This window comes from Haliotis rufescens, unplaced genomic scaffold (assembly GCF_023055435.1).
Source record: "Haliotis rufescens isolate VD_foot unplaced genomic scaffold, xgHalRufe1.0.p SCAF_8, whole genome shotgun sequence".
NCBI lineage: Eukaryota > Metazoa > Mollusca > Gastropoda > Lepetellida > Haliotidae > Haliotis > Haliotis rufescens.
This window is the reverse complement of record NW_025964372.1, coordinates 6,740,859-6,885,037: the sequence shown is the minus strand read 5'-3', so window position 1 is coordinate 6,885,037 and position 144,179 is coordinate 6,740,859. Positions and strand designations below refer to the sequence as shown.

The following is a 144,179-nucleotide window of genomic DNA, read 5'->3' as shown; positions in this document are numbered from 1 at the left end:
TAGTAACACAACAAACTTTTAGTGCCGTCTTTTGTAATCAATACATATAATATATCAGTTGATAGTAATATAAGCGGTGTAAAGTCATTCTCATTTAAAACGACAATAAAGGCGATTTGAATAGACATCCTTGCCGACCACGCTAAGACAGGAATGCGGAAACGGAAACTGTACACATCCTTGCTGCTCTGTATCGATAACGACGAGCGTGACTGCGAAGCTGAAGTGAACTACATTGTGTGTTAAAGATGGTAGAAGTCACCTCTCACAACTCATAACAGCTGGACACATCCTCACAGGAAAGATTACAAGAACATATATGAGTGAATGGATGTTGTTTAAGGCCGCAGTCAGCAATGTACAATCTGCATCACGGCAGCCTGAAAACAATCGAGGGTAGAAAATGCAAATCCAAGTGTGAACAGCGATCAACCCACTCTTTAAGGTACGACGACACGCAATCCAGCGTGTCACATTTTGACGGACCTGGGACACGTTGGATTGCTGTCATCGTACTGTTCGGCAAAAGAAACTATACACAGTTACTCAAGTTTGGTGGTGGTTAAAAGTGAAACAAGCAAGACATTCGAAGCGAATTCGATGGTGAGGTGAGGTGAAATGGGGTTTAACGTCGCGTTATTGCACTCATATAGCGGCGTGCATGTGAGTGTGTGTGTGTGTGTCTGTGTGTGTGCTCTAAATTTAACTAAGATTTTACACAATTTTACTTCTTGTATTACAGTGAATGAGTAAATTTTCTGTCACCTCAGCAATATTTCTGCCATAGTATGACTTGAAAAAGTTATGCAATACTTAAAACAATTATCTGTTTGTACTAGTCCGGACTAATGTCGATTTCATAGTGCTAGCCCAATGAGATACCATGCCGCTGTTTAACATGAATACCCAACTCAGACACAGTACACTGACTCCGAGCCGAACGTTTTTGGTCCAATCCAATTTTCAAGTGTATACTTTCTTTTGCCTTTCAGTATAGTATAGGTTGCTAGCCCATGTGGAAAGTCTAAGTTGAAATCACCACGTGGTGTATTTAAAGGATGGTTTTTATACCAATTTATTTGTTTTATTTTTTATTTTTATCAATAATTATTTATAAATTGTGTAGCATGGGGCGAAGGAAGGAATGCCATAGGGTGTGTTTGTTCTACTGTGCGAGGCGTTTTTTGCAAACTAGATGTTACATACCCTGGTCGATAATAAGATAAGTTAAAGACGCGTTACTAGTACATAAGACAGATTTCATAAGGGTTTTTCTCCTTAAACGATGCAACTTTTGAATAATTGTTTTTCTGCAATCAATTGCGAGTTGGTCATGTGAAAAGACGAACTGACAAGCCCCAAACACGGACTTGGATCCTATTTATCTGTTTGTGGTTCAACCATTTTGCAGGTTTTCAGGAGCTTGTGCACAATTTCACGCCATTAATCCGGCGTTCAGTTTGATACGTAAAACGTATTACTTCAGTTCGTTGTACAGCCGACAGTCAAACCATTATTACCATCATCATTGTCACAGCAATCAAAATACATCCCCAAAACACAGTTTCAGCTTCATGATAGTTTTTCTTTCTTCTTTTGTTTTAATTTATGCGTCTCAGTGGTAGCAATGTGTGCCTTTAACACATCAGTGTCCTGTGATGCGGGAGTATCTCAGCATGTAACCATAGGGCCCCACATTCAGCAGGCGGGGACACACGATGGCGGAGGGTACGTATGTGTTGATTTCTGTGACGTAGTTTTGTACACTGCTTGTTGATTTCATTGTATACATTGAAGGTGTTGTTTTCTGTGACGTAGCTGTACATTACTTGTTGATTTCATTGTATACATTGAAGGTGTTGTTTCTGTGACGTAGCTGTACATTGCTTGTTGATTTCATTGTATACATTGTAGGTGTTGTTTCTGTGACGTAGTTGTTCATTGCTTGTTGATTTCATTGTATACATTGAAGGTGTTGTTTCTGTGACGTAGTTGTTCATTGCTTGTTGATTTCATTGTATACATTGTAGGTGTTGTTTCTGTGACGTAGTTGTACATTACTTGTTGATTTCATTGCATACATTGTAGGTGTTGTTTCTGTGACGTAGTTGTTCATTGCTTGTTGATTTCATTGTATACATTGTAGGTGTTGTTTCTGTGACGTAGTTGTACATTACTTGTTGATTTCATTGCATACATTGTAGGTGTTGTTTCTGTGACGTAGTTGTTCATTGCTTGTTGATTTCATTGTATACACTGTAGGTGTTGTTTCTGTGACGTAGTTGTACATTACTTGTTGATTTCATTGCATACATTGTAGGTGTTGTTTTCTGTCAATTATATGTACAGAGGTATTTGTAATACAAAATGTACAAAGTCACAAACGGGTTCAATCAAATTCCGAATTTGTGCCTAGTTTCGTAGACATTGCAGAGTTGTTTACTTACCAAAAAGTACAATCAACCGGGAAACCAATCAACAAACGTCTTCTCGGTTAGCCCTCCGGGGAATCGATACTGGAATTGTATTTATCAGTTATAGAAATGCTGCTCGATATGAAATCGTATATCTAATTTCTATAATACTATTACAAAAATGTGTTTCTCAAAATCACGCTTCACGAAGTGTATGGGACGTTATCAATATCATTCTATTGTTTATATGTAGTTAATGGAATAAGAATAATGCCACGATAATATTTTGTTCAAAGAAGCGCACGTATAATTCCCCAATCCTGTCCGTCCGCGTCTTTATGATGTTTGTGAAACGGTGGATTGATGGAATGAAATGAATCAAGTGTGTTTATGTTAACATCGCATTCAGCATTATTCCAGCAATCTCACGGTTGTCTATATCTACTCTCGTCTTGACCAGACAAACTAGGGGTTGAAAGCATGAGCATCGATGACATTCAACAGGACACACATTGTATCTACCCAAGTCGTCATGTGATGCCAGAGATCTATCCTGCCCCGGACTCCCTACGGGGAGATGCATCATATCACCAAGTCATCAAATGGGTCAGTTAGATGCAGGGCCTACATCTGATAAACACAATAATTACGGCATGTCTTGACCCAAGGTGGATGCACAGCATCATCAACAGGGCCGGGCCTCGACAATCGGATTTCCTTTCCGTCGACATCGCCTCTACGGCTTTATTAAATAATAGTGGGTGGTTCCGAGGGTAGGAGTTAGGGGTGTGGGTGGGTGGCTGGAAGGGGGTTGTGTGTGTGTTAAGGGGTGTTATGTTGACCCTCATATGCGAATATTAGTCTGTCTCACAGTCCCTGAACCATATTAGTTCGCTTCCGCTCAGGCCTTACTGCAATGACATATCCCTAAACGAAGCAAGTCTAGATTTTCCACAGGTTCACTGGGGCTCCTTTTCAATTTGAATGTAGTTCTGTGGTTCTATCAAATGTATATATTTTCAGAGACGACGCGTTCGTCTAAGCCATTAATTACGCTAATTGGGAATAAACATCCAAACCCAGGGATTTCAGTACATTTGTCTAATTATTTAAAGCACGGCGAAAAAAGGTGTCTCACATAACAACCGCTTCCGCCTCATATCTCAGTGAGTGAGGCAGTCGGGTTTAACACCGCTTTGAGCAGTATTCCAGCGAGGTGTGGCAACTTGATGTGGGAGGAAAGCCCCAAATGATGCAGGTTTCAGACATTTACCACTTTAGTGAAACCCACGCGCATGGGTATGGTGCTGCCAACTTCATATCTGAACATCAAACAATTAAGTTGTAGTGGGCTTACTTATTGTTTCCTCGGTATTCCATATATTCATGGACAGCTTCAAGCTATGACCTAGTTTTTATAGCTATACAGTGTAACCCTTTCCGGAAACCACAGTTGGTTTCAATATAAGGCCACGATTGTCGTAGCTCACAGAGTTTGACGATCGCTTTGAACTTTTATGCAACTTCTGTGATTGGCGGAAGCTTCAGGAAGGACAGGACATGCTATCCTTTTCGAGAACATCTGGTGATTTTCAGTGATCATTTCATATATTTTATCGCTATTTTGCCTTTTGCGCCCAAGGGAATCTGTTTTGGTGTAAAGTCGAAACTGGTTACCCGGTGACTTTGACTTTAGATATTTATTGTCTTGTGCCGCAATATTTCTGCTCAAACAAGTCTTCAACGAGGCCATGGATGAGACATTCTGACAACTCTTTGACCTGAGGCACATTTGTCTTGAACAACAACCCCGAATTAGCACCGATAACTTTGGACAGAAGTTTTGTCGCGCATAATTCCTAGTATATTAAGCTAGGGGTTTGTAAATCGTGTCATTCGAGTGAGTGAGTATGGTTTTACGCCGCTTTTAGCAATATTCCAGCAATATCACGGCGGAGGACACCAGAAATGGGCTTCACACACTGTACCCATATCGTGAATCGAACCCGGGTCTTCGGCGTGACGAGCGAACGCTTTAACCAATGGGCTACCCGACCGCCCCTCGTGTCATTCGAAGTGAACTGAAAACCATGATAGCAAGTTGACACAATGTATTTATCCTTATAAAGAGATGATAAAAAAATGATAAAAGATTAAATCCCTCGCTATATTCAACAGCAATAACAGCCATTTGAGATCGGACTTATTTTTCATAATCATATTAGTAATTTCCCTTTGCGACATTCAAAGAACACTATAAATACCTCACAAATTCCACTCTACAAAATGACAATTCATTGATGCTTAGAAACACAGGACCCTAAATAGTCCAGGAGCAGGGTCTGGTATCAGGTCGTTTCAGTGGTCAGATAATCGATTCCACCACTTGTATGTTTCCTTGTCATTATCTGTCAATCAATGTCATGAATGGCGTGAAATTGATTCCTCGGTCTGGGACTTCCGCCATCTTGGTAAGTTAAACAGCAGATTTTCGTTCGGCTGAACAAGATGTGAATATGGGTGATACCGCACTATAAACAGTTTTTACATATTTGTGCAAGGCTCTCTACAGCAGTCAAAATATGTATAAGATCGTAAAAATGATCATGCTCATCTTGTCTGAAGAATCTATCTTTGCTTTCGTCAAGAAAGACTTGTATTTAGCGGAATCATTGCGGCGCTATACAAATATTATTAAACGTCAAAACCAGAGAATACCCATCCTCGGTTATCCGCCGAAGCACATTCTATTGGGTGTAAAAGGCAAAATAGCGGATAACATTACATGAATCACTGAAAATCAAGATCGTTTACGACCCGTGAAAATCTGGGTTAGAATAGGTCTTCACCAACCGGTGCTTGCCGTAAGAGGCGATTAACGGGATCGGTTGGTCAGGCTCGCTGACTTGGTTGATGCATGTCATCGCATCAAAATTGAGTGGATCGATGCTCATGATGTCAATCACTGGATTATCTGGTCCAGACTGGATTATTTAAAGACCGCCTTCATGTAGCAGGAATACTGCTGAGTGCGGCGTTAAACAACAAACAATGTAAAATGTTTATATTTAATGTATATTCACATGTGCACATGGAACAAAAAGGTTAAGTATCCCTCTTTCTTTACTTTCTTTCCCAAACTTCTATGTATCTTTTCGAAATACACCGCCGGGCAAAAGAGAGTATACATCTATGTTAAATGGTGGCTAAAACTGAAACAAATGGTAACTCAATGGTGATGTATTTCATACGGGTGTCATTCGTTTGCAGTAGTTTTGACGACTGTTAACGTTTGTCCTTTTTTGTCAAGTCCAATTTTCAAGTGTATACTTACTTTGGACGACAGTTTATCTTATGAAAACGATCTCATTTTGAAACATGTATGATGCGCCATCTGTGCCAGAAAAATGTCTCCAACTGGTCGCCATCACTACGTCATATGAGGATAAGAAACAGAGGAAACACGGAAAGCCTATAAAATCAAATCAATATTCCAAACATGTCATAAAATTATCGATTTAGTTTTGTCTTTTACCACATGAGTATGCCACTTTGTAACAAAATCCGCGAATAGATTAATTACAATGGTTATTTTGTCTTGAAATATATCGCTTTTTCCCGATATATATGTTTCGTCATCCTATTTACATGGAATCAGATGTCCCAAATTCTTGCAAAACCTCGGCGCCAGAGAAACAGATTGCTGAGACAGTGAATGAGTATGATTTTACGCCGCTTTTAGCAATATTCCAGCAACGTCACGACGGGGGACACCAGAAATTGGCTTCACACATTGTACCCATGCCGGGAATCGAACCCGGGTCTTCGGCCTGACGAGCGAACGCTTTAACCACTAGGCTACCCGACCGCCTCGATTGCCTAGACAAATTCCATTAGGCGTAAACAGTGATATACATTACATGAATGGATCGCTGAAAATCAGTGATGACACAAGGTGATCGCTAAAAAGGGTTCGTCTTTGTTTAGAGAAAGTTTTTTTTTAACTGTATTGGGGTTCAAGTCTATAATGCTTTTTAAGATTATGTTAGTTATATATTATTATAAAATTTTCAAATTTATGAGCTACCTTGCAATTTTGGTCTTCTTTAAATGTAAATTAACTGACAATTTGAACACAGATTGAGGACTGTCTAAAACATATCTTAAACGTTATACAGTCAATGTCAATGTCGTTACATCAATCAGGCGTTGATCAATCTGTATGTCAGGATTATTTGTTCCGCGAGTATATATGGCACTATAAAATTGTATCGCCTCATTCTCACATTCAACCGACAATATTACATTTCGCTTTTTGTGCGATATACATTGAATGCATACACGTAAGTTGTGTTTACATGTTTTACATGACTCTACCATTAAACATCAATGTTGCATCTTTGAAGACGAATAATAGAACGAAAGGGAAGGGAAGGGAAAGGAAGGGAAGGGAAGGGAAGGGAAGGGAAGGGAACGGAACGGAACGGAATGGCATGGAACGGAACGGAACGGAACGGAACGGACCAGTGTTCTGCCGATTTGTTATTCTGCTTCAAATCTTATCCAATTTTCGTGACGGAATCTTTAAATATTTGAAAAGACAGAAACAGCGACTGACAGGGAAGTTAAGGCTTGATGATGCCATCTCCCAGCATTATATATGGTGAGGATTAATCCATTAAATCAACACATTAACAAAATGGTACTGTTATCCAACAATATATTGCGTTTTTGATGAATATTCTTGAAGCAAACACCGGAGTCCATTAGATATTATCACACGATCCAGTTCTTTCTAGGTTGCGGTACTAATAAATCAATCGGCAGATTAAATTTCGATCGGAAACACTCGCCGATAATGGTGGAACAATCTCATTTTCAGGAGTCTGGCATCATAAACATTGAACTTATCAAATTCCGTGACTTTTGTGGGAAATATTCTGGTACCCTAACACGACCCCCAAACAACACCAGTAGTTCTGTAGCGATTTGTTCTCGTTTTCACATAGTCATCTTAATTTCATCACTTCGTGCTCAGTGCTCTGCTGTTGAATGGCCTGACGATCTTCATACTAAAAAGAAGCTGTCTCTATTGGCAAATCATTCTCATCCAATTTAGTCATTTAATCATCCACTTGTAATCCCCTCTGGGGACAATAATACAGACTGTTCGGTCGATGTTGGACGATTAATTAGGACGAGTTCATTTATTGAAAGGGTTTGTAGTTTGCCCATTGTCCTACAATAATATGTTTTTTCTAGCATTACTTTCATTTGGGTTTTAACCATCGACTTATTATATATATATTGTCTTTTTACTAAAATTTTGTTTTTATTTTATGCAGTTTCATGTAGTTTTTTTATATTATTATTATTATTATTATTATTATTATTATTATTTATTTTGTATTCATTTATTCTAATAATTGTTGTATGTTCTTTTCTTAATTTAAGTTTGGTTTCTTTGTTGTCTATAAATCATAATCTTATATATTCCTTGTCTATTTCATGCATGATAGCATTTGTATTATTATCGGGGGTGGGGGAGGGGGTGTGTGTCTCCAACTGAAGAACAAAAAACATGAAGCTGCATCAACTGCTTAATTCTAACAATGTCAATTCCATAAGGAACACTGTCCTTGGAAATTATAAAGTAGGGGACATCAACGTGTCTTGATTCGCTGGTACCCTTATGGTAAGAAACGTGAAGAAACATGACGAAACATGAAACGTGAAGAAACATGACGAAACGTGAAGAAACATGAAGAAACATGACGAATCATGAAACGTGAAGAAACGTGAAGAAACATGACGAAACGTGAAGAAACATGACGAAACGTGAAGAAACATGACGAAACATGAAACGTGAAGAAACATGACGAAACATGACTCGTGAAGAAACGTGACGAAACATGAACCGTGAAGAAACATGACGAAACGTGAAGAAACATGACGAAACGTGAAGAAACATGACGAAACATGAAACGTGAAGAAGCATGACGAAACATAAAACGTGAAGAAACAGGACGAAACGTGAAGAAATATGACGAAATATAAAGAAACATGATAAAATCATGTTCACGACGTAAACATGAACAAGCACTGACCGCTGTCGTAAATACCTACCACTTCTTCCCATTTAATGACAATATTTCCCCACCGAAAACCGTATAACACGTTTATTTTGTTTATATTTTAATGTTGTATCGCCATCCCCAATTCCCCACCGACAACTAATGAGTTCGCCCCATGTCTGCGACTTCCACAAAGCGACATGATTCCGCTCGGGGCTTAGTGGCGATCACGTTTCCTTGTACCAGTAAACACGCAGATCGAATGTATACGGCCACGGCTGATCAATGAACTCGTAAATGGATTATGCCTGAGTTCGGCCAGATGGCCGGGTAATTCCTCTATCTTGACCCTTCAGTGGACATTGTAGTGGAGAGCTGGACACACGTCGCCGGTCGCATATTTTTAACATGTTTCTATGTATTGACAATGTTAATATAACGAAGAGCTCTTTCTGTTGTTAAGGGTGTTTGCGTTATTGCCAATGATAAGATCTGCCGTAAAGGACGTAGGTGGGTAGGTTTTGAAATAAAGTTTAGGTTGTCGACGACGACGTCCGTGCTAGTGATGATCTGATAACACGTCTAAAGTTTAAACAATGTTGCTGCTGCTGCTGGTTCTGATCGTTAGGATATTGTTCATGGCCATACTGATGATCATGATACACATGATACTACTATTTCTGTTCCTGCCGATGATACAGGTGATGACGATTATGATTACTGTGATGCTATTAATGATGATTATGATGATGATGATAATAATCATCATCATCATCATCATCATCAAAGTACTACTACTGCTGCTGATGCTGATGCTGATGCTGATGCTGATGCTGATGATGTAATCCTGATCACATAACTTTGATTGCGTCGTGTGATGCTCTTTGAAATCTTCGTAGAAAAAGCATGCTCGATTTTACCTCTAAAGTTGTGAAATGTAGACACCAAAGGCTGAAATCTGATCACTCTGAATCTTTATACATAGATCAAACTATGAAACAGATGAGTCGGTTTCACTGGTCAAGTGGGTAATTCAGTGGAAGGAAAGTGGCTATTTGACCATCATGTAATGATATCAAATAATCCATGTACCTTAACCGTGTTTTGATTTTGCCAGTCCGACTAATATGCATAATGAAACACGGTGTCGTTGTACAAAACAACCTTAGCGCTAAGACTGTCGTAAGTCTATGTTAAGGTATGGGCGTTACCATCACCTTAGCGCTAAGATCGCTTTGTACAACGGCACCCTGATCAGCAATGAGGGGGGCACAATTGGGGATGGGGATGCCTACTGCTTGTCTAACTGTCCTCTCCCCAAATTTCTATACCTATGAAGAAAGACCAGAATTTCATATATTATTTTCTCAGTAAAATTTCAGTTTTGACAAATTGTCCTGAACGTATAAAGACAGAGATATGACTATCTATAGTCATCACGTTTTAGTCAGGTGAAATGGGGTTTAACGTCGCGTCCAAGATTATTGCACTTATATAGCGACGTGCATGCATGCCGATTTATGGTGCTAGGCCACTGAGATACAATGCCGCAGTTTAACATGAATACTCCCCTCAGACACAGTATACTGACTCCGAGACGACCAGTCCTTGATTTAGCCCCCTAATGCCGAGCGCCAGACAGGGTAACAACAAGTACCATCTTTTAACGTCTTTTGGTATGACGCGGTCGGGGATCAAACCCCGGACCTTCCGCTCTCCGGGCGGACGCTCTACCACTAGACCACGGAGGCGGTCTTCACGTTTAGTACCAAATGCCCCATGGATTAAGGAATAAAGTGTCCCTGAAGCATCAATTCTTGTCAAGGAACGTTGGGTTAGCGTTGGCCTGTAGCAACAAATCAGAACGGTGCCGATTTTCGGATTTCTGAAGTTACTAAAATATTTCTTAAAGAACTGCGAAACTCATTCACACGTGCACGTAAGCATATACCTTAAATTACTCAAAAGAAAATAGTTTTCCCAACAACCTAATCCAAAAGCGATTCTGGAAATTGTTTTGTCTCATAATTGTGAAAGAACTCTGGTAAAAGCACGATATAAATAGCGAGTTTTTAAACATTGTTAATCACGATCAATGCAAATCTAAATTTGTAAGGGAAAAAACACTGGCCAAATATAGTTTAGTGAACGCTGATGATCAATCTGTTCACAAAATTATTTGATTTAGATCCAAACAAAAGGATTTATCATTCTGTCAAATATAAAGAATCAATTTCAAACTTCTTGTCGCCATTGCTACGTACAATACAAACTCCTCTGTTGCAATTGCGGTCGTATTCAGCACAGGAGCGGGAGATTTGCCACCCAATCATACATCATTTAACAGCAGCACAGCTTAAAATGGCACAATTTTCGCTTCAGATCTGTCACCCAATGCTTCAGGAGGGCTGAGTGACGTCACAGGATGTGACGGCAGACACACAAATAATAATCACATCTAATAGGACTATGGTGATGATTGTTATTAGATTCGATGATGATTCTTGAAAAAAACAACCTCTATCAGTGTCTTTAACGTGTATTGATGGGACAGAACCTTGATATGTTACATCACTGAGAGACGACGGAGGGACCGGCTATTCGACGCATGGGGCTGGGGGGTGGGGAGTAGAGACTGTGGGCTGGAGCTCTTCTCAGTCACGCCTTAATATATAGAAAATGTAAAACGTGTTTATCCACAGCTAAAAAGCAGGGTGCTGAATTCTCAATCACTCTTGGTTGTTTAACCTGAGGCAAAAATATTATTGTTTTTTGGAGAAAAAAAGATTTAAAAAAAGAAGATCCCAAGCCATCATAATATCAAGTGGTCAGCCTCAAACCAGCCTCCTATCAGCCTCCTACAAGTCCTATAGTGTATGGATCTCTATATTTGTGAAACCGCTTCCTGGTATAAAGTAACCATATATCATTGTCTCTTGGAATGGAATCAGATGCAGGCGTTGCACCTGTCAACGCCCCATCCCTTGATGCAGCGGAGTGTGGGATGAACATTTACATATATAAACAATTAATAACGTGATAAATTAACACACCCAACTGCGGTGATGTATAATTGATTTGGGAAATGGGAATTATTGATGTTGGAAGCCATGATACCGCCGGGTGTAGTTAAACTCAATGGTGCGAAGCAAAACTAATATGAACACTTTAGAATGTATTTGATTAAACGTAAATAAAATCTTTAAAGACGTATCTGTAACCACAACAGCATCTCACAATGGCCTTGTCATGCTTGACAGAGCATAGCTATAGCCCGTCAACGTTAATCCCGACTCACAGGGTTTTGCATTGGGTAAGTGATTATAGCTATTTTACGCCACTTTGAATTGTAAACTGCGGGGTATAAGAAATTCACCATGAAAATACTCGATTCTGATTGGTCAGTCAGCGGTGTCAAATCACAATAAACACCCTCTGATTGAAAGAGCCGATTTGACGGCCGCATCACCGGGGAAGCTAATGTTTTCAGAATTATTATATTATTTCTTTTACAGTCATTGTCGGTAGGCTTATTTGAATAATTATATGTACAATTATAGGCTACTAAATACAACGTAGCTTTTACTACAATATTCAAAGGATGTGTGCCAATACATATTGTGAAGAAAACATGATAGAAATCTACAAAGGGAATGTATTTCAAGTTTTGAAGACAACAGAGAGCAACCTCACGTTCGGCTATTTCCGCCAAGCCCGTGCAATGCCAGCGCCCTCTGTTTTGGCAGACTGAATAGAGAGCTTGCTATTTCGGTGCTTTTTTATATCTGTGTGACGTCATATCTCTTGCGTCACAATGAGCGATATGATGTCATTATAGTGACGCGCGAAGTGGAACGAAACCTTTGCATGGCTTGCTTAGTTTTCTTGACGGGTGCACACCTCATGTTAGCTGACGAAATTGGCGGACCAAGAGGTGCAATATGAAGATATTTAATGTGTTACAGTGTCAGTGACAAATTTCCCGTATTAAAATGATCACAACAAAGACATGCGAACCATTAGTCTGGAAACAAATTCGATTCGGAAAAACGCACTAAGTGCATCAACAAAAGGACTATGGAGCTGCACGCACTGCACGTGCAGCAGTAATATGAACGGTATTAAAGGGGCACGGATCCAAAGCAATTCCCCTAGACTGGTTGTTGCCTTTGTTATTGTTTTTTCCCGTGAGTACCCGGATGATACAGTTGAAATCTAGACTAGTTCGCGACCTGTGCTGCGCAATTCGTAAGCGCATTTGTCACTTTTATTGATAGTATAACGGCGTATGGTCACATTGATCAACAAAATGAAGTACAATTTTGGAAATAATAAGGAAATGTAGGTATCTTTGTGGGTAGCATCGGTAATGGTGACGAAGTTTTGATAAGTCACTTGCTTGGTAATTGTGGGATTTTCGTTTATACTATTTTGACTTGCAACACAAAGTAAATATTTCTCCTGGGTATTGCTTATTTTATCGTGTTTATATTTTAACAGTCAAAATGTGCAAAATTTTCACTTAGGAAATTTATTAAATGCCCAAATATTCAGTTATTTTACAAATTGACTGAAAAATATGTCCATCTGTATTATTATAAAACGAATTCCAAACATTTTTATGTTTAATATCATCAACAAGAGACTGTACATGTTACGATGAAAAGTACATTTCTATATTGTTTGGCTTCTAATCCAACCTACATAATAATCTATTATGATGTTTTAGGACCTTTTGATCGTCTTAATCAATTTTAGTCAATCTGTATAAGAAATGGACAGATTTTTCAGTCAAAATGACTGAAATATTTACACATTTTATAAAATGCCTGAGAGAATCACATTTTACAAATTGACTGTAATATATACACGCTTACAAAGGAAAAGAATTGTGAAAACAACGTCTATCGCGCATCGAAGAATTTCCCAACCAAGACGTAGAGGAACACGAATGAATCTGTTCAATGCTACAGCAAATGAAGGAAAACAAAAGGCAAATATCATAATTATAACCTACCAGATATATGTGTATAATTTTAGGCAGCTTCCTTGTTCGAGGAATGTATCCGTGAATATCCACACAAAGGAACAATATCCCACACGTCTGCAGCTGTACAAAGAAACTTATTCGATGTCACGTGTCTCTGTAACAATCAAATAATTTAAAATATGTATATCGTTTCGGGATATTATAACCCGTGTTCGTTTCTCAACTGATCACTTAGATTGTTTCAGGTGTTTCACATAGGTGTCAAGTCTCAAAGGTCGGCTGAGAAAGCCCGCGTGACAACTATTTTCATAACGTCCACGGTTCCTAAAAAAATCCATTGAGTTAGATAACAATGAGCAATCAATCAACGTATTATCGGTTAACCCTTTGAACAAAGTATGTTATTTTTACATCGGCACTTCACGCCGAGTGTATGCCCTTTGTTTTAGTAAACCTAGACATGTAAACACTCACTTTTGACATATCCACTGTGCAAGATAACAGTGATTAATCAATCAACGTATTTTCTGTTAATCCTTTGATGACAAGGAACGATCCGTTGATTCACAAAAAAGTAAATCAACTGATCATTCATCTCTTGCCGGGCTGCCACGTGCATATTACATAACACACATGTCACCTCACATCAAACCTGTATTGAGATTGAATAATTACCCCAGACATAATAAATGCCAAATGGGAACCTTTGTCAGGTAATCTGAGTGGTGCTACCACTAATTATACCTATAATAAATTCTTTAACTGGGCATCAGAATGTCGACAAATTCACAAGTGTAGGGTTATAATACTGCCTCCAAGTTTATTTGGCTGTCCTTGCAGACGGTAGCCCAGTCTCTTGTCACGCTCAGTTGCGTTGCGTATCATCCGGGTACTCACGGGGAAAAAACAATAACAAAGGCAACAACCACACCGGGGAATTGCTTTAGATCAGTGCCCCTTTAAAGTGCAGGGTTTTTGATTGCCTGGCATCTGCGTCAATCGAACTGTTCAACAACATGCCAAGAGTAACAGAAGTGCAAAGAAACAAAGTCACAGGCCGCTTTCAGGCAGGGGAATCCCGATCAGCTGTAGCCAGGGTTTTCAATGTACCGCCCAGCACCATCACAAGGCTATGGGATCGGTTTCAACAGCATGGGTCAACACGTGATCGGCCAAGGTCGGGACGACCAAGAGTAACCACTCCCGCCCAAGATCGCTACATCCGACTGCGCCACCTACGTGAAAGGACGACCACAGCCACCTCAACCGCATCCAAAATACCCGGACTGTGCAGAATCCCCGACCAGACCGTACGAAACCGCTTAAGAGCAGCAGGGATAGGAGCAAGACGTCCCGTTCGACGCGTCATATGGAATCGACAACATCGTCAACAACGCCTGCATTGGTGGCGTGAACACAGGGTGTGACCCGATGGAGAGATGTCTGGTTCAGCGACGAATCAAGATTTCTCCTCCGTCGAGGGGATGGAAGAGCACGGGTCTACAGACATTGGGGAGAACGTTACGTCGGAAACTGCGTACAGGAAATGGACAGGTTTTGTGGGGGTAGCGTTATGATGTGGGCGGCTATCTCTCATCATGGCAGGACAGATTTGGTCCATATCCAGGGCAATGTCCATGTCTTCCCAATTGCAGCCAACAGCAACGGTGTATTCCAGTAGGACAACACTCGACCGCATACAGCACGGATCACAAGAGACTGTCTACACAACAACAACGTTGATGTTCTCCCCTAGTCCTCCAGATCCCCTGATTTGAACCCGATAAAGCACCTGTGGGATGAATTAGATAGACGCTACGCCGACGTCAACCACAAGCCTAGACATTGCAATAGTTGGCTTTTGAGTTGCAGGCATTCCCCACGATGTGATGCGCATATTCGTCTCTTCTATGGGCAGGAGATGTCAGGCCGCTATCGATTCCAAAGGGGAAATACGCGTTATTGGTGGTAGCTGACCTTCACCTTGGACTTCACCTTATGTACCGATAACTGAGAGGACTACAATCACCAAGTGTTCTCTCCACATTATTTTGGCTCGATACCTTGTACGGTTCCTCGTCTAAATGTATTTTCCTACCTCGCACAAATCTGGCTTTGCGTTTCTTTTTTTGAAGAGTATATACTCAGCTCTCTCATAATTATACAGAAGTTAATGTCTTCTTTCCTTTTTGCGAGTGATTACTTATTGTAAGTTGAGTATGACAGTATTGAACAGTATTACCGTTATTTAGCCGTTAGATAATAAACATAGAAAGTGAGTGAGTGATTATGGGTTTACACCGCGTTTAGCAATATTCCAGCGATATCACAGCTGGGGACACTAGAAATGGGCTTCACATATTGTACCCATGTGAGGAATCGAACCCGGGTCTTTGGCGGGACGAGCGAACGCTTTAACCACTGGGCTACCCCAACGCCCTTAAGTATAGAAAGAATGCGTTTAATAACGTTTCGATATTTGCACGTGTAATTCTTGATGCTGATTGGTCAGTTGGAGCAAATAAGGTCACACTGCTCCAAATCATAATATTTCGTAATAAGAACAATAGGTTAAACAAAGGGAAGATTCTCTGATGAGTTGACATATATTAACACGTTCTTTCGGCAATTTCTGTCTGAAAATGACAACTGGTAAAAACTGAGTTGCCATCTTGAAAATAACAATGATTTTGCAAATTTTGCACATACCATCAGAAAATAATTCATGTTCATACTTCACAGGGTCGGTAGTCTAAAGGGCTCGATCGTCAAATATCCGGGTTTGATTACTCTGTTTGCAGCCGTTTCTCGGTGTCTCCCCGCCTTGGAACAATACACCCATGTGTGTGCGTGCGTGCGTGCGTGCGTGCGTGCGTGTGTGTGTGTGGCTGCTTGTACTGGTCCGACTCTGACACAGTATACCATAATGGTTGTAGGATATGTCCACCGTATCACATTCATGTCAACATCGGAGGCTTGCATCGGTCTCGAATGAACACAATGCAGTGTAGTGATAGCAATTAGGAGCTTCGAAAAGACCTGTGATCTTGTGTTGTATCGAACCCCAGTGGCATGTGCTTGTGCTCACCTATCAACCATTTGTTTGCTCGTCACCCGCCCGTCGATAAACCGTCGACATATATTTGTTGACATTCCAATGCCAGAGAATAACCAGTCTCGATTATCCGCCGAAACAGATTCCGTTGGGTTTAAAAGGCAAAATAGCGGTGCAAAATATATGAATGGATCACTGAAAATCAGTGATGACACCAGGTGTTCGCGAAAATGAGCATGTCCTGCCCTACCGGTAGCACCGTCACTGCAGTCGTCATTACTCGCCAACTATTTCTGACACATTTAAAACTGTTATGATTGATATTATATGTGTACATGTCCGTTTCTATGGTAAACATCAATCGACAATTATTAAACTTTACAGAGCTCCAGATAAATGTTTGAACAATTGAGTTTTTACTCTAGGGTTTCTATTTTAATTGGGTTATTACATATTTCATTGGGTAACCAATATATATTGTTTCACTCATCTATGCATTACTCCAATGGGTTTTTTTCCCAAAATTAGTGAACATTTTTAGATTTTAAAAAAAAATGAAATAATGTTTTAGATGTATATATAACTGTTCTAAATATAAAGTCTTGACTCGGAAAGTAAATTACCTTGTAATTGTGTTTCGGGAATTAGCTCCTTTGTACGCATGCTGAAAAAGCTTCATTGGGTATTTACGCGTGCAGTTTGAGTTTCTCATTTAATGCATGCGTTTCTGTACGCAAGTTGATTGAAAGTAATTGGGTTTTGAATAAATCTATTTATTTATTTTTATTTTATTTTTATTTTTTTATTTTTTTATTTTTTTATATTTTATTATTTTTTTTTATTTTTTTTTATTTTTTTATTTTTTTTTTGGGGGGGGGTATTTTACGCAAATACGCTGCTTATCTGAAGCTAATAATAAATACCATTTTTATGTCCTCTTGTTACCAACATTTCCAAAATGGGAAAATCAACGTCATTTCAACACTAAACATGGAAACAGCTGTGAAAATCTGTTCTATGTCAAATACTCCCACAGACATCCGGGAGCCATGACTAAGCGTTTTCGGTGCTCGTTCCTTTATAAAGAAATACTGACGTCATAACATGCTTAAAAACACAGGCAAACAACACCGTTATTTCTTCTTGCAGAATACCATGACACGACATGGTTTCATTCTCATCCACGACATCGTCAAAACAAACACCAACCGAATGAACATCGGCGCCAATAATACCCAAATAATGTTACATTATGTAGCGTAAATGATATCATTCTTCTGAAATCACCAACGTGAACACACCAGACCTCTGCCCGAGAACCTTTTATGAAACATGCAGCGGACAATTCCCATCATTGACCAGTGCTTAATCAAAAGGGAGCGTCGACGTCATTGACGCCTTTCAACGTATCCCTTGCAACGATACGAGCATTCAGACGAGGCACTGAGGCCAAGATTGCCTCGTTAATTGGTCCCAAGAGGGACATAAAAGACTGGTATCCAATTCGGTCGGATGGCGCTGGGGAAACTCTGTTGTTACGTGGTGCCTCGGTGCATGAGTTAGTCTTCGAGCTGATTGCCTTGACGCGTTCACTAGCTGGTTGATTGGAAGAGTTGGTTTTATTTCTTATAAACTTGACCACTAAGGTTAAGGGGGTGGTGGGTAATGTCGTATCTATGGTTCTCTTGTGCTGTCATATGACAGGATCCGATGATGTTCATTCAACGTTGGTGGGACAATGTCTTTAACATATGCTATTGTCATAGAAATTAGATTTGATACTATTAATGTTTCGCCCTTAATGTATAAATTACATTGTGATTGGGTTAGGTGGGGGAAACAATAAAACAACCTGGAGTCTGGTTCCGGAAATAGTAGATCAAAACGTACCTGATTAAAAAAACTCCTCACAAGGCTAATGCGTATTTTCAAGGTTTATCATTATGACGCCATACAGTATACTTATAAATTTATAGGAAATTACTAACAAAAAGTCACCGAGACACCAACCTCATTAGGACAAGGACCTCACCCAGACACATCCTATCTCAGAGTCGTACCTCACTCAGATACGAACCTCACCCATACACATACCTCACCCAGACACCAACCTCACCCATACGCATACCTCACCCAGACACCAACCTCACCCATACACAAACCTCACCTAGACACCAACCTTACTCAGACACAAACCTCACTCAGACACCCTCACTCAGACACCAACCTCACCAGACAACCTTACCAAGACATCAACCTCACCCAGACACCAACCTCACTGAAACACAAAACTCACCCAGACACAAATCTCACTGAAACACCAATCTTACCAAGACATCAACCTCACCCAGACACCAACCTTATCCAGACACCAACCTCACCCAGACACCAACCTCACTGAAACACCAAACTCACCCAGACACAAACCTCACTGAAACACCAATCTTACCCAGACACCAACCTCACCCAGACACCAATTTTACCCAGACACCAACCTCACCCAGACACCAATCTTACCCAGACACCAACCTTATCCAGACACCAACCTCACCCAGACACAAACCTTATCCAGACACCAATCTTATCCAGACACCAACCTTACCCAGACACCAACCTCACTGAAACACCAACCTTACCCAGACACCAACCTCACTGAAACACCAACCTTACCCAGACACCAATCTTACCCAGACACCAACCTCACCCAGACACCAACCTTACCCAGACACCAACCTCACCCAGACACCAATCTCACCCAGACACCAACCTTACCCAGACACCAACCTCACCCAGACACCAACCTTACCCAGACACCAACCTCACCCAGACCCTAACCTTACCCAGTCACCAACCTCACCCAGACACCAACCTTACCCAGACACCAACCTCACCCAGACACCAACCTCACCCAGACACCAACATTACCCAGACACCAACCTCACCCAGACACCAACCTTACCCAGACACCAACCTCACCCAGACCCTAACCTTACCCAGTCACCAACCTCATCCAGACACCAACCTCACCTAGACACCAACCTCATCCAGACACCAACCTCACCCAGGCACCAACCTCACTGAAACACCATCCTTACCCAGACACCAACCTCACTGAAACACCAACCTCATCCAGACACCAATCTTACCCAGACACCAACCTCATCCAGACACCAATCTTACCCAGACACCAACCTCACCCAGACACCAACCTCATCCAGACACCAACCTCATCCAGACACCAACCTCACCCAGACACCAACCTTACCCAGACACCAACCTCATCCAGACACCAATCTTACCCAGACACCAACCTCATCCAGACACCAACCTCACCCAGACACCAACCTCATCCAGACACCAACCTCACCCAGACACCAACCTTACCCAGACACCAACCTCACTGAATCACTAACCTCACCCAGACACCAACCTCACCCAGACGCCAACCTCACCCAGACACCAACCTCACCAGACAACCTCACCCAAACACCAATCTTACCCAGACATCAACCTTACCCAGACACCAACCTCACTGAACCACTAATCTTACCCAGACACCAACCTCACCCAGACACCAATCTTACCCAGACACCAACCTCACCCAGACATATACCTTACCCAGACACCAACCTCACCCAGACACCAATCTCACCCAGACACCAACCTTACCCAGACACCAACCTCACCCAGACACCAACCTTACCCAGACACCAACCTCACCCAGACCCTAACCTTACCCAGTCACCAACCTCACCCAGACACCAACCTTACCCAGACACCAACCTCACCCAGACACCAACCTCACCCAGACACCAACCTTACCCAGACACCAACCTCACCCAGACACCAACCTCACCCAGACACCAACCTCACCCAGACCCTAACCTTACCCAGTCAACAACCTCACCCAGACACCAACCTCACCTAGACACCAACCTCACCCAGACACCAACCTTACCCAGAAACCAACCTCATCCAGACACCAACCTCACCCAGGCACCAACCTCACTGAAACACCATCCTTACCCAGACACCAACCTCACTGAAACACCAACCTTGCCCATACACCAATCTTACCCAGACACCAACCTCATCCAGACACCAATCTTACCCAGACACCAACCTCACCCAGACACCAACCTCATCCAGACACCAACCTCATCCAGACACCAACCTCACCCAGACACCAACCTCATCCAGACACCAATCTTACCCAGACACCAACCTCATCCAGACACCAACCTCATCCAGACACCAACCTCATCCAGACACCAACCCCATCCAGACACCAACCTCACCCAGACACCAACCTTACCCAGACACCAACCTCACTGAATCACTAACCTCACCCAGACACCAACCTCACCCAGACGCCAACCTCACCCAGACACCAACCTCACCAGACAACCTCACCCAAACACCAATCTTACCCAGACATCAACCTTACCCAGTCACCAACCTCACTGAACCACTAATCTTACCCAGACACCAACCTCACCCAGACACCAATCTTTCCCAGACACCAACCTCACCCAGACATTTACCTTGCTTTGTGGAAGAGGGATCTGTACATGAAGAAGATATAGAAGAATTTGAGAGGAAACACCAGAGGTAGCCGATATAGTCATCTACATCCAAGTAGACATGGGAATACCCGGCAGAACCAAGCTTGTGTGTCGCCCCATTGTATAATAAGCAGCATCCAACCATTGGTTCTTTGAGACCATCGCTCCCACTTATACCTTGTTTGTAACATTGCGCTGGAGCTTTAGACAACATTTGTCCGAAGGAGTGTTTGAAACGCGCTTTATCGCGCTATCAAGTTTTAATGTTGAATTGTTGGAGAATTTGTTGTCAATTTGTTGTATTTCTGTGCACGATATTGACATTGGAAACTCTCGTAAGGGACTTAATTGTCCCACGTCACTCTTGTTATGTCGTTAATGTTAGTTCATGCAATGGAGCATTGTGGCACTTTAAATGGGATCTACGGTAACGACGCTGTAACTAATATGCCCTGCCTCAAGCTGAAACAATTTCTTTATGTAAGGGTAGTCGTAGAAAAGGAACACCCCAACAGCTAGGTTACAAGGTGGGGCAGGATACCCCCACCTTCTCGCAAACACCTGGTATCATCACTATTTGATAGTGATTCATAATATGATATAGTCGGACTTGCACAATGGAGTCTGATTTTAGCAGAGATTGTTTATGATTATGGAAAGGACTTTGTCTCATTTAAGACCCGAGTTCGCTTTCCCACATCATTCGTCCGTTTCATCGCTCACCTTCCGCAGCCGTTGCCGCGGCAATTTCCGTGACAATTTAATTCAATTTCTTGTCATTTCCTTGTTTTAGAGTTGTATTAGTAGTGATAAATCTCTTAAATGTCTGGTGGGATCAGTGGACATGCCGATCGGCATTTCTCGTAACTTTTCGTGGAATTCCCACACACCTCGGTGTGTTCCGATTGATATGCAGCTCTTCATTTCCCTAACGTACAGTAATGGCTGCCTGTCGTGACTGCCGGACAAAATACCAGCTTTGACTATTGAAGCCTGCAGTAAGGTCCATATTGGGTGTTGTCTGGCATTGCTAATAACCTATAACACTCTTGCTTTTCTCAGAGGGGAGTAACGTCGGTTGTAAACAAGATATTTAGCCCCATCTGTCGAAAATTAATCTTTCTTCGACTGGAACCCAATCTGCTAGGCGGGTTTCACAAATCTATGGGTCAATGCTGGTATATATTTATGAACATTGTCTATCCTCTAAATCTACTTACCTCACCCAGACCCCTACCTCACCCAAACGCCTTTCTCACTCAGCTACATACCCTGCCCTGACATCTACCTCACCCAACGACCACCCTGACACCTTCCTGGCGCAGACATTTACCTCACGGAGCTACGCACCTTCCTTACCGAGATACTCACCTCGCACAACAAGCCTACTCACTCAGGTACGAACCTATGTCAACCACCTGCCTCACCGGACCCGTGAAGATCCGTGGTAGAATAGGTCTTCAGCAACCCATGCTTGTCGTATGAGGCGACTAACGGGATCAGGTGGTCAGGCTCGCTGACTTGGTTGATGCATGTCATCAATCCCAATTGCGTAGATTGATGCTAATGATAGTAATCACTGGATTGTCTGGTCCAGACTCGATTATTTACAGAAAGCCGTCATAAGGCTGGAATATTGCTGAGAGCGGCGTTAAACAACCAACCAACCAAACAACCAACCAACCTGCCTCCCCGAACTGCAAGCGGATCCACCTTTGTACTCATATCACTAAGCAACCCACCTCACCTTAGGTATTTACCTCACTAAGATACCTGCCTCACCTTAGGTATTTGACTCACTAAGATACCTACCTCACCTTAGGTATTTACCTCACTAAGATACCTACCTCACCTTAGGTATTTACCTCACTAAGATACCTAACTCACCTGCCGTACTCACCTCACTAAGATACCTACCTCACCTCACGTACTCATCACATTAAGATACCTACCTCACCCAACGTACTCACCTCACTAAAATACCTAGCTCACTCTACGTACTCAATTCACTAAGATACCTACCTCACCTTACGTACTTACCTCACTAAGATACTACCTCATCTTACGTACTCACCTCACTAAGATACCTACAACCTACGTACTCACCTCACTACGACACCAACCTCACCTTACGTACTCTCCTTACCAGCATACCTACCTCACCCTACGTCCTCACCTCTCTAAGATACCTACCTCGCCCTACGTACTCACCTCACTAACATACCTACCTCGCCCTACGTACACACCTCACTAAGATACCTACCTCACCTTACGTACTCATCTTACTGAGATACCTACCTCGCCCTACGTACTCATCTCACTGAGGTACCTCCCTCACCCTACGCACTCACCTCACTAACATACCTACCTCACCCTACGTACTCATCTCACTGAGATACCTACCTCACCCTACGTACTCATCTCACTGATATACCGCTCTCACCCTACGTACTCACCTAACTAACATACCTACCTCACCTTACGTACTCAGCTCACTGAGATACCTACCTCGCCCTACGTACTCAGCTCACTGAGATACCTACCTCAACCTACGTACACACCTCACTGAGATACCTATCTCGCCTTACGTACTCACCTCACTAAGATACCTACCTCACCCTACGTACTCATCTCACTGATATACCTACCTCACCCTACGTACTCATCTCACTGATATACCGCTCTCACCCTACGTACTCACCTAACTAACATACCTACCTCACCTTACGTACTCGGCTCACTGAGATACCTACCTCGCCTTACGTACTCAGCTCACTGAGATACCTACCTCAACGTACGTACTCACCTCACTGAGATACCTATCTCGCCTTACGTACTCACCTCACTAAGATACCCACCTCGCCCTACGTACTCACCTAAGACACCTACCTCTCCTCACATAGACATTTACCTCACCTAGCTACGTACCTAGAAAGACACATGGGACTCGAGGTGATTCACCTCACCCAGCGCTGCGTCACCCTATACACCTATTTCACCAAGGCACCAACCTCACTCAGACACCAACCTCGCCCATACACCAACCTCATCCCAGACACCTGCCTTACCCATACACCTGCCTCACCCGAGACAGCAACCTCACCCAACACACCTGCCTCACCCCAGACACCAACCTCACCCAGACACAACCTCACCCCACACACCTGCCTCATCCCAGACACCAACCTCACCCAGACCCCAACCTCACCCAGACACCTTCCTCACCCATACACCTGCCTCACCCCAGACACCTGCCTCGCCCCAGACACCTGCCTCACCCCAGGCACCAACCACACCCCAGACACCTGCCTAACCCCAGACACCAACCTCAACCAGACACCTGCCTAACCCCAGACACCAACCTCAACCAGACACCTGCCTCGCCCCAGACACCTGCCTCACCCCAGGCATCAACCTCAACCAGACACCTGCCTAACCCCAGACACCAACCTCAACCAGACACCTGCCTAACCCCAGACACCAACCTCAACCAGACACCTGCCTAACCCCAGACACCAACCTCAACAAGACGCCTGCCTCACCCAACACACCTGCCTCACCCCAGACACCTGCCTAACCTCAGACACCTGCCTAACCCCAGACACCAACCTCAACCAGACGCCTGCCTCACCCAACACACCTGCCTCACCCCAGACACCAACCTCAACCAGACGCCTGCCTCACCCCACACACCTGCCTCACCCCAGACACCAACCTCACCCAGACCCCAAACTTACCCCCCACACCTGCCTCACCCCAGACACCAACTTCACCCAGACACCTACCTCACCCATACACCTACCTCGCCCCAGTCACCTGCCTCACCCCAGACACCAACCTCACCCAGACACCTACCTCACCCATACACCTACCGCGCCCCAGACACCTGCCTCACCCCAGGCACCAACCACACCCCAGACACCTGCCTCACCCCAGATATCAACCTCAGCCAGACACCTGCCGCACCCCAGACACCAACCTCACCCCAGACACCTGCCTCATCCCATACACCAACCCCATCCAGACACCAATCTCACCCAGACACCTACCTCACCCATACACCTACCTCGCCCCAAACACCTGCCTCACCGCAGGCACCAACCACACCCCAGACACCTGCCTCACCCCAGATATCAACCTCAACCAGACACCTGCCGCATCGCATAGATGAGTCGGGTATATCACTCGGGTACTTGTCTCCCAGTCTGATGCCTTACTCGGGACACACAATATAGCATGGTGATTCCCTCTATAAGTCGGACATCACGCAGCAGATAATAGAATAAAGAAGTATTATTTATTACAACGTGGCTGTGAATTTGCCAGGCTTTCATGAATTCACATTAATATTTTCATTAAATGACAGAACTAATGGTTTATGGATAAAGTTTTGAAAATTAGAAATATCAAAAAGCAGTAGAAACTTGCACCTTTTTTCCAAACTAAGATTGAGCACATATTCGCACAAAAATTCCCCCTACAGTTGTATTTAATTTGACACTCAAGATGAAAACCGTTCCACTGCAGTAATATCAAGCAAATATTGAATAGTACCATACAGTGTAAACGTACAACTGGTATTAATATTAAACTTAGGAAACACATGTGAACATGTATGCAATGTAAGGGATACGCCCTGATCGTGTGTTAAGCGACAGTGGCGTAAAGTACGCGAGCATATGTCGCGTGCGTGGCACCGTCTGTGCTGTTGTCGTTATCTAGAGATGACCTCAACTGTTTACTGTTTTACCAGATAAAACACACAAGGCAGCTGTGACCCCCTCAAACATAATAATTCAGATCATCACGTAATAGATATGATAATTATGATGCTACTTGGACCCCTTGGTCTGGTGTCTGGAGGCCATATCTGATGACATTTAGACAGGTAAGGGATGCCCCCTCTAATTCAGATTATGATGTGAGGAGTTTGGCAGCAGAACTCAATTATTGCGATATAGCCAACCTTGAGCGAGGAACCGCCTGAGTGAGAGCGGCTACAACTACGTGTATCCTACTGCTGCTTGGAAATATCCTCGCGATCGATCCGTCGTTAAACGCTTTGGGACTTTTGCATCCATTTAGTGGAAGCAGACGACAGTGCTGGAAGACGAAAATTTCAGTGGAGAGGTGTCAAAGCTGGGTAACAACGTACAATATCCCGATTTGTCGACGTAACAGACATGGATTAATAATTTGCGGATTACACGAGATGAACACGGGTTGGAATTAGGCTGTACTTGTGTGCTGGAGTTGTCGTCTGCTGAGGGAACTATCGTCTGCCGTGTTTGGTGTTTGGCGGGAGACACATGGCTGAACGAGGTAAGTACAGAGAAAACCCCAGGCATCTGACTGTCGTTTGGATAAGTCCTTACTCCTTACGATATAAGATTTAGTTTTCCACCAACGACCTTGACGTTCCTGGCCGCCATTGCGATATACAGGATGCGAAGGACCGTTATCTCATCGCCATGGCTTGAGTTTTTATTTGTTTACATTGCAACGTTCCTGTTAAAATACATATGGCCATTATTCATCAAACGACCTTGATGTGCCTATCGGTCATTGCACATCTAAACCTACATAGAGCTGGTCGTTATTGCAATAACAGTGTCTTGCCCCTGCTGTGTAACGTATTGTTATATACTGGCGGTACTATCAAACATTATTAAGCCTCGACAACTGTGGTGTTAGTAAACTGTATACTGTCAGTGTACTGCATCAATGTGTACTGTCATGATGTAACTTACAAAGGACGTATCAATATCGGTTACCAATCGGCACACAACTGGCTTATGTATCAATTAAGCGTTCCCTTTCAATTTTAATAAACTCATTTATACTGAATATCTTCTCGCTGTGACTAGTCTCGGGCGACGGTATTAATAAATTTCATGGTAACATACTTAGGAAAGATAATATTCAATTCGGTATTTGAAAAGTCAGATTTAAACTATTGAGGGAAATGGTTTTGGTTACGCCGTCCTTGATACAGCGTTGTAAACGATCAAAGACCAGTTAAAGGGGGAGTGCGCTTGGGAAATAGCCCCAGCAAGTTTTACGCAAGTCAATCTAATCCTACGTTGCGTGACTGTAATTGTGTCTAAACTCAAATCGTATAATGTATACTGAAGAAAATAAGTTAGGGATCATGACTATATTTGGAGATATGTTTTGGTAGTGAAACCATCCACAAAAATAGTTATGACCCCTAACCTTTTTTTGGTTCAGTATATTGCACTCGAGCAGTTCTCCTAGTGATGTCTGGAAATATACTGCCGAGCAGATGAAAGAACACCCCATGTTTGATAGTGGCTAAATCTGAATCAAGGAAGAAACGGTCATTCAATGGGGATGTATTTGATATCATAGTTGTGTTTTGGACCTAACGTTTGCAGTGTTTGAGAGACTGTTTCACCCTAGTAAGGTTTTCATCATCTTCCCGAGGCAGACTTGTCCACCAGCTTATATCAAAGCCTAGTTTCTACCCTTGCCACATCAAGGCTATTTTTCTTGACTCGACCCTGGCGCCACTTCGCGTAATTCACAAGTTGTGTCCCTTGTAATGAAAACACGATATCCAATCTGATCGCTGTTCTTATCTCGTATGGCTTCACAAAGATGGCGACTACCATTTGCGACGACCTTGTCGATCAGATAACGAAAACATTCGCGATTTCATCCCTGACACAAAAAACATATGAACTCCTTGGGGAGTATTAGATGAAAAATTCGTGTCAACAAAGACAGACAGCGGCAAATCACTTTCATGCGAAGGTGTGCCAGTCGTGAAGTTGATGTTGTGAAACGTTCTCTGATTGGACTATCGATATGTGCGATAGTCCAATCATATTTAGCACAGGAAAGTGGGCTTGGTGTGGCAAGGGTGGAAACAAAACTTTGATAAAAAGGCTAGTGGACGCTCTTGCCTCGGGAAGATGCGTTAGGTGAAATTCAATTTTTAAGTGGATACCTTCTTTTGCACAGGCATTTTATACGCTCCAAACTTGGAGTACAGGGATATAAATTCCGGGATATCTGCCCGGTAGTACACGTTGTTTGCCTACTGGTCGCAGGCGTTTGCTGAGCAGAGTTGCGTCCCTTAGCATTGCCAAGATGCACTGGTTACAGGTTCAAATTCCAGAACCTTCCCGTGTATGGTCCTTGGATTGTCAGCCCCATACCCCGTCGGATTCATCAAAATGGTAAACTACTTTCACCCACGTATCTATAGAGTTTCTGTTAACAGTTATGTTCATCCCGAATGTGAGTCCACCAACATGTGAATGTCGAATGTGAGTCCACCAACATGTGAATGTCGAATGTGAGTCAACCAGCATGTGAATGTTGAATGTGAGTCAACATGTGAATATCGAATGTGAGTCAACATGTGAATGTCGAATGCGAGTCAACCAACATGTGAATGTCGAATGTGAGTCCATTAACATGTGAATGTCGAATGTGAGTCAACCAGCATGTGAATGTTGAATGTGAGTCAACATGTGAATATCGAATGTGAGTCAACATGTGAATGTCGAATGCGAGTCAACCAACATGTGAATGTCGAATGTGAGTCCACCAACATGTGAATGTCGAATGTGAGTCAACCAGCATGTGAATGTTGAATGTGAGTCAACATGTGAATATCGAATGTGAGTCAACATGTGAATGTCGAATGCGAGTCAACCAACATGTGAATGTCGAATGTGAGTCAACCAACATGTGAATGTCGAATGTGAGTCCACCAACATGTGAATGTCGAATGTGAGTCAACCAGCATGTGAATGTTGAATGTGAGTCAACATGTGAATATCGAATGTGAGTCAACATGTGAATGTCGAATGCGAGTCAACCAACATGTGAATGTCGAATGTGAGTCAACTAACATGTGAATGTCGAATGTGAGTCATAAACATGTAAATGTCGAATGTGAGTCAACCAAAATGCAAATGTCGAATGTGAGTCAACAAAGTGAGTGGAAATTGTTGATTGCCACAGTCAACAACTTTCCTTCTTGCATTTAATCAGGTACTGCCATTCATACAAATTACGTACATTCGTATAACTGAAACCGATACATTGCTGAACGGTTTATGGTAGCTCGTGGCAAAAGTTATCAGCTGTGAGTGCATCACCGCCAAATGGTATTGCCACCGTCACTGGCTGATGAATCTGAAAAAATAGCTACTCGCTTAAAACAGTTGGTGCAGCGATCTGTCTTGTTCTCATTTGTCATGCGTGAGTAATGATCTCAAAAGGTGTTGTTAAGTGTAGTCCCCGTTAAATACTGCCAGTTAGACATGACTCTTCAGTATTTCACCCTTTTATGGAAAGTAACGTGATTATACACGATGTCAGTTCTTCTCACGCAAAACGGCAAACATGAATGTTCGAGAACACGAGCTCAGTTTCTATCGTAACCCGGTCTCTATTAGGGCGGAGTAAACCTCTCGGTCTCCATTAAGGCGGAGTAAACCTCTCGGTCCCCATTAGGGCGGAGTAAACCTCTCGGTTCCCATTAGGGCGGAGTAACCTCTCGGCCTCCATTAGGGCGGAGTAAACCTCTCGGTCTCCATTAGTGCGGAGTAAACCCCTCGGTCCCCATTAGGGCGGAGTAAACCTCTCGGTCTCCATTAGGGCGGAGTAAACCTCTCGGTCCCCATTAGGGCGGAGTAAACCTCTCGGTCTCCATTAGGGCGGAGTAAACCTGTCGGTCTCTATTAGGGCGGAGTAAACCTGTCGGTCTCCATTAGGGCGGAGTAAACCTGTCGGTCTCCATTAGGGCGGAGTAAACCTGTCGGTCTCTATTAGGGCGGAGTAAACCTGTCGGTCTCTATTAGTGCGGAGTAAACCTGTCGGTCTCTATTAGGGCGGAGTAAACCTCTCGGTCTCTATTAGGGCGGAGTAAACCTCTCGGTCTCCATTAGGGCGGAGTAAACCTCTCGGTCTCCATTAGGGCGGAGTAAACCTCTCGGTCCCCATTAGGGCGGAGTAAACCTCTCGGCCTCCATTAGGGCGGAGTAAACCTGTCGGTCTCCATTAGGGCGGAGTAAACCTCTCGGTCTCCATTAGGGCGGAGTAAACCTCTCGGTCTCTATTAGGGCGGAGTAAACCTCTCGGTCTCCATTAGGGCGGAGTAAACCTCTCGGTCTCCATTAGGGCGGAGTAAACCTCTCGGTCTCTATTAGGGCGGAGTAAACCTGTCGGTCTCTATTAGGGCGGAGTAAACCTCTCGGTCTCCATTAGGGCGGAGTAAACCTGTCGGTCTCTATTAGGGCGGAGTAAACCTGTCGGTCTCTATTAGGGCGGAGTAAACCTCTCGGTCTCCATTAGGGCGGAGTAAACCTGTCGGTCTCCATTAGGGCGGAGTAAACCTCTCGGTCTCCATTAGGGCGGAGTAAACCTCTCGGCCTCCATTAGGGCGGAGTAAACCTCTCGGTCTGCATTAGGGCGGAGTAAACCTCTCGGTCTCCATTAGGGCGGAGTAAACCTCTCGGTCTCCATTAGGGCGGAGTAAACCTGTCGGTCTCAATTAGTGCGGAGTAAACCTCTCGGTCTCCATTAGGGCGGAGTAAACCTCTCGGTCTCCATTAGGGCGGAGTAAACCTCTCGGTCCCCATTAGGGCGGAGTAAACCTCTCGGCCTCCATTAGGGCGGAGTAAACCTGTCGGTCTCCATTAGGGCGGAGTAAACCTCTCGGTCTCCATTAGGGCGGAGTAAACCTCTCGGTCTCCATTAGGGCGGAGTAAACCTCTCGGTCTCCATTAGGGCGGAGTAAACCTCTCGGTCTCCATTAGGGCGGAGTAAACCTGTCGGTCTCCATTAGGGCGGAGTAAACCTCTCGGTCTCCATTAGAGCGGAGTAAACCTCTCGGTCTCCATTAGGGCGGAGTAAACCTCTCGGTCTCCATTAGGGCGGAGTAAACCTCTCGGTCTCCATTAGGGCGGAGTAAACCTCTCGGTCTTCATTAGGGCGGAGTAAACCTCTCGGTCTCCATTAGGGCGGAGTAAACCTCTCGGTCTCCATTAGGGCGGAGTAAACCTCTCGGTCTCCATTAGGGCGGAGTAAACCTCTCGGTCTTCATTAGGGCGGAGTAAACCTCTCGGTCTCTTTTGCGGCGGAGGTTTAGGCTATACTTTTCACGCTCGTTTCATTTATAATCTTCTTTTGTTTGTAAAATGCATCTTAACGGATTTGGGGAACACTTGCGCGTGCTCGCGTATATGTAAGCAAGTTGCCGAAAGCCATTCGTGACCAACTCGTGTTATTCCGGGACAAGCCGAATAGCGACGCGTGCCCCTCTCATGGCCATTTTTGCGACCGGGTTCCGTCTTAGCGCAAACGGGCATATCTAAAACAATTGTCAACACGTTGAATAATGGTTCACTTATATTTCCCCATATATAATATATATTCCAAATGCAATTTAAAGCACATCGGGACATGCGGAATAATACAGTATGATTGAACACATCTCACTATGCCTCGGGTATATTTTTAGATGCAAGACATATGTAAAATCAGAAATTACTTCTGAGGGATTCTTTAACGAAGAATTTGAAATCATACGCGCATTCTGATTGAATGTCGTATTTTCGCACATTACATTCATCGATAGGGGGACGAGTCTTCTTACTGGTTACGGAAAGGGGCGAGTGGTGGCGAATGGCCGAAAGCAGCCACATCCTTACGGAAACAGCCGAAATCGAGGACCTGAAGAACCCGAATACATGAAAATCACATCAGTCTATTTTCCAGGACAACAAGCATGACCATATTTCCAAAATATTAAACCTATGGCAATTTACCTTTTTCCAGGGGGAACGGCTGGCCCAGTCGTCTAAGGAGCCTCAATTCGCTATGCAGAGTTGCTTCCCTTGTACACGTTCGAATTCCGACTTGCCCCGATTATGTTTCTAGGTTTGAAACCCATGCTCATGGGTTTCACCAAAGTGGCAAACGTCTAAGACCTGCATCACTTCCGGCTTTCCTCCCACATTAAGCTGACACTCCGTGATATAACTGGAATACAGTAAACTACGGTTATAACGAACTTAAAGGGACTACTAATTTTAGTTCGTTATAACCGTAGTTCGTTATAAGCATATATACATCATAACTACAGCAAATAGTCGGGACCAAAAAGTAAGTTCGTTATATCCGTCAGTTCGTTATAAGCGTGTTCGTTATAACCGTAGTTCACTGTACTGTTCAAAGCGGGGTTAAAACCAATTCACTCACTCACTCTTTTTTTATCAGAACAAATAATCATTATTAATAAATTCCTAGGCCCTTTAGATGAAGTTCCATATAGGTAGACTATTAATAGTCTAAGCTGTCGGGAAGTGGTCATCGGTCAACGCTTCCGCCAAATTAGCTGCAGAACACGAATTCCACTCGACGCAGTGAGCATTTCATTGGCAATATTGAGCGAGGCAATCTGTGTGGACGACGTTCCTGAAGTCAGGCGTCGAAACTACTGAACTGCATCCTTTAACTTCTTTACTTGATTGCCGCCGCTTTCTGTATGCTGGATAAGGGCTAGTAATTATAATGGTTGTAAAATGCAATGTATAAACACTGTATACCTTCACACTGGATCAGAATCTGCAAAACAGTATTCTTCACTCTTGTGACCAGATTACAGAAATTTTGGGCAAGCTCGATTTGGGCCAGTCATCATGGTTGCTGCGAGAGGAAATGTATAATACTGGTCTTCAAAATGAATTGTGTTGGAAAAATACCCATTAACTAAATATGGAGAAGGAGGGGTGGTGGTGGTGGAGAATGGGGAAGGGGGGGGGGGGGGGGGGGGGGTTCTTTCTTTCTTTCTTTATATATTGTTTGTTTGTTTGTTTGTTTGATCTAAGCAATTGGGATACGATGACATGCATCAACCAAGTCAGCGAGCCTGACCACCAGATCCAGATAATATGATACATGTATCATGTAGTATTTTTATAAATAATTTCTTCGTCCAATGTTAATTCAATTTACATGTAATATATCTTTGTACTCACAAACAATTCAATATCACGCCGCAGCAGCTTTAAACAGATCGCCATTTTGAAAAGGCTTAAAAAGATGGAATGATATTATCAACTACGAATACGGATTAGTTTACAAAAGAAGTCAGCATGTTTTATTCATGTAGACAAAGTATTTCTTGGAATACCACACTGTCAGCTTTGGAGCCAAGATCGACACAACGAGGTTCGGTTTTATTTCTGTTGGGTCAACGTATGGGCTTGAGGAAAGATCGAAGTACGCGATGCATATCCACTCCAGGACGTTCATCACGAGCACGGGTATGATACTGACGGACAAGAACAATGATTACGGAGAATCGGTGATTAAAGCAATACAGCTAATCCTGGTGCGGCAAAGGGAGGTAACTCTGAACATCGAATTGCGGAATTTCTTTACCAACCATACCCCCATGCGGGAATTAAAGGGGAGGGGAATAAAAAATGTAAAAAGAAAGTTGAATTCACATCAATATATATGCCAGAGAGTGATCCCCAGGGAGTTGAGAATGAAAATTAACCCGCGTGTATATGTCGCCAGTGGCAACAACGTCATGATTAGATGAACTGAAGATACTGCGCGAACCCCTCCTGTGTAATATAAATGCGTTATTGGATCAATAATGCATGTGTGTTACTGAATTGATTGTGTTGACTAGTTGAGAGTTATGTCATTGCATGGCCGCGTAGCTTCCAACTGCATATTCCACATGACCGTCATATCGTCGCTGGGGCTCATTGCGTAAGTTATCGCTAAACCCTAAAACGATCGTAGCCCCACACTTATATCGTAGCGCTAATATCGCTTTGTGGAACGGTGCCCTGGGCCAATTTGTACAAAACTATTTTAGGATTAAGGCTAGTTTGGTTAAAGATAGTTGTATATTAAAATTGAAGTGACGGCAGTCTTAGCGCTTACATGTATTTGAGAGTGACGACAGTCTTACCGATATGGTCACTTTGGGAGTGACGACAGTCTTGGCGCTAATGTCTCTTTTTGTAGGTTGCCACTAAGCCCTTATATAAAACGTCATGCCGATTTGCGCCGATCTATATCTGCAACCGAATTGATGCAAACAAAATTGTTCTAAACTTCACTCCAGAGTAAACAACAAAAAGACATTGATGCAGAGTTACGTCCCTTAGTCTTGCCAGAATCCGATGATCATAAAGTTGAATCCAAGATTACCCCTGATTATGCTTGTCGTAAGAGGCGACTAACGGGATCGGGTGGTCAGGCTCGCTGACTTGGTTGATGCATGTCATCGTATCCCAATTGCGTGGATCGATACTCATGATGTCAATGTTCAATGACTATTTACAGACCGCCGACATATAGCTGAAGTATTGCTGCGTGTGGCGTTAAACAACGAACATACAAACAAACAAACATTAAATTGTGTAACGCTGTACTCGGGAACGCTCTCCGGTGTCACGCACGCAAGAAAGGTCACGTGTTATAAGATATATATAGTTTTTACTTTTTTTATTTATTCTAAACAATCCACTGTCATGTAAGAGAATATATCAATGTCTCACAGAATGACAAGCATGAGAGGATGTATGACATGGATTACTGTTAAACTACTAGCATTATATTGAACGTTTTACAGCTTTCCTCCGGTATGACATTTACTGCAATTTGCACATATCTCAAAACAATTTCTTATCAAATTTGACACGTAATCAATAACCTGTCCATGTTATTACCCTCGTCACTTGTCATATTTAGCATACAGCATTAATTCCTTTGAAGACATCACAGTTATTACTAATGGAAGCTGGAAGAACGGTTTGTAGAGGGGTCAAGTTGATTCGATTAGGTCATTTCGGAAACCATGCATGCTTTGCACCGTCTGATATTGTCCAGACAAGCAACGTTTCTCCCCTCTGTCCTTTGTTTAAGGAGTAACAGCGATAAGGTGGACTTCTGCCGGTCTGTTCAGTGATGGGGAAATAAGAAAAGGATTATAGTCTTAAAAGATGTACCATCGGGGATGACCTTTAGGGGGATGGTTAACGCTAACTGGCTATGCAGGCCGGAGGGGAGGGGGAGAGCCAGACGGATAAAAGCTAATTGATGTTTGGTGTGTCTCAAAGGTGTGCTAGGGGGTAAGAGAAATAGCTTTTAGGCTATGTGAGTTTTTTGTTTGTTTATTATTTCCCATAGGTCTCATTGCTGTCCCGCACAAAAATCTTAAAAAAACTTAATACACTCATTCGGCAGCTAGAATGCCGCCCTGGAAAGAAATGAATGAATCCATTGTTTGATCAACATAGTTCCGAGCTGTATGTTGTCCTAAACATGTTTAAAGAAGGAAAGTTTTTGTTCTTATTTAAATTTTGCAATACCAGTACGGTAAACCACAACCATAGTTCTCCGAATATAGCATATGACGATCAATTTTGACATTTGTGATCTATTTTTAATAAAAGACAATTTATCGGTTCTATTCTGAACCAAAGACACATTTCCCCCCATTTTTCACCATTGTCCGACTGACCTCTCTGTCTGCATCACCTGAGTATAGGGATGAGAAACACTAGTATATAGGGCCTTAAAGAAGACATCAGTTATCACCTTGATTAGTATTTAGGTGTGTTGTGAGCTCCAGTGAGGTGTCTAGGATCACTGATCCCAGTTGTATAGGAGTAACATGATGGTGTCGGTGTTATCAGGGACTGCTGTGACAGTGTTACTCTGACATATGGGTCCTCATCATTGTAGGTTATCTTCAAGATCACTATCATGACACATACCCCTATTCGCCTTTGGTGCTGACTGCAGTACCGTGACACAGACCACTATTCGCCTTTGTAGCTGACTGCAGTACCGTGAGGCAGACCACTATTCGCCTTTGTAGCTGACTGCAGTACCGTGAGGCAGACCACTATTCGCCTTTGTAGCTGACTGCAGTACCGTGAGGCAGACCACTATTCGCCTTTGTAGCTGACTGCAGTACCGTGAGGCAGACCACTATTCGCCTTTGTAGCTGACTGCAGTACCGTGACACAGACCACTATTCGCCTTTGTAGCTGACTGCAGTACCGTGAGGCAGACCACTATTCGCCTTTGTAGCTGACTGCAGTACCGTGACACAGACCACTATTCGCCTTTGTAGCCGACTGCAGTACCGTGAGGCAGACCCCTATTCGCGCTTGTAGTGTTTTCAATGTTTCATGTAGTTTACTTTTGGAATTTGCAGTAGGATTCGCAATTGTAATGGTTAGCCATTCTCACAGATGTCCCGATAAGTACTTTCTCTTTGTGGAGTATGAACCATCAAAGAGTGAGGGCCAAGCTGGATGAAGTCGGACGGCTTACGACTACGTTCATACAATGTTTGACCATAATTTCTCATCGAGGCACTCAACGTCAGCCCTGGTTTTCACCAGCACGATTTCCCCGTGAAGATCCGGGTTAGAACTGGTCTTCAGCAACCCATGCTTGGCTAAGAGGCGACTAAGAGGATCGGGTGGTCAGGCTCGCTGACTTGGTTGATGCATGTTATCGTATCCCATTTGCGTAGGTCAATGCTCATGATCTCAATCACTGGATTGTCTGGTCCAGACTCGATAATTTACAGACCGCCGTCATATAGCTGGAATATTGCTGAGTGCGGCGTTAAACAAACACAAAAACGAACAAACACAAGCGCGTTTAGGTGCAACCTAGTTTTGTACCAACTCTTCTTCCAAGTAAAGAGACGAGAACACTGTATATGGTATTTCTTCATAGCGCACTTCCAGGCTCTCCCAGTTCGACCCAACTTCATGTCAGCACACCTATGAATATGCCTTGAGATCTGATGCAAGTCATGTTAAGTGCAACCAGGGCATTCCTTTGTAGCGTGTGCTCTGTACACTGCAGAGACAACATAACGGAAGGCTGGTCTCAGATGAAGACGTCAGTATTGGCGATTCATGTTAAGGGCGTCTATGTAGGTCATGCGAGATACAATGCTGTGGAAACAGAAAAGGAAGCTGTAATATCAGTGGGGACATGATAATACTCTTTAAACAGTTATACACTTACCTCCGGGATTTTGTCAAATGTCAAGGATGAAATGTTCTCGTTGGAGTTGTGAAGGTTTCTTTCTTTCTGAGTTATGAATAGAACAATGTTACATGATGAACATTGATACATAGACAGTGTAACACGATAGATACATAGAACAATGTCTCACAATGGATGCACAGAACAATGTTACAAGGTGGATCCATAGAACATGCATACATGATGATTGTATAGACCATTGTCACATGATAAACAATGATGCATAGAACAATGTTACATGATGGATGCATGGCACGAGGTATGATACACAGAACAACGTTGTTCTACAAGTACAATGTTACATCAATGTACACAGGGAGTGTATACAATAATAATGTGACAAGGAGGGTACATATGATAATGTTACAAGGAGGGTACAAATGATAATGTGACAAGGAGGGTACATATGATAATGTTACAAGGAGGGTATATATGATAATGTTACAAGGAGGGTACATATGATAATGCTACAAGGAGGGTGCATATGATAATGTTACAAGGAGGGTACATATGATAATGTGACAAGGAGGGTACATATGATAATGTTACAAGGAGGGTATATATGATAATTCTACAAGGAGGGTATATATGATAATGTTACAAGGAGGGTATATATGATAATGTTACAAGGAGAGTATATATGATAATGTTACAAGGAGGGTGCATATGATAATGTTACAATGAGGGTACATATGATAATGCTACAAGGAGGGTACATATGGTAATGTTACAAGGAGGGTACATATGATAATGTTACAAGGAGGGTATATATGATAATTCTACAAGGAGGGTATATATGATAATGTTACAAGGAGGGTACATATGATAAATTGACAAGGAGGGTACATATGATAATGTTACAAGGAGGGTACATATGATAATGTTACAAGGAGGGTATATATGATAATTCTACAAGGAGGGTATATATGATAATGTTACAAGGAGGGTATATATGATAATGTTACAAGGAGGGTATATATGATAATGTTACAAGGAGGGTGCATATGATAATGTTACAAGGAGGGTACATATGATAATGCTACAAGGAGGGTACATATGGTAATGTTACAATGAGGGTACATATGATAATGTGACAAGGAGGGTATATATGATAATGTTACAAGGAGGGTGCATATGATAATGTTACAAGGAGGGTACATATGATATTGCTACAAGGAGGGTATATATGATAATGTTACAAGGAGGGTATATATGATAATGTTACAAGGAGGGTATATATGATAATGTTACAAGGAGGGTACATATGGTAATGTTACAAGGAGGGTACATATGATAATGTGACAAGGAGGGTGCATATGATAATGTTACAAGGAGGGTACATATGATATTGCTACAAGGAGGGTATATATGATAATGTTACAAGGAGGGTATATATGATAATGTTACAAGGAGGGTATATATGATAATGTTACAAGGAGGGTGCATATGATAATGTTACAAGGAGGGTACATATGATTATGCTACAAGGAGGGTACATATGGTAATGTTACAAGGAGGGTACATATGATAATGTGACAAGGAGGGTACATATGATAATGTTACAAGGAGGGTGCATATGATAATGTTACAAGGAGGGTACATATGATATTGCTACAAGGAGGGTATATATGATAATGTTACAAGGAGGGTACATATGATAATGTGACAAGGAGGGTACATATGATAATGTTACAAGGAGGGTACACGCTTGCGTTACTGAGTTTTTAAATCACGCTTGTGTAACTGAGTTTTTATATCACGCTTGTGTTACTGAGTTTTTATATCACGCATGTGTTACTAAGTTTTTATATCACGCTTGTGTTACTGGGGTTTTATATCACGCTTGTGTTACAGAATTTTTATTTTACACTTGTGTAGCGGAGTTTTTATATCACACCTGTGTTACTGAGTTTTTATATCACGCGTGTTACTGGGTTTTTATATCACACTTGTGTTACAGAGTTTTTATATCACACTTGTGTTGCGGAGTTTTTATATCACACTTGTGTTACTGAGTTTTTATATCACGCTTGTGTAACTGAGTTTTTATATTACTGAGTTTTTATATTACGCATGTGTTACTGGGTTTTTATATCACACTTGTGTTACTGAGTTTTTATATCACGCTTGTGTTACTGAGTTTTTATATCACGCATGTGTTACTGGGGTTTTATATCACACTTGTGTTGCGGGTTTTTTATATCACACTTGTGTTGCGGGTTTTTTATATCACACTTGTGTTACGTAGTTTTTATATCACACTTGTGTTACTGAGTTTTTATATCACGCATGTGTTACTGAGTTTTTATATCACACTTTTGTTACTGAGTTTTTATATCACGCTTGTGTTACTGAGTTTTTATATCACGCTTGCGTTATTGAGGATTTATATCTCACATGTGTAACGGAGTTTTTATATCACCTTTATGTTATGGCAGTTTTTATGTCAAACATTTGCTGCGCCCTTGATGAAAATATCCACTTTGTCCGGTCATACAAGGTTATAAGCGGGTTACTGGACAAGAAAACACAAATATCTCCTGTATACATATTTGCATCATCGCATATTTGGCGAGAGATAGTCAGATGTGAGGCCGAGATATGTGACAGAAGAAAGACTATGAAAAGATTAATCTGCTCTCCCTGCCTTAATTTATTTTCAACAGTTAATTGTTAACAGTAAAACAGTCTAAGACGAGCAGTGTTAGAAAACGTAAAAGTAATTTAACACGTCCCATTTTAATTCTGGAAACCCAAAAGTCCAGAAACTCTACGCTCTTTGCCCAGTCTCGGTTAAAGGTATTTACAAAATTAAACATGCCGTTTTCATGGGAACATACCAAGGAAGAAAAAATGAAAAAAAAATTGTTTAAAAACTCAATATTTAGACTATGTCGCCCATGGGCCTGCCCATGGGCGAAGTCTGGCCCATGGGTAGGCCCATGGGCGAGAATATGTTCCTTTACTTAAAACTCATGTTTTTGATTCGCAAATACATTTAATGTATTCATTCAAGTATCATGACACAATATTTAACTCATTTTAACTTAATTCAACGATTTTATAGCGATATTGAAATATTTCGCCCATGGGCGAGAAAAAGGTTTGGCCAATGGGCGAGAATATGTTCCTTTACTTAAAACTCATGTTTTTGTTTCGCAAATACATTTAATGTATTCATTTAAGTATCATGACACAAAATTTAACTCATTTTAACTTAATTCAACGATTTATAGCGATATTGAAATATTTCGCCCATGGGCGAGAAAAAGGTTTGGCCCATGGGTAGGCCCATGGGCAGGCCCATGGGCGAGAATATGTTCCTTTACTTAAAACTCATGTTTTTGTTTCGCGAATACATTAAATGTATTTATTTAAGTATCATGACACAAAATTTAACTCATTTTAACTTAATTCAACGATTTTATAGCGATATTGAAATATTACGCCCATGGGCGAGAAAAGGGTTTGGCCCATGGGCGAGAATATTTTCCTTTACTTAAAACTTATGATTTTGTTTCGCAAATACATGCAGGTGTTCTGACTATTTTCATGGCACATAATGTAACACAATTTTACTCAATTCAGCTATTTTACAGATTTATTGAAATATTTCGCCCATGGGCGAGAAAAGGTTTTGCCTTCGAAATCCTTGATTATTATATCATGCCAGAGTTCTGAAATTCAGTGACAATGCTGTTGAACAGTAGAATCTGATTGACGTATTTTGCAGAACCTGTTTGACACTATGGGTTCCAGGACCACTAACACTCTGAGCTGAAAAAGTTTGGTCCTAACCGCACCCAACATCTTTAATGAACCCGGCCTTATCTCTCAAAACGTTTTGGCAGTTTATCATACGAATTCATGTGCGTGTACAACATTAAATTTTAGTTAGTTTCTATTTCATTTCCCATTTTATGACCCGTTGATACATCCCACTGTGCAATTACGTGACAGGTACGCGTGCGCGTATTTTAATGGAAAGAAACTATTCATCCTTTATTGCATAACGTTTGGCTGAATATCTTACATTCTAACGAAATCTCGAAATAATTATTTAATTACAAGCAGTGTCGAACTGACCAGTAGGAATTATGTTTCAATGCGATTGAGGAAAACGTGAGTGAATATTGTGACACTAAAGCAACTTTTAACTGCATTGTCACTTTTGGTATGAAAATGGTAATAGTTAAGAAAAACGTAACGGCCTTCTTATGATAATTCTCATATTCTCATTAGTACGTTGTGTCTAATTACAGTGTCGGCCTTATTTACAGGTGATTCTACAATACTTGTTGTCGGTCAATTACAATCTGCCACACCACGCGTGAATAAACAGTTATGCAGGTGTTGCTGTGGGCAAATACCTAGCCTGTACATGTATATTTTTGTGGATACATGTATTACATATTTTCGTTGATATGTGGATATATTAAGCACCAAGACACAAAATGTTTATGAAAGATGAATTTGTGCCTTGATATATATATATATTCAACGCGAACGAAGCTTGTATTTTCTCCGCGATCCTGATGTGTATCATCGTTTAATTGGTCATTCATTAAAAGTATGTTGTGAGGCGATATCAAAGGAGCCGCTCAATATACACAGTGTCGTCCGTTTCGCGTGAACTACCACCCTACCCTGTAAGTAAGAGTTATGTAATCGGCACACAAATATATTTGGTGCGATGTCAGTGTGGAAGGAGTTTGAATTACGTCCGCCAGTGGCCACAGAAAGTATGGTACCAATCAACAAGGCCAATGCCGTACTAATAACCTAGTGACTCGCGTAACAACGGCTGTCAATATGTCTGCTACATCTACCATACCATCATCCCTGTCACAACTGGCGTATTAACGGCTTATTCAAAATATTAATTGTAGAAATGTCGTTACCAGACTAACGTACGTCGTATTCAGTCCTCAACTGGATGTTACATTCCTCATATCAGTTAACAGCCCTGTTTGTGAAAATATTTACTAGATATAAGATTTAAAGACTAATAAAATCAATTGTAAGACCGCATAGACCATAAAACCGAATAAAATATGTCTTGGTATCATCTCTTGTGTATTAGATGATGGCAATGACCGGAAATGTTATAACGTTAGATTAAGAAGGAGAAACATTAAAGTGTTTTACAATACTTGGAAACATGATGTAGCAACATAAACATGCATGGAATAGGGAAAAAGGATGAAAACAAATTGAAAAGGATTTTAATACAAAATTATCGAACTAAATAACTTGCCTGAACAGAAAGGTACCCAAACTTGTTTGACAGTTATTCGTGTGTTGTAGACTGTCGAATGGGACACATGTGTGTACGTAGGGTACGCATTTCTATTGCAAGTTTTAGTACTCATACACTTTCTCTTTTTGTGTTTTGTTTGTTTGTTAGTTGTATAACGCCACACTTAGCAATATTTCAGCTGTATGACGGCGGTCTGTAAATAATCGAGTCTGGACCAGACAATCCAGTGATTGACATCATGTGCATCGATCCACGCAATTGGGATACGATGACATGCATCAACCAAGTCAGCGAGCCTGACCACCCGATCCCGGTAGTCGCTTCTTACGACAAGCGCTGTCGTCCTTTTACGCCAAGAATGGTTTGTTGAAGATCTTCACGGGTCTATTGAATGCAGGGATTTGTGTAAAGTCATTCAGACAGCATACAATGCCAACTAAAAAATTATACTCAGTGTCTCCGCAAAGTAATATAGTACGGTACTTAGAGTACATGTGAGATTATACTCAGATTAGGGAGATGTTTTATCCATATAACGTGTTATTATTCTACCTAACAATGTATTTAATGAAATGAATGCAAAACAAACTCAGCGGCTAAAAGGTTTCATTGAAAAAACTACCCCTAGTCTTGACTAATAAAACAACTGCAACCCGACACAGATTAAACGCAACTTACAAACACAATCATAATCTGGTTAGTCTGTACCACTCAACGAGGCCGCTTACTTTGCCCACAGTATGAAAGTATTGGGCAGTTCAGTAATTAGGAGCCAAAACCAGGCAGGTACGCTGGTCACACTTGACTGGTCTGACTGATGATTAGGTCGTCTGACAATTGTGAGTGAACCATAGCAAGAAGTATCTGCGAAACTATTTGCTCCTTTTATGGGACCGATTAGTTTTATGACCATGGGCCTCGGCACAAGCGTGGTGTTGGAAGACAAGTTATACATGTACATCCGATATGGTGACTGTTTTTCGCTATTCATATTCTAAATACACTCATAATACCACAACATTTTAGTACTCCTTGAAACTTTACAATCACTTCAATATGTACAATAGATTGAACGAGAACACTTGATATATTGCAGATTATTAAATCATTGTCTCTATTATCAGCCGCTACGTTTGTATCGTTTGCATTGTACAAAGAAATATTTTATCTGTCCTTTTGCAGATTTAGCCTCAGAATGTGCTCATTCGAATTAGGAACGAAAATAATTGCTTATCATAAGTCTATATGATACAGTTAAAAGTTACTTGTACACTGTAGACGTATTCACTTTAAGTCGCATACGACCTTCGCGAGCGAGTTGAATGATCCAGGATAATTGGAACGAAGTCTAGAGAGGGTTATACAGTTTTGTATTTGGTAATGTGTAGGTTTGTTAAATATAATTTTTTAAATTCCTTTTATTTCAATATGTAAAAACATAACTATGCGCTTAAAAACAGAGCTGACTTGATGGGAGATAGCCACCTCAGATTGTCTGTTGGACACGGTTTAACCTTACTGTGTCCTCACCCTGGTTGTTGTTACCGTTGTTATAAGGGATTAAGAGCTACGGCTCATTGCATTTTTGGTTACAGTCTGTATCACTAAAGTGGACATGTGCAGGTGAACTCTGTTCAATTAGTATATGAAATGCCCCAAAATGTGAACTCCAGACAATAATAACCTGAGGGTAAATCCACGTGCGTCTGCCTTTCCCCTCGTTCACCTTCGAAATCCTTGATTATTATATCATGCCAGAGTTCTGAAATTCAGTGACAATGTTGCTGAACAGTAGAATCTGATGGACGTTTTGTGCAGAACCTGTTTGACACTATGGGTTCCAGGACCACTAACACTCTGAGCTGAAAAAGTTTGGTCCTAACCGCACCCAACATCTACAAGTTTGTAAGCTTGTAGACATCATTAAGAAGTAATTAACAGTCCCATGCTGAGACCTTTCTCAAACTTCAGACCGGTGGCAGGCAGCCAACAAAGAGAAGAAAATATCGCAACCCCGACACGAGTGTGCTCAGTCAAACAATGAACTTTCGACCGGCAGAAAACAACTCCAGTTGAGTATGCCGATTCTGTATCTCAGCCGTGTTGGCCTGAAAATTTAAACATGCTAATTAAATCCAAAATCGTATAATTATTTTTAATAGAAACCGTATCTTAATTTGTTCTTGCACTGCATCATATCGTGTGTTTCATCTGTATATGTGTAATGTGTATATGTATCAATGACTACACTTATACCGCATATTCTGCAACAGACTATAATTAATCACCTTATTATTGTCTCTCCATTTACCATGGCTGACTGCACTAATACCCTTTTAACAGTGGACACCGATATCAGTATACATGTAGGCTTTTTGTTCAAAAAGGAATATGCAGGAAATTATATGTAACAATTAACTGTGTACTAATTACATGTTTGAATGTTATCAGTTTTACGTTCTGAGATACAGTGATGTAAGCATCTTCTAAAATCTTCTAAAAATATAATAAAATACAAAACTCTCTGCCGTAATGTTTTGTGGAAATCATTCGATCAAGTAAAAAATGACTGCGTGACAAGACGAATCAACCATTTATACCCGATAAAAGAAACTGCCGTATTTTAGGAACAGTGCTATAACAAGACATTTGAAATTTCTAACAAGCAGATACATTAAATACAGTGACTAGACTACAGGTACGTAATCCGTATCAATCAAAGGTGTAAAAAAAACTGAAAATCATATCTGTCGGAGACCTACCAAATTACCAAGTTTTATCATTACTATATTTATTATAATGCAAATACTTTAGTGATACATTTTTTAGAGGAGAGGGCATACACACAAGTATATTGCTTCCGTGTGTGAATGCAGGTTGTACTTGGTATCTCAGTTCTCAGTTTCATACCGGTTGTATAACTGAATTTGTATATGGAACCATGCGTACAGCATGACAATTACTTGCTATTCGTCAGTTTACAACATACATCACACGGCACCGCTTTTGCGAGTTATGTAGTACAGTAATGTTTTATTAAAATCTATTTCAATTTGTTTTCACCATTTTCCCTATTGACAGTCGTTGTTACGTGCGTCACTAGGTAATTAGTACGGATTGACCTTGTTTATTGTTTCTATACTTTGAGGATTTCTGTGACAACTGGCGGACGTAATTCAAACTCCTTCCGCACTGACACCGCATCAAATATATTTGTGTACCGATTACATAACTCTAATGGACAGGGTGGGGTGGTAGTTCACCGGACGACACTGTGTATATTGAGCGGCTCCTTTGATATCTCCTCCAAACATACGTTTATTGAATGACCCAATTAAACGATGATACACATCTCGATGAATATATCAAGGCACTAATTCATCTTTCATAAACATTTTTTTGTCTTTGTGCTTAATATATCCACATATCAACGAACATTTGTAAAACATGTATCCTAAAAAAAATAAACATTTTCAGGCTAGGTATTTGCCCACAGCAACACCTGCATAACTGTTTATTCACGCGTGGTGTGGTAGATCGTAATTGACCGAGAGCAGGTATTGTAGAATCACCTGTAAATAAGGCCGACACTGTAATTAGATACCACGTACTAATGAGAATTATCATAAGAAGGCTGTTGTTTTTTTCTGAACTGTTACCATTTTCATACCAAAAGTGACAATGCAGTTAAAAGTTCCTTTAGTGTCACAATATTCACTCACGTTTTCCTCAATCGCATTGAAACATAATTCCCACTGGTCAGTTCGAAACCGCATGTTATTAAATAATTATTTCGAGATTTCGTTAGAATGTAAGATATTCAGCCAAACGTTATGCAATAAAAGACGAATAGTTTTTTTCATGAAAATACGCGCACGCGTACCTGTATATTGCATACCTGGTGTCACGTAATTGCCCAGTGTGATGTATCAACGGGACATTAAATGGGAAATGAAATAGAAACTAACTAAAATTTAATGTTGTGGAAAATAACTCCAATGAATTGGAGTACACGCACATGAATTCGTATGATAAACTGTCAAAACGTTTTGAGAGGTAAGGCCGGGTTCATTAAAGATCGCTACAATGTGTAAAACAGGTGAAATTTGTAGAACTAAAGGAAACATCCAACCAAATGCCCTTTTTAAATAGTAATGTAATGATATAATATAAAGTATATTTCACATGATACAATATACTTTGCAAACAGTTAGTTGATGCTTGAAAGGGACTGACGTAAACATGGGCGAAATATTTTAATAACGCCGTAAAATAGTTGAATTAAGTAAAAATTAGTTAAATTTTGTGTCATGATACTTGAATGACTACATTAAATGTATTTGCGAAACAAAAACATGAGTTTTAAGTAAAGGAACATATTCTCGCCCATGGGCCTGCCCATGGGCCTACCCATGGGCCAAACCTTTTTCTCGCCCATGGGCGAAATATTTCAATATCGTTATAAAATCGTTGAATTAAGTTAAAATGAGTTTAATTTTGTGTCATGATACTTCAATGAATACATTTAATGTATTTGCGAAACAAAATCATGAGTTTTAAGTAAAGGAACATATACTCGCCCATGGGCCAAACCTTTTTCTCGCCCATGGGCGAAATATTTCAATATCGCTATAAAATCGTTGAATTAAGTTAAAATGAGTTAAATATTGTGTCATGATACTTGAATGAATACATTAAATGTATTTGCGAAACAAAAACATGAGTTTTAAGTAAAGGAACATATTCTCGCCCATGGGCCTGCCCATGGGCCTACCCATGGGCGAAATATTTCAATATCGCTATAAAATAGTTGAAATAAGTTAAAATGAGGTAAATTTTGTGTCATGATACTTCAATAAATACATTTAATGTATTTGCGAAACAAAATCATGAGTTTTAAGTAAAGGAACATATTCTCGCCCATTGGCCAAACCTTTTTCTCGCCCATGGGCGAAATATTTCAATATCGTTATAAAATCTTTGAATTAAGTTAAAATGAATTAAATTTTGTGTCATGATACTTGAATGAATACATTAAATGTATTTGCGAAACAAAAACATGAGTTTTAAGTAAAGGAACATATTCTCGCCCATGGGCCTGCCCATGGGCCTACCCATGGGCCAGACTTCGCCCATGGGCAGGCCCATGGGCCACACTTCGCCCATGGGCAGGCCCATGGGCGACATAGTCTAAATATTGAGTTTTTAAACAATTCTTTTTTCATTTTTTCTTCCTTGGTATGTTCCCATGAAAACGGCATGTTTAATTTTGTAAATACCTTTAACCGAGACTGGGCAAAGAGCGTAGAGTTTCTGGACTTTTGGGTTTCCAGAATTAAAATGGGACGTGTTAATTATTATATTAGAAAACATTGATTTAACAATTATTAAAATGGTTCTTTATGAAATTCTTCTATTTGAGAATTCCTACATTATAGGGATGTTGTCTGTTCGTGATGATATCAACTTCATTTTCTGAAACAAATTATCGAAAATAACCCAAATTGTAGTTTTTCTTACACCAGTATGATTACACTGTGCCTGACAAATATAAATTTGCAGTTAAACATTCTGAGAATACACTGAATCATTTCTTTCGGGTATTTCGAAAAGTGGTCCAAAAATCGATAGTAGTTTTTTCCTGTTGGCCTATCGCTCAGCTACCATACATACAAATCTCCTTTTGGAAACTGTCTGCGATCATAAATTTGACATATTCCGCGAATACTTGACAGATTTGTCCTCTATTGGGATTTTAAGGGGTTTAATGCAATATACACGCCTCTTAACTTTTCTTCCAAGGCTGGTTAAAACACATTTTATCACTCCGTGCAACATTAGAACAATAAAAACACAGCAGCTGATGAATTAGATTACGTTATTGAATTTCTCTCTCAAACCCCATTCTTAGTGCGTTAATTCTCCCTTACAACGTGGCGCATTGGTCCAGTCTGATTCTAGCATCAGACTGGTTCTAGCTTGAACAGTGCTCGATAAACAGGCTAAATAAGAACTGAGTACTGCTGTATGTTTTGAACTGTTTGTGGTTGCATACTGGACTCCGGGTTCGACCCTGGACCCCAACATCCTGTTTGTCGTAAGAGGTGACCTAATGGCCTCAGTAAAGCTTCCAAAAAGCTTTATGGTAGACATAGACATGTGGAGGACATTTCAACATTTGACGCATCAGTGACAAGAATGATGTCCGATGCAACTCCGAATTTTGACTTGCACCGAATGTTCCACATCTTCCTGAGGCAAGGGAGTTAACTGACTATAAAAGTCCAGTCTCCACCCTTGCTGAACTAGGCTGGAATTATGGAATAATATTTTGGCTGGACTAACGAGTCTATGCATAGTCCAATCAAAATCGCGTTACTATTAATCGTGCATATCTCGGTCGATTGCAAGATTTGCAAAGCACGTGTACCGCCAAATCGACGTCAACAGATATCTTCCAAATCGTGTCATGTTTTTAATCAAGGTGCTCGCATGATTTTCTTAAACATCGATTAGATCGTCTTGCCTGGGTGCCGCCATTTTGTTTGAAGCAATTACAATTGATATGAGAGGTGGAATCTGATTGGTCAATAGGAGGGCCACCGAAGGGACACCACTCGTAATAGCCACTGGTTGCGCTTCGATCGAGTCCAGAAATTCTATCCTAGTCAGAAAGGGAGGAAACTGGACCACTTACAGTCAGAAAATCCAGCGCTCACTGATCCATTGTCCGGGGTAATTAATAATAGTGTAGCGCTCCGAACATGCCTTTGTGTCGTGTGGAACGTAATACCACAGTACTACATAAATGGCTTTTTATTATTATTATCTGACAGGATCCGCTGACCGTCCGCTGGAACCCCAAATTACGATTATGACAATCGTTGATTGTCAGCGCACTAGCATTGAGCTTGGGTTTAACCAAAGTGGTAAAGGCATGTGACAGAAATACTGTTAAATGCTACATTAAACCCACCGCTCAAACACACATTATCTTGTATACCAATAACAGGGGGTATCCGAATTTCCTCCATTCGGGAGCTGAGAAAGAAAATCGAGTGCACACTGATTCGTTGACCGGAGTAATAATGGTGTAGCGCTGTGAGCATCCATTTGGTCAGTGGAATTTGGAGTATTATTAATGCACTTCTTCCTCTTCATACTTATTAGGCCTCCGTTCTGTACTTTTATTCTCAAATCACCACCGACGGTAGCATGATCACTATGGCGCTTATGTTTTACATCATAAGCTGTAGCAGGATCACTCAGGGTACATGAGTTAGGTTTTATTCCACAGAAAAAACAACCTAGGCGTTAGGTTTTTTTTCCGAGAGCCGGAAGCGAGTGGTATAAAATCTAACAACCCCATGTACTCTGCTACAACGAATTTATCTTACCGACATTTTTTAATATGACATTGTTGAAGCATTAAAACAAATTCAAAATTGATAGAAAACAGCTGTTCGGTTGAGCTGAAGTTAACTTGTGCTATGTCACGTGACTTTCATTGAATTGGAAAAGGCCGAGTGTAAGGTTGTTTTTCTGCCTCTAAGAAATCTACGTGCAGCCTGAGTTGCTCGTGGCGGGATATAAGGGGTTTATTCTCCCACTGAGAAATTTATTTTCCTCCAAAGCCTGATACACAGTATTTTTTTATGATCGCGTGGACCAATCAGATCTCATCATTCTGACATGGAGGTATCATAACTAGTTCCAAAAGTACGGTGTACAAATGCAATACATTGAAACAGGGTGGGGTTTTTTTTATCAAGGAAACATTTCTAATGCACAAGAGATGCTCGTATTTAAACAGGTCGGGCCATTCTAAATAACTAGATTTAATATATATAAATCTAGAGTTTACAAAGGGCGTTACATTTAAATAGATTGTGGAATTCGTCGTCAATAGCTTCTTTCTTATAAGCAATAACTTCAGCCCCACCCCACCCACCCCCTACTCACACACACAAGCACGCACGCACATACACAACAAATACGCACGCACACACACACCACACACGCGCACAACACAAACACGCACGCACGCACGCACGCGCGCACACACAACATACACCAGACACACACGCACGCACGCACGCACGCACACACGCACGCACGCACGCACACAACACAACACAACACAACACAACACACACACACACACACAGAGGATTATACGAGTCTTCTCATCCGGAATTCTCATAGTTTCCAGAAGAACTCGACTTGGTGATATATGACTGTACCTCTCCTTTCCAACAGCTTCATCTCCGCGTCTGTATAACCTGGGATGATGAAAGCTATCTTTGATCTTAGATGATATGAATTATGTATGCTTTTGTCACAGCCACCTTCGTGATGGAGACCATCCAGCATATCCTAGTTGCCACGGGCTGTCATTGTGAACCTTTGCATGAGACACGCGGGCGTTGGACTGGTCCAGCTGGTATCCCATGACCAAAGTGTGTTGATGTTATTGTCACACTGAATATTATGTGTTTCCGATAGTCGTATGAATTTACCAACAGGATATTAGAGGGATATTTGGCTGCATAATTGACTATAGTGAGATTAACACTGCCGTGAACCTTGTTTCATTGTATACTACTCACAAAAGTTAATCTGTCATTTCAGAATTAACTCTTTTTAGTAGCATATATCCTATCAATGCGTAAACCAACTACAACAACTTACAGCTGATTAACCAATCGTCATCATCAAAATGAATACATTATTCGAACGGACAGTAGATCCTGAAAAGCAAAGAGACGCAACTCTGCACTGCGAGTAATGGCATCGCTAGTCACTTTGTCCTTCGCTGTTGTACCGGGGATATTGTTGAAATCGGCATATAACGATACAATAATCACTAACCAGAGTCAACTCGGTAGATTATTGTGAAAGGGCACAGCACAGATATAGAACTCACTGACTTGACTACTTGACCAACTGTACTCCTTACCTCTATAGAACGTGTTTGAACGATGAAGCCGGACAGAAAACGATTGGAACATAAGGCGAATAAGGCGCTGAAATTCGGTGTGCAGAGTTGCACCCCTTAGTCGTTCCAGGAACCTGTGAATCGATTCCCTTTTCGCCCAGATTGTTTCTATGTTTGCCAGCACAATGCTCGAAGACTTCACCACAGTGGTAAGTCTCTCAGACATGCATCACGTCAGCCTTACTCCACTTGAAGCGGACACGACATGTTATGACTGACGTACTGTTAAAAGCGCCGCTAAACCAAAGGCACTCGCCTACAGCCAATGTCACATACTAGCATTTCACGAAATGCACGCGCAGCACACACTCTGTGCTATATTAACGAGGACTTCGCATTGGTCAAGAGTCTTAGATTTCTTTAAACGTGTAAACGATTGTTCTCCCGATATGGAAGATGCTTTACCTAAGTCATAGAAGCTTTCATATCAAATGTGAGAAAACTGTAATAATTCATTTCCGTTACACCCTAACACTCTATCTCAACTAGTTTGCCAGTTCATTGTTTAACAAATTTGGTTATTCACGTTCGTACATTCATTTGTTTTCAGTTTAAAAGATAATATTTATAACTTGCATCTCCTCCTTTTTCATAAAAATCAACTGAAAAACGAGAAATGTTTTTAGACACCACTTTAATACTAACTCGTCCAAAGTATTCAAATTATATCGTCACTTAACCCGCCCTGGCTCCTGTCAAAACAGTATCTCGCCTAAAGTAATTTTCCTTTTGGAATCGAGTATTTATGCCCATCGATCACATGGGAAATGTTACATCAATGGAGAACTTTTTTAGAAAGGGATTATCTGTTTGAGTAAACATTTATATATATAACACTTGACAGATTCCGAGAAATGCTCACGACGCATGAATCAAGTGTTTTAGGAATGCATCAAGAGCTAAGTCGCCGGAAGGCTTTGTTCAGTAATGTCGGACAGATATATCTGACTGCCTATCTCCCGAGAGCCTGCAGTCCATGTTTGTATCGCATGTACCTTTCGACACAATAGGATGAATTATTCAAACATGTCTGAGACTGTTTAACGCAAGTTCAAAGCGTCCGTTCGTAATGGGCCTTCAAACTACAATGAAATGAGATAACTGGCTTTTAGTATCGTTTATCTTGCCTGGCACGCACGTTCGCTTGATTTCCTAACGTGCACATTTTTTAGAAGTTTATTTGATTATCTAAATCATTTGACAGACTTAAAACAGATCTAAGGTTGAGTAATGAGTTGTTGTGTTTGCGTCTTGAATTTATCTATTTAGCAACACAATAATGCGATTGTAATTATTCCAGATATTTTTATTTCTGTTGGAAAGTTAGTGATTTTTTTCTATTCCTCTGTGAGCAGCATTTCGGTTACATCAAGGGGGTCTGCTTTATGTGGGAGGAATCCCCGAAGTGACGCGGGTCTTAAAAGTTTACAACTTTTGTGAAATCCACGAGCACGGGCATGGTGTTGACAAACCTAGAAACATAATCAAGGAGAAACTGGGATTTGAACCCACAATCATAGGATTCTGGCACGTCGAAGGGACGCAACTCTGCACAGTGAATTGCACGTGTTTGACGCCTTGATCACACGCACCCCATCGGATCTTTATGTTTTATTTACATGTCAGAACATTATTAATTTTATTAAATATATGCATTCAGTTTAGGCGCTGGTGAATGCATTGAATCAATGGCGAAACAGCAGAAAGAGAGAATGTTTGAACGCAATACGATGTTCGATGGTCCCGATCTTTTATTTGAGGTATCCAGAAAATATTATGAGCCAATCTGTTTATATATTCTTACAGTCAAAGAATGTGTCACGTGACTGTAATTCTTCTCGAGGCAAGGGAGTTCACGAACTATAAAAGTCCAGTTTCCATCCTTGCCGAAAAGGCTGAAATTTCCGGACTCGATTGTAGCGCCACTAATAGCTATACGAGTTATGTCCCTTCTATGTCCCGCCTATTGACCAATCAGATTCCACCTCTCATATCCCTTGCTTCAAACAAAATGGCGGCGCCCAGTCAAACGATCTGATCGATAATCAAGATCTATATTGTGATAAAACGGGTCTTACCTCATGGGGGTTGATTATTTTGGAAGAGTATAGCTTAATATTTTCAAGCCGAGTGGCCAAATTAGAACGATAAACTACCAATGCAAGTAAACTGTTTCGACAATTGTATTACTTTTAGCCTTGGTACAGTTTGTGTGTTGTTTAACGCCGCACTCAGCAATATTCCCGCTCTATGATGGCGGTCTGTAAATTTTCGAGTCTTGACCAGACAATCAAGTGATTGACATCATGAGCATCGATCCACGCAATTGCGATACAATGACATGCATCATCCAAGTCAGCGAGTCTGACCACCCGATCCCTTTAGTCGCATCTAACGACAAGCATAGTCGCCTTTTACGGCAAGCATGGGTTGCTGAAGACCTACCCCGGATCTTCACGTGTCGCGTTATGTATTATCTTTGATTTTGAAATATTATGTTTTAATTTATTTCTTGTTATATAACACCATTATGGTAAAACAGGATGGGTCACCAAGTCAACATCCACATCACAATGTTACTACAATACACCAACGAGGGTTTGCTGAGAATGTAGGCTTTCAAGGGTTTTTTCATCATAAAACAGTGACTCTTTTGCTACATTGATAACCACTGATTTTTTTTTAATCTGTTATTTTGTAGTTATGGCAACGAACTCGATCAATTAAAACACAAACAAAAAGTATGTGAAATTCCAGTTTTCAAAAGGTTGTTCAATCTACAAAGAATAATCTTCGTTGTTCAGAAAGAGAATGCTCCGTCAAGTTCTCTTCAACAACAATAACGGCGACTGTGACACTCATGCATTATAAATGCTCAGTCAATATCTGTACACAGATGCAAGTAAGTCAATATAAATAGTCTTATTATGCCCGTTCGGGGCAGGCCGACATATGAATACGATACCGACTGAGCAGCAAGAATGGCGCCCAATGGGGCCTCGTACTGTTAATAACTGTTTTAAAACCTTGGTTGTTTGGCTTACTTCAACCATTTATGAATTTGTGTCTTGAACTTTGTGATTTGTTTTCCTATACGGCATCATGTCCCCGAGGCAAGGGAGTTAACTGACTGTGAAAGTCCAGTTTCCACCCTTGCCTTACTAGGATGGAATTTCTAGACTCGATCGTAGTGCCACCAGTGGCTATTACGAGTTATGCCCCTTGTATGTCCCTTCTTTTGACCAATCAGATTCCATATATCACTTTATTTGTTTCAAACAAAATGGCGGCGCCAAGAGAAGACGATCTGATAAAAAAATCAACATCTTTATTGCAATAAAACGGGTCTTACTTCGCGAAGAGCATCAAATCCTGCAAATGACCGAAATCTGCACGACAGTTTACGAACCGGATGCCGATTTCGTTACGCGATTTGATTGGACTGTGTGTGCTCGTTTGTCCAGCAAAAATATAACTCCATAATTCCAGCCTAGTTCGACAAGGGTGAAAACTGGACTTTTGAAGTCAGTTAACTCCCTTGCCTCGGGAAGATGGGAAGAAACTCTGGTAATAGAATTATTTCTGTAGATTCGTGACGTAGTGGACATGCATCATCGGTGATTGTGGTGGTGTCGGTTACTTACGGTGCAGATAGATCTTGGCCCGGTGTCCCAAGGTCGGTTTACCGTTACGAACGTACGTAGCTTCCCTCCCCGCCAGCGAATGAGTTTAGTGTTATGCACCTTTCAGCAAAATTCCCGCAACATCACGGCTTGAGATACCAAGAAATAGCTACACACTTACTGAGCGGGACAGCTTTGTTTTCATTTTAATGAAGATGGCGCACTTGGTTTCACGTTTTACTGAAGATGACGGCCTTTGTTTCACGTTTTACTGAAGATGACGGCCCTTGTTTCACGTTTTACTGAAGATGACGGCCTTTGCTTCACGTTTTACTGAAGATGGCGACCTTTATTTCACGTTTTACTGATGATGGCGGCCTTGGTTTCACATTTTACTGAAGATGGCGGCCTTTGTTTCACGTTTTAGTGAAGGTGACAGTTTAGTTTCACATTTTACTGAAGATAACAGTTTAGTTTCACATTTTACTGAATGCTTGAAAATGTCGAAATGATGTTCATATCAGAAATCGCGAAAAAATATGCCTAGAGATAACTCACATGACATGAAAGAACTGACTGAATGAAGAATGAGTCTGTGCCACCTAGCCGTGATTGTTTATAGGATTGCGTGAGTAGACGCCGCCATTGGCTTGATTCAGCATTGTGCCAGGAAGTCGACATATTGATGTAGACATCTGATTCATTACGTTGACCCGAATACACGAATATCGCCGCCGAGCACCTGATTAATGTCTCACCGTGCCTGGGTAGTCTTGTCCACAGGCAAACAACGAGCACTAAGTAACTAACAGTAATTATATTAGGTACCAAGTTAATGATATTACCGAATGCAGATCAACACGTACTGATAAAAATGACCAATTCAGATCTAATTATGGAGAACCCTGACATATGATTCCTACATATCTGACTCAAGGTGACGCGAATTGACTCTTAAATTAAACTCTCTGCGTCATGTCTGATAGAACTAGACACATGTCTATGGTTCGTAGCAAAGTTAAATTATTTTTTTTACATTTAATGGTTGGTGTAGCAAATGGTCCCATGAATAGGCATTCTCTGTGCATAGATGCAACCCTTACCCGTGCCAGGATCTGCTGATCGTGGATTCGAACATCGGATGATTTTTGGTCTGTAAGCGCCATATTTATAAACGTCTACGACCTGCTACACTTCAAAGTGTTGACTTTCCTCCCATACTTGGCTAGTGAGTGACCATGGGTTTACGCCGCTTTTAGCAATATTCCAGCAATATCACAGTGGGGGACACCACAAATGGGCTTCACACATTGACCCATGTCGGGAATCGAACCCGGGTCTTCGGCGTGACGAGCGAACGCTTTAACCGCTAGGCTATCTATCCCACCGCCCATATTTGGCTGGCATTGTATGGAGGAAATATATGGAGCCATATTTAAAACCCTGTTTACTCACCCACTCACCGTGTGTGTTCAAGTTTCCGTTTTTAACGTAATACGCTATGTCTTTTTGATTAATTCGACCCTAAACACTTCACGGTAAAACAGACTTGCTTCGTTAATTGCATTAATTGCCAAAACTTTTCATTAAAACGCGTTGTTACATATATTAAATCTATATTAACGCTATTATTCCGATTATATATCGATTTGTTTTTCACTAAGTTGTGCTATGTCAATGAGCCAGGTAATCGATGTTCTGTCACGCTTCACTGACCACGTGGCAATGCACACGTGGGACATTAACCCTTTCTAAACTACATAATTAATATCAGAATATCAATGAAATAACTACATATGGCGCATACTGTTACACTGCGTTGGAGGAACTTGCCGCTTCACTCGCCTTCCGCTAAAAAGAAAGTTGCTGTGACAAATTGCGATTGCAGTCAACATAATTGATCTTTCATTTAGAGACAGCTGTTACAGTTGCTGTGGTTAACATACGGGTCGTTGAGTAAAAGACAGACATGTCATGATTCTGGAATTTCCTTGACAAAAGAGGATGGTCGATGGAAGAGAGTGTAACGAATTGATAGCATGCTGGGGCTCCAATACGTGGTAATCTATTCTGACCACAATTACGTACCGTAGATACAAACAATATCAAACAGATATTGCTCACAGAGGATTTATATCAAGGTGAAATTATGAACATCGTCAGCAGTATTTGGAGTTATATCCCGGGAGTCGCGTGGATGGGTGGGCGTGGCCGAAATGATAAAGGTGAGATGTTTATTGCAGTTGTTGAAATGTACACGGGTGAAGTGAGCTGGATTTCATCATCGTGAAACACGTGGCATTTATCGATTTGTTGCCGAGACAGTTACAGATTTGTTTACAGAGCAGCACGATTTTGGTGTCCCGTGAATGGTATGCTGTTACAATTTGAAAACAACGCCATACATGGCCTGCTTAAATTTGACACGGCTCGGATTGACGAGAGATCATGCACTGTGTCTCAGCTTATTGATGATGTTAAACGCTATATGTGTATAAATGTATTTATTCCAATGTTAACGGTGAGTGATGGGGTGATGGGGTGTGGGGTGCAGGGGGTGCGGTCTGTGCATGTGTGTGGATTGGGGAGTGTGTGTGTGTGTGTGTGTGGGGGGGGGGGGGGGGGGGGGGGGGGGGGTAGCCTATTGCTTTGAGCGTTAGCTCGGCACGCCGGAGACCCGGATTCGATATTTCTGTGATCGCCGTGATACTGCTAGAATATTACAAAAAGCGGCGTAAATTCATACTCACTCACGTGAGTTTGAGTCCCTCCTCCACCGTCAGCTGTTGTTTGTGCCATGGTTATATGATTATATCATTGATTGATCGACCGCGTGTGACAGCGAGGACAGCACAGAAACATGCCATGATGCCATGCATGGATTTCTTCATTTCGACTATGAAAAGTGTTCATCCTGTTATGACAGCCTCCGTGGACTAGTAGATAGCGCGTGAGCCAAGAGAGCGGATGGTTGGTAGTTCGATCTCCGGTCGCCTCGTACCAAAAGACGTTTACCACTTTGGTGAAACCCACGAGGACGGGTATGGTGCTGACAAACCTAGAAACATAATCGTGGCGAACCGGGATTCGAACCCACAATCATAGGTTTCTGGCGTGCCCAAGGGACGCAACTCTGCACAGCGAATCGCGGCGCCTCAGACGACTGGGTAATCTTAAAGGCAACGTCAATCCCCATTTCACCTCACCTCACGTTTTCCTGATATAAAAATTACTCATGATGCATGCACTCTTATAAACACCAGGGTTTTGACAGAGTTTTAAGGCACCGCAACTTGTCGAAAGCCCTGTAATTTCATGAGTTCGAATCCCAGCTTCCCATCGATTGTAATCCATTGCTTGTACAACGCTCGACTTTTCACCAAACCGGTACACGTCCACCATCCACACACAACCAGATGTTTTCCCATAGGCTTCTATAGTAACGTTATTTATTTTAAAATAATGGTCAGTTTGAAAAATTGGATGCACCAATCTCATTAAAATCAGATCTTAGTTCTCGCTACCGCTAAAGAAAGATCTGAGGGCATCCCAATGCGGGTCATGTCAGAACGACACCAGAAATGGGCTTCACACATTGTACCCATGTGGGGAATCGAACCCTGATCTTCGGCGTGACGAGCGAACACTTTAACCACTAAGCTACCCCACCGCCCCGTTGCGATAAGAAGGATTTTTGTAAAAAGCGGCGTTTAACCAAATCATTCACCCCCAGTCCAGTCAGATAACAGCAAAGAATCAAATTTAGGTAGGTGTCATGGATATATCGATTGTGTACCTTTGGTGAGAACTTGGGTTCCATCAGACATCACCATCTTCAGAAAACGGTAGAATTGATGGTTTTAGTTCAACTATATATCATCCTATCTCATTATTTTCAAATGTCTGGTGACAGGTTTGTGTTCAAAAAGTAATTAATCTAGTGTTCATCAGGAAAACACTTACATGAGTACATAATCAATATGTTTTATCAAATTTACGCAAAGGTTTCGCACCGATCCGAGCGTGAGACGAGGTATCACTCAGTCCGTCCGCTGTGTAACACAACGCCTTTCTGTTTCTACAGTGATATATAGGAAACACGCAGTTTTCCCTGTTGCCGTTATCTAATATCAATAATCGTTTAGCTTTGTTGAAAAGTTATTTCGTTGCCATGGTGCTGAGAAAAGGGCTGGCGAGACATTCATTTATCCATTTACAACTTTTTATATTTATATAACTTAATGGAGTTGGGTTATTGACACTAACAGTAGGCCGTTAAAAGCAGTTCGTGGAGTAAATGTTAGCGGTCCGCAAAGAGATATCACCAAGTCGTTACTGTTCTCAGTTTCTACAAACACGTTTTGAAAATAATTATTCAACAGGTTTTGTGATAGTTGTACGATTCATGTATGTTACCGTCTTTTGAAAAATGATATGAGGTATTCCCAAATTGCAAAATCACATACGGCATTGCGAGTTGTCAGAGAATTTGCAAGCTGGGATATATTTGGATATTGCTGCGGCTGCATCGGAAAAATACAAATCATGTGTTGTGTGCATAAGCCTAACAGAACAATTTGTCAGGCATGCGTGTCTCATACGCACATCTTGCACGTGCAAATCGTGCTTTGTGTACGTTGACCTCATTGGACAAATTGTCAATCTATCCGTGTCTACTACGCATATATTGCATGTGCAAATCGTGCGTTCTGTGCATAAGCCTAACAGAACAATTTGTCAGGCATGAGTGTCTCATACGCATATATTGCACGTGCAAATCGTGCTTTGTGTGCGTTGACCTCATTGGACAAATTGCCATGGCATTCGTGTCTTATACGCATATATTGCATGTGCAAATCGTGCGTTCTGTGCATAAGCCTAACAGATCAAGTTGTCAGGCATGCGTGTCACATACGCACATCTTGCACGTGCAAATCGTTGTAACTATAATTCATTTTGCATGTCTTTTCCTGGCACACACTATTAAATTAAATGTTCTTTTCAAAGCGCCCAATGACTTCTTCAAGCTAACATAATATCACAATGTATTTTGTTCAATATATAAATCACGTTGAAAGTCATTCAAAGTAAACTGTTGCCCATAAAATCGAAAGATTTAATTGTCCTTGTTGTGCAGTCAAACAGACCCAACATTACCAATTATGTTCGATTATTCTGATGTCTATATTTGTTGTTAATGCCTCTCTCAGTAATATTCCAGCTATATGATGGCGGTCTGTAAATAATCGAGTCTTCACCAGACAATCCAGTGATTAATATCATGTAAATGCATCATCAAGTCACCAAACCTGACCACACGATATCATTAGTCGCCACTTACGACAAGCAAAATCGCCTTTTGCGGCAAGCATGGGTTGCTGAAAAACCTGTACTAACCCGGATCTTCACGAGTTGCATAATTATGCATAAATATGGTTTACATTATCTTTAATGCACTCAATTCTCTTTTAGTGAACGAATTCACAAAACTTAACAATAAATCTTCTAATAAAATTTATTTAGTCTCTTTTGTACATTTTAGGAATTAAAAGCTCTAAACATTGTCTTAAAATTTCAAAATATTTGTTTTTTCATTCCAAAATAAGATTAATATTGAGTCTTAAATCATTCCTTTTCCAACTCTTCAGATGCTGAATCCGAACAGCTTTCCATATTGATTTTAAAACAGTTAAGGTTTAGATTCAGGGCACTTGATGCTATTAGATCATGAGTGGTCATTAACCAGGCACGCAAATCACAATCAAACTGTCTTGCTTCATCTGAAATACACGAAAAGATGCTTTAAGTTTTGCATTTTTCGCCAGACCTTTGAAGATCCGGGTTAGAAATGGTCTTCAGTAACCCATGCTTGTTTATGTTTGTTTGTTTATTTGTTGTTTAACGCCGCACTCAGAAACATTCCAACTCTATGACGGCGGACTGTGAATAATCGACTCTGGACCAGACATTCCAGTGATTGACATCACGAGCATCGATCTACATAATTGGGATCGATGACAATCATGCTTGTGATAAGAGCCAGGCTGGCTGACTGGGTTGATGCATGTCATCCATCCCAACTGCATGGATCGATGTTCATGATGTCAATCACTGGATTGTCTGGTCCAGATTCAATTATTTACAGATTGTCGTCATATAGCTGGAATATTGCCGAGTGCGACGTTAAACAACAAACAAACGTTTCACATCAAAGCGTCATCACACCAATCCTTATACAAATCATTGTATAGTTTATATATTCTATATTCACACAGTGGGAAAAGCAATGGACACAATATTACAATTTGGTTTTCAATCGAGCCATAATGCAATTGTAGAAATTTACAGATCGATATTTAAGTAAAACGAACTTGTCTTCCAGCACAATATTGATGTTTTCGGGAGGAAATTGCTTTGACTGAGAGCAGACGCCACTAGATTTGGCTAAGGTCCCTTCAAATTTAATTTCAATTCAAATCCAACTCAAAGTTAAACTCCACGTCGAGTCGTGGCCTTGAAGCACGGTGCAAAATGGAGGCTTAGCACCGAGAGTGGTGTTCGGAAAAATAGAATGAGAAATTGTATTTAGTGTAATGAAGGTTATTTGGTTTAAAAGACTTGCTTACCGAGAGACCCAAAATAACGAACCTTATATCCGGTGTAATTAAGTTAAATATTTTTTTAAATATTTATTTGTGTCAAGTTCGAAGAAAAATGGGATAAAAGGGTGGGTTGACTAGTATATACCAGTCTATTGACCTACCCCTACCCATACACCTACCCCTACCCATACACCTACCCCCACCCCCACCCCCAACCTCACCCCCATCCCGAACCTCATCCCCACCCCATCCACATTTTAAAAAACATATATGGACCCAATAATATGAATTAGAATATATAATTATCATAAATAAATGTTTAAAGCCTTTGCTCGTCTCGACGAAGACCCTGTTTCGAATCCTCATATGGGTACAACTCGTGAAGCTCATTTCCCCCGTGATATTACTGGAATACTGCTAAAAGCGCTTAAAAGCATACTCACATTATTTTTTTACGCAGCCCAAGAAATCCATCTAACTCTCTTGGTAATGTTAACATTCGACAGGGAGATCCTACCCCTCGTCTGACGTTTGAACACTGCACAAACACCGATGTGTCGAACTTTGATGTGTCGAACTAATGGTTATCTCGAAGTAAAAGCTTAGATTCTGAGTATTCTTTATTCATTTAACATTTTCGATTGTGGCGAACCTCGGATAACTCGAAGCATTTGTGAAGGTCCCTTCAACTTCGACACAACGGTGTTTGAGTGTATTTAAATTAAATACAGCTTGTTGTCTTTTAATTGTGACTACTGAAACAGAATTAAACGGGACCAGTCTCTGTCCAATAGTAACCGACGGAATCACGAACTTAGAGTATCCACAGCTGTAGGAACGTGAGCTATTTCTGTGAACGTGTTATTACAGCGGTTTTTGTCCCTACGGTCTAACGTTTGTCTAGACTGTCTATCATTAAATCCCGCTTGAAAATATCTTTGGAGTAAATGTATCCAGTTCTGTCTATTTGTAGGGGGCACGGGTGGCCCAGTCGTCTGAGGTGCTGCGCTTCGCTGTGCAGAGTTGCGTCCCTTCCCTTTGGGCACGCCCGAAACCTATGATTGTGGGTTCGAATTCCGGTTAGCCCTGATTATGTTTCTAGGTTTGTCAGCACCATACCCGTGCTCGTGGGTTTCACCGAAGTGGTAAATGTCTGAGACCTGCATCACTTCGGGCTTTCCTCCCACATTAAGCTGACACGCCGCGATATAACCCACGAACAGGAGTATTGTGGTAACAAACTTATAAACGTCATCAGGGCGAATCTGGGATTGAGACCGACGTTCTTACGTGTAGATTCCTGACACCTTAAAAGGACGCAACTCTTCACAGCGAATTGCGGCGTACTAGACGACAGGGTCACCTTTGTTATCAGGTTGATAGATGCGGGTTAGACTAACGCTTAAAAAAATATAATTTTGATAGAAACAAAAAAAACCATTAAAATTGAAAAGGAGCCCCAGTGAGGTGGGAGATACAGAACCTGAATCTGAGGAAAATGTAGACTTGCTTCATTAAGGGCATTACAGAAAGGGCAGGTCAGGGGATTTAATCTGGCCCAGGGACTGTGAGACAGACTAGATGTGGGCATTTAATTTCTTTATACTTTTGGCACGCCCTCTCTTGAAGGCTTTTGACATAATTATGTAAGCAAGTTGTCCTTGTGTACTTACAAAATATTCTCAGCCAACAACAATCACACTGCTCAGTGATCGGAAAAAACACCTTAAAGCTTAGAGCCTATTCATACTCAGTTCCTGTAAGCTCGAGTTCAGTGTCAACACTTCAGTATGGAAACGATTTTACATATATTCAACCTCAGTCCCTTGAGGAACCTTGTTCTGAATGGATCGCCGCTCGCGGCATTTCGTCTTTGAGTGCGTTTTACTGCTAGTTATCGTAAACATTTTCAACAAAAATCAAATTCTCATAAATTGCCACTCGTTCTTCTTTGATAAGACAGCCCCGTGCGTTATTGGACGCCGACTATTTGCTTTTATACGACCGCGTATCGATTCGATTCAATACGGCATTTGTACATCCCGGGCTGGGTCAGAGTGACCCAGATCGCGTTGACCGTGCACGCTGGGGTGATCTCCGTCCATTGATGCAATAAGCCAGATTCGTCTACAAGTCAGAGTGAGGATTTTATTTTCGATGAAGATTTAGAGTCAAAGGTTTATTGTTAGGCTATGTGGATATGTGTGGATATAGCGCTGTCTATATAGGACTGTGCTTTATTTCCTTCGACACCGGCGTCTGTCTTAGATATTGTCAATGTCACCATCACTACCATTACCATCATTAGCAGCGTCATTATCAGAATCATCACGGCGCTCAGATGTTGTCAATGACACCACTATTAACACCATCAGCATCAGTACAGCGACTCAGATGTTCCGTGGGCGGCCTGATTACTACCATCATCATCATCATCATCATCATCATCATCACAATCATCATCATCGTCGTCGTCGTCGTCGTCATCATCATCGTCGTCGTCGTCATCATCATCGTCGTCGTCGTCGTCGTCGTCATCATCATCATCATCATCATCGTGTCGACGGCTACAACCCTGTATACAGCGACATCTGTAGATGAGATTGTGTTTATTCGCGCACGATGATGCTACGTCTGTGATGTTTGTAATGAAGCAGGGTGGTCCATCAGTCGAGGTGTACAATATGGAGATCCCACCTGTGCATGTATCTGAACTGCACACCATTGTTTACGACTGAATGTAAAATGTTTGCATATTTTAAACCTGTCGCATATCTCTTACGTACATATGAAATAGACAACAGCCTGTGCATGTATATTGCACATACGCCTCTGCCGCACCGTATCACCTTCTCAAAGACGACAGCAATAATAATAATAATAATAATAATAGAGTGTATTTGTACCGCGCTATACTCCATGTACGAACAAGATGCTGCAATTAGAGATAGTATTGTAGCTGTAGTATTTTCTTAACATAAATGTCTTTATCTGACTCTTGAAAGAGTCCAGGGATCTAGTGATTCTCGGGTTGACTGACAAATTGTTCCAAGGAAGTTGAGTTGAGAAGTGGGTTGAGATTAACTCATCTTCCCGAGGCAAGGGAGTTAACTGACTATTAAAGTCGACGATCTGATCGATAATACAAAATTATGTTGTGATAAAACGTGTCTTACTCAGGTGAGCACCTTGAGATTGAAAACATGAAAAGATTTGGAAAATATCTGTTGACGCCGATTTGGCGGTACACATGCCTTGCAAATCCTGTGACCAACCGAAATCTGCACGGCAGTTTACTAACCGGTTGTCGAGTGGACTGTAAGTCCAGCAAAAAGGTAACTCCATAATTCCAGCCTAGTTCCGCAAGGGTGGACACTGGACTTTTATAGTTAGTTAACTCCCTTGCCTCGGGAATATGAGTTTTACTCAATGTATTAACAATATTCCAGCATAGGTGAATGGGCTTGACAAATTGTAAAACCACCATTACAACCCTGCCACCCCGCCACACACCTATGGAATCCTGTAAGGGACATTCTCGCGATCTCGCATTCTCGACCTTTGGAAACGACCTAAATATGCCCAAAACACGAGAATGCGAGATCGCGAGAATATCCCTTACATGATTCCATACACACCCGTTCCTCCTCGAGGAAAACCAACTTGGGTGTTCGATGTGACACGACGTGTTATGGTTTGTTTGTGGAGTTGGATACAGAACGCCTATTATTATATATTGTCCGTCCTACTGACTGTTATGATATTGTGATATTAATGTATGTTTCATTGGTGTTCCTAACAACAAACATTCAATTGTCAATGGAGCAATAGACATCGTATACACTCGCCATGTCGCTGCGTCATAAACACCTGTTACACAGCACCGGGACTACGTTGCGGTCGATGTTACTAATAGAGATACGTACTTTGTTAGATTAAAATTTCACTGTCGACTTTGAGTGTTTTGGCAGTGTGGTAATCAATTTATGAATGAAGTTAGATGATATAAAGTAATTACACATGCACTAGACACGCAACTAGGCTGGAATTACTGGGCTCGATCGTAGCGCCACCAGTGGCTATTACCAATTGTGTCCCTTCTAAGCCTCTCCTATGGACCAATCAGATTCCACCTCTCGTAGCACTTGCGTTTGCTTCACACAAAATGGTTGCGCCCGGTCAGGACGATCTGATCGATAATCAATATCTATATTGTGATAAAACGGGTCTTGTATCGCGAAATGCATCAAATCACGTGAGCACCTTGATTACAAACATGAGAAGGTTTGGAAAATATCTGCTGACAACGAGTTGGTGGTGCACATGCTTTGCAAATCCTGCAATCAACCGAAATCTGCACGACAGTTTACGAACCGGATTTCAATTTCGGTGCGCGATTTTGATTGGACTATGCATAGACTCGTTAGTCCAGCCAAAGTGTAACTACATAATGCCAGCCTAGTTCGGCAAGGGTGGAAACTGGACTTTTATAGTCAGTTAACTCTCTTGCCTCGGGAAGATGATACAATGAAAGAAGTCAATGTTTGTTTGTTTGTCGTTTAACGTCGCACTCAGCAATATTCCAGTTGTATGACGGGGTCTGTAAATAATCGAGTCTGGACCAGACAATCCAGTGATTGACATCATGAGCATTGACCTACGTAATTGGGATATGATGACATGCATCAACCAAGTCAGCCAGCCGGGCTCTTACCACAAGCATGATTGTCATCGATCCCAATTGTGTAGACCGATGCTCCTGACGTCCTGACCACTAGATCCCGTTAGTCGCCTCTTACTGAAAGCCTGGGTTGCTGAAGACCAATTCTAACCCGGATCTTCACGGGTGAAGTTGTCAATGGAATCAACGTAGACATAATCTGTATGGAATCGAAACTTAGGTCGGTTTAGACAGGGGTACAGTGCAGTGGGAGACGATTTTAATCTAAAGTTGATATATTGTGTAGTTATATTTGAATTATAGGGCACGGTTGGTCCAGTGGTATACAGTGCTGGTGTTAAGTCCCTTAGTTGCGCCAGGATCCGCTAAGCATGGGTTCGAATCCCAGATTCGTTAACTGAATACTCGTTTTCGTGGGACACAGTGGGTGGTCATACCACAAGTTGACTCTGCGACTGTTCAAAGCGACATCAACCCCAACTCACCCCCACTCACTCATGTTTGGGGGCGGTTGGGTAGCCTAGTGGTAAGAGCGTTCGATCGTCACGCCGAAGACCCGGGTTCGATTCCCGACATGGGTACAATGTGTGAAGCCCATTTCTGGTGTCCCCCGCCGTGATATTGCTGGAATATTGCTAAAAGCGGCGTAAAACCATACTCACTCACTTACTCACTCACTCATGTTTGAACTGGATTGATAGGCAAGAAAGCGTATGGGTGGGCATCATCTGAATAAAATATGGTTGGTGTTTTTCAAGACGTAAAACTGATTCATTTTTGCCCGCCGCGACAGCCACATTGAAAAGCCATTTATTTAAGAAATAAACGAAGAGCGGAGGTTGTTTATCGTACAATAAAACACGACAGGGAGAATAAACCATGAGGGACGCAGCCTCAAGTGGTTTATTCTCCCTTCCGTGTTTTATTGTACGATAAACAACGACCAGGACTAGTTTATTTCTTATACAATATTTTGTACAGCCTCTTTAAGGATGTTAATAAAATGGACAAGCTTTAAAAATATTTACCAGTATTTAGATAATGATGACTACCTGAATAGAATCCGACCACGGCAATGTCGGACAAGTCCATTTTATGATAAGGGCGGTTAAATTTAGGCTTTCCCGCATATTCTCACAACTTTTACGTGGATTATCTACACCTTTTCTCTCAATACCGGTTGTTCTATCTCTCCCACTTTTGTATGCGATCTTTCGGCTTTTGCGTTTATCTACGTTGCCCAGCAACATCTATGGGGAACAACTCACTTGACACACCCCTCTTAAAAATAATGTCCAATTTACGACGTTATCAAGTTGCGAACGCATGTTTGAATCTCCAGAAATGACGTCATGATAGAACAATGTTTTATCGTTGAAAGAACCAGGCTTCGTTCTTCATTGTTCTGTGTGAATTATGGCGTAGCTATCTTATAGGGACACACTCAGCTCAGCGATTTGTGTTTAAAATGTAATGACATTTGGTTTATTTCTTAATCATAGTTTGTTAAAAAAAAAAGATATTTGTCTCTGTCTGTATTTATGCAGAAAATATGTGAATATCAATTCTGACAGCGATTTTGTTAAGCGGCTTTCTTTGATGCAATGTGTGCGTGAACGTGGACATCTGGACAAGAGCGATTAGTGTTCCAATAGATCTGTGTGCACAGCTGACCAAACTCACACCCAAGGCTTGTAACGGTAACAGCCTTACCGTTCGACACAATATCCTGTATTATTAGGATTAACTGAAGAGAAAGCGGATCTGGTTACCACGAACTGAGGTTGATAGCGTGAACACATACAGTTCGGGTCTGGTTACCACAAACTGGGGGCTGATAGCGTGAACACATGCTTATACAGTTCGGGTCTGGTTACCACAAACTGGGGGTTGATAGCGTGAACACATGCTTATACAGTTCGGGTCTGGTTACCACAAACTGGGGGTTGATAGCGCGAACACATACCCACACAGTTCGGGTCTGGTTACCACAAACTGGGGGTTGATAGCAAGAAAACATACCCACACAATTCGGGTCTGGTTGCCACAAACTGGGGATTGATAGCAAGAACATGTACTCCCGCCATCTGAGACTAGTTAACAGAAACTGGTGGTTGGCAAGCACACGTACCAACACGCTCAATCAATTGGTGACGGATAAGAGCAGAGCTTTCAAGTGTTCACGGACAAATATAGAATGGTCAACTCGGATTCGTGAAGACCATCGAAAACAACCGGAATATCGATATTTGACCATAGTTCTGATACCATTAAGCTTCATCGTCATTAACAATAACTGGAGGATCTCCCCTGAGTGTCTTTTGATAGCAAATATATTGTCTCGAGTCAATATAACGTCATAAAAGTAAGAGGCTTTTCAAGAACATTTATAACTTTTATCGAGTGATTATATATCTCATATCAAAAGATACGAGGGTGAGATCCTATTTATTATCTAACATTTAAACCAAGTTTTTGTTTATGAGAAATAAACGGTTTAGGACATTACGTCTGCGAAGTAATACATCATGGAAGCAAATGAGTTAAACATTGACATAAAGTCTAATGCGCACACTAAATAGTTCTGAAAGAATATTACAACAGTTGATGTATTTTAAGGTCAAATTGAACAGCAATAGTTCAGTGAAATTTCAAAAACTGTAAACTGCAAACGAATCATAACGTTAATGCGATTAAAACTAGCCCCCAGTAGGTAACCATATGTTTGTTCAGCAACCAATCACAAGCAAAGAGCAAAGCAGCCAATCAAAACTTAGTATAAATATATCTTTGAGATGCAGGAATATTTTACTTAACGTTTCACTGAATCATGTATGCTCTGCAACGAACTACGAACCTTAGGACCCATCATCTTTAAAACGAATGCGTTACGTACATCATACGAAACAGATTGTTTGGATATAAAAGTCTGTCTTTAAACAAAACTTTTTTTAACTTGACAAGATATGTAAACATGTTATTGTATTTTATCATTGACTTAAAGGAGTTGCTTGTTACTCAAGAGTTGTGCCGTCTAATCGAAGACAACTGATGAGTCCACTTGCTACAAATTTAAGAATGATAAAATACAATCTGTCTGTTCGACGTATAAAAATTTATTTCGTTCAAATTTAAGTGAATTTTACCTATTTAGGAGCTAGTGTTACACATTTATCAAGTTTATATTCGTTTTTAACCCCAAATATCATAAAAAATGTTCGCATCTTGCATCTTCGCCTGGTTGCACTGGGGTAGCACCTTAGTAACGGTGTACTTTTGATGACTCTAGCATTCACTCACTTTCTGGGCGCACTGGTGGCCCTGTCATCGAAGGGCACGATGTGCAGAGTTTCGTCCCTTGGCGACACCAGAAACTCATGATTGTGTTTTCGACTCCCGGTTCGCCCCGATTTTGTTTCTAGGTTTGTCAGCACCTATGCGCGTGGATTTCACCAATCCGTCAGAACGTCTGAGGCCTGCATCTTCGGGCTTTCCTCCTACGTCAAGCTGACACGCCGCGATATAACTGGAATACTGTTAAAAGCGGCGTTAAACCTGACTCACTCACTCACTTTGTGACAGTTGTGTAAATACGAATTGTCTTATATCTGCTTATTTATTTGATATCAATTTCGAGGCATCCATTTTCGTTTTATTCATGACATTTAAGAAATAGTTAGCCAGGTGACTCTCTCGCTTTGCAGAGTTACTTCCCTTAGTCGTAGCAGAATCCTATGATCGTTGGTTAGAATCACACATTCGCCTTGATTCCGTTTCTGTGTTTGTCAACACCATATACCCGTTCTCGTGGGTTTTTCCAAGAAGGTAAACATGACTTGCTGACGCGTTGTTATATGACTGAAGTACTGTACAAGGCATCGTTAAACCCATCTCACTCACTCACTCACTCTGTAACTCACTCCTACCAGTTCCTAAGCCCCTAGAACTGATCACTTGTCCAGATTAGCGCGAGTAGTCAAGCGGCTAAATGCTTCCTCTCGATCAATAGAACCATTGTTGCTCAATCACACAAGTCTGATCTCGTTACGGATATCAACAATAAATTCCTTATAAGGTACTCGATACATTCAGCGGAACTCACAGTTGTATTAACGCCAGTAAATATTAAATACATGGCGGGACAAGAGACCACATGTCAACGGCGTGTTATTTACTGTGGGGAAATGCTAATTTTACGCTGCTGTTGACTTGCGAAATCTGATATCGACATGAAATGTAGGGTGTCATTGACTTTGTTGACATGGCTTCTGCAATCATAACACCTGAATGTCTTCTGTCGTGGGTGTATTTACTGGTCACGTCTTACGCTTGTTATTAATGATTGTACTTTTGTTCAGGCCACACAATAATATGTTCTTGTTTATCATCACCGAGCAACTCTGATTTTTTTAAAAAGATTTCACGAAAAGAAATTCTGTCCTGGTTGCATTTTGCAATGTAACCGGTTCTTACTTCCAGCAAATGTGTTTATGGGTGGTAATTTTGCAAATCATGAAAGGCTTCGGTGTTTTAAAGGAATGGGTTTTTTTAATTTTTGATACAATTGTGATTTCTTGTTTGTTTGTTTGTTGTTTAATGCCGCACTCAGCAATATTTCAGCTATATGACGGTGACAAAGTAGACACAATTTATGGATAACAACTTCATTAAAAACTGTGAAGGCGCCATTTCGGTATAGATCCTTATACCGTTGTCAAGCATGACTGTCCTAGCTTTGTCATCCGTCAACTTCTAAGTAATGCCTATCAAACAAGTTGTATGACGGCGGTCTGTAAATAATCGAGACTGGACCAGACAATCCAGTGACTGACATCATGAGCATCGATCCACGCAATTGGGATCGATGATATGTGTCAACCAAGTCAGCGAGCCTGACCACCCGATCCCGTTAGTCGCTTCTTACGACGAGCATAGTCGCCTTATTCGGCAAGCATGGGTTGCTGAAGACCTATTCTACCCCGGATCATCACTGGTAAATTGGGAATTTACGTTGAAAATCAAAATATGAAATACAATGAAATTTCGACTTGCATGTACCATGGAGGATAAGTTGAAAATGAGACTGTCAACCTTCTAGCGCCTTACAAGGCAGTTTAGGTTGTATACTCCCTAGGGAGTTGAGAATGAAAATCGAGTGCACTACGAGCCATTGACCGGGGTTATAACGTTAGCGCTTTAAGTATGCACTGAGTGCATAGAGCTCAGCGCAATATAAGCATAAACATTATTATTTGTCATTATGTGCCTACACAGTTTTTAAAGTGATTATAAACAAGTTTTAAACGTGTGGACTGTCGATGTAGGATCTGTGTACATTACAAGTGTTGATTTAGCTGAATTTGACCGCTCGTCATGTTGTCGACATAATTATAATAATAATAATGATGATCTTCATGATCATGAGGTTGATGATGATGAACACCATCAGTGCTTGCATCAGCAGCAAGGACCCCAGCGACCGTGTTTCTGCGCATGGGCAATCTATATCATTAGCCCAATCCCGCGGGGAAAAGTTTTATTTTCAATATTTTAATCCCTCCCAAAAGGGATTCCGTTTTGAAATAAACAATTAATCCTAGGGTAAACATAATTTTGACAATTTGAAAACGGAAGCCGAGACGTCTTTGCGTCTTACTTTCCATTCTTGATTGTCCATGTTATTGATTTCGCCAGAATATGGGCTACTGCGAGAACAACTGCCAAGTCAAATCAAACGAATGAGAAATGTCAAGCTTTTTTCAGTTTAAGAAATAAAAACTTATTTCGTTTTGTTTTGGGAATATCTTGGTGTTCTGAGAATAGACACGTGGTTGCCATTAAAGCGCAGTTATAGCGGTAAACAAGTTCTTAATGATTTAAGTTTGTAATCCAAGGACGCGTTAATCTCAATAAATGACCCAAAATATTAACATCATCCCCACTGCTTCGTGTCATGGCAATACACATCTGTAATTATTCATGCGTGATATCCAAAAACTACATATACCAAAGTGAATCTATCTCTCGTCACGAGCCTCATTCGTAACCATTCTCGTCATTCCGGGACAAACCGAAAGGCGATTCGTGCCCCTCCGTCGCCATGTTATTAACTTGGTTCCGTCTACGCTAAAAAGGGCGAAGCGAAAGAGACAGCTAACTTGCAGCCTGGTTCCCTGGGTATGCTGCGCTGGCGCTACACTGAACGCCAGCGCAGGATACACACGGAATCAGGCTGGCCAACTTGGTGTACGACATCTGTCTTTGCTTTGTAAGTTTACATTGACAGTTTTGTTATATTAACACGGTTTATTAAAATCGTTATTTTTCAGATAAAATCTATACCTTATAAGTTAAAACAAAACATTGTGAGGGATTCTTTGACAAAAGTACATTCTGACCTGTTAGTTCGTGTCTTCTCACATCACATTGGTCGATAGGGGGACGGAAAGGGGCGAATGGCGACCCCTATATCCATTCGTGACCAACTCGTGTTATTCCGGGACAAGCCGAATAGCGACTCGTGCCCCATTCGTCACCACTCGCCCCTTTCCGTAACCTCGCTATTCGGCTTGTCCCGGAATAACACGAGTTGGTCACGAATGCTCGTGCCCCTCTCGTGGCAATTTTTGCGACCGGGTTCCGTCTTAGCGCAAACGGGCATACCTAAAACAATTGTCAACTCGTTGCGCAATGGTTCACACATTTCCCCAATATATTATATATATTTCAGATGCAATTTAAAGCACATCGGCACTCAGTTTGAGTGAACACATTTAACTGTGTCTTTGGTATATTTTTAGATGCAAGACATATGTAAAATAAAAATTATTTCTGAGGGATTCTTTGACGAAGAACTTGAAATCATACGCGCACTCTGATTGGTTTGTCTATATACGTCTTTGGTTTGTCCATGGACCTATATATATACAAGTCCGTGGTTTGTCGTATTTTCGCAAATAACATTCATCGATAGGGGGACGAGTCTTCTTGCAGGTTACAGAAAGTGGCGAGTGGTGATGAATGCCCTATATCCACTGAATCAAACAATCCAGAAAAGTAGTAACCAAAAGGTTCATGGTAACAAACATGTTCCTGGAGTAATGAGTGTCGTGTAAAAACGATCATTCTGCTAGTGATTGTAATGAAGGTGACAAATATATGTATGCTGTAATATTGCCCATTCAAACCTTAAATGATCTTAAACTTAAAGTGTGCAGTTTTCAGGCAAATCAGCAAATGGACTAAAAGCCCATTTCTGGAGATACCCGCCATACAATCAGATCGGACAAGCAGGCAATTTTGGCAAAATTGTATCTCAGGGTATTATAAAAAAAAACAGCAATGGTCGAAAAGAATTGATTTCAGCCAAACCCATGTTTACCTCGTCGACGAAGCTTGACAATTTAATTTTGTATAATAATCTAAAAAATTATCCCTGAGCGACGGGCAATTTCATAATGAATGTGTGTATGATTGGAAACTTTAAGGCGCGCGTGTCTTCATGGAGGAAAGACGCGCATGTCAGTGTTTCGGTGTGCGGGACTTAACATAGCAGAACCTGCCGGGTCGAGGGTTGGGTCTTGAAGTCCTGTGTAGAATAGTGAAGTCCCAGAATCACCAATGGCAATAAAATAAGGCTTGCTTCGAAAGGAATTGAATTTATAGCCTTAGGTCATAATTAATTTGTGCCCCTTCATTTGTACAATCCAATTGAGAAGTATGACAACTTTCCATTTTCAATAGAGTGGAATCTCACAGTTTGAAGATTTTTATTCTGCGGTTTTTCAGTTGGAAGATTTCAGTCGTGTGGTTCCTCTGCATGTATGTTTCAGTGGTGTACGTGTGATTTTAAATTGTAAACTTCCATAGTGCAGTTTCTCAACTAGAAGATCGCATGGTTTCGAAATTGTAGTTTACAGGGTTGGATTTTAATTTGTCATTTCACAGTTTGTTTACCTGATTAGTGCGGTGTCTCGGTCGAGTAAGGGTTGACGTCACTAGTATGTTGCCACCGATGATGGTTGGAGGCGGTGAGGTGGTTCGGCGGTGGCGGAGCATGCTGGTTACAGCTCATCGCGCTGAAGACCCGAGTTCGATTCCCGCAAGGGTACAATGTGTGAATCTGGAATATTGCCAAACGAGGCGTCAAATCAAACTCACTCACTCACCTATTCACCAATATATCTGTAGTGAATATAATCCTTTGATCAGAGTTAGCTTGGGCATTAAACACGAACTGATACAAACGTATCGACCCCCATCCTCGATTCAGAACAGAATTATATCTCCTTTTTATTATGATCAATACAGTTGATCCCGCCTCTACCATAGCCTCGTTTTGGGGGTGATTCGAATGAGACGGTGATAAAAATAGCGCCCAATCAAATTACACTGAGGCGTGAGATGATTTGGTTTGTTGTTTAACGCCGCACTCAGCAATATTCCAGCTATATGACGGCGGTTTGTACATAATCGAGTCTGGACCAGACAATCCAGTGATAAATATCATGAGCATCGATCCACGCAATTGGGATCGATGACATGCATCAACCAAGTCAGCGAGCCTGACCACCCGGTCCCGTTAGTCGCTTCATACGACAAGCATAGTCGCCTTTTACGGCAAGCATTGGTTGCTGAAGACCCATTCTACCCCGGATATTCACGGGTCGCGTGAGATGAGCTCTAATTGTAATGTAATTGGTGAAAAAGAAAGACAGGGCAAGGTCACATCCAAAACAAACGTACGACAACGAGTCCATGGTGTTTTATCATAATAAAATGGACATATAGTACGCTGCCTCACCAAGAGATGGCAAGCAATCAAGCCGTTTTCTAACAAAACATAAAATATTGTTTCTCCTCACTTAAAATATAATGGGAAGGTCAATTTTTAGTTATTTTTTTGCCGTTTCTATTTCCCTCCAACCTAAATTCACAGTTGCACAAGAAGGTCCCTCCTCTGCAAAACATTGCAAAGTCACGAAAGGTATTTTTGGTCATCACAGCGGGTTACATCAAAAAGTGCAACTTCGGAAAAATAAATAAAACGAAAAAATGCTGACAACGGATCCGAATCTAGCATGCTAACATCTGAATAGAAATCCGATTATTTTGATCGCTAGACGATGAAACAAGAAAACAACATGTGGCCTAACTATCAGGAAGTGTAGCTCTTTGACTGAGATCATAAATATGATGATTGGTCAGCTGAAGAAATAGACAAACACGACAACGGCCATAAAGAGATCATTTCTGTGACGTGTGCTAAGAGCTGCTGCCGATGCCTTTTGGGTGGAGGGGGACGACAAATCTATAATAATAATAATGATAATGATGATGATGATGATGATGATTGATGTTATAACGTTGCTGTTGTTATACTACCCAATTATAAGACATGATAAAGGTACAGATCATGTTCCCACGGCAAGCGTGTCCACCAGCCTATATCTAGCCTAGCTTACACCTTTGCCTTTCCAGCCCTTCCTTTTTGTGCTAAAACAAGAGTGGACTATCGCACACATCGACAGTCCATCTTCAGAGAACGTTTTACAAAATAAACCTTTTGTGTTCCGAACATGTCACTCTGTCGATTTGCGGTGAAATTATTCCAACAATTAAGCAATTAAGACAAATATTTTTGAAGTGGTTCAAAGTTTTCAATGAACTCTCTCGAGTACTTTCATATATTTAAGTGCAAAATCATTGGGGGGTTTTACCCAAAGGACTGAACGCTTGTCGCAGTGACAGTCAGCGTTTGTCTCACTTTGTTTGTTAAAACGCCGCACACAGCAATATTCCAGCTACATGACGGCGGTCTGTAAATAAACGGCTCTGGACCAGACAATCCAGTCATTGATAAGATAAACATCGATCCTCGCAGTTGGGAGGTGATGACATGCATCAACCAAGTCAGCGAACCTGACCACCCGATCCCTTTATTCGCCTCTTACGACAAGCACAGTTGCCTCTTACGACAAGCACGGGTTGCTGAAGACCTATTCTACCCCGGATCTTCGCGGGTTGTGTAATCGCTCTAATCTGTATGCCTATGTTCTTGTGAGGGCGTAATGCGGCAGTAATAAGTATCTTTACTGTGGTAATCTGTCATTCTGTTTGTCTGTCAGCGATGAAATGTCAAAACCTTTCGTTATCTGATTGACCAGGTCGTGTGCTATGGTGGTCGCCTTTATGAAGTCATTTGAAATAAGAACAGCGATCTGATTGGATATCGCGTTTTCATCACAAGGGACACAACTCGTCTTCTACATGCGATGGCCGACGGCCGAGGTAAGGAAAGTTGGCATGAAATGGCAAGGATGCAGACTTTGATAGGCTAGTGGACACCTTGCCACGGGAAGATGAGTACAGGTTGGCACGTAATGTAGATGCAAAAAGAAGATGGGCACCACCTACAGCGACAATTCTCCCCACACATTGTGTTTTGATGACCTGATGTACTGTTAAGAATGTCGTTAATCACCTTATGCCGAGAGAAAGAGTGATATCGAAAGTTGGTAGGTAAATCAATCGTTAGTGAAACATATGGACATTTTCATTTAAACCGCTCAATACAAATAATGAAAAATCAATCGCGCTAGAAGTCGTTAGAGCGGATCCGTTAAACACAAAAAACATATATTGCAATAAACATTGAATAGCTCTAAAAGTATTTGTGAAATAACTCTTCACTGACTTGCAACCTCTTGTGTGCCCCTAAAATTTAAAGTCGAAAGAAAGTCCTATGTTATACAAAAACACCATCTTTTACAGCAAATGCTTATTTTCAAAAACCACATAACTCCCAGAAGCATGGCTTCCGGTTCAAACAAAACGTCCGCCTATCGTCATTGAAAGTCCGAAATTAGAATTTTCTTCTTGGCTCGAAGGAATTTATACGTCAGCGTGACTTCGTCACAAAGACTATTTGATGCTAGTATCGATTTTCTCTTTTGAAGTAGAACAACTGTTTAGAATTCCAAATCGAATTATTTCTACTCTGAGGGCATGTGCCTCGTTTGAGGACGAGTATAGGCGACATGGAGCGTCCCAATTTAAACGCATGTAAGTAGAGCACTGGCAGTCTCCCTAACTTACTTAGAATTGTCTTTTTTTATCTGAAGAAAATGTCTTAGTTGAGATCTGGTGGGTAAGTCGTATAACAGGTTTTATTGACGGATTGTCAGATGGGTTAAGGGTTTCATCTGTCAATGCATCGGCTGCATAATCAAATAGGAGAAATTCTAATCGAATCAAGGCGTTTTTAAATTGTTTCAAACTCAGTTCCCTCGCTCGAATACACGAGATAGGCCATAGCTGTCTCGATATGTGATCTCGTTATCTCAGCATTATTGGTTTGTTCGATGTGTTGGATTTAAACGTAGTCCGCGTTTTGTTCATGACATAATTACTGTGTCCTTTTGGGGAATCGAACACGGCCTGTACGATCAGTCAATAAGATTACCACTGGGCCAATGCATATGTGGAAGCTTCAGTTCTGTGATTACCGTTTGCATGACGTTATATTCGAGCTAAACGGTACATTCGAGATTGCAGATGTTTAATGGGCACCGTTGAGAAATTCACACTCTATTCATTAATATGTTATATATTAAATTGTAAATATTCCCCTTCAATACGCTTTATTCAGCTTTATTCAGTTTCTCGACTATCAAAGATGTATATTATTTTTTCTCATTTGAATCTCATAAATATATTATATATTAAATTGTAAATATTCCCCTACAATACACTTTATTCAACTTCTCGACTATTAAAGATATATCATTTTTTCTCCTTCAAATCTACAAATTAAAAACATTTTATATGCGTGTTTTTTAAACAAACCTTCGCAATAATGCCTGATGAGTTTATAATGACATATTTATCAATATAATAACTTCATAAATAAATTCTTTTTAGATTATTAGGGAATAAGATGAATATCAATCATTCATGAAATTCCACGAACGAATATCCGCGCGTGATTATGATACTAATGTAGCATTATCTTATTTTGGACACGTAGTGGATATGACCTAGTTATTTGACGTCTGGAGGTGCGGTAACATGAATATGGGTGTGTATGCATTATTGAACGAGCCTTGCGTTGATCCGAGGTCGCCCCTTGCGCGTGACAGATGTTGACGCATCAATACTCCATGATGACGATGTACTGGCATAGGTTGGTCGACGGTCAATACAGGAATATTGCTGTACGTGCTGGCTAGATATCACCAGCCTAGATATTGACGTAATTATTATTCGTGTTATCTGTGCAACTGTTACATTGTATCTTTGTTGCCTGTAACTAAATTGACATACATCCTAAAACATCCGGTAGAATTCGGGTTAGAATAGGTCTTAAGCATCCCATGCTTGTAAGAGGCGACTAACGGGATCGGGTGATCAGGCCCGCTGACTTGTTTTCGTATCCAAATTGCGTGGATCGATGTTCATGATTTCAATCACTTGATTGTCTGGTCCAGACTCGATAATTTACAGACCGCCGTCATATAGCTGGAATATTGCTGTGTGCGGCGTTAAACAACAAACCCGTGCTTGTTGTTTCGCCAAAGTCGTTTAAGTCTACGGCCTGCATCACTTCGGGCTTTTTTAAGGTGACACGCCGTGATACAACTGAAATATTTTTCAAAATGGCGTTCAACCAAACTAACTCACACAACTTAACACGATACCGCCAACAATAATTACATATCCGCATCTATCACGATTCCTCTTTTAGACAAATCGTGACAGCTATCTACCACGTTGGAGGCGAGTATATTTCATCACAGTCACGCCTAGAGCAGCATGAAGCCGCCTGACTAGTCTTGTCCATTTCAGTGAAATCTACATACACATGTGTCGGACATCGATTATCAATAGTGTTGTTTATTGCATCTATTATTGATACAGACATCACAGACATACTTCAATCTCGGCCCAGCGATGACATTAGCTTGATTGGGTCACAAAATCTATTTTCACAGTAACGGGAAAACGTACTCATTTGCTGAAAGTGATGCTCAGCGTAGCGTTAAAGGGAAAGCATCGAGTTGTTAAAAGTCAAGCCAGGTTATGCAGTAAAGATGGTTAGGAATAGCCTACTTGTAACGTCAATCGACTTTAGACACGTCAGTAGCCGGGAATGGTAGTGACTCAAATAATAGCTTCAAATGAATCACCGAGAAAACATTAATTGATATGTCGAAATATCGTTAACTCGAATTTCTCGAAGATGTCGAATATCTGTTATTCGAGACAACCGGAATCCTGATCTACGTCGAGTGACGGTAATGTTTCTCTCTTGATCAAAAAGTTACGTGGGCTTAAACTACACTTCGAGTTAAACGAGTTCGAGGTAAAGAGTGGTTCTGTGTGTGTGTTATTGAAGCTCCTTTTGAAGCGATCATGACATCGCTCGTGTATAGTTGGGAGTTCGGTAGTCCCGGTTCGAAACACCCACAACGGTAGGACTTCTTTAAGTCAACCCGTATTCAGCGTAAAGGATAGATGCGGTTGTGCCGAACAGATAATCGGTTGGTTGTGGCCTGGAATGTCCGAGCGAAATTGTCGGAAGTCCTGAAAAGCTAGTCGTATTGGTGAGGCTTGGTGAGGTGAAATAGGGTTGGACGTCGCGTCCAAGATTATTGCACTTGTATGTGCGTGCACGTGTGGGGGGGGGGGGGGGCTTGTACCAGTCCGGACTAATGCTGATTTTATTGTGCTAGACCACTGAGATTCCAAGCATTAACGTGAATACCCCACTCAGACACAGTATACTGACTCCGAGCCGCCCAAGTCCGTGTTTAGGCCCCGTCTTGCCGAGCTTAAGACAGGGTAACAACAAGTATCATCTTTAGATGTCTTTTTGGTATGACGCGGCCGGGGATCGAACCCGGACCTTTTGCTTCTTTCGGGCGGACGCTCTACCACTTGACCACGGAGGCGGTCGGTGAGGTTTGGCTTGAACTGTCTTGAAAGGCTGGTTGGTGCAGTCGAGTCCTGGCTCTTACATAGTTTGTTTGTTGTTTTACGCCGCTTTCAGCAATATTCTAGTTGTATGTATCCTAAGCGGACGGATAACATACATAAATAACCGAGTGATTATGACGTCATTCCTCCCAATAATCTGTTAAGCGGATTAGTTTCTGGATAATATTGTTAATTCAATCATACCGAGAGACCCTTTTGACAGAACGCTAATGAATATCACCAAGATCAGCCATAAGATTCAGAATTGAATCAATTCATTGTTTATTACCACTAGGGGCCACAAACAGTCCATATGTCGTCTCTACTTCAACGTACGAGCGTCTGGGTGTACTCGTTTCTGGTATGATGAATGTGTTTGTTTCTGAACCGTCCTCGGAGAATATAGCCAATCAAAGTGCGTATGAGAAGCCTGCCCTTTGCACGCTCAGCGCCAAACACGTGACACCTCATCTTGTAGGGTTGGGCGAGTGAAAGATACGTCTCCCGTTATCAGATAATTACATGAGGGATGATAGGACCCCCCGCGAGCCCGTCACTAGGGGTTTGTTTATTGCATCAGTTCAATCAACTGGCCCGGCGGAGGATAATTAAGTGACTACGATCTTCCTCGCGTGATTTATGCGATTTTAAGGAAAGCGGTGATAACGTTAGTTCATAACGCTACATAATATGCGGAGGTGTTTTTGTGCTTTAAGGAATTAACGGGTTCAAAAACATCGTAGATTCATTAAGTTCGGTTTCAAGAAGTCAGTGTTGACTTCGCGGAACGGTCGTTTCACTAACGATGCCACTTACGATGCCATTCGGCAAACCTCGACCCTTTCCGTAACCGTCTTGACTCGGTTATGAATGGAGGAAACGGGGTAACTTGTCGGCATACTGAAAACAGGCTTCCGCCTCTACACGCTTGCGGATGCCAGTGTTTTTGCGTTAACTGATTAATTATCATTGGTCTTCTATATACGTATAGTTACTAATTTAGACGTTTATATCCTGATTTAATCAAAAGATACTTGTATACAACCGTAGTTTTGAAAATACAGTTGACGGTGACTGCCATCTTCCCAAAGGCAAAAAGTTTACTAACTTTTGTAGTCCAGTTAACACCCTTGCCTCGGAAAGATGGGTGACTACACAAAAGCATGTGGATACCTGCGTTAGCACTGACAACAAACGGTAATTGAATTTACTAAAACAAGTATTAGTGAACTGTCGTTATTCATAACCACAAACCACTAGCAGATTTTCTGAGGCTTCTCCGTCTGACAAGACATGCACAGTTGTCGGATGTTTACATCACGTGACGGTCACGTGCTAGCGATGTCGAGGGGTCAAATTTCTTCCCGGCTTACAATGGCTGCGAGTAATGCGAGTTTCAGCGAAATGCCCGATCGTGTTCTGATTGTAATGATGCGTTTGTTTGTTTATTGTTACCGCCGCACACAGCAATATTCCAGTTATATGACGGCGGTATAATCGAGCTGGACCAGACAATCCAGTGATAGATATCATAAGCAACGATCCACGCAATTGGGATACGGTGACATGCATCAACCAAGTCAGCGAGCTTGACCACCTGATCCCAATCGTCGTCTCTTATTCTAACCCACATCTTCACGGGTGTGATGTAAGTGGGATGTGGTTACAGCGGCTTGAAGAGCGACCCAGTCACTGTTTAACGTTGATGTTGCAATACAGTTCTTTATTTCTTTCATCCAGGGACTGGCTTGTTAAGCAGGAAGTCTAATTTTATGATTTTTTAAGGTCACGCTCCATTTTCCAGCTAAACTTATTGGCGAATAAAGTATACCGAGTTTGTTTTTTATGCAATTGAAAATTGAAAGAACGGTTTAAAATTTGGATTGTCTTTTAACCTTACCTCATTCCTGCAACATCTGTAAAAAGACTGGGATAAGAAATGCAATTGCAACCACATGTAAATTTGTGCGGAAAAAAAGCAAATTTATTGATTTTCAAAGATACGATGTCTAAGGTACCCATCAACAGTTGTGTATTATGCGAATGTTGTTTTATTACATTTTTGAAAGGTTTAAATCAAATTATACTTTAAAAAAATATTTTACAGTTACAGTTCATTTTGGAGATATAATATGTTCTCCACTGACTTGAGATTTTTTCAATTGAAAAACAAACATATGATAAAACCAACTCGGACACAGTTTACTGACTGCGACAACCAGTCCTTTGTTTTTACTTAAAGTGCCATCTCTTAACGTCTTGGCATGACGCAGCCGTGAATACAACCACCGACCTTCCGCACTAGGGTAAGACGCTTTGTCCACTAGACCACGGAAGCGGTCCTCGCAAAGCCAACTAAGCGCCGCGACTGTCGGATGTCAGTGTTAAAGCACAGGAGTTACGATCGTTTCATAGCGAATATCGCTTTTAGGAACGGGACCAGATGTTTAAGTTACCATTCTATCATCAACCCGCATTCACAGATGAACACTCATCCTTTCAGCCGAGAACTAACACAAACAAAGCGTATTTCACCTTTTTGGAAGAAATGATTGCTTTCACATTTACAATTCATGAAATATGTGAAAACGATTACACGAGTGATCAATTTCAATAAATTTGAAATGAGGGCATCTGTATCGCTGTACGACTCGATTCATCGATCCTATTTCGTGCTATAAAACCACGGCCAGGCCTGAAACTGAGGTGCCATCCTGGCTGTCAAACTAAGTGATCTTATCAAGGATCTGGCGTGAACTCATCGCGAGTGAAGTTGCTGAACATAACAGAGAAATAGTCTTCTGACATCTCTTTTAATTGGTGTGTTTTAATAGTATTACCGACCAGCAAGTTGCTGCTTCGAATGTCACGCTTTGCCGCCCTTTCCTTGATTGTGGTTTGTTTGTTTGTTTGTTTGTTTGTTGCTTAACGCCGCACTCAGCATTATTCCAGCTATGTGACAGCGGTCTGTAAATAATCGAGTCTGGACAAGACAATCCATCGATTGACATTATGAGCAACAATCAATGCAATAGGGATACCATGACATGCATCAACCATGTCTGACCACCCGATCCCGTTAGTCGCCTCTTTCGACAAGCATGGACGCCTTTTACGGCAAGCATGGGTTGCTGAAGACCTATTCTACCCCGGATCTTAACGGGTCCTTGATTGTGGAAAATTGCTCTTAGTTAAACAATTCACTTGTCTCAATGAACGTCAAAAGTGATAATTATAACTGACTCTATCCCAACTCAGCCTCCTGTTCGAAGTAAACGAGTTTGGTTTTACGTCGCTTCGAACAGTTTCAAATATCATGTCATGCTTACAAACCAAGGTACCTTGGTTCAAATAGACTCTGCAGAAAGCAACTGCCACTGATTATGTGATTAGGCTACCAGAAAAGAAGGCTACCTAGTGGTATGAAGCGTCCCTAACGTTTAAAACGTTCGTGGTTGAGCAACTATGATTGTGTAGCGAGTTGGAATTTGCGCCGAATTAGGTAATATTCCAACTATATGACGGTTGACAGGAAAAACATTGTACCAATTTTTGGAATCGAACCCGGGTGTTGTCGAACTGTGTTGTCGAACCACCCAAATGCTATTGGGATTTCTTTGAAAAATATGTGTTGCGTTTATTCTTTGACATCATGAACCCACAAGGAACGATATATACGACCCGTCGCTATCCCGAGAGGGTTACATCAGGGTGTAATATACTACTTAAAACAAGTAAAGGAACACCTATAATTGGAAGGCTGTGTTTTGCAATACACACCAGCAAGGACAGATTAACTGTCGTCATATGAAAAATTCGGGTGTTCTTGAACTTTTTTGTAGTATATTTCTTTCAAAAATAATTCACATATTTCGTTCGATAGCTGTCGCTGATAGTTTCATATAGCTCTGCATGTCGCAAACACGTCGATAACAAGAACAGTCTGACGAGATCGCTATAGTAACTGGTTGTCGCTTGTAAAAGCATATGTGTGTATCTGTACACTAAGTAAATAACTATTGTGCACACGCGTAAGAAGTACATATCTTTTCATCTCATAAGGCTAAATCAGGAAATCAATATTGACAACACGAAGCGTTTTGCATACAGTAAGGTACTGCAGGGTAAGAGATAGACTGAAGCTTAGTCTTTGAAAATATATAATTTTGACAGAAACAAACAACTCCTGTTAAATTGAAAAGGAGCCATAGTGAGATGGAAGATTCCGGTGGAAAATCTAGACTTGCTCTAGCATTACAGTAAGGTTGGGCGGAAGGGGAATAATACGGTTCAGAGACAATGAGACAGGCTAAGACCCGTTAGGGTTTTGGGTTTTGAAGATTCTTCTGATGTAATTCTGCGAGGCAGACAAGGGGTTTAAGTTGGATGACCAAATGATATCCAAGGAGGTTTTCTAGGTCACTCTTATTATGTCAACTTCCCAAATTACTCCGTGCACGTCAACGGACAGGCTATAATGTGCACTGGCCACGTCTACACCAAGTTCATGTAAACTGTTTGTATGTGCATCGTTCCAAACACATTGTGAATACAAGCGTGTTTGAACAGCGAGGAAGTGACAAGTTTGACAAAAAGGGGATCTCCGTGACTTGGTAGAGTTCATTTAGGTTCAGGGGTTGACATGAACGTGCACATGGCGCACGTGCACTATACACTCACGTGGTTGTTACAATGTGATGTCAGTTGACACTGGCGTCGTCGCTAGCATGCACGGCGATGTGCTGGTGTATTTAATGACATCACCCACACTGTACATATTCCCATGGTGTAAGTAATTGTTACTGGAGTTCCAGCTCCTCTCGATCGGGTATACAGCATACCTATCAGTCTTGGACTGTTCCGCTAATTATTATTCAGAGGGATCTATTGTCAGGTGAGGGGGTTATCGTTCAGATCTACCGTGGGTGAAAGAACGAGACCCCCCCGAGAGTCTCCCAGACTCTAGAGAATAAATGTTTAAAAGTCCAACTCAAATTTAGAATGTTTTGCAAGTCTGGATTGCCTCAGCTCAAGGCTGAAAAATATAAAGATGGTTCTGGACTCCATTTGGATAAAAAAATATATTTTGTAGATATATGCTTTTAAATAAAATAACTTTATTCTTGGGCCCAATGTCAGTCTACCGGGAGCGTTCTGAAGAAGATGCTAGATTTACAGCATACGTTGGCCTGTGGGCCTGTTCCGCTTAATTACATTCAGACGGGCCAATTGTCAGGTTTGGAGGTTCTCTTTCAAGTCTACCCGTGGGTAGGAAAACGCGCGCAAGTGCGCGGTGTTCAGCCGAATGCTATGACGCAGTTTGCCGAAATGTGCAACAAGAGCTTCGCGCTGTTTTAAGCATGGACTTGAAACATAGTCACTGTTCCGTATTGAATACCTGCGGTTTCACTGTCACCCCTGTACTTGCGGACAACGAGAACAACTATACTACTCAAATGAAGTTAAAGAACAAACGTTTGCTGAGTTCAAGCCCGTGAAGCGCCATAATTTCCGGCCACCTTTTTCTTGTTTACCTCAGCAGCGCAGCGTAGAGCTGACATTTGTTGGTTGTTTAAAATAAATACGAGGTAAGGTGACAACAGATGAAAGCGATTGTGTAGCCTATGGTTTGTTTAGCAGGTGCCAATAGGTTGAAATAAGTGACATTCATATTTCGAACCCTCGCTGTGATTCGAACCGAGTACGAATTCTTGAATAAGGACCAAGATGGCGGGTGTCACTCCTTGTCTATATGTATATAGAGGGGTGTGATTTTTTCTATACGAATATATTATGCTACACACGCTATCATCGAGTTCCTGTGGTATCAAGCTGGAGAGACTACAACCCAGTGACGAGAGGTATAAATACATGATATGTTGTCATACTCAAAGATTAATCAACAACAACAGATACTAAATTTCTCCAGCTTCATAACAGTGTGAGAACATTTATCGAAATCTTGCTAAATGCAATAAATAAGTACACTCTTTTAATGTCTATGACGCGGCTGGGGAACCCGGCCTTCCGCTCTCCGGGTGGACGCTCTACCACAAGACCACTGAGACTGTCACCGTTTTGCGGGACGAGATTATGCACTTGTGTCGATTGTATAGCCAGACGAGTGTGGATTGCATGGCTCAACCGGTGACGATTGCACAGCCCGATTTTACACCCTCAGTGTGTTGGTGGGCACGGGTGGCCCAGTCGTCTTAGGCGCCGCAATTCGCTGTGCAGAGTTGCGTCCCTTGGGCACGCCAGAAAACTATGATTGTGGGTTTGAATCCCGATTCGCCCCGATTATGTTTCTAGGTTTGTCAGCACCATACCCGTGCTCGTGGGTTTCACCGTGGTAAACGTCTGAGACCTGCGTCACTTCGGGCTTTCCTCCCAAATTAAGCTGACACGCCGCGATATAACTAGAATATTGTTAAAAGCGGCCTTAAATCCAACTCACTCACTCAGTGTGTTGGCATCTGTTCCGTCATGTGTTACATGACAATCTGGAGGCCCCGATCTCAAAACCAACATACAGAATAGGGTACCTTCGTACGTCATGCAACACCTGCAGGTCGGCGAGGTCGGCCGGCCGCCACGTTCGGTTATCACGAAGTCATGTGTCGTTTGACGTGACGTCACTTGCTTGTTAGCATACTGCCAGTCCGGTCATTAGATAGATATTGTCACAAGCAAATTACAGTTCTTTGTATTGTGTCAATTCGTATTGGCAGATGTGTTACGTGTGTCAATAGTAGGGTGTATGGCATTTAACGCGTTGAACGCTGATGTTCACACCTTGACCCTCAGTCTCGTGGTGTACAAGTGTATTCATCTCGTAAAATCCCGTACACTCCGTTAGTGACCATGACCCTCGCAACTAACAACGACAAACATGGAAACTCGCTTCTCGGCTGTGTAGATGTATATCCTCCGGGGAGAAACGTTAATATCTTTTTCATGGAAGACATGCTGTTTACTATAATTATGTTCTCAGCTAATTATCCACAAGAACACGACTGAAACACTTTTTAAATGCAAAACAGCCATTTTAGTGACGCCTGTTTGTCCTGCCTGAGCCTTAAAGAAAATGTTGGTCAGCTGATCAAATGTTCTTGTAGCAGATAGAAACGTCAATCTATGAAATTAGTCGTGTGTGCAGATGTTACTACCATAGAATCACCTGGCCAGAATAAGAGATATGAAAGTGCTTTGGACCGAAGGGAGAAGCGGTTGGGATTTAAAAATACAGTCAATGACGTACAACGTCAGCAAGGTGTTGAGAGTTTCCGCAGTTTTTCAGTGTATGTAGCTAGTTCCGGTACATTTTTTCCTAGAAGGGAGCAGACTAACCATGCGGTCAATGTTGTAATGTTTCTCATTGGAAAGAAACACATGTTTATATGTGTTTATTTAGCATATTCATATGATTCAGCAATTCAAATCCGTCCTTGTTTCTTTAAAAACTTCAACCGCACTGGTGTTTTTGCTGATAATGCCATCATTAAAACTTGGTCTTATGTGTAGTTTTTAGATAGTAACAAATTTTCACGTCTTGGATATGGATGCAGAAATAATAAATAAATGCATGACTATGATTCAGTAGCTATTGCCTTTGACAGCTGTTTACTCCATTACGCTTAAAAACTCAATTCCCCGTAAAAGAAAGTATACACTTGAAAACTGGATGTGACAAAACAAATTGCGAACGTTTTGAAAACGTTACTTGGCTGAAAACAGTCGCAAAAATACTGCAGCCTTAAGATCCAGGCCACAACTATGATACCCGTATCAAATACGTCACCAGCGATAACCATTTCTTCTTTGTTTCATTTCAGCCACCATTTCAGTTTTGCATCAAGGACCCATGAATTTATTTCCTTTTTCATTATAGGATTGACCAACGGCTAAAATCATCAAAAAATGTTGTTATTAATAAATTACATGTAATTTCTAAGTTATCCGTTCGTAACAGTTGTGAAAATAGCCCTGAAATATTCATGTCAGGTCAGTAACTGAGATGGTGAGTGAGTTAGGTGCAGGTCTCAGACATTTACCACTTTGGTGAAATCCAAGAGCACGGTTATGGTGCTAATAAACCTGGAAACAAAATCGAGGCGAACCGGAATTCGACCCCACGATCATAGGTTTCTGGTGCCAAGGGTATAGAACTCTGCAGAGCCAATCTCAACCTGAGACAAATGGGCCATTCGTGCCCCAGAATCTGCCTTATACCAAACTAAACAGATACATTGTTACTATTCTGTGGGGACTTGCCTTGTCAGAATACATTATTACTATTCTGTGGGAACTTGCCTTGTCAGACTTGAGTATTATTTGAATAACCAGAGTGAAATGGCGTTAGAGAATACGACTAGATTTGATGAAGTGGTAATATTTATATATACGTTATTTTTCTCCTTTGCAGATTTCAGTCTCTTCAAACAGGAAATGATAAAGGGACATAACTCGTTCCGGGTGTGCCACGGAAGTCCAGAATTATCTCCCTCGGATGAATTGTGTAAAGAATCGCAGGAGTGGGCCAACAGTTTGTCAGAGAGAGGGTATCTTCAGTACAGTGAAACATCAGGTAGAGTAACTGTAAACTAGACTCAGATCATTCCAATAGAGCATCAGCCAGAACTGGCAGGAATCCATATTGGAACTTTTCGTTCACGTGACCGTATCAACGCAACATGCCAGTTGTCCAGGGCTCCGTTCCACAAAGCCATCATAGAGCTACGACTATCGTAAGTCTATGTTAAAGTATGGGATTTACGATCGTCTTAACGCTACGGAACGGAGCCCTGGACCTTATATCTCTGTTAAAACTTGTTGCCGTTTACTTGTGTCTTCATATTTAAGCGTATACCTGATATCCATTAGCACTGACTGACTGACTGACTGACTGACTGACACAATAGTTGTGTTTTACGAACTATTTATACATCACGATCAGGGTTAAACTGAAGTTATATCACTGCTCCTTTACTGTTCGAGGCGAACCGAGCCGGGTGGGTATCTTTTCCTTTTTGCTACGGAAACCCCTTTCAAATATATCTAGCCTTTTCGAACAAAAAACGTGCGTATGAATACATCGATAGTCCACATATCGATTCATAAAAAAATGGATGCCGATCGATCACCCCATATGAACTGTAAAATGTTTCTATATTTCCTCTATTATACGCTGGGTCTCAAATACAAGTCAGGTCTCTAATACACGCCGAGTCAAGGGCGAAATTAATAGACGGCCTAGCGTCTAATAGAGGAAATACGGTAGTTTGATATCGGATGTCTTTGGTGTTCTAGGCCGCAACCCTGACTGCTACGTTGTTGTCATTACAAGATTTAACGGTAGCATATCTTTTCCATACAAATGAAATGTTTATGAAACTGTTTGGGATATTCTGTGGCGACCAGAATCAGAAGAGGCTATTTCCTCATTGAAACAACCGACAATGACAGTAACATAAAACATTATAAAGCATGTTTGAAGAAACTTTATTCGTGACAACATGTTTCATATGGCTAAAGCGCTCGGTTCCAAATTAAACTAAGATGTATCTACTCTACAGTGGAACTACATCAAATTTCAAAACATACTAGGTTTATCTCCTAAATGAATCAAATTAACCACATCAAAGATAAGCTAGTGACTCCACTTGTCAAATCTTTCCAGACGACCTTGAACTAGGATAACAATAGTTTACTTATGACATACAGTAAACTACGTTAATAACGAACACGCTTATAACGAACTGACCGATATAACGAACTTATTTTTAAGTCCCGACCATTTGTTGTATATATGTTGTATATATGCTTATAACGAACTACGGTTATTCGGTTATTACGAACTAAAATTAATGGTCCCTTTGAGTTCGTTATAACCGCAGTTTACTGTAGAAGCTTTTCCAAAAGTTATCGTAATTTACATATGGTCTTCATCAAGGTGATGGTTTTACACCGCGTTAACCTACGTTCATTCTGATACCTTGGTATCCTTTCCAGGTTATGGTTTAAAAATATTTTTACAAATTTCTTGATTCAAAACTTGAAAACTGAAGACAATTCTGGAATGTCTAATGGATGGCCGATAGTGTATGGCAGTACTTCCCACGGGCTGGGAAAGTCCCTTCCATTTTAAATGTCTATCCCATAACAGCCAGTAACCGTCGCTCGGAATGCCACATGTTCACCTTCTCGAGGTTGCATGATTAAAAAACACATCTGGAATTCACTTCGCAATCTGGTAAGCGATGCTCTGATTGCTCGGATAAAAGATCTTTCTGTTATAGGATTTCCTTTGATCTTCGTGTAGCACTAAGATCTGATCTGTATGAGACTGGCACTCATTAATAGTCTTACTTTAGGCACTCATTCTTACGTTAGACATTCACTCTTACGTCAGACACCCACTCTTAAGTTGGACACTCATTCTTACGTTAGGCGCCCACTCTTAAGTTGGACACTTACTCCTACTTTAGGCGCTCATTCTTACGTAAGGCACCCACTCTTAAGGGGCCGTCACACCATGACGTTCTGATCAACGTTCTCTGAACATTTCAATCGTTCAATTTTTGAGCGTTCTAGAATGAGGATGACACATCTGGCGTGTGATTAACGTGTGCCTAACGCATGACTAGCGTGTGTCTAACGCACGAGAAGCGTGTAACAGCGGCCAAGTAAGATCCCCCTGAAAACCATTAGCGTGTGCTAACGTGCCACTGGCGTGCGACGAACGATTTGTCAACGTTAGACGAGCGTGTTGAGCGTGTGACTAACGTGTGAATAACGACAGAATAGCGTCTGCGTGCGCTGCGTGCGCTAGGGGACCGTTCAGCGGTCGTTGACAGGTCGCCAGTGAGTCGTTCAATGCAAAGCAAACGATTAGTAACAACCAAGTAACGCTAGAGTAACGACTGACTAACGATAGCCGAACGCGTGCAACGCTCGGCGAACGTTAGTAAAACGTTCCACGAACGTTCTTAAACGTTCTTCAGCGTTTAAAATTAAACGTTGAAGAACGCTGGTCTCAGTGAGAACTTTTGTGCATGTTCAAAACTTTTTTTTCCGGACCAGCGTTCTCCGCCGATTCCCGGCGATCACCGACGTTCACTAGCGTTCACACAACGCTCTTCTGGCGCTTTCCCAGCGACCATGGGCGACTACCAACGTTTCCTCAAACGTCATAGAACGCTGACCAGAACGTCATGGTGTGACGGCCCCATTAGGTTGGACACTTACTCTTACGTTAGATATTCACTCTTACGTAAGGCACCCACTCTTAAGTTGGACACTTACTCTTACTTTAGGCGCTCATTCTTACGTAAGGCACCCACTCTTAAGTTGGACACTTATTCTTACTTTAGGCGCTCATTCTTACGTAAGGCACCCACTCTTAAGTTGGACACTTACTCTTACTCAAGACACTCAATCTTACGTAAGGCACCCACTTTTAAGTTGGACACTTACTCTTACTTTAGGCACCCACTCTTACATTAGGCATTCGATCTTACGTTACGAATCAACTCTTACATAATGCACTCACTCTTACATTAGGCTGTCACTCACGCCTGAACACTCGGTCGAACTTTAAGCGTCTTTCCGATACCATTGTTTAGTTTGATCTAGGTTGACAAATCAACTGATATACGCATCCCTGACGTATCACCTCACCTTACATTCATTCATTCATTCATTCATTCATTCGCATCCCTGACGCATCACCTCACCTTACATTCATTCATTCATTCATTCATTCATTCGCATCCCTGACCCAATACCTAATCAGACATACGCATCCCTGACGCATCAGTTCATCTGACACACATCCCATCTATCAGTCAAACCCACTAAACTGCGATAATCAAAGCGGGGTCGTGACAGACAGGAGAGAGAAACGAGGTTTTCGTGCTAAGTTTTCTCCTACAAGATTCATCAAGACCAAGATCCAATAAACCTTAGTACATGTTCCTTAAACAGTCTCATGCCATCCCGATTCACCTCGCATCACCGTTGCACCGACGTGGGACATTTGATTGATTGTATTTTTAAATTTCCATACGGCACATTGAACGTAATGAGAATATTCGTGGCATTTTACTTGAGATCGAAACATTGGATGAATCTACATCTGGAAAAATATATCCCCGTACATGAAGACCTTTGGAAAAATAATCAATACCTCGGGGCATGCTGATTTAAGCTGACGCAAAACAAACCCACAGTTAACTTTGAAGAGTGAACGCGCTGGGTTATAAATAGATGTACACGAGATTCGAGTCTTCACCTTGTGCATTGCGAAATATTTGTTGACAACGTACAAAAATACATGGACATGACGTTGGTGTCATCATATCTCGGGACTTTCAGATCCCGCATGTGTAATAAATAAATATACTTCAAGTATAGGCATTAGTCAATGTTTTGTCGCTGACCGTGCGATGTCAGCTACATTCAAAATGGCGTCTGCATTGGCAACCATCCTAGTGAATATTTCAAACTCGGTTTGGTTCATATTCCCCTTGTGCATACCAGGGGATCAAAGTCCAGATTATGACAATTATGATGCAATGTTAGTATGATTGTAGAATGGGTTATGGTTGTTTGTGTTTTGAGTTTACGCCACGTTCACCACTCTGTAACTGTTACAGATCTCGGCATGCGACAGAGGCGACTTAAGTTACACCAGGCACTACACACTAGACACTACACATCAGACACCACTACAACCCAGATAGTACACATCAGACACTACACACCAGACACCACACACCAGACAATACACATCAGACACTGCACACCAGGCACTACACACTAGACACTACGAATCAGACACCACTACAACCCAGATAGTAGACATCAGGTACTACACATCAGACACCTCACACCAGGGACTACACAATAGACACTACACATCAGACACCACTACAACCCTGATAGTACACATCAGACACGACACACCAGACACCACACACCAGACAATACACATCAGACACTGCACACCAGGCACTACACATCAGACACCACACACCAGGGACTACACACTAGACACTACACACCAGACACTGCACACCAGGCACTACACATCAGACACTACACACCAGGCACTGCAAACCAGGCACTACACACCAGGCACTACACACCAGGCACTCCACACTAGACACTACACACCAGGCACGACACACTAGACAGTACACACTGAGACACCCGACACTTCACATCAGACACTACACAACAGGCACTACACACAAGGCACTCCACACCAGACACTACACACCAAGCACTACACACTACACACCAGACACTACACACCAGGCACTACACACCAGACACTACAGATCAGACACTACACACCAGACACTACACAACAGGCACTACACACCAGACACTACACACCAGACACTACACACCAGACACTACACAACAGGCACTATACACCAGACACTACACATCAGACACTACACACCAGACACCACACACCAGACACTACAACCCAGACACTACACACCAGACAATACACACCAGGCACTTCACACTAGACACTACACACCAGACACCACACACCAGACACTACACACCAGGCACTACACACCAGACACTACAGATCAGACACTACACACCAGACACTTCACACAGGACACTACACACAAGGCACTACACACAGGACACTACACATCAGACACTACACACCAGGCACTACACACCAGACACTACACACCAGGCACTACAACCCAGACACTAAACACCAGGCACTACACACCAGACACAACACACCAGACACCACACACCAGACACTACACATCAGACACTGCACACCAGGCACTACACATCAGACACCACATACCAGGGACTACACACTAGACACTACACATCAGACACCACTACAACCCAGACACTACACATCAGACACTACACACCAGGCACTTCACACCAGACACTACACACCAGACACTACACACCAGGCACTTCACACCAGCCACTACACACCAGACACTACACATCAGACACTACACACCAGGCACTTCACACCAGCCACTACACACCAGACACTACACAACAGGCACTATACACCAGACACTACACATCAGACACTACACGACAGGCACTAAACACCAGGCACTACACACCAGACACTACACACCAGACACTACACATCAGACACTACACACCAGACACTACACAACAGGCACTACACACAAGGCACTACACACCAGACACTACACACCAAGCACTACACACTACACACCAGACACTACACACCAGGCACTACACACCAGACACTACAGATCAGACACTACACACCAGACACTACACAACAGGCACTACACACCAGACACTACACACCAGACACTACACACCAGACACTACACAACAGGCACTATACACCAGACACTACACATCAGACACTACACACCAGACACCACACACCAGACACTACAACCCAGACACTACACACCAGACAATACACACCAGGCACTTCACACTAGACACTACACACCAGACACCACACACCAGACACTACACACCAGGCACTACACACCAGACACTACAGATCAGACACTACACACCAGACACTTCACACAGGACACTACACACAAGGCACTACACACAGGACACTACACATCAGACACTACACACCAGGCACTACACACCAGACACTACACACCAGGCACTACAACCCAGACACTAAACACCAGGCACTACACACCAGACACAACACACCAGACACCACACACCAGACACTACACATCAGACACTGCACACCAGGCACTACACATCAGACACCACATACCAGGGACTACACACTAGACACTACACATCAGACACCACTACAACCCAGACACTACACATCAGACACTACACACCAGGCACTTCACACCAGACACTACACACCAGACACTACACACCAGGCACTTCACACCAGCCACTACACACCAGACACTACACATCAGACACTACACACCAGGCACTTCACACCAGCCACTACACACCAGACACTACACAACAGGCACTATACACCAGACACTACACATCAGACACTACACGACAGGCACTAAACACCAGGCACTACACACCAGACACTACACACCAGACACTACACATCAGACACTACACACCAGACACCACACACCAGACACTACACACCAGACACTACACACCAGACACTACACACCAGGCACTTCACACCAGACACTACACACCAAACACTACACACCAGACACTACACAACAGGCACTATACACCAGACACTACACATCAGACACTACACACCACACACCAGACACTACAACCCAGACACTACACACCAGACACTATACAACAGACACTACACACCAGACACTACACACCAGGCACTTCACACCAGACACTACACACCAAACACTACACACCAGACACTACACAACAGGCACTATACACCAGACACTACACATCAGACACTACACACCACACACCAGACACTACAACCCAGACACTACACACCAGACACTACACAACAGGCACTACACACCAGACACTACACACCAGACACTACACACCAGGCACTTCACACTGAAACACCCAACACTACAAACCCGACACTACACACAAGACAATACACACCAGAAACACCAGGCATTACACACCAGGCACTAAACACAAGGCACTACACACCAGGCACTACATACAAGGCACTACACACCAGGCACTACACACCAGAAACACCCAACACTACACACCAGACACCACACACCAGAATCACCCGACACTACACACCACACACTACACACGAGACACTACACACCAGACACACCAGGCATTACACACTAGGCACTAAACACAAGGCACTACACACCAGGCACTACACACCAGGCACTTAACACAAGGCACTACACACCGGGCACTACACACCAGGCACTACACACGAGGCACTACACACCAGGGACTACACACCAGGCACTACACACCAGGCACTACACACCAGGCACTACACACCAGGCACTATACACCATGCACTACACACCAGACACTACACACCAGACACTACCACCCAGATAGTACACAACAGGCACTACACACCAGACACTATACAACAGGCACCACACACCAGACACTAGACACCAGACACTACACACCAGGCACTTCACACCAGCCACTACACACCAGACACTACACACTAGACACTACACAACAGGCACTATACACCAGACACTACACATCAGACACTACACACCAGGCACTACACACCAGACACTACACACCAGGCACTACACACCAGACACCACACACCAGACACTACACATCAGACACTGCACACCAGGCACTACACATCAGACACCACACACCATGGACTACACACTAGACACTACACATCAGACACCACTACAACCCAGACACTACACATCAGACACTACACACCAGGCACTTCACACCAGCCACTGCACACCAGACACTACACACCAGGCACTTCACACCAGCCACTACACACCAGACACTATACATCAGACACTACACACCAGGCACTTCACACCAGCCACTACACGCCAGACACTACACACCAGACACTACACAACAGGCACTATACACCAGACACTACACATCAGACACTACACGACAGGCACTAAACACCAGGCACTACACATCAGACACTACACACCAAACACTACACACCAGACACTACACATCAGACACTACACGACAGGCACTACACACCAGACACACCAGACACTATAGATCAGACACTACACATCAGACACTACACACCAGACACCACACACCAGACACTACACACCAGACACTACACACCAGGCACTTCACACTAGCCACTACACACCAGACACTATAGATCAGACACTACACATCAGACACTACACACCAGACACTACACACCAGGCACTTCACACCAGACACTACACACCAAACACTACACACCAGACACTACACAACAGGCACTATACACCAGACACTAGACATCAGACACTACACACCACACACCAGACACTACAACCCAGACACTACACACCAGACACTATACAACAGGCACCACACACCAGACACTACACTGCAGACACTACACACCAGGCACTTCACAGCAGACACTACCAGCAGACACTACACACCAGACACTACACACCAGGCACTATACACCAGACACTACACATCAGACACTACACGACAGGCACTAAACACCAGGCACTACACACCAGACACTACACACCAGACACTACACACCAGACGCCACACACCAGACACTATATACCAGACACTACACAACAGGCACTACACACCAGACACTACACACCAGACACTAAACACCAGGCACTTCACACTGAAACACCCGACACTACAAACCCGACACTACACAGTAGACACCACATACCAGACACTACACACGAGAATCACCCGACACTACACACCAGACACACCAGGCACTAAACACAAGGCACTACACACCAGGCACTATACAACAAGCACCACACACCAGACACTACACACCAGACACTACACACCAGGCACTTCACACCAGCCACTACACACCAGACACTACACACCAGACACTACACAACAGGCACTATACACCAGACACTACACATCAGACACTACACGACAGGCACTAAACACCAGGCACTACACACCAGACACTACACACCAGACACTACACACCAGACACCACACACCAGACACTACACACCTGACACTACACAACAGGCACTACACACCAGACACTACACACCAGACACTACACACCAGGTACTTCACACTGAAACACCCGACACTACAAACCCGACACTACACACAAGACACTACACACCAGACACCACACACCAGAATCACCCGACACTACACACCACACACTACACACCAGACACACCAGGCATTACACACCAGGCACTAAACACAAGGCACTACACACCAGGCACTACACACCAGGCACTAAACACAAGGCACTGCACACCGGGCACTACACACCAGGCACTACACACGAGGCACTACACACCAGTGACTACACACCAGGCACTACACACCAGGCACTACACACCAGGCACTAAACACCAGGCACTATACACCATGCACTACACACCAGACACCACACACCAGACACTACCACCCAGATAGTACACAACAGGCACTACACACCAGACACTATACAACAGGCACCACTCACCAGACACTAGACACCAGACACTACACACCAGGCACTTCACACCAGCCACTACACACCAGACACTACACACCAGACACTACACAACAAGCACTATACACCAGACACTACACATCAGACACTACACAACAGGCACTAAACACAAGGCACTACACACCAGACACTACACACCAGATACTACACACCAGACACCACACACCAGACACTACACACCAGACACTACACAACAGGCACTACACACCAGACACTACACACCAGACACTACACACCAGGCACTTCACACTGAAACACCCAACACTACAAACCCGACACTACACACAAGACAATACACACCAGAAACACCAGGCATTACACACCAGGCACTAAACACAAGGCACTACACACCAGGCACTACATACAAGGCACTACACACCAGGCACTACACACCAGAAACACCCAACACTACACACCAGACACTACACACCAGAAACACCAGGCATTACACACCAGGCACTAAACACAAGGCACTACACACCAGGCACTACATACCAGGCACTACACACCAGGCACTACACACCAGGCACTACGCACCAGGCACTACACATCCGACACTTCACATCCGACAATACACACCAGGTACTGCACACCAGGCACTACACACCAGGGACTACATACCAGACACTACACACCAGACACTACACATCAGACACTACACAACAGGCACTGCACACCAGGCACTACACACCAGACACGACACACCAGGCACTACACACCAGGCACTACACACCAGGCACTACACACCCGGCACTACACACCAGATACTAAACACCAAGAACTACACACCATGGACTACACACCAGGCACTACACACCAGACACACCAGACACTACACAACAGGGACTACACACCAGGCACTACACACCAAGCACTACACACCAGGCACTACACACCAGTCACTACAACCCAGATAGTACACATCAGACACTACACAAAGGACACTACACACCAGACACTACACATCAGACACTACACACCAGGAACTACACACCAGGCACTACATACCAGGGTCTACACGCCAGACACTACACACCAGGGACTAAACACCAGACACTGCACACCAGGCACTACACACCAGACACTACAGACCAGGCACTACACACCAGGCACTACACACCAGGAACTACACACAAGGCACAACACACCAGGAACTACACACCAGGCACTACACACCAGGAACTACACACCAGGCACTACACACCAGGCATTACACACCAGGCACTACACACCAGGCACTACACACCAGGCACTACACTACAGAACATCGTCTCGCTACAACAGAACAACATGTCGCTTCAACAGAAGAACGTCACGCTACACCAGAACAACAATTCGCTACAAGAGGAGAACGTCTCGCTACAACAGAAGAGCGTCTCGCTACAACAGAATAGCTATCAGGACACTACAACCCTCATCAATAAAGTAATAATGATGGATTGTGAACGTTGTTCCTTTCATCAGTCATAGACATCGATAATTACAGAGTACATAGATAAACACGGGCTTATTGATAGGCCGAACTCTTTGTTTGCATGGCTGTTGAGAAAGGGATTCAGTGCAAATATCTCAGCTACAATCAAAGTCATGCACAAAAGACATACATTAGCTTTTGACGGTCGTCATATTTTATGTCATTCGGTTGATGTTTGATAGTAATGCTTTAGATTAATTGGATTGTGGTGGGCATGGTTGATATAGCTGTGGATATGCACTGGGGCTGAGAAGGCCTTTGGGACGATACTCGATGCTACGATCAGAATGTAGCGCATTACAAGGTCATTGTGACCTTACTTGCAAGGGCGATGATGTAGTGGCTTAGATACGAATTGGGCATCGAATTTCAAACGCGTTTTGTAATAATAGTATCCGCTTTTTTACCCAATCCTTCCCCAAAATTCTTGTCAATCCTATTAAATTTCAGAATTCTTCTTTGGCATCACGAAGTGGTATTCTGTTGCGATTTCTTGTGCTTTGCTGCTGGTACGAACCTATTTTTAGAAACGGGAGACAAAATCGTACCATAACAATTGTTTTTTGTATTTATCAAAGTTGAAGGTTCACTCTGTATTTCGATTATGTGAGGCATTATCGAATTATAAATTCAAAACTAAAAGTACATGTGGTCATCAATATTAGTTTTTTGCATGCGTTATTGTCATGACTCCACTCGTGACGAAAGCTATTATGGGCTTTTGCAAAACAAAGAAAAACTGCTTAAGTTGTTTTAGGTAATAAGGGGATATCAAATCAACGGCCTTAATGGGTTTCCGAATGAATTCTCCTTGAACATCAAAACATGTGCATTATATTTCTTTTTCAATTTCCTGGAAAAACAACTTATATTCTATTTTGTTCTTGAAGATGTCTCGAAATGGACCCTGTTTCCGTGGAAAATATGCGGCTTAAAAGCGTGGAAGGAAGTTCCTTGAATCAAAGGAGATGTCTTGAGGGGTCAAATGACAACCACCATGGGATATATCAAATGAAATAGACGCCAGGTTTATCGGCGCTGGGCGAGACTGGGTGTTCTAAGGAGCTGTGAGGTTAATACGAACATGTTAAAGTGGGGCAGCTATTGCCCAGAACGTCTCAACCTGCTCCTTGAGCTCACAGAGGAACTACGCTCTTTGGTCTGGTTTCTGGTTGCGACCAATTCCAGACATTGTAGTCGGCGAAACTGTGACGTTGTAATGTCTGTAACCATACATTGCTAGACAGATCGTAAGTTCTCAGCTAGCAGACAAGTTATGTCTGTTTTAATTAGACCGCCTCCGTGGTCTAGAGGTAGAGCGTCCGCCCGGAGAGCGGAAGGTCCGGGGTTCAATCCCCGACCGCGTCAAACCAAAAGACGTTAAAAGATGGTACATGTTGTTACCCTGTCTGGCGCTCGGCATTAAGGGGCTAAAACAAGGACTGGTCGGCTCGGAGTCAGTATACTGTGTCTGAGTGGGGTATTCATGTTAAACTGCGGCATAGTATCTCAGTGAAGTAGCACTATAAATCGGCATCAGTCCGGACTAGTACAAGCAGCCACACAAACACACACACGTACATGCACGTCGCTATATAAGTGCAATAATCTTGGACGCGACGTTAAAACCCATTTCACCTCACCGGTTTTAATTCTTTGAATTTGACACGATAGGGCTGTTTTATGGTCTAAAACGGATGTTTCTAAACTCGGCACTGAACAGTTCCCCTGTTCAATAGTAATATTAGTTATTCTGACTGTACATGTTTTCTAATAGAAGGGTACTCGTGTTACAAGTGAGTGAGTTGGTTTTAACGCCGATTTAACAGTTTTCCAGTTACATCACATCATGTCAGCTTACTGTGGGATGAAATCCCGAAGTGATGCAGGTTTCAGACGTTTACCACTTTGGCGGAACCCTAGAGGACGGGTATCGTGCTGAGAAACCTAGAAACATAATCGGGGCGAACCGGGATTCGAACCCATGATCAAAGGTTTCTGGAGTGCCTAGGGGACGCAACTCTGCACTGCGAATTGCGGCGCCTTAGTCGACTGGGCCGCCCGTGGACCACTCATATCATGAACTTGCAGTCGCCCTCGACTTCTCTAACAGACTTGATTGGGCCGAATATATAGACGTCATATAGCTGGAATATTGTTGAGCGCGGCGTTAAACAACAAACAAACAAACAAACTTTGTAGAGAACTTTCATTGGTATTAGGGATTCAGGGGTGAGCAACTTAGTTTGGTTACGGTAAGTGTTATGCATGCATAATGCACTTGAATGTATGTACCGTTCCATCTTAACACTGAACGGCTCAAGGTGCGGCCAAATGCTGACTTGGCTAAGTCTGTTAGAAATAATCGTTATGGGGTTAACTCCAACAATACATTTGCACGTTCTCATAACAAAGCCACATAGAGCTTCAGAAAGCATGGTCAAACTCTAGACGACGGGCTGCAGTGGGTGAGTCGTGTTTTATGCCGCTTGTAACAACACCCTAACCAAATGACGGCAGAAGGACTCAAGAAGCGTCACGTAATGTACCCATGTGGGGAATCGAACCATAGTCTTCGGCTTGACGAGAGAACGATAGATAGGCTACCCCTTACCATGTGTTTCAAATAAATCTTCCGGCCAAGGTAACATCAAATATATATCTGGCTGAACAGATATAGTAAAAATGAACACCGTTGACACAAAAAAAACGCCTTAGTTATAAACACAAATCAGAAATATATTTTGCAGATCTTCTCAGACATTTGGCTCTGGTTCTAAGGAACTTTCTTCCAGATCCTGATAATGGTTTCACTCTAACCAGTTCCAAGCGACACATAGACATCGAAATCCTATGCTGGAAACAAACCATATTTGGACATTTCATTTAACAAATTGGTCAGACTTACAAGACACTTCCCCAAGAGCTGCCCGAGTAGATAATGGACGTTGGCCCATCAAAAACTAAATCAACACGAGCCTTGTGAAATGACTGGCATCTCAATCGATGGAATATGGACATACAGTAATTATTGGCGGGGTCTGCGATGGTATATTTAGACTGGTGATGCTATGCGTGATCGGGTGCCATTGCTCACACCAGAAAGGTAAGGTTTGTGAGACTCTAGCACGCGATAGTAAAAAGGCCAGAGGCGCTAATCTGGTCATGTACAAGTGGTTTGCATGTCATGTTGCGTGTGGGGAGTATTTCATTATTATGCAATGGTAGGTTTTATTCCATTACGAATGGATTGGTATCGATCGACGATTTATCAAGTTGTTATCAAGATTGTGAACCCATGGGATTTCTGCAGTAGAATAGGCCCCGAACTGCCACTCTTGTTCGTTAGAGCCTATTAGAGTGAGGATCGAGTGGTTTGCAAGTAATATGACCTGGTTATGGGTCATCGTGCCCCGACACCATGGATCGTTGTTCAGACGAGATATAGATAACATAATATCGGCGTAAAACAACATTCACCCCCCCCCCCCCCCCCCCCCCCCCCACCCCACCCCCCTCTCTCTCTCTCTCTCTCCCTCTCTCTCTCTCTCTCTTTGAAAAAGCGTGCGATTGTCTGCTTCGTAGCGGGGTATAAAGGATTTATTTTCCCGTAGACAAATCCATGTGCAGCCTGTTTTCTTCGTGGCGGGTTATACTGGATTTATTCTCCCTTTCAGATATGTATTTCCCTCAGGAAGGGATACATAGTATTTTATCAAGATCACCTGGACCAATCAGACCTCGTCATTCCGACATGGGGGTATAATAAAGAGATGTATCTGTGTTCTTTGTTGTAGGCGTGGGAGAGAACATCATCTTTCTGGACCTGAACGGCAAGGATCCCGTCGGAGAAGAGGTCTCCAAACAGTGGTACAAGGAGTGTGCTAAATATGACTACTCGAGTCCAAGATGGCGGAAAGGTGAGAACACTGTCTTAAACATATTCAAGGGAATAACTACAATTAAATCATATTCCATACCATGGTTGATCTGACAAATATTCTGTATGAAAGCATCATGTGAACCGGCTTATCAAAATTACTCGTCGTGGGATCTGAAGGAACAAGTACAAACATCATTTGCATGTTCTATCGGGAAGGGGGAGGGGCTTAGAACATTCGCCCGACACGCCTAAGGCCTGGGTTCGTTTCCCCGCATTGGTACATGTGTCAAGTCCATTTGCTACGCAGAGTTGCGTCCTTTGGACACACCAGGAACCTATGATCGTCGGTTCGAATCCTCGTTCGCCCTGATTATGTTTCTAGGTTTGTCAGCACCACACCCGTGCTCGCGGGTAAACGTATAAGGTATCCCTTCGTGTTGCCTCCTACATTTAACCTTGATATAATGAAATACTGTTCAAAGCTGCGTCAAACGTAATTCAATAACTCACTGTATTGGGCAGTGGATAAGTGTGACATATGAGATATAACTCACTGTATTGGGCAGTGAATAAGTGTGACATATGAGATATAACTCACTGTATTGGGCAGTGGATAAGTGTGACATATGAGATATAACTCACTGTATTGGGCAGTGGATAAGTGTGACATATGAGATATAACTCACTGTATTGGGCAGTGGATAAGTGTGACATATGAGATATAACTCACTGTATTGGGCAGTGGATAAGTGTGACATTTAAGATATAACTCACTGTATTGGGCAGTGAATAAGTGTGACATATGAGATATAACTCACTGTATTGGGCAGTGGATAAGTGTGACATATGAGATTTAACTCACTGTATTGGGCAGTGGATTAGTGTGACATTTAAGATATAACTCACTGTATTGGGCAGTGAATAAGTGTGACATATGAGATATAACTCACTGTATTGGGCAGTGGATAAGTGTGACATATGAGATATAACTCACTGTATTGGGCAGTGGATAAGTGTGACATATGAGATTTAACTCACTGTATTGGGCAGTGGATAAGTGTGACATATGAGATATAACTCACTGTATTGGGCAGGGGATAAGTGTGACATATGAGATTTAACTCACTGTATTGGGCAGTGGATAAGTGTGACATATGAGATTTAACTCACTGTATTGGGCAGTGGATAAGTGTGACATATGAGATTTAACTCACTGTATTGGGCAGTGGATAAGTGTGACATATGAGATTTAACTCACTGTATTGGGCAGTGGATAAGTGTGACATATGAGATATAACTCACTGTATTGGGCAGTGGATAAGTGTGACATATGAGATATAACTCATTGTATTGGGCAGTGGATAAGTGTGACATATGAGATATAACTCACTGTATTGGGCAGTGGATAAGTGTGACATATGAGATATAACTCACTGTATTGGGCAGTGGATAAGTGTGACATATGAGATTTAACTCACTGTATTGGGCAGTGGATAAGTGTGACATATGAGATATAACTCACTGTATTGGGCAGGGGATAAGTGTGACATATGAGATTTAACTCACTGTATTGGGCAGTGGATAAGTGTGACATATGAGATTTAACTCACTGTATTGGGCAGTGGATAAGTGTGACATTTAAGATATAACTCACAAGCTTCTTAAGTTTCCTGGAATAGTGAGTAAATGAGAACGGTTTTACGCCGCTTTTAGCAACATTCCAGGAATATCCTGACGGCGGACAACAGAAATGGGCTTCACATATTGTACCCCTGTTGAGGATTCGAACCCGGGACTTTGGCGTAAAGAGCGAACGCTTTAACCCCTAGGCTACCCCACCGCCCCGTTTCCTGGAATACAACATACAGTTTTAATGTTGTACAATTGAAAAGAAGATAAGCAACAGAAATATGAGGGGACCCTAGTAATAAGACGATCAAAAAACAATTTCAATAAATTACACATTTATAGATGAGTAGCTGGTTATGCCAAGGGCCAATGTTCACCAGGGCCATCACGGCACAAATGGCAGCCGCTGCTGTAAGAAAAGGTCAAAGATTAAATAAACAAGTATTACAATACACAGCAAAATACAACATGTGTTATTGTTAGTCATCCACATAATTACCGAATATCACGTAATAATGATACATGCAGATATGCCTGAGCTATGGGCAAAAAATACATTTTAAATTTGACAGCAATGTTTAAGACAGATCAAAATTTTGTGCGCGAACCTTGGAAAGAACACTGCTAGGATAAAAAAACAACAACGTTTTTTCAGCTAAATTATGCTACAGGTTTGAGAGCAGATGTCGAAAAATGTTGGTTAACTCCAACAAAATATTTGCACGTTCTCATAACAAAGCCACATAGAGCTTCAGAAAGCATGGTCAAACTCTAGACGACGGGCTGCAGTGGGTGAGACGTGTTTTATGCCGCTTGTAGCAACACCCTAACCAAATGACGGCGGAAGAACTCAAGAAGCGTCACGTAATGTACCCATGTGGGGAATCGAACCATAGTCTTCGGCTTGACGAGAGAACGATAGATAGGCTACCCCTTACCATGTGTTTCACCTTGGAAAGAACACTGCTATGATAATAAAACAAACGTTTTTCAGTTAAATAATGCTACAGTTTTGAGAGCAGATGTCGAAATGATTCCGTTCGTAACATACTGGTTGCATATCAAATTCGATATTCTACAGTAATTGGTGAAAATGGCATTTTCAATATGTTTGCCGCGGTCATTATTTAAAACCGGATCAGAATTCTGTGAGTACGCTTTTTAGAGACACCACAGCTTGGGTCATTCATCAGTGTTTGAGCTGCACGGGGCTTGTAGTTTCCGATATGTCGGAAATGAAACGGTTTGCGATGGACCAGCTAAATATGAATTATAACCAGAGACCAAATAATAAATTTGTGATGTATCATTTTATGAAATATTATATTTTGAGTGGAAGTGTTCTTCCTTGGAGAAAAAATAATTGCATCTACTTTCCTCCTCAGGTGCAATGAATTTCACCCAAATGATTTGGAGGTCCACTTCAGAAGTTGGCGTAGGAATATCCAAGGTGAAAGGTCAAGATCGATATGTCGTGGTGACCCAGTACCGACCAGCGGGGAATAACAATATGCCAGGAGAATTTCGCAAAAATGTACTTCCGCCACAATGACACCGATTAGGCTGGAGAAATAGCGGCAATTAATGGGGACGACAGGCTGGTCTTTCAAGTGACAGAATCGCTGATGTGGACGTTTAACTGTGGCGTCCGTCTCTGACACGATGAAGACTTTTGTGGAATTCGAGTCAACCATTCTCATCACGCTGTTAAGATCCAAACGCGCTCCACTTCTGCCTTGTAGCTAGCCGACTGATTTACAAAGTGTTGTGAACAAAATGGCGGCACAAAAGCCTGCCTTACCGGTCGTGGTTGGTCACACCGGATATGGGCATCATGGGAGTGTGTTACCATAGCAACGGATAGCTAATACCGTAAAACGGGAAATTGGGACGGCAATTTTCTGCGAACCGATTTGTTATACATTAATGAATGGCTGTTCCTCTCAATCAGAGAGAAGGATATTGAGTGGGTCAGTGAAAGTATTTTGATGGCACTATCCTTGTCAAGGACGCCCAAGTGCCATTGGAATGCAAACTAGAATTACTAATTTCTTTGTTATTGTGAATAATCATATTTTAATTTATTTCTTAATTTCGCATCGTACACAGCTTAGTCATATGTATTTGTGCAATTGGTCATTTTGATTTTGACTTGGCTAGGGTTGATAAACATTGACAAAAAGGCAAACTGTGAATATTTTACTCCAGATCTTTTTATTCAAGTTAGACGGTAATCTGGAACTACTCTGGACTTTACTGAAGGACTGGTTTAAGGACATAAACTCGATGTCCCTATACCTGTTTTCGATTTTCGATTTGCAGGTGACCTTGACCTTGACCTTGAATTAGGACAGATCGAATGGTTACCAGTATGACGTCAAGGGGTGAGATTTGACAAAGTATTCACTGACAAGGTCACCGCGATACTGAATTCCTGTTTTGAGTCGTGTGTTCGCATGTTAAGATTTGAAACTCAGGTCGACAAATAGGTTTCTTGAGTACAACCTGGTTCGGATTTATAAATAAGGACATAATGATTTCAGAACAGGAACACAAGTGTATAGGGACATACAGTCCGACCATTTGGCAACAGACACATGCATTCATGGGTATAACCCAGGCAATTTTAAAGTGAAATATACTTGAATGAAAGGAAGTTAGTAATGCAATATAATCCCGGTTCGGCCCGATTATGTTTCTAGGTTTGTCAGCACCATACCCGTGGGTTTCACCGAAGTGGTAAACGTCTGAGACCTGCATCACTTCGAGCTTTCCTCCCACATTAAGCTGACACGCCGTGATATAACTGGAATACTGTTAAAATCGGCGTTAAACCCATCTCACTCACTTACTCACTCACTAGAAATGGAATAACTCTTTTAACTGATATAGCGTGACATCGCGCGCAGAGAGAGAGAATTGCTTGATCTGCATCAAGTTTGTTCACCAGCACAAAATATCTGCACTAATTCAACTGGAACGAGTTAAAAGCCGTCCATTTCGGTTTTGCGAATTATTTTTATCAAATTTAAGCAAATGTGAAATTGACCTTCATCTTGTTCATAACACATTATCATGAGTATTTTCTTGCTGATGAATATAAGAGTGAGAAATGTCGATTCATGGCCATTTCAGTCATTTAACGTGTGCATGCACTTCAAATATTGTGGGGGGCACGGGTGGCACAGTCGTCTAAGGCGCCGCGATTCGCTGTGCAGAGTTGCGTCCCCTTGGCACGCCAGAAACCTCTGTTTGTGGGTTCGAATCCCGGTTCGCCCCGATTATGTTTCTAGGTTTGTCAGCACCATACCCGTGCTCGTGGGTTTCACCGAAGTGGTAAACGTCTGAGACCTGCATCACTTCTGGCTTTCCTCCCACATTAAGCTGACACGCTGCGATATAACTGGAATACTGTTAAAAGCGGCGTTAAACCCAACTCATTCACTCACTCACTCACTCAAATATAGTGCAACGCACGAGCCTAAAATGCGCGTGTCAATTACACCTAACTGAGACGACACCTGCGATTGAAGCTGACGCGTACGTGCTGCACGTGCAGCCACATGCGGGGCGAGACAACGGTCAATTTGACGTTTTGTGACAGGTGGGGTCTCATTTTAGACGTGAGAGGTATTTTAAACTTTTAATTGTATTTTTCACAACATATGCAATGCCTATGCTTTTTCGTCGTGGAACTTTAAGCATCTAAGTGTAACATGGCGTGTCTTATATTTGATTTACGGTTGTTTACTAAAATGTGAAGAATCTCGTTCAGCTGGACAGTTTCTCCAAAAACCCTTCACGTGCAAATTGTTGCGAAAGAGAATGGAACTATATTATATTTTATATATGTTCGGATATATTCAGATGGTGTATAAAGACAATCGTCCGGATTAATGAAGTCCTACTTTATTTGTTAAATAGGGCAAAAAGCTGTTAAGGACAGCCTAAGTCCATTGAAAGTATGGTTCGTACTAACTGTATCTGAAATAAAGAATGCAAATGAGATTCCTAATTAATAAAAATCATATCTACTTGCACCCTCGATTGTCCATTACGTTACCTTGAGCAATTCGCTCACATAGCTTCGTTTTGACGCTAGGTTTTGTAATAAGAGATATTTAGATGTTGTCACTTCCTAAACGAAACTTTGGTGACGAATGGGTATACTATCCCGGATGATCGAGGATGATCTGAGACCGGTGTGAATGAAAACGTATCTTTGAAGGTTAGAGTTTTAATTTAGAACACTTACACCGATTCCGCTGGTTCTCATTTTCGCATAGGCAGTCGATTCTCTGCCTCAAAACGACCATACACTTTGAAACTTCTCTTTATCATACTAGTCGAATGACAAGAACGATGTATATTTATTAAGTTTGAAATACGTTTGTATGTTCCATAATAAGTCACGACTGCGCATCTTATATGGACTGGGAAGAGTGTTAATAGAGTTACCTCCCTTCCTTGAGTTTCTCTAGTTTTGTCTGTGATCATGTGTTTACTATCCATTAAACATTCCTTATTTAACATGCTTTGTCTTCATCTAACGTTGACCCGTCAAGATCCGGGGTAGAATGGGTCTTCAGCAACCCATTCTTGTCGTAAACGGCGATTATGCCTGTTGTAAGACCAACGGGTAAGGGTGGTCATGCTCACTGACATGGTTGATGCATGTCATCGTATTCCAAAGGCGTGGATCGATGCTCATGATGTCAATCACTGGATTGTCTGGTTCAGACACGATTATTTACAGACCGCCGTCACATAGCTGGAATAATGCTGAGTGCGGCGTTAAACAACAAACAAACAAAAACATAATCATTGAACGTATTCCCATGTTCAAGTCCAGCTTCCACCCTTGCCGAACTGGGCAGGACTTTCTGGGCTTGATCGTAGCACCACCAGTGGCTCTTACTCGTTCATTCGCCACCCCTCGCCCTTTTCCGTAACCGTTACTCGTTATGTTCCTTCTCATTCGTGACCAACTCGTGTCATTCCGGGACAAGCCGAATCGGATTCCACCTCTCATATCACTTGCATTTGCTTCAAACAAATTTGCCGCGCCCAGTCAAAACCATCCTATCGATAATCAAAATCTATATTGTAATAAAACGGGTCATACTTCGCGAAGTGCATCAAATAACCTGATTAAAAACATGAAAAGATTCGTAGACATGAAATACATATATGCATATACACACGCCGCTAGGGTCTGTGGGGTAGACTAGTTGTTCAAGCGGTCCCTCGTCATGTCAACGACTTGGCTTCGGTGCCTAACATGGGTTCAATGTGTGAATCCTATCCCCTGACGTGATATTGCTGGAATATTGCTAAAAGCGGCTTAAAACCATACTCACTCACACGCCACTAAATCAAGTAACTCCAAAGGTAGATGTATTGAAATGTAAAGGCTATTGCGGCACAAATAGAATCGGGTAAGAAACCTGTATTTACTGCCGTGGTTGAAATTAGAGAACAACGTCTGAAGGTAGGATAACAAGCAGCAGTTCGTAGAGGGAGCTACACGGGGACCTGCATCTTCAGCAACCCATGTTTGCCGTTAAAGGCGACTGTGTCGTAAAAGGTCCATCCGTATATTAGGCGTGGCGGGAAGAAAGAGGTCAAAGCTTCGCGAAACGGCCGATAGGGGGTAAACTATTGGTAAACACCGCAACAACATTAAATGTGAACAAACCACTAATATATGTTCTTGCCCCACTTCAAGGAAGACCCGTGAGGATCTGGGGTAGAATAGGTCTTCTTCCATGCTTGCCGTAAAAGGCGACTGTGCTTGTCGTAAGAGGCGACTAACGGGATTGGGTAGTCAGGCTCGTTGACTTGGTTGATGCATGTCACCCTAGTTACGTAGATGGATGCTAGTGATCAATCACTGGATTGTCTGGTTCAGACACGATTATATACAGACCGCCGTCAAATTGCTGGAACATTGCTGAGTGCGGCGTCAAACAAACAAACAAACACCACACAGGCAGTAGGGTGTGTATCCACCTTGTGCCTGACATCACCCACTCCCACATCTAAGGAATGGTAAGATAGTTACTGCGAGTTCCATGCTAGGTATGTTCGATTGATGACTTGACATTTTGCAGGTCAGGGATACACATTGTTCAGATACTGCTGCACAGCTCCAACATCATTGTGGTGTTATTGTGCCGGAATGTTATTACATGGTTTTTGCAAAAACGGTAAAATTGCCGTTTGCAGAAATCTCATCCCGGTAAATTAAATTTCCATCAATCACAATCATTTGAACCTTCCTGGAGCGGTTATTCCATTCCAAATCATAACGCCACCATCCCCAGGGCGATCGCCTTCAGGAATCTCGACGCCTGTATACACGTGTCATGCTGTAATATAACTCGTCAGTTCAGATGATCCTTCTCCCCTGACGTGCTGACTACCGTAGGTGTTGTCTGCATCACTAGGGACGGGGACGTTGACGTTGACATTCTGCCGTCAGGATTGGCCTTCTGGCTGGGCGCCTCGCACGGATGCCCTAGATGCGTAGATATCACCAGGACGGTTCCCGCAGGTACGACTCTGTTGCCCGGTATGGTACGGACTGTGATTTGCTGTCTGGAACCTGTGTTGAAGATGCGTAGTTCCAATCTATATGTTTGTTTGTTTGTTTTTGTTTGTTTGTTTGTTGTTTAATGCCGCGCTCCGCAATATTCCTGCTATATGACGGGGGTCTGTAAATAATCGAGTCTGGACGAGACAATCATGGACGTCATGAACATCGATCTACGCAATTGCGATACGATTACATGCACCAACCAAGTCAGCAAACCTGACCACCCGATCCCGTTAGTCGCCTCTCACGACAAGCATAGTCGCCTGTTACGACAAGCATGGGTTGCTGAAGACCTATTCTAACCCGGATCTTCACGGGTCGGCTGAGAGAGTTGCTGTCTGGAACCTGTGTTGGAGATGCGTAGCTCTAATGCATATGTCTTGCCGATGAGTGGTTCCCGGGAGACGGCCAATACGGGGAAGGCACCTGACGTGGTGGTGGTGGTTGATCACGTCGCCATAAATACCATATGGCGTTCCTCTCGTTGTTGAAATGACTTGCGACATCACGCTGCGAGGTACCGGATTCCAGAATTCCCATGGCTCTCCATCTGTCATTTTCATTTTGCCGTTGCATAGTGAAACCTCATCAAAACGATCAAATGTGGTGTTTTACAGAAATCTGCTCCCCCGAAGAGAGTAGGAGTGAAATATGCATTTTGCAAGCGATAAACATCATCATTGAGTTTTGATCACGTGGTTACAATCGAGAAGAATCGGTTGTCAGGTGACTGCGATCGGTTAATTTTAGCAGTGAATTTGGTCAGTAGCCCTTTAAATACAACACGATTTTTTCTCTCAGTTCGTACACTGCACACACTGCTCACACTGCTCACACAGCACACACTGCTCACACAGCACACACTGCACACACAGCTCACACAGCACACACTGCTCACACAGCACACACTGCACACACAGCTCACACAGCACACACTGCACACACAGCTCACACTGCTCACACAGCACACACTGCACACACTGCTCACACTGCACACACAGCTCAATATAGACTGTCGATCATCAGCCGGATTGTAACCACGTCATCAAAACTCGATGACTCGATTAAAATCAGATTTTAGTTCTCGCTACCGCTAAACAAAGAACTGAGGACATCCCATTACGGGTCGCGTCAGACCGACCTTGCGCGAACTTTGACCGACCAATGGAATGAACAATCAGAAAGAAGCTTTCTCGTGCTTTACGGCACTAATTTCAAATTGGCGACTACGTTTCGAAACATATTTTGACAAATTCTCGATTACAAATTTGAAACCTGAACAAAAGAACATTCTGGCATGGCTAATTTAGATTGTGTGGATTCAGTCGTTAAACCCGTAACTATCGTTCGGAATAACCCGTGTTAAAGTTTTCGAGGTTGCATGATTAGAAATCACATTCCGACTGTCACTTTCATAATCTGGTAAGCGACGCTCTGATTGGTCGGATGAAAGGTCGTTCTGACGTGACCCCTAATGGGATGTCTTCAGATCTTTGTTTAGCGGTTGCGAGAACTAAGATCTGATTTCAATGAGATTGATGATAGTCCCAAGCAAAATGGATATTTCTCTGACTGAATGATTGTTGGAGATTTAACGAGCGCTTCCCGTAGTTGCTAAATTCGCACAAATGAATGGTCATGCTTATATTAATAAAAAAAAAAGAACAGGGGAACGTCAGCTTAGTTTTGATAAAGCAACTTTGAAACAAATACTCCTTATTCTTTTTCACTACGTGGGGGTTTTCCGGGATAGAATTGGTCCCCACCAGTCCCGGGAACGTTATACTTGTCGTTCAAGGTGACTAAGACGGATCGGGTGGTTAGTCTCGTTGGCTTGGTTGATAGGTGCTCATAATATCAACCGCTGGTTTGCCTGGCCCAGTCAACTACATACAGGTCGTCGTGATATAACAAGATTATTGCTTCGTTTTACCACATTCTTTATTGTTACTAAAGCGTTCGTAAAATCTCTAACATGACGCAAAAATTGTTATGTTTGTTGTTTAACGCCGCACTCAGCAATATTCCAGCTTTGTGAAGGCAGTCTGTAAATAATTGAGTCTGGATAGACAATTCGGTTATTAACATCATGAGCATCGATCTACGCAATCAGGATACGATGACATGCATCAACCCAGTTAGGGAGCCTAACCACCCCATCCCGTTGGTCGCCTCTTACAACAAACATGGGCTGCTGCAAACCAGTGTAACACGGATCCTCACTGGGACCAAACGTTTTACAGCTTGAACATTGCTGGCTAAAGGTTCAACAACGTGAACTCACTCGATTCACTCACTATTCTTAGTTAATCGAAACATTCATGTGCCGGACACCCTCGTTAAATGGCTTACAATCCCTCGATGATCTTAACATCCACCTATCTGTCTCCCCGTGGTCATTCGTGGTTAGAAAAGGTCCCCGGCAAGCTATGCTCGCCGTGTGAGGTGGCTCAATGGACCGGGTGGTCCGCACACCATCTCGATGTTCACGTACATCGACTCAAGAAATGACGTCAAACGGGAAGAAAATTGGACGTCACCGTGAGACGTTAAATCTGACACTGGAAAATCATTTAACATCTCCGTCCTGCGGTTCCATCCGTAGTAGGCGTGGCAGAGGAGAGGTCATAGCTTCACGAAACGGCCGGTAGGGGGCAGTATAAATTAACACATGATTACTGTAAGTAAACACCACAACAACAAATGTGAACAAACCACTGATGTATGTTCTTGCCCATCGCAAGGTTGACCCGTGAAGATCCGGGTTAGAATAGCTCTTCAGCAACTCGTGCTTGTCCCAAATGGTGACTGCTTGTCGTAAGAGGCGACTATAAAGGGGTCGGGTGGTCAGACTCGCTGACTTGTTTGATGCATGTCATATAGCTGGACTATTGCTGAGTGCGGCCTTAAGACACACAAGATCCGCAGAAGTCACCAGGAGGCAACAGTGCCATCGGAGGATATCAATACAAGTCAGGATTTGGACAAACTCTGTACCGAGAGACTCCGGTAGGCGACGATAAACTTTGGCAATGATACTTCAGGAATAAAACACGACAATTCCAAACGTACTCCACGGGAGCACAAAAACACCGAACACCCAGTCCCTGTTCCAGGTATACCATTCTTAAAGGCGGATAGAGACATGGCTAGATTTTGAACATACTCCGTGTGGGTTCCAGTCGAGGTGATCACTCTCGTAAGACAAACGCCTCAGAGAACTGTAAACGCAACGGTTCCGATGAACCCCGGAGGTGTGATTATATTTGTTTATGTACTTCCATGGCCAGCCAATTGTTATGTAACGTCTGACACACCCAATGCAAAGTGGAATGTCGTTTGACCCAACAGACCCGTAAAGACCCGGGGTAGAATAGGTCTTCAGCAACCCATGCTTGCTGTAAAAGACGACTATGCTTGTCATAAGAGGCGACGAACGGGGTCAGGCTCGCTGACTTGGTTGATGCATGTCATCGTATCACAATTGCGTGGATCGATGCTCATGATCTCAATCACTGGATTGTCTGTTCCAGGCTCGATTATTTACAGACCGCCGTCATATAGCTGGAATATTGCTGAGTGCGGCGTTAAACAAAAAACAAACAAACAAATCTGACCCAACATAAACGTGTATGCAGAAGGACAGAGTCTTCATGGGGTCAGAATAAGCAAGAGGGCGCAGAGGGCGCGTAAACACTAATATGAGAAATCCAAAGAAGTCACAAACAGCCATCGTCGGAAATGAATACCTCAAGTCCTCGCGACGAGGAATACAACGACGATGTCACCCGGATGCTGATCATGGAGTACAGCCAAACCAAAGTCGGAAGTACATCCGTTCAGGTTTGGCATGTTTACATCCGGATCTGTCATGACCTAGACAATATGTTCTTGACGGCTGAATATCTTCTTTATAAAACACAAATGTTAGGCAAATCCTGTATTAACTTTACACACAATAGTCCTACTTTAAAGGGGCATCCAGAGTCTTCAGAGGCATTGTTTATCTTGAAAGAATTTCAGCGTTAACAGATGTGTCACCCAAAGGCCTGCACCTGTGTACAGTAACCATCTTCCCGAGGCAAAGTTCACTGACAGTAAAAGTCCGGTTTCCACCCATGCCGAATTAGGCTGGAATTTCTGGACTCGATGGTAGCTCCCATTGGTTATGATATGAGTTATGCCCCTCCTATTGACCAATCAGATTCCACCTCTCATATAACTTGCATTTGCTTCAGACAAAATGGTGGTGCGAATCAAGACGATCTGATCGATAATCAAATTCTATATTGTGATATAACGGGTCTTACTTCGCGAAGTGAATCAAATCACTTGAGTATCTTGACCAAAACATGAAAAGATTTGGATAATATCAGTCTGTTGGTGCCAAGTTGACGGTACATATGCTTTGCAAATCCTCCAATCGGTCGAAATCTGCACAGCAGTTTACGAGCCAGATGTTGATTTAGTTACACGATTTTGTTTGGACTGCATAGATATGTTAGTCCAGCCCAAACTCGGGAATTCCAGCCTAACTCCCTTGCCTCGGGAAGAAGGGGTGGGGAACATTGTGTACAAATGGCTCCATGAATGGAGATGAAATGCTAAAAGGTCCAACTAAGAATTACGAATTACGGTCATATGTGACCGAAGGGTTGGACGTCAGACCCGAGAATATTTTCAGACGTAATACTATCATACAAAGAGGTAAAGACGAAGAAAGGATAAGATATATAGGGGAATAACAGCCATATACAAAGATATAAGTGTATACTGTAGCTAATTCTTCTTTTTGATGTTTGTCGTATTTGGTAACGTTGAAAACCATGTCCGAATGTAAATTACATAGAAAACCTCCAAGAGTGAGGATCTGCGTTAAACTCTCAACAGTTTGTGAGGCTACCACGGATAAAAAGTTGGACTCATGCTTGTTTCCTGTTACTAATTAGTAACAAACGGCATTAACAGTCGAAATATGCTGGTGTGGTTGATGGTAAATGGTTTCGTAACTTGGGGGTATAAACAGTCCAATAATATTCTACAATAATATTCTTACACGGAGTACTTTGTGGGTGGATGTAAGAGCCCTTGAAACAGACTGGTTCCCTTATTACCCATTGTGACAATAGTTTAATCAGGAAAGTTCCCTTACCTTCGACATCACCTCAGTGTCCTTACATAACACTGAGTTATTATAGAAACTATCTGTCAGTTAAACAGCTACTCCAACCTTACTTTTCACCTACAACACATCCATCTGTAGTTAAAACACACACACTGAAACTGAGCTAACTTTTCATCCCACTGCTTCCTACTCACAAAAAATAAAAAAGCAACTTTCATCTTTGGCAATATCATTTCCAAGGAGTCACAAAACTTTCCACATGCAGTTAAGGATATGACAGAAGCCTTTTAGGGCCATTTGGGGTATTTTCATATTTTTTTATTGAAATTTCAAGATACTAGTTGAAATTTCAACATAAGGATCTTGAAATTTCAACTTAGTATCTTGAAATTTCTGTTAGTATCTTGAAATTTCTTTTAGTATCTTGAAATTTCAACTTAGTACCTTGGAATTTCAACTTAGTATCTAGAAATTACAAGAAAAAAACAAATTGCCCTAAAAGGCCTCCGTAGGATGTTGTTACCCACTCGCAATAATTTAATGGTGCAAAACGTTCCAGATTTAACGTGTTATAAAGATATAAGAAACACCCCAGATATAAAGACAGATTTATTACATAGCAAATGATAGATTTCCTTCTATTTACAAATGTACAGAACTACATCTGATAGAGATTATAAATTCATCATTTCTGAATAAATACAGTCACACAACATACTGGCACATTTTCACACCATAAACATCACCTCTGTCTTGAGGGTGAGCAAAATAATAACTCAAAACCAACCCAAATCAAACAACATGCTTATACATACTGTGTACACTTGGTGAAGATGCAAAAGTTATCATCAATGTGTTTGTTGTTTGAGACTGCACTCAGCAATATTCCAGCTATACAGGGAAGAGAATGGCTATTTTCATTTCCAGCTGAAACATCTTTGCAATGGAGCGTGGTCCATAATTTAAGGGTGTGTATGGGGGAAGCCATCAGATTTTAACAAATTTGTTTTCCCAAAAATTCAAGGAAAATCACGGATCAGTGGCAGACTCTCGTCCCTGGGTATGATGGTGGTCTGTAAATACTCCAGTCTGGAGGAGAGAATCCAGTGACTGCTATTAAGAGGATCCATGCCCTTGGGGTACATTGACACCCAATAAACTAAGTCACGGAGTCTGACCACCTGATATTATTATTATTATTATATTGAGTGTTGATTGAGTATATCCTAAGACCTGGGTACTGTTGTGCTAAGCGATTTTATAACTAAGGTGATCGCAACCCACATCTTAACATTGACTTAAAAAAGTTGCACCGCTAAGGTTGTTTTGTACAACGGCACCCAGGGGTGCAATACAGTGATGCAACTATTGCATCAATTGACAAAAATGAAATATTGTAACTCTCTTAAATTCCTCAAGTGTAACCATGGTAGCAGCTTAATGTATTCAAAGTGGATTAAACCCTCTGATTTCCTGATCATGTTGTTAATACATGTAACACATCACCTGAAGGTTCTGGAGGGGATCGTCATGTCAATGTGGTAGAAAGTCATTCTGTCAGCTGAAGGCTGTCACTTTGATAACAATATATCCATGTGTCCATTATTTATATATACATCAGAAAGTCAAACACGACTGTGATTTATGTATTAAATATGATAGAGTGGTCCTGTCCGTTCACCAAAATAAAAGGTAATGAGATAAACAGGATTTCTTTTGGCATGAATGAAATGTACACGATGAGATTTGAACAATTATCATGATTAGACTGTCTTGCTTGACAAAGGTAATAGGATCTATACTGAACCGTCGACTTTACAGTATTAAAGAAGTTGTTATCCATAAACTGTGTCTTTTTTATTTTTTACATTTATTGACGAGTGAATAATTTCAATTTTATTCCCAAAACATGTGTTGCCAGCAGAGTTTGAACCCACATCGTTTGATTTGAGGATGTGTAATTGTCAACCTCAGCTATGACCGCACATGAAGGTATGGTGTGAAATTAACTGTTAAATATTTTCATAATTCTGCATAATGCTTGAAAGCTAGTTACATCTGCATTATTTGTCATGCAGCATGCAACAGACCCGTCTACTCTGCATGCTGCTTCAATATTTAGAGATTGTTAGTTTTACATTTTCAACCAAAACCGAGGAAGAGTGTTCTATCCAACTTTTGAACCATGTAAATGCAAGAAATACTAGAAAGTATCAGAAAACATTGAGATACCTTACAGTGAACCAACACAGTGTGTTGTGGTATAAAAGGAATTTGATCAAAGCGTGAGAGAAAAAAATGTGACAGAAATGGATAGAATGCGGAGCCCCAAATGTAACCGAAATTGGAAGTACTGCTGCACAAGAATTCCATGAAATAAATGTTTATGTCAAATACTATTATCCCATATCAACCAAGCAGAAAATGCACAAAGTGACGCAACTATGATTTCCTAGCACCCGGGCTAATGTTGATTGCCCATTCATAAGGCTTAAATAAATAAAAGAATTGGTTCTCAGGCAATGACTTTTGAAATTAGAGTGGGGGCGGGCGGTGTTTTTTTTGTTGTTTTTTTTGCTTGCTCGAACTAGTACCGGTATGTTCCAAAATAAACAGTTGTGTACCATCAGCCTGGGAAAGGGCCTCCCTATATTAACAGGCATACAAAGTCCTATTGCCGCCATGACCACAACACGAGATGCGCAGTAAAGCAGTGTGCATGTAAAGGGAAGTAACTGTGTGACGATGTGGGCAGTGCCTGACAACTAAGACTATTATTTTTTTTAGCCTAATGCATTGACGAGCCATATCAGCCCGGGGTGAAAACATGACATGTCGCTAATGGAGAAACATATGGTATACAATCCCGTAACATATTCAGACCATGGGCCAGGACTATCTTCATATATAACAAGGCAGGAGGCTCACTTATACCCCCAACCTCGACTCCAACATATTTCTAAGTTCAAAACAATATTTTTTCAGAAAAATACACTTTTCGAAATCAAACTTTTGGTATAGAAAGTGTTCCCTCAATTGGAAAAGAATCCATGGAGTAGTTTTCAAGTCATTGGTAGCACAAATGTTGAAATAAAAAATATGTTCTAAGTTCACAACAAGAAATACACACGTTTTCAGAAAATACACGTATCACTATCAAACTTTGCACTGCACATCTCCAAAAGGTATAAAAAGTGTTCAAGTTTGAAAAAATCAATGTACAATGTAGTAGTTTTTAAGTTGTAGGTCACGCAAAGGACAGACTGAAGAAATTCCTTAGTATAACTATATATCCCCCGCCCTTTAAGGTCGGGGTACAATAATTGTATGATTATGCCGATTATTCTGTCATTGGTTATTGAATAATAAGGTATTATATCCATGTATACATAAACCAGAGAAACTGGATATTTTCCGAACGGTGTTCCATAAATGTCTCTATAAACCATATTGACTGAAATAACTGGATTAACTTTGTTCCTGGTCAAGTTCAAAAAGTAACATGGCACATACGAGTATAACATATTACCATTACAAAAAACATTTGTCACTGAAATGTTCTGATCCCACAAATGTCAATGAAACTTCTACCCTCTGTAAACTCCAGGCATACAAGGTGAAAAGCTATGGAAATATCACAATGGTTGTATGCGCATCCTTATTAAAACATCTTAAAGCTTATTTTTAAGACAGCAAATTCAACAGACACACTTTTAACTTTTAAAAAATTAACAAATGACATGGTGATTTGGTCTAAATGTTGAAAGCACATAGAGAAAACACAGTAGAACTTACATGAACACCAGACTTACAATACATTTCAAATACAGTATCTCAACATGACGGAACAAACAGCTGCATCACAACATTAGTTCCACTGAGTACCAAAACCCTGAGAAAACATGCCATTTTCCTGAAAACATTTGATCTAAATGCTGGCAAAAACAGTACATGCCTAACAACAAAACATCGTTAATTAATTAAACTCACCACAGGCTCGGCAAATACCGACTAAGACTCTCTTGATATTTTCCATATTTAAAACCACTCATGATGAATACTCTATTTACACTACCTTGTTCTCCATATTTGCAAGGCAATATTCAGAAACAAGTTTACCTTATATTTGCATTGAAAAACCAAATAAATCTATCACACTTTAACCAAGTGCCTGTATTTAATAAAATTGTTGATGATATTGTTACAAATAACTTGTTGGAATGGTAGCTGTGATAACTGTCTCTCTGCTGCTCCCTATTAATGATTTTGATACAGGCTGTATATACATCTTAGGCCTGATAGACTACATGATGTGTTTTCTCACTTCTTAAATCTACCAGTACTAAGTCATAAAATGGAGGTAGACTGAACAGGATAAGAGAACTCAACGATTACGAGAAATTGCCAAAACATGCAAACAAGATTCAAATAAAGGACAAGGTCTGATAAGGGAGTGTTTTACTTCCAGTATGTTCATAGTTAAAAAAGGAGCAAATCTTATCAGGGGTGTGCTGTGAATGGTAACCAGACATTCTTACTGTCAACACTTTCTTGTTTTTGACTTACAATACTACTTGTGTATGTGAGAATAAGAAGAGTCAAAAAGAGGTTTTCAAGAATCATTTGTATTTGAAATTAAACAATAATTTGACCAAAGATAATGTACTTAGACGTAGACAAATATAGGGTAAACAATTCCCCTTGGGTCACAGACTTGCTCATAGTTAGATATATCTTGAAGTTGGAAAATCACCCGTGTTGGTAACACTTACACACTCCATCACCCTGGCTGTCCAAAAATGAGAATAGACAAGTCGTCGAACAGTTGAACATCATAACCTGTCCTTTGCAGACTAAAACCTACACGTCAACAAATTCTCATAACAAGACATAAGTTATGATATTTCACTCTTTAGTCTTGAATATGAAAAATATTACGGTACTCATAACAAAACATATAAAACTACTCCTATCTATACCATAGACACCATAATTACTACAGAATAAAACCTATGGAGAACCAACAACAGAATGATTATTAGGCTCTCATATAGTCTATATCCACAGTTATTGGAGAACAGTTTGTTTATAAAATATACTTCATTTGGGGCACAGTACAAACTTGAAGAGGGGTTGAATATTAATGCACTTGGAACGTTGTGGTGAGAGTCCGACGTTTCACACAAACCAAACACTCGGAGGTACAGCTCAGAATCGGATCTTTGTATCACAGATGTCTTTGTAGACTTGTTGAGTAATGGGCTGAAACATCCCAGCTTTGGCATTCATGTAATACAGTCTGTCCTTCACACCGTTAGGGTCGTACCCTTCCTTCCTCAGATCTGTCTTCTTCAGCTTGAAGGTGCCTGAACGTAGAGATAGTTACTGTACATGTATTTGTATGTCTTGTACTGAATCATGGCAACAAAGGAAAGCCCAAGGTCACTTAGATTGTTCGCAACTTTGGTGAAATGTACACATATGCCAAGTCCTGATCTGATCTTAGCCCAGTACAGCTACTTCTGATCTTAGCCCAGTACTTCTGATCCCTGTAGTCCTGATCTTAGCCCTGTACTTCTGATCTTAGCCCAGTACTCCTGATCTCTGTTCAGTACTTCTGATCTTAGCCCTGTAGTCCTGATCTTAGCCCTGTAGTCCTGATCTCAGCCCAGTACTTCTGATCTTAGCCCTGTAGTCCTGATCTTAGCCCAGTACTTCTGATCTTAGCCCTGTAGTCCTGATCTTAGCCCAGTACTTCTGATCTTAGCCCTGTAGTCCTGATCTTAGCCCAGTACTCCTGATCTTAGCCCAGTACTCCTGATCTCTGTTCAGTACTTCTGATCTTAGCCCTGTAGTCCTGATCTTAGCCCAGTACTCCTGATCTCTGTTCAGTACTTCTGATCTTAGCCCTGTAGTCCTGATCTTAGCCCAGTACTCCTGATCTTAGCCCAGTACTCCTGATCTCTGTTCAGTACTTCTGATCTTAGCCCTGTAGTCCTGATCTTAGCCCTGTAGTCCTGATCTCAGTCCAGTACTTCTGATCTTAGCCCTGTAGTCCTGATCTTAGCCCAGTACTCCTGATCTTAGCCCAGTACTCCTGATCTCTGTTCAGTACTTCTGATCTTAGCCCTGTAGTCCTGATCTTAGCCCTGTAGTCCTGATCTCAGCCCAGTACTTCTGATCTTAGCCCTGTAGTCCTGATCTTAGCCCTGTAGTCCTGATCTTAGCCCTGTAGTCCTGATCTCAGCCCAGTACTTCTGATCTCAGCCCAGTACTCCTGATCTCAGCCCAGTACTCCTGATCTTAGCCCAGTACTCCTGATCTCTGTTCAGTACTTCTGATCTTAGCCCTGTAGTCCTGATCTTAGCCCTGTAGTCCTGATCTCAGTCCAGTACTTCTGATCTTAGCCCTGTAGTCCTGATCTTAGCCCTGTACTTCTGATCTTAGCCCAGTACTCCTGATCTCTGTTCAGTACTTCTGATCTTTGCCCTGTAGTCCTGATCTTAGCCCTGTAGTCCTGATCTCAGCCCAGTACTTCTGATCTTAGCCCTGTAGTCCTGATCTTAGCCCTGTAGTCCTGATCTTAGCCCAGTACTTCTGATCTTAGCCCTGTAGTCCTGATCTTAGCCCTGTAGTCCTGATCTTATCCCTGTAGTCCTGATCTCAGCCCAGTACTTCTGATCTTAGCCCTGTAGTCCTGATCTCAGTCCAGTACTTCTGATCTTAGCCCTGTAGTCCTGATCTTAGCCCAGTACTCCTGATCTCAGTCCAGTACTTCTGATCTTAGCCCTGTAGTCCTGATCTTAGTCCAGTACTTTTGATCTTAGCCCTGTAGTCCTGATCTCTGCCCAGTACTCCTGATCTTAGCCCAGTACTCCTGATCTTAGCCCTGTAGTCCTGATCCCAGCCCAGTACTTCTGATCTTAGCCCTGTAGTCCTGATCTTAGCCCAGTACTTCTGATCTCAGCCCAGTACTTCTGATCTTAGCCCTGTAGTCCTGATCTTAGTCCAGTACTTCTGATCTTAGCCTTGTACTCCTGATCCTAGCCCAACTATAGATGGAATATTGCTGTATTAACAATATTACAATGCTACAGTATAAACCTAAAACAGTGATTACATGTCTGTAAGCTCCCTGCTCCCCTCCATCCTCAGGATCAACATCAGACAAGCTGACTGAAGCCCTCTGGCTAGCGGGCTGGTGCCAGTTCCGTCCCCGCTGATATACCCCCCCTAATACAAAGCCCCTTGGCCATCAGTGTTGTTACTTCAGTGGGGGGCCTACCTGTAGTGTCCACCTCCTTGGTCAGTCGGATGAAGACCGGCCGGGCGTATGGGGGCAGGGACCGCTGCAGGGCCTGGTTCAGGTCAGCCAGGTTGATGGAGTTCGTCTCATCCACAATGGCAGCCATTCCAGCACGACCTTCGTACCCTACACAACACAACTCACAGATACCAGGTTGTCACCCATGGCACATCATGGAGAGAGTCAGCAGTGATAATACTCAGGGTTTGTTAATTTTTGTCTCAACAGCTACAACAAAGATATGAATAGACAATGTCTTTTAGAAAGGGGTCATATGTATCATACCGTATATCGCTGTGTATAAGGCGGGTTTTTCGTACCTAAAATGAGGGGGCTAAGAAGGGGGGTCGTCTTATACACGGAGTCGAAGATCTCACATTTTTTTCCACTGGCGATGTCAACCGGCGTCCGATAGCCAGCCCAGCATTTGACAATAAAACTTCGCATTTCGTCCTAAATAACTGTTCCAATAACTATTTCCATACATAAACATGATTTGTATCTCTTTTCCTCGAATAAAGTTTAATAATTTCTGCAAAAAAAGTTGAAATGACCCTCTCCTCGATGCAGATTGTCAAACCACCTGACACGGTAAAACAATCAACATCCGTGAGTAGAGAGCCGGAAGTACCGGTAATCATTTGCATATTGCACATGTGACCTAACATGTGATAACCGGTGAAGCTGAAATCAATTCCCGCTGTTTGTACAGTTGTATTAACAAGTGTTGGAGACGGTGTGTACAAGTGATTGTGGAATAAACACGCTGAATGTGAAGCAAACATAAGCCTAGTTAGTTACAACATAGTTAATTGGCGATTAAATTACTCACCATTGTCTCTTATATGTTATTACTTCATAAATGAATTTTATTTTACGGGCACCAATTTGGTGTCGTACCGTGTAAACACAAAATGGCGACGTGTGCCGGAGTTACACACGCGACCTATCATTGTAGAAAAAAAACAACGCTAGATAAACATATTTTTATTGCATATATAAGGTTTGTGTGCGCACTTGTGATGTGAGCAAAATACGCATCAGTCGGAAAGCGCACATTAAATCTCCAAAGTAACTAACTAACTAATTTGTGATGTCCGTGTGCGAAATACGCTACAGTCGGCAAGAGCACGTTAAATCTTCTACCGGTATATCAGTCAGACTTGTGCTGTGTTTCATTCCAGGTCGCCTTATACACGGAGTATAGGATTTTGGGTTGATTTTTAAGGCGTGTACAGGGGGGTCGTCTTATACGTGGGGTCGCCTTATACACAGCGATATACGGTATGTTATATTTGGGATTGCACTTTCTTAGTAAAATACAAATTCTAATCCTTTTCGGTGGAGTCTCTTCCTGGGTTGGAACCCACACCCTCAGAGTAAGGCACCTAATCGCCAGTGACCCAACCCACTCAGCCACCAAGACTTGGAAGTCTGACAACTAGTAGTCCAGATCACGTACTTTGTGTACCCTATTTGTCTCAGCGTGACCGATGAGGTGGATTGTTGTTCATAGTTTCAGTCACTGGTGTGCCTGGTCTGGACTCCTTCACTCGTTAGTAATGGCAGTGTAAAGATATAACTCAATCATGTCAAGACTGAAACCCAAGGTAATACAAAAGTATTGGAGTGAGATGAGTAAGGTTTTCGTCTACAATAAGCACTTTTTCCTGCACCATTCCAGATACATCATGGCAGAGTCACCAGAATTGAAATATGATTTCCACCTCTGTTTCATCAACTGACAAGGAGTATACCTGATCCGGCAAGGACAGTACCTGGGACTTCCACACCGTAAGCGACGGCGTCCTGCAGTTTAAGGACGTTGCTGATGGTGCCTTCTACTTCTGACGTGGACACATTCTCTCCTTTCCATCTGAACGTGTCTCCTGTTCGGTCGCGGAAATACATGTATCCCAAATCATCCATCATCAACACATCTCCTGCAAACAAGAAAGTCTGTATGTAAAACTGACCTCAACCACATTTCTATTAGTAGGACATATTTCATGTATTTCCTAATAGAGAATCGGTTCAATAATTTGCAAGCATTGTTCTTAGTATCTAGGGCCATGTCACATGCAGTAGTCTGACAGAGAAAGTAGCTAGCTATAACAAGATCTGAGCAAGTCTGGGAGAGAAAGTCTTGTTACAAAATCTGAGATTACAAGAAACTGGTTACAACAAGGTCTGTAAAAGCAAGGGACTGGTTACAACAAGGTCTGTAAAAGCAAGGGACTGGTTACAACAAGGTCTGTAATAGCAAGGGACTGGTTACAACAAGGTCTGTAATAGCAAGGGACTGGTTACAACAAGGTCTGAGATAGCAAGGGACTGGTTACAACAAGGTCTGTTATAGCAAGGGACTGGTTATATCAAGGTCTGTAATAGCAAGGGACTGGTTATATCAAGGTCTGATATAGCAAGGGACTGGCTACAACAAGGTCTGTAATAGCAAGGGCCTGGTTACATCAAGGTGTGAGATAGCAAAAGACTCACGTGACAATTAGCAAGAAGATGAGATTACATGAAACTGCATAACAGAATATGCAGGAGTGAATATTTTTAGTTTCATATCCATACTGGATATGAAACTGAAATAATATTTTCGTACACATGTACTGATAACTACTGTTAACAGCATAAACTTTGTGTGCTACTTGTTGAGTTCATTTGTTCGAGTGATTTTATGGAACTTCATCTTGTAATAACTATGATTCCACAGCAAGACTACTGACCAGTAAGGAATGCTGTGTCTCCCTTCCTAAACACGTTCTCGACAATCTTTTTCTCAGATGCCTTCTTGTTGACGTAGCCGTCAAACTCTCGCAGCGGGTTGCCCTTTACGATCTTCCCCACCAACTCTCCAGTCTCACCTGAAACAAACACAAGAAAATGTATCCACATGCTGAACATCCTTGTCGGACTCACCTGGCCGAGCATGTACACACATCCTGTGTCAGACAGACTCACCTGGCTGAGCATGTACACACATCCTGTGTCAGACAGACTCACCTGGCCGAGCATGTACACACATCCTGTGTCAGACAGACTCACCTGGCCGAGCATGTACACGCATCCTGTGTCAGACAAACTCACATGGCTGGGCATGTACACACATCCTGTGTCAGACAGACTCACCTGGCCGAGCATGTACACGCATCCTGTGTCAGACAGACTCACCTGGCCGAGCATGTACACACATCCTGTGTCAGACAGACTCACCTGGCTGGGCATGTACACACATCCTGTGTCAGACAGACTCACCTGGCTGAGCATGTACACACATCCTGTGTCAGACAGACTCACCTGGCTGGGCATGTACACACATCCTGTGTCAGACAGACTCACCTGGCTGGGCATGTACACACATCCTGTGTCAGACAGACTCACCTGGCTGGGCATGTACACACATCCTGTGTCAGACAGACTCACCTGGCTGGGCATGTACACACATCCTGTGTCAGACAGACTCACCTGGCTGGGCATGTACACACATCCTTGTCGGACTCACCTGGCCGAGCATGTACACACATCCCGTGTCAGACAGACTCACCTGGCTGGGCATGTACACACATCCCGTGTCAGACAGACTCACCTGGCTGGGCATGTACACACATCCTGTGTCAGACAAACTCACCTGGCTGGGCATGTACACACATCTTGTGTCAGACAGACTCACCTGGCTGGGCATGTACACACATCCTGTGTCAGACAAACTCACCTGGCTGAGCATGTACACACATCCCATGTCTGTCCCTCAAGGGCTCCCCGCTGTCCTCGTCTACGCGGATCAGAGTTACTGGGTACAAGAAAGGGGCAATGCGGGTTGTGAAGCCAACAGCTCCAACTTTGTTTTCAAAATTGACTGAAATAAACATAAGGACATTTCAGAAAGAAGGCCACCATCATTCTTTCCCTAACAAGAGGATAGTAATGTATCTACCATTTGCATGACACAGAAAGTGATATAGAAGGTTTTATGCCACTTTAAACCACAAAGCTGGCTTCTACAAAGAATAGACTCAAATGTAATTTTGTACACAAATGTTCAGGACAACACTACTGACATGCTCCCCAGCAGATACTGTCTTTGATAACACTTCAAGCTGAACCTTTGTCTCACCTATATTACAGTTGCCCTCTGTGGCGCCATAAAACTCCCCCATAACCTTGACCCCAAACCTCTTCTGAAAGTCGGCCCATATCTGAGGCCGGAGTCCATTGCCGTACATCAGACGAACCCGGTGCTGAGTCTCCTCTGGACGAAATGGTTGGAGGAGCAAGTAGCGACAGATTTCACCAATATACTGAGCAATCTGAAACAAAAGATCATTCATCTCAACACTTGCTTACTGAAGTTTATCACTGACCCAAAAGTATCTACAAGTCGTTGGTTTGTCTAACCAGGGTGGTTCAGTTTTCAATTAGCGCTTTTTACATTTCCAATATAACATTTCCAATAGATACGTAGTAATTGTTCATATCTTTAAACAGTGAGTTATCATTAATATTCCTGATTGTTTGTTCCAAAAAACGCCCCCATAAAAGCAAAAGGCACCACGCCAGCCCCTGGTTAACACATGTACCAAGTTTAGACGAAAAATCTTTCACGTTTTGTAAGTGATGCTCTTTCAACTTAAACGAAATACAGACGGTTGGACAGTCAGACAAGATGATGACTACGTCCCCCCTGCATTATTACAAGTGACCAGTTCTGAGACAGAAAGAACTTACTGTACAGTTGTATTTGGTGCAGTCACTCCAGAACTGACTGGCAGAGAACTTCCTGCGTATGACAACAGTAACGCCACCTATAAACGCCTGTCCAATTCCCAGAATTCCCCCTGCAGTGTGGTACAGGGGCAGTGTATCATAAAGTACATCACTGGAGCTGATGCTGAAGAAATGGCGGATGGCGGTGGACATGTAGTAAAACCTGAAATGGAAGTGACCCTACGTGACCTGAGATTACTGCACTTATATAGCGATGTGCGTGTGTGTGTGTGTGTGTGTGTGGCTGCTTGTTCTAGTCCAGACCAATGCTGGTTTTATAGTGCTAGCCCACTGAGATACCATGCCGCAGATAAACATGAATACCCCACTCAGACACAGTATACTGACTCCGAGCTGACCAGTCCTTGTTTTAGCCCTTTAATGCGAGTGCTAGGCTGGGTAACAAGTACAATCTTTTAACATCTTTTGGTGTGACAAGGACGGAGATCAAACCCCCGACCTTCCGCTCTCAGGGCAGACGCTCTACCACGAGACCACGAAGGCGGTCCACCTGAAATGGAGAAGTGTGATGCCTGGAGGTGTGCCTCTGCCAAGACTGATGAGTGTGGCTTCTGGATGGACTTCAGAATTAAATCCACAGGTTCTATCAGATAATATACCATTACTGTTTGGGTGGGTTGCTGAGTGGATATTGTATAATGGTGCATACAATGATGGAATATTGCTAGAAGCGACGTAAAGCAACTTGAGACAAATAGCATTTTCTTCTGCATAGTTACCATAATTGAAAAAATCCCCAGAACATTGTAAATGACAAACAGTGAATGCTAGGGGTGTCACGATAAATGGAAATATCGATATATTGCTATTGGTGAGCACTTAAAGTCAATAAATTAATTGTTAAATCAGTTTCCGATCAATAGTATCAATTTCAGTTAGGAATATCAATAGTTTCGATTGTATTTACCATATCAATAAACTACATGCAATGCTGTTCAAATTTGTTTTTCTTTTGATCATGAGTGGTAGTTATTGACACATGGTAATGTTGAAGTTTCTTTTTCTTAAATTATTAGGGTAAAGAAAAAACAAATCAGTCATATCTCCAACTTTACATTTTATTTGTTGCTATGATTATCACATTCAAAGGAAACTTGAGTTCCAAGGTTTAATTCAACTCTAAAATCCATCTAAAATGATACACTGAAAACTATATCAATAGTTATCGCAATAATTTCCTTCAATATCAATAGTTATCGCAATAGTGATTTCCTGACCAATAGTCACCCCTAGTGAATGCCCCCCAAAACATGAACTGATCTTAAATCCGGGTGACTGAATGTTGTTTGACACTACAGTCAGCAATGTTCTGACTATACCATGGTGGCCTGTAAACCAAGTTTAGGCTAGCAAACCATCACAGCCATATTGAAGGTGGCATTTTACGCATTGGTCGGACATTTCTCCACGCATGATGATGAGTGAGTGCGGTGTATTGGGGCATGTCAGTTAAATGTGGGAGGAAAGCCCCTAGTGATGTACACATGAGACGTTTACCCACGAGCATGGATACTGTGCTGACAAACCAAGATTTATAATCAAAGCAAGCCTTGAATTCAAACCCACAATCATCGGATTCTGGCAACTCTAAACAATGAATCTCTGGGCCTTAGACAAGTGGGACATACTCCCTTTCCCATGAATGAAATGCAAGGATAAAGAAGGTCCCTACTGGACAGTTGTGACATGATGGTAAAGTGCAGCTCACCTGGTGTGGGTGACAATGGCAGCCTTTGGTAGGCCGGTGGTTCCGGAGGTGTACACGTAGAATAACTTATCTGAAAACGTACAGTGAAACTTTGTTAACACAAATCACTTGCTTACCTCGAGGTACTTATTGTTTACGAAAAAATACCTTGTGGTCCCTGGGGGTCCTTATTGGCACTCGGCTTTGGCCATGATAAATCCAATTTAATCATCTCATTTTCATTCCCACCCACCCTACTACAAACAATCGACCCACGAAGATCCGGGGTAGAATAGGTCTTAAGCAACCCATGCTTGCCGTAAAAGGCGACTATGCTTGTCGTAAGAGGCGGCTTACGCGATTGGGTGGTCAGGCTCGCTGACTTGGTTGATGCATGTCATCGTATCCCAAATGCTTAGATCGATGCTCATTTTGTCAATCACTGGATTGTCTGGTCCAGGCATGATTTTTTACAGACCGCTGTCAGCTGGAATATTGCTGAGTGTGGTGTTACACAACCAAACAACTAAACTAAACACCCACCTCTAAAAGACCCCTGGGTATAGTGGGGAGGATATGTTGGACTTTTCTGAAGCATCTGATCAAGGTTGATGGGTGTGATGTCATTGGTTGCTAGGCTACCGCTGCTGTACAAAGACAGGTTATTCTCCAGCAGTGGGAGTACATCCTTCACCGCTGCAAAAGAAACAAGGACACACCTACAGCAGAGACCTCATCATGAGATATGTCCACAAAATCACATACCTAACATTTAACTCAGAAAATCAGATCTCAAATACTCTCTGCCAAGAACAGATGACCCCTCCAATGTGAGGTCGTGTCAGGCGAACCCTGAGCAAACTTTGAAGGATGCCTGGGTTCATGAGCCAATGATGTGTCAGCTTTCTAAAACCTATTTGTGTTCATTCTCAAACTTGCTAGCAAGGGAAGCATTGTACAGGCAGTTTTACTTGACGGAAATGAAACCACATTTAATTCTGATGTCATTGATAGGATGTGACTGAAACAATAGCAAATATCTAAACCATGGCACTGTTTTTCTTCTTTTCCATTTGGAACTGCCCATTTCTTTTCGATATACAGAAGTCAAATATGCTACTCAAAATGCTTTCCTCACTCATTTGTAGATTTGTAGAATCGAGACAGCTTTATCTTCCAATATCATGTTAACAGCATCATCATCTCCTTACCTTGTGATAGTTCCCCTCCAAATATCAGTCCTTTGGACTGTGACACATTCAAACTGTGGGCAAAAGCCTTGTCTCTTTGATTGAAGTTTATGAGCGCCCCAACAACGCCAATCTTTGACAGGCCCAGCCAGAAACACACATACTCAGGACGGCTTTCCATGAAGATTGACACAACATCTCCTTTTTGGTATCCTGCCTCGTGAAAAAAGTTTGCCACTGAATTGGAATATTTTTCCACATCCTTGAACGTCCAAGTCTTGTCTTCATAAATGAAACAAGCTCTGTTGGGATGCTTCTTGACATTGTTTTGGAATAGAGCTGGAACAGTTGCATTCTTCCTGAGATAATACCTCACACCTAAGGTTAATTTCATGAGCACAAACAGGCCTCTGGAATATAAGGAAAGCTCCATCTGAATGCACGAAAACCACATTGTGAAAAACAGAATTGTGGGAAATTTGATCAATATTTCTTGGATTGGCAATGAAAATGACTGACATGCAGGATCTAAAGTGATGCACGGATGTCTATGCCAGCAAAACAATTACTTTTATTTCATTAGCTTTATGTGAAAATAAATGTTGTTTTTCTCTTCACCTTTCATGTGAGCCCATAAAATTGACCAGCTTCTCATATGGTTAGGTACTGTAGTGTTATGAAGGAACAACTCCTTCAACTCAAGACTCTGTAAGATCCTCCGAATGCTATACGATTCATAGTTTGGCAGATAGGCAGGGGAACCTAACTCTGTTCTCCATGGCCTCTGGCTATCTCTTAATAACTCTAGCCACAAGGAGCATAGGGTTTGGAACATCACACCAAACACAGCCAAATTTCAAGCATAATTTAATCAGGAGCTAGTTTGCTTGTTTGTTGTTTAATGGTCCAAGCAAGGTTCAAGTTCATAATATTGCAAAAAATGGAACAAAATGTTTGGCCCCATCATGTCCATAATAGCAGTTAATGGGTTTCTAAATATGGCTGACGTAGCAGCCATGTTTCAAGTTGGCTTGCTACTCTGTCAGACCTGTTTATGGAGCCCCAGGCTGGGATCATTAACACCGTTTTAGCTCCATAGGCTGACAGGCCTTGTAGTTTCAGAGGAGATGTCAAAAATGTAAAAGTCAGCAATGGACAGACATCCTAGCTGCCATGACATAAGCTCATTTGACTTTCAGTCAGGTGAGAAAAACAGTTAATACATGACAACACACTGAACATACACCATTGCACAGGCTGCACATACATCTTTCCTGCTTCTTATCAGATTTCACACTGATCGGGATGACATATCAGAAAACATGGTAATTGGCAGAATAGTAGCATATGGCAACATGGCATGTGCATGATGTGGGATATTGCTGATGGCTTCAATGATCACTGCATGGGACAGCATGGCATGTGGGATATTGCTGATGGCTTCAATGATCACTGCATGGGACAGCATCAGCAACAAAGGTCAACACTAAAACTTACTCTAGCTAACACAGCTAAACTGTTACCATGGTTTCTAGTATTAGAACAAATATCAGTCAGTCATAAACATGATAAACAGAAACAGCATCAACCATGTTTGAGTTTATTGCTTGACAAAAACTCTTTGCTCAAAGAAATATCCCAAACAACTGCATTGCAGTCAATTTTTCAAAATTGTGGGCGCAAGCCTTCGTAATTTCAAAATAAATATATATTTTGGCTATGAGCAGAAAGAAACTGCTTTAACAATGGTCCTTTTCCTGATACTACAGATGGCATAGAAACAAACATTTAACATGTTATATAATTCTTACCATCTTGTGACGTTGGTCTCCATGAACGAAAAGTGTAAGTGCCCTTACAGAAGGCTTACATATTACACCATTAACTCAGATGAATACAGTAAATCTGTTATTTCTTATCCAGGTTATAGCTTGGTTGTTATTCTGTAAACCTGTTACACTCTCAACATATAAATATATCATGCAAGGCTGCAAATATTACTCCCTTTAATCTGATTATATCACAATGTCCGGGAACTAGATTCATACCATTGCAGCCTGGTTACCATGGTTATGATTGAAACATTTCCAGCTTTTCAAAACTGGAAGCAGTTAAATACATTCATGTTGGATAACAAATCTGGGTTAACAGTTTTAGGTGATCTACAGTCCATACATCACAGCTCTTATCATCAAATTCTTAATCTGAAAATGGAACACCAACCTATGCTTGTTATATGGAGGAGGTGACTTAATGTCATATAGCTGGAACTATCCTGTACATGAGGCATCCTATTTTACTTCTTATTCATGTCTAACTACAGAGTTTAATTCAACAGATAATATCCCAACAAGTTATTTAAAACATATGCAATATGTAAAAATTTTAGTACTTTTTTGGGTGGAGTCCTATCTAGGGGTGCAACGAATACACTATGAGGTGAATACGACTAATGTCATGAATATAGGGTAACGAATACGAATATTTATTCACGATTACAGTAACAAGTCAGCAGTTGATGTATTATTTATCATATTCAGTGAAAGAATAACAACATAAATTATTTGACATATACTGAACTGCAAATGAAACATCACCATGGATAGATATATGAGAAACCTTATTTGTCCAGACACTGTCAACATACTTTGAGACATATTAAAAAGATGAACCTTAGCAAAACTGATCATCAAGGTTAAAATTAAAGTGTTGAATGTTCTTAAAGTGAAACACAACACTATTCCCTGAGAAAATGGCATCACAAGTCAGTATCTCGTGTGTCCGCCATGTGCATTGATGACTGCAGTGCAACGTCGATACATGGAATAGATGAGGCGGTTGATGAAGGCCATAGGCACTTGAGCCCACACTCTGAGGAACGCCTGATGCAGTTCAGCTGCAGTTGTCGGCCTTGGTCGGATGTCATTCAGATGTCTTTGAATCTCGTCCCACATGTGCTCAATGGGATTTAAATCGGGGCTGAGGGCGGGCCACTGCATGGTTCTGATGCCATTCTGCTGGAGGAAGTCTCTTGTTGCTCTCGCGGTGTGGGCACAGGCATTATGATGCTGAAACTCGTGGTTGCGGCGATGTGCCAAATGAGGTATGGTGTGTGGTCTCAAGACTTTATCAATGTACCGAGCTGCTGTGACACCATTGCCTCTCCCTGGACCGATGTTCTGGAAGACCACAGGGCCGACCCTCTGTGCAAGACCAATTCCACCCCACACCATGATGTTCGGACCACCCCACAAGTCCATCTCAACAACACAAGCATCTCTCTCTGCCATCTGCTGTTGAGATACAGTAACGACTCTCATCTGAGAAGATAACTCTTCTCCACTACTGGTGGTGCTAGTGCTGGTGTTGTGTTGCCCACTGAAGACAGTCCCGGCATCAGAATGGGTCCTCGGTGTGGCCTGTGACAATGGAGGTGTCTGCTCGTCAAACGACGACACACGGTGTCCATACTATGTGTCGCTGGTGTGTTTCCATGGTCTGTTGAGCAGTTTCTGCAGCAGTAACAAAGCGATCATGAGGATGCTGTCACACAATCTGACAATGACGTCAGGTGGTGACCCTTGGTCTTCCACTACGTGGTCGGTCATCTGTAGTGTTAGTGGTCTGGTACCGTTCCTGGAGCCTGTATATGGTCCTTACGTGGACTTGAAATGCATTGGCTACTTGCCGGGCGGTTTGTCCAGCTTGCAATTGTCCAAGGGCTTGGAGTCGCTGATTTCTTGTCAATCTTGGCATGTGGTAGCAATTCAATAACGAATGAATGTTATCCGATCTGGGTGGATTTTTATAGGGCAAGAAATGGGGGAACGCATGTGCATTTCAATTTGCACGGAACATAGGGTTACCATGGCCGTTGCCGTGATGCGTTTGGGCGATCAGTTTTATTGTCATCTGCTTTGTTTTTTTATCATCAAATTCTTTTTTTCCAGAACAGGTATTGTTAAATTTCAGAAACTGACAAAAATTACCCAGATATTTTAATTTACAACTTTTCATGATGTTACTTCGGCTGACGTTTCTTTTGTGGTTCAGTATAGTTAGTTAATTATTTATTTATTATACATTCTATATACTTCTAAATGTGCTCAATAGAGGTGTAACGATACGGGAGGGTCGCGATACGATACGTATCGCGATACAGGGGGTCGCGAATATCACCAAATACAATAAATAGATCTTAATTATGCATGCCCCCCTTTTCAAAAAAGCTGTATCCGCCCATGTATTTCATGTATTTTCTTTAGTATAGTGCGCACCAATGTATAATGCGCACGCCCCTCTAGCGGGTTCAATATTTTGGAAAAAAAGAAATTTGAATATTATGCGCAGAAAAAAATTACACCGTACCCCTTCAGCGAAGTCCGGCAAACGAACGGGTGATGAGAAACTTCGTCAGTACAAATTCGAAATTTGAGATAAAAAATCACCAGACATGTTGATTTACCGTTTAAATTGTATTTTTTGTCCAGCTAGGCATTGTTTTATATCCAGGGATTAAGATTACCTTGTGTATTTTCTCGTAAACTAAGCCAGACACAGCAATCAGCTGTACATGTACACACGTTTTCTTGGAATCTACCGGTGATTCGGTCAAGACACACCCAATGATATAACTTCACAGTATTTCAATGCAAGGATCGGCAAAAGTTGTATCTGAAACTAGTTTTTTATCAGGAATAATATATTCCAATATATTGTTAATTTAGATGCAGCTTTTACTAAACATATTTAAAATAATAATAACCCTAAGCGAAGCAGCTGATTGCTATTGCCGGGTATTATTTTTTACATGGAACCACTCTGACCAGTCACCGTCAAGGCTCCCGTGCACGTGATCGTGAGAATTACGTGTTGACATAGAATCTTCCAACAAAAACAAATCTGACTTTTAATGAATCAAAGTATGGCATTTATGATATATGTATCCATTCTCTGTCAACTAAAATTCCTTTCAAGGCGTCAATAGCGGTAATCTGACCGTGGTTTCTGTTAATAACGGTGAGTTGTCCGATCTTCCGATCGCTTCACACACGATTTCGCCGAAATTAATTAAAACAATATTAAAAGGAATTTTGAATAAAATTAATGAAATAAGTTACAAACATGAGTCCAGATATACAAAGAACACTTTTTCTATAGCCAGTGTAAGTACATGAATAATTTGCGAACTTCAGTATGGATTTGTTGACATGGTATTTCCGGTGTTACGTGCTCATGGAAATGTCTTTCCATGGGGTAAAAAACATCAAAACTCATTAATTCGTGTATAATGCGCAACCCCTTCTACACAGCTGTGTTTTTTTGGAAAAAAGTGCGCACTATACTCAAGAAAATACGGTAGGTAAAACTGTGTTATGAAAATATCGTATGTATCGCGATACATGCTTTCCAAATCGATGCATCGTATCGTGGGCTGTGCATCGGGATACAATACTGTATCGCCGTATCGTTACACCACTAGAATTGTAACAGCCCTAGTCCCATGATTCCATCCGAGCTTCCAATCCACACTCTTAGAGGAAGGTGCACAAAGTCTATTCAAAATTATTTAGAATTAGACTGATTAAAAAGAAAACAACGCTATCATTAATATAAATAAAATTATGGATATATGATCTCGGAATGAACACTGCTTCCCAACTGGTTCTTAAGTTACGCCCTGGTAATGATAGTAACTTGTATTTGGGTTAGGTCCAACTTGTTGCCAAGGAAACAGAAAAAGGCACCAGTTCAGCATGTGTTTGATACATATGCAAAGTTTCAAAATAAAATATTAAAAAGTTTCTGAGTTATGCTCCGGAAATGAAACGTGACAGACAGACAAACAGTGGCACCCATTCCATATACCCGGGTAACCCCCCTCCTATTTTTTATTGTGGGGGATAATAAAATTGCTTCAGCACTGACAAAAACAGGGCTCAAACATTAAGAACACAGCAGGTACTTGAGCTGGAGCAAGCCCTGCTGTGACTTACATTCTGTCAAGGTCACGGTAAGATTTCACTAATCCAGCCCCCCCTGGGGTGTCTGCAGGCTATATTATGATGTTACACAACAACTCCATGCCTAATTACACTGACCAGTGACCACCCAGTGACCCCCACTGACCTGCGGTAGAGGGCAAGGAAGGTGATGGTACCATGCATAGCTGTTATTCCACATCTCGTACCACTGCCATGATCTATTGCAAACTCGGCATCAACATGATCAATATATTACATTACTTATTTAATATAAAAAATGTAATATGTTTCACTTTCAAATTCATCAAATCGGACAGGCGTGGGACCGTAAGTTTAATCTGGTTTAGACAGTGGTTCGGATTAACAGTAAATTCGGGACAGTAAATCTTATCCGGTATCATCTTCCCGAAGGCAAGTGAGTCAACTGACTAAAAAAAGTCAATTTTCCACCCTTGCCAAACTAGACTGTAATTTCAGAGTCCTATGCATAGACATCCGGTTCGTAAACAACAGATTTCAGTTGACTGCAGGATTTGCAAAACACGTGTTCGGCCAACTGAGCCTCGACAGATATTTTTCATGTTTTTCACCAAGGTGCTCAAGTGATTTGATGGCCTTTGCAAGGTAAGACCCGTTTTATTACTATATAGATCTTGATTATTGATCAGATCGTCTAGGCTGGGTACTGCCATGTTTTTAAAGCAAATGCCAGTGATATGAGAGATGGAATCTGATTGATCAATAGGAGGGACGTAGAAGGGACAGGTGAGCCATAAATGTTGGCTGCCCATCTTCAAAGTTACCTGCCCACATTCAGATATTATACATATGGAACAAGTATGAAATATACCCCGCCAATATGACATGTCTGGTTGTGTGCAAAGCGAGAAATATTGTACGGTTTTCAAGATCTGCTCCGGACACGCGCACTACCACCATTTTCAGGCTCAAAGTCGTTGCCATGGCAACTTGAAAAATATTTTTTTCAAAATATCACAAACTATCAAAAGGCACCAGTTCACCTCTAGACCTATGTATGTGCCAAGTAAGGTTAAGATATCTTTTATGGTTTTTTTAGTTCTGCTCCAGAAACGAAACGTGACGGATGGACAGGCGGACATCACCCATTCCTGTATCGCCCTTCCACTTTGTGGCGGGGGATAAAAATCACAAAATAAATGAGACAAATCATGCCTTGATTTGGTTGAAATAATGCAAACAACTACTAGAGAATTACAAGAGACATCAGAAGATGACAAATCTGCCCAGCGCCCCACAATAGCAAAAGGCACCACTTCAGCCCCTGGTTACAGAGCTACAGATAAGCAGTGTATTTGCATAAAACACCCCAAAAAAATATTCAAAACCCAATTACTGTCAATTAACTTGCGTACAGAAATGCATGCATTAAATGAAAACCTCAAATGTATAAAAACAGCACGAGTAAATACCCAATGAAGCTTTTTAAGCATGTGTACAAAGGAGCTAATTTCCAAAGCACAATTACGAGTTAATTACTTTCCAAGTCAAGCTTATATATTTTGAACAGTTATATACATCTAAAACATTACTTCAATTTTTCTAAATCTTAAAATGTTCACTAATCTTAGGAAAAACCCAATAGAGCGATGAAAAGATGAATGAAAACATATTAGTTACCCAATGAAAAATGTAATAACCCAATTAAAATCGAAACCCTAGAGTAAAAACTCAAATGCTCTGTGATATATACATGTACCAAGTTTGGATGAAAATCTTTCACAGTTTTCAAGTTATGAAAGTTTTCAAGTTATGCTCCGGAAATGAAATACGGACAGACAGACAGTCCAGATAATGACTATAAAAAATCTGAATAAAACTGAATATGGGTGTAGTCTTAAAATTATCTGCCAGACAGGTGGAGAAAAATTTCATGCAGCCCGACAGAAAAGTTGCCAGGCACAAGCAGGCAGGCGGTTATTTCGGACACTGAGTGGTGCTATGACCGAGCCTGGGAATTCCAGCCTACAAAACTAGAGCCAATTTCTAACACTGCAAAAGTTTTTTTGGCACAGACGGTATATACACGTGATGTAGGTTACGCTGATGCCATTTCTTGTTTTGACAACATATTTCTTTCTGTGATACAGTTGGTTTGTATATGGCTGTCAGTGTAAATGTGAGGTCTCATTTACCAAATGAAATTGTGCATACACTCTTAAGGTACCAAACAGGAAATTAATATATTATAAGAACTGACTTTGATGCACTTTGTGCGAGTTCATTGGAGCATGAGGTGCGGTGAAATGGGGTTTAATGTCGCGTCCAAGACTACTGAACTTATATAGCCACTTACATGTGTGTGTGGCTGCTTGGACTTGTCCGGACTAATGCTGATTTTACAGAGATAGCCCACTGAGATAACATGAATACCCCATTCAGACAAAGTATACTGACTCGGCTAATATCGAGCACCAGGCAGGGTAACAACAAATACCATCTTTAATCGTCTTTTGGTGTGAACATGGTGAAGTGGCCGAAGTCAAACTTATCTGAAGGGAAAGTTAATCTGTTATTGCAATATTAGTATCACAATAGTATTGTAACAAGTATGGTTATAGCTAAAATGCCACCTCAGCAAAACAACACTGGGAGAAATAGGTAATGAATATGGTACTCATTTAGAGTTCACTTTTGATAAAAGGAATAATATTGGAGGTAAGTGATGAAGGGATACTTCTCTCACAGATAGGTCAGTAGTTCCGAGGGATCATGGTTATCGGTTAAGATCTTGGGTAGAACAGGTCTTCAGCAAGCCATGCTTGCCATAAAAGGCGACTATGCTTGTTGTAAGAGGCGACCAGTGGGATCGGGTGGTCAGACTCGCTGACTTGGTTGATGCATGTCGTGGCATCCCTGTTGCTAGGATTGATGTCAATTATGGGATTGTCTGGTCCATATCCCAATTGCGTGGATTGATGCTCATCATGTCCATCACTGGATTGTCTGATCCAGACTCAATTATTTACAGACTGCAGTCATATAGCTGGAATATTTATTTCGGCAAGTGTATCATCTTGTATCTTGTATCGTATCGTCGCATGAAAATTGAACATGCAGGGATGTATTAAATTGTTTCACCCTAACCCCAGGTTGGTAGTACTGAACTGTGCTGCCGTGCAGGAACACATGTGTAATTACATATCTCAGCAGGATATCAGATGCAGGTCTGCACACCCAACTTATGAACTGAAATCAAAGACCCAGATACTTTCCATGCTTACAAATTGATACCAATTATCAGTTAATTAATACATCATATCCATTGAACATACATGATCACTTTAGCATGCTTAGCTGTGTCTTGTTATTGAAACATGAGACAGGAAATCTGTTTAGACATCTGTCTTTTAAAGAGACCAAACATATGACATCTTTTATTTGCAAGTTGTTCATTGGTATCGTTTTGTATTTTGAATTCATTATTTGTATGTAAACAATGACCTTTATTTGTAACATTCATTCTTTATTCGTAATATTTGCCTGTTATTGCGAACTTTAATCCTTTAATTCAACTTTGCATTTTTTGACCGAATGGCATACAAAACATTCTTTCATACTGAAAGAAAATGACACTGAATATGTTGAAATTCACTTAGTAAGCACAATAGATGATGTCTTATTTTTACCTGTCCCCACACATGCTATATGGCATAAATATTGCCAATGTGAAGCTAAATTTTAACTCAATGTGATATTAACTGATATCATCAAATTAAACTAGATCTATGTCTGATATTGTTCTTAATATGAATTCAGCTTTGGTTATATAAAAGAGTAAGCTTATAATGCAGTGTTAGAAATTGGCACTAGTCCTGTAGTCCTTGCCAAAGTGCCCAATAGTTAAGGCATCATAAGGACTAGTCAAAATTTGCCATTTCTACACCTTTTGCTATATGCTATCATTATAAGGACCAGTGGACTAAAAATGTTTGTTTCTACCGCTGTAATGGCACAAAATAGTTGACTTAACCATGTTAACATACTTTGATAACGGGAAGTAGGCCTAAGTTTCAAAATGATGCAGGCCTATACAATTATTAAATATTTTGCTAAATATTTCTATAGCCTATAATCAAAGACGTATACAATCTATATACGTCTTTGCTATACTTTATAGGCTATGGAAATATTGAGCCAAATATTTCAAACATATGAATTCAAAAAGACAATTATCTACTCTGAATAGGTCAAGTAGAGCCCATGCAAAAAGACAAAAGTAACCACGTGATAATGAGTCTAGTTTTCTTTACAAGAAGTATGTGGATATAAATTACAATAAGAGAAAAGTTTTCAACTTACTTCAGATCTCGACGAATGGTCCTGCAAACCACCAAAGCAAATCTGTGTCCCCCTGTCAATAAATAAACTAAAAACACGATGACAGTGGTCAAGCAGCAGCTAAACCCGACGTAACAAGACAATGTTACACCTAGCGCAAGGAACGCTGCCAATTTCCGCAACATGCTGCCTGTAAGACCACGAACAACCGAACTGAGCTTCCGAGCAAACGAGAACTCGGCCGAGCGTGACGCCTGCATCAAGCTATCCAAAGTCCAAAGTTGCCCAAGTCGACACACGTGTGCAAGCACAAGGTCAATCGTGATTTGCGTTCAGGCTTCCGTGATTATCATGCGTGATCCGGCATGGTTGATTCAGCTTCCTTGTTGAAACAATAGCCTGACAATGTTTATAATCAACCGCTAGTAGCAAATCGCATCTGGGACAAGTTTGTTTTTCCCGGAAGTGGATCAAAGCGTATCTAAGCAAAGGGGGGTAACTCCAATCAGCAGGTGCGCGAAATTTATCGTCTGCTTGTGACAGTTAGACGGCTTGTTTGATCACAACAGATTACAAGCATTTATAGATATACTATGTATTTCAGCACACGTAGCTACTCAAAACACATTTTAAACATAGGCCTATATGGTTAACCTTTTTTTTAAATTAATTATTAAATGGCAAACAAAGTAGATCTATATTGTTTTGGCGGATACAATAATTTGTGTGACCATTTCCATGAGATTATTCAAATTAAATATATCAGTTTCTCATTAAAAGAAAAAGTAAGTAAAACATACAAATTCACATGCATGCATGTGTGATGAAAAATATGGTACAGCCTTTCTTTGACTTAATTGACTTCAGTCTTTTTAAATATTTTTTCTTTCTTATATAGATTCTAACCTTACTCTTAAAAGAATCAGAAATTTAAACTCCGCTCTCAACAATGGAGTCTGGACCAGACAGTCAAGTGATTGATACTGTGAGAAAAGATCCACGCAGTCATAGTACGACACACGTTCAGCCAGTTCACCAAGCCTGGCTACCCTAATTTAAGGCACCATTTACGACCAGAATCGGTTGCCGGTGACCTACGAACCCGGAAAACTCACAGTAGGTAAATATATATTTTCACATTTCTTTTGTTATTTTTTAAAGTTTTAACTACCCTAGAGCCCTTGAAGCTGTTGGTTTCCAACACAAAATGTGTGCGTGTGCGTGCGTGAAGTTCTACATTTCATTTTTGATGTATGCTACTGTAACAATAAGGGCACTATAGACACGATGACATGATAGGCTCCAAAGCTTTGATGTCACAGGGAGTAATCTACATTATCAACAGTTTATATCAACACATACAGTATTCCAGCGCCTTAATTTCTTGCTCTTGGGCAATTTGTCTAATTATACGTGTGTTCATATCAATACAGTAACAAAATAATTTTCTTTGTCAAGAATTATGGTAAAAGACAGGACGGGGAGGAATGTTTTTATTTCGCCAGTATGTTAAAATAAAAGTCTATATAGGTAACTTAAAAATTGATTCGAATCAACCACGTATCTTCTTTTGTGAGAAGACACAGATCAACCCTGTAAATCTATTAATGACATGGCATTTGCAAAAGGATGAAATCTGGTGCAAAAAACAAGATTGAAATTGGAAAACTGATTCCTTAAAAGTGC

General features: G+C 41.8%; 2 protein-coding genes across 4 annotated transcripts; one reads left to right on the top strand and one right to left on the bottom strand.

Moving 5' to 3' along the window:
* Positions 1 to 25,848: 25,848 nt before the first annotated feature.
* Positions 25,849 to 108,776, top strand: LOC124148980 (Golgi-associated plant pathogenesis-related protein 1-like). Of its 3 annotated transcripts, none has more exons than XM_046520294.2 (4): positions 25,849 to 26,420; positions 88,748 to 88,909; positions 103,772 to 103,894; positions 106,872 to 108,776. In XM_046520294.2, the coding sequence occupies exons 1-4, from the start codon at positions 26,408 to 26,410 to the stop codon at positions 107,036 to 107,038; spliced, it is 465 nt and encodes a 154-aa protein (XP_046376250.1). In that variant the 5' UTR covers positions 25,849 to 26,407; the 3' UTR covers positions 107,039 to 108,776. The 3 variants fall into 3 exon arrangements, with proteins under 3 accessions (XP_046376250.1, XP_046376247.1, XP_046376249.1); XM_046520291.2 differs by lacking the exon at positions 25,849 to 26,420 and adding an exon at positions 57,054 to 57,287; XM_046520293.2 differs by lacking the exon at positions 25,849 to 26,420 and adding an exon at positions 76,527 to 76,635.
* A 9,029-nt stretch (positions 108,777 to 117,805) lies between these two features.
* On the bottom strand, positions 117,806 to 142,963 carry LOC124148981 (long-chain fatty acid transport protein 4-like). Its single transcript, XM_046520295.2, has 11 exons — positions 142,515 to 142,963; positions 132,211 to 132,599; positions 131,543 to 131,695; positions 131,021 to 131,090; positions 129,253 to 129,454; positions 128,642 to 128,834; positions 128,240 to 128,383; positions 127,254 to 127,391; positions 126,294 to 126,458; positions 124,495 to 124,641; positions 117,806 to 122,575 (listed from the first exon to the last, which is right to left on the bottom strand). Exons 1-11 carry the CDS (start codon positions 142,751 to 142,753, stop codon positions 122,418 to 122,420), a joined length of 1,998 nt encoding a protein of 665 aa, XP_046376251.2. The 5' UTR covers positions 142,754 to 142,963; the 3' UTR covers positions 117,806 to 122,417.
* Positions 142,964 to 144,179: the final 1,216 nt, after the last annotated feature.

What these genes read in the sequence shown, in the direction of transcription:
- LOC124148980 (XM_046520291.2), top strand. Translation starts at nt 57,212, where the DNA reads ATGAACATCGTCAGCAGTATTTGGAGTTATATCCCGGGAGTCGCGTGG. An exon ending in GCGTGGCCGAAATGATAAAG is followed by an intron (nt 57,288 to 88,747) that starts GTGAGATGTTTA and finishes TCTCCTTTGCAG; the next exon opens with ATTTCAGTCTCTTCAAACAG. An exon ending in GAGTCCAAGATGGCGGAAAG is followed by an intron (nt 103,895 to 106,871) that starts GTGAGAACACTG and finishes TTTCCTCCTCAG; the next exon opens with GTGCAATGAATTTCACCCAA.
- LOC124148981 (XM_046520295.2), bottom strand. Translation starts at nt 142,753, where the DNA reads ATGCAGGCGTCACGCTCGGCCGAGTTCTCGTTTGCTCGGAAGCTCAGT. An exon ending in GCACCAAATACAACTGTACA is followed by an intron (nt 128,835 to 129,252) that starts GTAAGTTCTTTC and finishes CTTTTGTTTCAG; the next exon opens with ATTGCTCAGTATATTGGTGA. An exon ending in AGAGGGCAACTGTAATATAG is followed by an intron (nt 128,384 to 128,641) that starts GTGAGACAAAGG and finishes TGTTTATTTCAG; the next exon opens with TCAATTTTGAAAACAAAGTT.